Source organism: Ranitomeya imitator, chromosome 2, assembly GCF_032444005.1.
Source record: "Ranitomeya imitator isolate aRanImi1 chromosome 2, aRanImi1.pri, whole genome shotgun sequence".
Taxonomy (NCBI): domain Eukaryota; kingdom Metazoa; phylum Chordata; class Amphibia; order Anura; family Dendrobatidae; genus Ranitomeya; species Ranitomeya imitator.
In genome coordinates this window covers 232,116,147-232,248,038 of record NC_091283.1, presented here as the reverse complement: position 1 = coordinate 232,248,038, position 131,892 = coordinate 232,116,147, and the positions used below count along the sequence as shown (strand labels likewise).

At 47.8% G+C, this 131,892-nt stretch overlaps 2 protein-coding genes and 1 pseudogene across 8 annotated transcripts; 1 reads left to right on the top strand and 2 right to left on the bottom strand.

The window, feature by feature from the left end:
* The first annotated feature begins 48,265 nt into the window (after positions 1-48,265).
* Positions 48,266-56,234, top strand: ZNF207 (zinc finger protein 207). Of its 3 annotated transcripts, none has more exons than XM_069748730.1 (11): positions 48,266-49,061; positions 50,679-50,805; positions 50,970-51,108; positions 51,184-51,333; positions 51,646-51,721; positions 51,798-51,871; positions 51,962-52,116; positions 54,213-54,305; positions 54,889-55,131; positions 55,268-55,427; positions 55,598-56,234. In XM_069748730.1, the coding sequence occupies exons 1-11, from the start codon at positions 49,021-49,023 to the stop codon at positions 55,756-55,758; spliced, it is 1,419 nt and encodes a 472-aa protein (XP_069604831.1). In that variant the 5' UTR covers positions 48,266-49,020; the 3' UTR covers positions 55,759-56,234. The 3 variants fall into 3 exon arrangements, with proteins under 3 accessions (XP_069604831.1, XP_069604829.1, XP_069604830.1); XM_069748729.1 differs by lacking the exon at positions 54,213-54,305 and having other exon boundaries at positions 48,896-49,061; positions 55,598-55,778; positions 55,986-56,234; XM_069748728.1 differs by lacking the exon at positions 54,213-54,305 and having other exon boundaries at positions 48,461-49,061.
* An 11,301-nt stretch (positions 56,235-67,535) lies between these two features.
* LOC138662788 (sterile alpha motif domain-containing protein 9-like) lies at positions 67,536-130,061 on the bottom strand. 5 transcript variants are annotated; one of them, XM_069748723.1, is made up of 6 exons: positions 129,991-130,061; positions 125,017-125,075; positions 124,823-124,880; positions 105,966-106,059; positions 79,461-79,502; positions 67,536-73,657 (listed from the first exon to the last, which is right to left on the bottom strand). In XM_069748723.1, the coding sequence occupies exons 5-6, from the start codon at positions 79,462-79,464 to the stop codon at positions 68,943-68,945; spliced, it is 4,719 nt and encodes a 1,572-aa protein (XP_069604824.1). In that variant the 5' UTR covers positions 79,465-79,502; positions 105,966-106,059; positions 124,823-124,880; positions 125,017-125,075; positions 129,991-130,061; the 3' UTR covers positions 67,536-68,942. The 5 variants fall into 5 exon arrangements, with proteins under 5 accessions (XP_069604824.1, XP_069604823.1, XP_069604825.1 ...); XM_069748722.1 differs by lacking the exon at positions 105,966-106,059; XM_069748724.1 differs by lacking the exon at positions 105,966-106,059 and having other exon boundaries at positions 125,017-125,095; positions 129,991-130,048.
* LOC138666335 (sterile alpha motif domain-containing protein 9-like) lies at positions 111,378-116,016 on the bottom strand (annotated as a pseudogene).
* Positions 130,062-131,892: the final 1,831 nt, after the last annotated feature.

Below are 131,892 nucleotides of genomic sequence, written 5' to 3'. Positions count from 1 at the left end.
TAAGTAGGGAAGCAATGGGTAAAAAAAAAAAAAAAAAAACGCTAGTGTTTGCTATATATATATATATATATATATATATTATATAATATATATATTAGCCGAAACGTCGCGCAGTGATGTGGGTCGATTAAAACTTCACTTTTTTTCATCTGAAACGTCTGGAGTGCTGCCTTCTTTTTGCTATTTGGTATATATATATATATATATATATATATATATATATATATATATATTTCTTCATAGGCAGCCTCCCTATCTGAGAAATCGGTAAAGAAACCCAGTAGGAATATGAAGTGTCCTATCTGTGCGGTTAAGCTAAAGGATTCCTGGCAGAAACCCCTATGTGAAGCATGCACCTGCAAAGTCATAGGAGAGGAACTGGCGTCTCTTATGTCTAATATGAGAGCCATGATAAGGGAGGAAGTTCAGGCTTCAGTCTCAAGTCTGGTACTCCCTCAAGTCTCACCTTCACCTTCGGAGAGGCCGAGGAAAAGACCGAGGGTCGAGTACTCTTCTGTTATGAACAGGAGATTCAGAACCACAATGGACCTTGAAGTTCAGAGCACACAAAGTGACCTGACAATTACCAAAAACATAGGACGAGCTCTGAGACGTGGGAACTCTGCTGACCGCAATCCCTAATCCTATCCAACCACACTAGAGGTAGCCGTGGAGCGCTCCTGACCAGTCCTATGCGCCTCGAGCACAGCCTGAGAAACTAGCTAGCCCTAAGAAAGAAAAATAAGCCTACCTTGCCTCAGAGAAATACCCCAAAGGAAAAGGCAGCCCCCCACATATAATGACTGTGAGTTGAGATGAAAATACAAACGCAGAGATCAAATAGATTTAGCAAAGTGAGGCCCAACTTACTGAACAGACCGAAGATAGGAAAGATTGCTTTGCGGTCAACACAAAACCCTACAAACAACCACGCAGAGGGGGCAAAAAGACCCTCCGCACCGACTAACGGTACGGAGGTGCTCCCTCTGCGTCCCAGAGCTTCCAGCAAGCAAGAAAAACCAATATAGCAAGCTGGACAGAAAAAAGAGCAAACAAAAATAACACAAGCAAAACTTAGCTTATGCAGGAGAGACAGGCCACAGGAACGATCCAGGAGAAAGCAAGACCAATACTAGAACATTGACTGGAGGCCAGGATCAAAGCACTAGGTGGAGTTAAATAGAGCAGCACCTAACGACTTAACCTCATCACCTGAGGAAGGAAACTCAGAAGCCGCAGTACCACTCTCATCCACCAAAGGAAGCTCATAGACAGAACCAGCCGAAGTACCACTCACGACCACAGGAGGGAGCTTGGCCACAGAATTCACAACAGTACCCCCCCCCTTGAGGAGGGGTCACCGAACCCTCACCAGAGCCCCCAGGCCGACCAGGATGAACCACATGAAAGGCACGAACCAGATCGGCAGCATGGACATCAGAGGCAAAGACCCAGGAATTATCTTCCTGACCATAACCTTTCCACTTAACCAGATACTGGAGTTTCCGTCTCGAAACACGAGAATCCAAAATCTTCTCCACTATATACTCCAACTCCCCTTCAACCAAAACCGGAGCAGGAGGATCAATAGATGGAACCACAGGTGCCACGTATCTCCACAACAATGACCTATGGAACACGTTATGGATGGAAAAAGAAGCTGGAAGAGTCAAACGAAAAGACACAGGATTAAGAACCTCAGAAATCCTATATGGACCAATGAAACGAGGCTTAAACTTAGGAGAGGAAACCTTCATAGGAATATAACGAGATGACAACCAAAAAAAATCCCCAACACGAAGTCGGGGACCCACACAGCGCCTGCGGTTAGCGAAACATTGAGCCTTCTCCTGGGACAAAGTCAAATTGTCCACTACATGAGTCCAAATTTGCTGCAACCTATCCACCACAGTATCCACACCAGGACAGTCCGAAGACTCAACCTGCCCTGAAGAGAAACGAGGGTGGAACCCAGAATTGCAGAAAAACGGCGAAACCAAAGTAGCCGAGCTGGCCCGATTATTAAGGGCGAACTCAGCCAAAGGCAAAAAGGACACCCAATCATCCTGATCAGCAGAAACAAAACATCTCAGATATGTTTCCAAGGTCTGATTGGTTCGTTCAGTCTGGCCATTTGTCTGAGGATGGAAAGCTGAGGAAAAAGACAAATCAATGCCCATCCTAGCACAAAAGGCTCGCCAAAACCTCGAAACAAACTGGGAACCTCTGTCAGAAACGATGTTCTCTGGAACGCCATGTAAACGAACCACATGCTGGAAAAACAATGGCACCAAATCAGAGGAGGAAGGCAATTTAGACAAGGGCACCAAATGGACCATCTTAGAGAAGCGATCACAGACCACCCAAATGACTGACATTCTTTGAGAGACGGGGAGATCCGAAATAAAATCCATAGAGATACAGTTAGGTCCATATATATTTGGACAGAGACAACATTTTTCAAATTTTGGTTATAGACATTACCACAATGAATTTTAAACAAAGCAATTTAGATTCAGTTGATGTTCAGACTTTCAGCTTTCATTTGAGGGTATCCACATTAAAATTGGATGAAGGGTTTAGGAGTTTCAGCTCCTTAGCATGCGCCATCCTGTTTTTAAAGGGACCAAAAGTAATTGGACAATTGACTCCAAGGCTATTTTATGGATAGGTGTGGGCAATCCCTTCATTATGTCATTCTCAATTAAGCAGATAAAAGGCCTGGAGTTGATTTGAGGTGTGGTGCTTGCATTTGGAAGGTTTTGCTGTGAAGTAAACATGCGGTCAAAGGAGCTCTCCGTGCAGGTGAAACAAGCCATCCTTAAGCTGCAAAAACAGAAAAAAACTCATCCTAGAAATTGCTACATTATTAAGAGTGGCAAAATCTACAGTTTGGTACATCCTGAGAAAGAAAGAAAGCACTGGTGAACTCATAAATGCAAGAAGACCTGGGCGCCCACGGAAGACAACAATGGTGGATGATCGCAGAATAATCTCCATGGTGAAGAGAAACCCCTTCACAACAGCCAACCAAGTGAACAACACTCTCCAGGAGGTCGGCGTATCAATATCCAAATCTTCCATAAAGAGAAGACTGCAGGAAAGTAAATACAGAGGGTTCACTGCACGGTGCAAGCCACTCATAAGCATCAAGAATAAAATGGCTAGACTGGACTTTGCTAAAAAACATCTAAAAAAGCCATCACAGGTCGGGAAGAACATTATTTGGACAGATTAAACCAAGATCAACCTCTACCAGAATGATGGAAAGAGAAAAGTATGGCGAAGGCGTGGTACAGCTCAGGATCCAAAGCATACCACATCATCTGTAAAACACAGCGGAGGCAGTGTGATGGCTTGGGCATGCATGGCTGCCAGTGGCACTGGGTCACTAGTGTTTATTGATGATGTGACACAGGACAGAAGCAGCCGAATGACTTCTGAGGTATTCAGAGCCATACTGTGTGCTCAGATCCAGCCAAATGCAGCCAAACTGATTGGTCGTCGTTTCATACTACAGATGGACAATGGCCCAAAACATAAAGCCGAAGCAACCCAGGAGTTTATTAAAGCAAAGAAGTGGAATATTCTTGAATGGCCAAGTCAGTCACCTGATCTCAACCCAATTGAGCAGCATTTCACTTGGTAAAGACTAAACTTCAGACAGGAAGGCCCACAAACAAACAGCAACTGAAAACCACCGCAGTGAAGGCCTGGCAGAGCATCAAAAAGGAGGAAACACAGCATCTGGTGATGTCCATGAGTTCAAGACTTCAGGCAGTCATTGCCAACAAAGGGTTTTCAACCAAGTACTAAAAATGAACATTTTATTTAAAATTATTGAATCTGTCCAATTACTTTTGGTCCCTTTAAAAACAGGGTGGCACATGTTAAGGAGCTGAAACGCCTAAACCCTTCATCCAATTTTAATGTGGATACCCTCAAATGAAAGCTGAAAGTCTGAATTTCAACTGCATCTGAATTGTTTTGTTTGAAATTCATTGTGGTAATGTCTATAACCAAAATTAGATTAGAAAAATGTTGTCTCTGTCCAAATGATAATGTGTGCAACCTGTAAAGCGCTGCGGAATATGTTAGCGCTATATAAAAAATAAAGATTATTATTAAATATATATGGACCTAACTGTATGTGTCCAAGGCCTCTTCGGGACCGGCAAGGGCAAAAGCAACCCACTGGCACGAGAACAGCAGGGCTTAGCCCGAGCACAAATCCCACAGGACTGCACGAAAGAACGCACATCCCGCGACAGAGACGGCCACCAAAAGGATCTAGCCACCAAATCTCTGGTACCAAAGATTCCAGGATGACCAGCCAACACCGAACAATGAACCTCAGAGATAACTTCATTCGTCCACCTATCAGGGACAAACAGTTTCTCCGCTGGGCAACGGTCAGGTCTATTAGCCTGAAATTTTTGCAGCACCCGCCGCAAATCAGGGGAGATGGCAGACAAAATTACCCCCTCTTTGAGAATACCCGCCGGCTCAGGCAAACCCGGAGAATCGGGCACAAAACTCCTAGACAGGGCATCGCCTTCACATTCTTAGAGCCCGGAAGGTACGAAACCACAAAATCAAAACGGGAGAAAAACAGCGACCAACGAGCCTGTCTAGGATTCAACCGTTTGGCAGACTCGAGATAAGTCAAGTTCTTGTGATCAGTCAAGACCACCACACGATGCTTAGCTCCTTCAAGCCAATGACGCCACTCCTCGAATGCCCACTTCATGGCTAGCAACTCTCGATTGCCAACATCATAATTTCGCTCAGCAGGCGAAAATTTCCTGGAAAAGAAGGCGCATGGTTTCATCACCGAGCAATCAGAACTTCTCTGCGACAAAACAGCCCCTGCTCCAATTTCAGAAGCATCAACCTCGACCTGGAACGGAAGCAAAACATCTGGTTGGCACAACACAGGGGCAGAAGAAAAACGACGCTTCAACTCCTGAAAAGCTTCCACAGCAGCAGCAGACCAATTGACCACATCAGCACCCTTCTTGGTTAAATCAGTCAACGGTTTAGCAATACTAGAAAAATTATTGATGAAGCGACGATAAAAATTAGCAAAGCCCAGGAACTTCTGCAAACTCTTCAGAGATGTTGGCTGAGTCCAATCATAAATGGCATGAACTTTAACAGGGTCCATCTCGATAGTAGAAGGAGAAAAAATGAACCCCAAAAATGAAACCTTCTGAACACCAAAGAGACACTTTGACCCCTTCACAAACAAAGAATTAGCACGCAGGACCTGGAACACCAATCTGACCTGCTTCACATGAGACTCCCAATCATCCGAGAAGACCAAAATATCATCCAAGTATATAATCAGGAATTTATCCAGGTACTCTCGGAAGATGTCATGCATAAAGGACTGAAACACTGATGGAGCATTAGAAAGCCCGAATGGCATAACCAGGTACTCAAAATGGCCTTCGGGTGTATTAAATGCTGTTTTCCATTCATCGCCCCGTTTAATACGCACAAGATTATATGCACCACGAAGATCTATCTTGGTGAACCAACTAGCCCCCTTAATCCGAGCAAACAAATCAGACAGCAGCGGCAAGGGGTACTGAAATTTGACAGTAATTTTATTTAGAAGGCGGTAATCAATACAAGGTCTCAGCGAACCATCCTTCTTGGCCACAAAAAAGAACCCCGCTCCCAATGGCGACGATGACGGGCGAATATGACCCTTCTCCAAAGACTCCTTCACGTAACTCCGCATAGCGGCGTGCTCAGGTACAGATAAATTAAACAGTCGACCCTTAGGAAACTTACTACCAGGAATCAAATCGATAGCACAATCACAATCCCTATGCGGAGGTAGGGCATTGGACTTGGGCTCATCGAATACATCCCGGTAATCAGACAAGAACTCTGGGATCTCAGAAGGGGTGGATGATGAGATAGACAGAAATGGAACATCACCATGTACCCCCTGACAACCCCAGCTGGACACAGACATTGATTTCCAATCTAATACTGGGTTATGGACTTGTAGCCATGGCAACCCCAACACGACCACATCATGCAGACCATGCAACACCAGAAAGCGAATATCCTCCTGGTGCGCAGGAGCCATGCACATAGTCAGCTGGGTCCAATACTGAGGCTTATTCTTGGCCAAAGGCGTAGCATCAATTCCTCTCAATGGAATAGGACACTGCAAGGGCTCCAAGACAAACCCACAGCGCCTAGCAAAGTCCAAGTCCATCAAATTCAGGGCAGCGCCTGAATCCACAAATGCCATGACAGAATAGGAAGACAAAGAGCAGATCAAAGTAATGGACAAAAGAAATTTCGACTGTACTGTACCAATGGTGGCAGACCTAGCGAACCGCTTAGTGCGCTTAGGACAATCGGAGATAGCATGAGTGGAATCACCACAGTAGAAACACAGCCCATTCTGACGTCTGTGTTCTTGCCTTTCAGCTCTGGTCAAAGTCCTATCGCACTGCATAGGCTCAGGTTTATGCTCAGATAATACCGCCAAATGGTGCACAGATTTACGCTCACGCAAGCGTCGACCGATCTGAATGGCCAAAGACATAGACTCATTCAGACCAGCAGGCATAGGAAATCCCACCATGACATCCTTAAGGGCTTCAGAGAGACCCTTTGTGAAAATAGCTGCCAGCGCACATTCATTCCATTGAGTGAGCACGGACCACTTTCTAAACTTCTGACAATAAATCTCTATCTCATCCTGACCCTGACACAGAGCCAGCAAATTTTTCTCTGCCTGATCCACTGAATTAGGTTCATCGTACAGCAATCCGAGCGCCAGAAAAAACGCATCAATATTACATAATGCAGGATCTCCTGGCGCAAGGGAAAATGCCCAGTCTTGAGGGTCGCCACGTAATAAAGAAATAATGATCTTAACTTGTTGAACTGGGTCACCAGAGGAGCGGGGTTTCAAAGCCAGAAATAGTTTACAATTATTTTTAAAATTCAAAAACTTAGCTCTATCTCCAGAAAATAACTCAGGAATAGGAATTTTAGGTTCTAACATAGGATTCTGAACCACTAAATCTTGAATATTCTGTACATTTATAGCGAGATTATCCATCAAAGAGGACAGACCCTGAAAGTCCATGTCCACACCTGTGTTCTGAACCACCCTGATGTAAAGGGGAAAAGAAAGACAGAACACAGTGCAAAGAAAAAAAAATGGTCTCAGAACTTCTCTTTTCCCTCTATTGAGAAGCATTAGTACTTTGGGCCTCCAGTACTGTTATGAACAGGAGATTCAGAACCACAATGGACCTTGAAGTTCAGAGCACACAAAGTGACCTGACAATTACCAAAAACATAGGACGAGCTCTGAGATGTGGGAACTCTGCTGACCGCAATCCCGAATCCTATCCAACCACACTAGAGGTAGCCGTGGAGCGCTCCTGACCAGTCCTATGCGCCTCGAGCACAGCCTGAGAAACTAGCTAGCCCTAAGAAAGAAAAATAAGCCTACCTTGCCTCAGAGAAATACCCCAAAGGAAAAGGCAGCCCCCCACATATAATGACTGTGAGTTGAGATGAAAATACAAACGCAGAGATCAAATAGATTTAGCAAAGTGAGGCCCAACTTACTGAACAGACCGAAGATAGGAAAGATTGCTTTGTGGTCAACACAAAACCCTACAAACAACCACGCAGAGGGGGCAAAAAGACCCTCCGCACCGACTAACGGTACGGAGGTGCTCCCTCTGCGTCCCAGAGCTTCCAGCAAGCAAGAAAAACCAATATAGCAAGCTGGACAGAAAAAATAGCAAACAAAAATAACACAAGCAAAACTTAGCTTATGCAGGAGAGACAGGCCACAGGAACGATCCAGGAGAAAGCAAGACCAATACTAGAACATTGACTGGAGGCCAGGATCAAAGCACTAGGTGGAGTTAAATAGAGCAGCACCTAACGACTTAACCTCATCACCTGAGGAAGGAAACTCAGAAGCCGCAGTACCACTCTCATCCACCAAAGGAAGCTCATAGACAGAACCAGCCGAAGTACCACTCACGACCACAGGAAGGAGCTTGGCCACAGAATTCACAACACTCTTCCATAGACTCATCATGCTGTGGGTCGTAGGTAGAGGAGGAAGATGAGAGTAGAGATCCCCCGGAGAAAGGGAGAAGATATCTGTTCTCTGCCGCGGACACAGGAGAACTGTTGGAAGCAGTACGGCATACCATGCAGATTGAGGAGCCGCAGCCATCTTGCTCCGTTCAAGATGAAATGTTTGGGGGCTTGCGCTCACAGACATCTAAAGTCTTCCCGGTAAACTCCCATATCAGATCTATGATTCTGGAGGAATGGGAGGAAGCCGAGAAAAGACTGACTATCCCTAAGGACTTCAGACTTCGCTTGCCGTTCAATCCAGAGGAAGTTAAGGAGTGGGTCGATGTACCAAAAATTGACATACCCTTGGCTAAAGTCTCCAAAAGGACGGCGATTCCGTTTGAAGATTCGTCCAATTTGAAAGAGCCCATGGACAGGAAGGCATATGGCCTTCTAAAAAGGGCCTGGGAAAGTTCCTCGGCAATTATTGGAGCTAATATTGCAGCGACATCAGTGGCCCGCTCCATGGACCTTTGGCTAGATGATCTTCAAGATCAATTGATAGCTAAAACTCCCAGAGATACTATTCTAAAGTCCCTACCTTTGCTAAAACTAGCAACTACCTTCTTGGCAGACGCATCTGCAGAATCGGTTAGGTTCGCAGCTAGGGGTCAATCTCTATCGAATGCAGCCCGTAGAGCTATCTGGCTTAAGAGCTGGTCGGGGGACATGCATTCTAAGAATAAATTGTGTTCTATACCCTTTTCCGGGGGCAAGGTCTTCGGACCGGTCCTCGACGATATTTTAGAGAAAGCTGCAGATGTCAAGAAAGGTTTTCCGGAAGAGAAGCCTAAAAAATTCCAGCCCTTTCGGAGGCCCCGCTAGAATCAAAAACCCGATTATAGGGGTAAGGGAAAGAAGCAGGGTAGATGGAGCTACCAAAAAGGGGGGGATAACAGGCCTAAAAATAAAGAAACAAGCTACTTCTTGAATGGCCAAGTCAGTCACCTGATCTCAACCCAATTGAGCAGCATTTCACTTGGTAAAGACTAAACTTCAGACAGGAAGGCCCACAAACAAACAGCAACTGAAAACCACCGCAGTGAAGGCCTGGCAGAGCATCAAAAAGGAGGAAACACAGCATCTGGTGATGTCCATGAGTTCAAGACTTCAGGCAGTCATTGCCAACAAAGGGTTTTCAACCAAGTACTAAAAATGAACATTTTATTTAAAATTATTGAATCTGTCCAATTACTTTTGGTCCCTTTAAAAACAGGGTGGCACATGTTAAGGAGCTGAAACGCCTAAACCCTTCATCCAATTTTAATGTGGATACCCTCAAATGAAAGCTGAAAGTCTGAATTTCAACTGCATCTGAATTGTTTTGTTTGAAATTCATTGTGGTAATGTCTATAACCAAAATTAGATTAGAAAAATGTTGTCTCTGTCCAAATGATAATGTGTGCAACCTGTAAAGCGCTGCGGAATATGTTAGCGCTATATAAAAAATAAAGATTATTATTAAATATATATGGACCTAACTGTATGTGTCCAAGGCCTCTTCGGGACCGGCAAGGGCAAAAGCAACCCACTGGCACGAGAACAGCAGGGCTTAGCCCGAGCACAAATCCCACAGGACTGCACGAAAGAACGCACATCCCGCGACAGAGACGGCCACCAAAAGGATCTAGCCACCAAATCTCTGGTACCAAAGATTCCAGGATGACCAGCCAACACCGAACAATGAACCTCAGAGATAACTTTATTCGTCCACCTATCAGGGACAAACAGTTTCTCCGCTGGGCAACGGTCAGGTCTATTAGCCTGAAATTTTTGCAGCACCCGCCGCAAATCAGGGGAGATGGCAGACAAAACTAGATGGGTATTTCCTGAAGGAACTACAGATAGTGCTTTGTAATGGTGCCCGGGCTGCCCCTGCAAGACTTTCACACTTGGGTGCCCTTCAGGCGCTGGTTTGGTGGGCGGGGCCCCTCAGGGGATGATTTGGTGGGCGGGGCCACTCTGTGTCCGATTTGGTAGACGGGACCACTCTGGGTCCGATTTGGTGGGCGGGGCCACTCTGGGTCAGATTTGGTGGGCAGAGCACCTCTGGGTCAGATTTGGTGGGCGGGGCACCTCGGTCAGATTTGGTGGGCGGGGCACCTCTGGGTCAGATTTGGTGGGCGCGGCACCTCTGGGTCACATTTGGTGGGCGGGGCACCTCTGGGTCACATTTGGTGGGCGGGGTCACTCTGGGTCACATTTGGTGGGCGGGGTCACTCTGGGTCACATTTGGTGGGCGGGGTCACTCTGGGTCACATTTGGTGGGCGGGGTCACTCTGGGTCACATTTGGTGGGCGGGGTCACTCTGGGTCACATTTGGTGGGCGGGGTCACTCTGGGTCACATTTGGTGGGCGGGGTCACTCTGGGTCACATTTGGTGGGCGGGGTCACTCTGGGTCACATTTGGTGGGCGGGGTCACTCTGGCTCACATTTGGTGGGCGGGGTCACTCTGGCTCACATTTGGTGGGCGGGGTCACTCTGGCTCACATTTGGTGGGCGGGGTCACTCTGAGTCACATTTGGTGGGCGGGGTCACTCTGGGTCACATTTGGTGGGCGGGGTCACTCTGGGTCCGATTTGGTGGGCGGGGTCACTCTGGGTCCGATTTGGTGGGCGGGGTAACTCTGGATCCGATTTGGTGGGCGGGGCACCTCTGGGTCCGATTTGGTGGGCGGGGCCACTCGCGGTCCGATTTAGTGGGCGGGGCCACTCGGGGTCACATTTGGTGGGCGGGCTCACATTTGGTGGGCGGGGTCATTTTGGGTCACATTTGGTGGGCGGGGTCACTCTGGGTCACCTTTGGTGGGCGGGGTCACTCTGGGTCACATTTGGTGGGCGGGGTCACTCTGGGTCACATTTGGTGGGCGGGGTCACTCTGGGTCACATTTGGTGGGCGGGGTCACTCTGGGTCACATTTGGTGAGCGGGGTCACTCTGGGTCACATTTGGTGGGCGGGGTCACTCTGGGTCACATTTGGTGGGCGGGGTCACTCTGGGTCACATTTGGTGGGCGGGGTCACTCTGGGTCACATTTGGTGGGCGGGGTCACTCTGGGTCACATTTGGTGGGCGGGGTCACTCTGAGTCACATTTGGTGGGCGGAGTCACAATGGGTCACGTTTGGTGGGCGGGGTCACTCTGGGTCACATTTGGTGGGCGGGGTCACTCTGGGTCACATTTGGTGGGCGGGGTCACTCTGGGTCACATTTGGTGGGCGGGGTCACTCTGGGTCACATTTGGTGGGCGGGGTCACTCTGGGTCACATTTGGTGGGCGGGGTCACTCTGGGTCACATTTGGTGGGCGGGGTCACTCTGGGTCACATTTGGTGGGCGGGGTCACTCTGGGTCACATTTGGTGGGCGGGGTCACTCTGGGTCACATTTGGTGGGCGGGGTCACTCTGGGTCACATTTGGTGGGCGGGGTCACTCTGGGTCCGATTTGGTGGGCGGGGTCACTCTGGGTCCGATTTGGTGGGCGGGGTCACTCTGGGTCCGATTTGGTGGGTGGGGCACCTCTGGGTCTGATTTGGTGGGCGGGGCCACTCGCGGTCCGATTTAGTGGGCGGGGCCACTCGGGGTCACATTTGGTGGGCGGGGTCACATTTGGTGGGCGGGGTCACATTTGGTGGGCGGGGTCACTCTGGGTCACATTTGGTGGGCGGGGTCACTCTGGGTCACATTTGGTGGGCGGGGTCACTCTGGGTCACATTTGGTGAGCGGGGTCACTCTGGGTCACATTTGGTGGGCGGGGTCACTCTGGGTCACATTTGGTGGGCGGGGTCACTCTGGGTCACATTTGGTGGGCGGGGTCACTCTGGGTCACATTTGGTGGGCGGGGTCACTCTGGGTCACATTTGGTGGGCGGGGTCACTCTGGGTCACATTTGGTGGGCGGGGTCACTCTAGGTCACATTTGGTGGGCGGGGTCACTCTGGGTCACATTTGGTGGGCGGGGTCATTCTGGGTCACATTTGGTGGGCGGGGTCACTCTGGGTCACATTTGGTGGGCGGGGTCACTCTGGGTCACATTTGGTGGGCGGGGTCACTCTGGGTCACATTTGGTGGGCGGGGTCACATTTGGTGGGCGGGGTCACTTTGGGTCACATTTGGTGGGCGGGGTCACTCTGGGTCACATTTGGTGGGCGGGGTCACTCTGGGTCACATTTGGTGGGCGGGGTCACTCTGGGTCACATTTGGTGGGCGGGGTCACTCTGGGTCACATTTGGTGGGCGGGGTCACTCTGGGTCACATTTGGTGGGCGGGGTCACTCTGGGTCACATTTGGTGGGCGGGGTCACTCTGGGTCACATTTGGTGGGCGGGGCCACTCTAGGTCCGATTTGGTGGGCGGGGTCACTCTGGGTCACATTTGGTGGGCGGGGTCACTCTGGATCACATTTGGTGGGCGGGTTCACTCTGGGTCACATTTGGTGGGCGGGGTCACTCTGGGTCACATTTGGTGGGCGGGTTCACTCTGGGTCACATTTGGTGGGCGGGGTCACTCTGGGTCACATTTGGTGGGCGGGGTCACATTTGGTGGGCGGGGTCACTCTGGGTCACATTTGGTGGGCGGGGTCACTCTGGGTCACATTTGGTGGGCGGGGTCACTCTGGGTCACATTTGGTGGGCGGGGTCACTCTGGGTCACATTTGGTGGGCGGGGTCACTCTGGGTCACATTTGGTGGGCGGGGTCACTCTGGGTCACATTTGGTGGGCGGGGTCACTCTGGGTCACATTTGGTGGGCGGGGTCACTCTGGGTCACATTTGGTGGGCGGGGTCACTCTGGGTCACATTTGGTGGGCGGGGTCACTCTGGGTCACATTTGGTGGGCGAGATCACTCTGGGTCACATTTGGTGGGCGGGGTCACTCTGGGTCACATTTGGTGGGCGGGGTCACTCTGGGTCACATTTGGTGGGCGGGGTCACATTTGGTGGGCGGGGTCACATTTGGTGGGCGGGGTCACATTTGGTGGGCGGGGTCACTCTGGGTCACATTTGGTGGGCGGGGTCACTCTGGGTCACATTTGGTGGGCGGGGTCACTCTGGGTCACATTTGGTGGGCGGGGTCACTCTGGGTCACATTTGGTGGGCGGGGTCACTCTGGGTCACATTTGGTGGGCGGGGTCACTCTGGGTCACATTTGGTGGGCGGGGTCACTCTGGGTCACATTTGGTGGGCGGGGTCACTCTGGGTCACATTTGGTGGGCGGGGTCACTCTGGGTCACATTTGGTGGGCGGGGTCACTCTGGGTCACATTTGGTGGGCGGGGTCACTCTGGGTCACATTTGGTGGGCGGGGTCACTCTGGGTCACATTTGGCGGGCGGGGTCACTCTGGGTCAGATTTGGCGGGCGGGGCCACTCGGGGTCCGATTTGGTGGGCGGGGCCACTCGGGTCCGATTTGGTGGGCTGCGCACCTCAGGTGCCAATTTGGTGCGCGGGTCACTTTAAGAGCTGATATTATCTGGCAAAACTGTGTCCTGGTGGGGTCATGTAGAGTTCGTAGGCGTTGGCATAGTAACTGGGTCTGACTGCACATCGCAATGAGCTAATCAGCCAGGTGGCAGTTGGCAGTTATTTTGAAATTGCCTCAGAAATCAGCCATTATCCCTTATTGTTGGAACAATTTCCCATTGAAATGCATTGAGACGAAATTTTCAAACGCCAATTGCGCCAAAACTACAAATCCGATCGACACGAAAAATACTTAGCACACCTGCCAGGAACGCTGGCTTCGAAATGACACCTCACTGGAGTCTGTGCGTGCAGCGGTTCGGGCCGCATTAATTGCGGACTGAATAATAATAAGAAGAAGAATAAGTTGACTACGGTGGAATAACAATATAGTGCTTTGTCCCAAAGCACTATAATTACCCCCTCTTTGAGAATACCCGCCGGCTCAGGCAAACCCGGAGAATCGGGCACAAAACTCCTAGACAGGGCATCGCCTTCACATTCTTAGAGCCCGGAAGGTACGAAACCACAAAATCAAAACGGGAGAAAAACAGCGACCAACGAGCCTGTCTAGGATTCAACCGTTTGGCAGACTCGAGATAAGTCAAGTTCTTGTGATCAGTCAAGACCACCACACGATGCTTAGCTCCTTCAAGCCAATGACGCCACTCCTCGAATGCCCACTTCATGGCTAGCAACTCTCGATTGCCAACATCATAATTTCGCTCAGCAGGCGAAAATTTCCTGGAAAAGAAGGCGCATGGTTTCATCACCGAGCAATCAGAACTTCTCTGCGACAAAACAGCCCCTGCTCCAATTTCAGAAGCATCAACCTCGACCTGGAACGGAAGCAAAACATCTGGTTGGCACAACACAGGGGCAGAAGAAAAACGACGCTTCAACTCCTGAAAAGCTTCCACAGCAGCAGCAGACCAATTGACCACATCAGCACCCTTCTTGGTTAAATCAGTCAACGGTTTAGCAATACTAGAAAAATTATTGATGAAGCGACGATAAAAATTAGCAAAGCCCAGGAACTTCTGCAAACTCTTCAGAGATGTTGGCTGAGTCCAATCATAAATGGCATGAACTTTAACAGGGTCCATCTCGATAGTAGAAGGAGAAAAAATGAACCCCAAAAATGAAACCTTCTGAACACCAAAGAGACACTTTGACCCCTTCACAAACAAAGAATTAGCACGCAGGACCTGGAACACCAATCTGACCTGCTTCACATGAGACTCCCAATCATCCGAGAAGACCAAAATATCATCCAAGTATATAATCAGGAATTTATCCAGGTACTCTCGGAAGATGTCATGCATAAAGGACTGAAACACTGATGGAGCATTAGAAAGCCCGAATGGCATAACCAGGTACTCAAAATGGCCTTCGGGTGTATTAAATGCTGTTTTCCATTCATCGCCCCGTTTAATACGCACAAGATTATATGCACCACGAAGATCTATCTTGGTGAACCAACTAGCCCCCTTAATCCGAGCAAACAAATCAGACAGCAGCGGCAAGGGGTACTGAAATTTGACAGTAATTTTATTTAGAAGGCGGTAATCAATACAAGGTCTCAGCGAACCATCCTTCTTGGCCACAAAAAAGAACCCCGCTCCCAATGGCGACGATGACGGGCGAATATGACCCTTCTCCAAAGACTCCTTCACGTAACTCCGCATAGCGGCGTGCTCAGGTACAGATAAATTAAACAGTCGACCCTTAGGAAACTTACTACCAGGAATCAAATCGATAGCACAATCACAATCCCTATGCGGAGGTAGGGCATTGGACTTGGGCTCATCGAATACATCCCGGTAATCAGACAAGAACTCTGGGATCTCAGAAGGGGTGGATGATGAGATAGACAGAAATGGAACATCACCATGTACCCCCTGACAACCCCAGCTGGACACAGACATTGATTTCCAATCTAATACTGGGTTATGGACTTGTAGCCATGGCAACCCCAACACGACCACATCATGCAGACCATGCAACACCAGAAAGCGAATATCCTCCTGGTGCGCAGGAGCCATGCACATAGTCAGCTGGGTCCAATACTGAGGCTTATTCTTGGCCAAAGGCGTAGCATCAATTCCTCTCAATGGAATAGGACACTGCAAGGGCTCCAAGACAAACCCACAGCGCCTAGCAAAGTCCAAGTCCATCAAATTCAGGGCAGCGCCTGAATCCACAAATGCCATGACAGAATAGGAAGACAAAGAGCAGATCAAAGTAATGGACAAAAGAAATTTCGACTGTACTGTACCAATGGTGGCAGACCTAGCGAACCGCTTAGTGCGCTTAGGACAATCGGAGATAGCATGAGTGGAATCACCACAGTAGAAACACAGCCCATTCTGACGTCTGTGTTCTTGCCTTTCAGCTCTGGTCAAAGTCCTATCGCACTGCATAGGCTCAGGTTTATGCTCAGATAATACCGCCAAATGGTGCACAGATTTACGCTCACGCAAGCGTCGACCGATCTGAATGGCCAAAGACATAGACTCATTCAGACCAGCAGGCATAGGAAATCCCACCATGACATCCTTAAGGGCTTCAGAGAGACCCTTTGTGAAAATAGCTGCCAGCGCACATTCATTCCATTGAGTGAGCACGGACCACTTTCTAAACTTCTGACAATAAATCTCTATCTCATCCTGACCCTGACACAGAGCCAGCAAATTTTTCTCTGCCTGATCCACTGAATTAGGTTCATCGTACAGCAATCCGAGCGCCAGAAAAAACGCATCAATATTACATAATGCAGGATCTCCTGGCGCAAGGGAAAATGCCCAGTCTTGAGGGTCGCCACGTAATAAAGAAATAATGATCTTAACTTGTTGAACTGGGTCACCAGAGGAGCGGGGTTTCAAAGCCAGAAATAGTTTACAATTATTTTTAAAATTCAAAAACTTAGCTCTATCTCCAGAAAATAACTCAGGAATAGGAATTTTAGGTTCTAACATAGGATTCTGAACCACTAAATCTTGAATATTCTGTACATTTATAGCGAGATTATCCATCAAAGAGGACAGACCCTGAAAGTCCATGTCCACACCTGTGTTCTGAACCACCCTGATGTAAAGGGGAAAAGAAAGACAGAACACAGTGCAAAGAAAAAAAAATGGTCTCAGAACTTCTCTTTTCCCTCTATTGAGAAGCATTAGTACTTTGGGCCTCCAGTACTGTTATGAACAGGAGATTCAGAACCACAATGGACCTTGAAGTTCAGAGCACACAAAGTGACCTGACAATTACCAAAAACATAGGACGAGCTCTGAGATGTGGGAACTCTGCTGACCGCAATCCCGAATCCTATCCAACCACACTAGAGGTAGCCGTGGAGCGCTCCTGACCAGTCCTATGCGCCTCGAGCACAGCCTGAGAAACTAGCTAGCCCTAAGAAAGAAAAATAAGCCTACCTTGCCTCAGAGAAATACCCCAAAGGAAAAGGCAGCCCCCCACATATAATGACTGTGAGTTGAGATGAAAATACAAACGCAGAGATCAAATAGATTTAGCAAAGTGAGGCCCAACTTACTGAACAGACCGAAGATAGGAAAGATTGCTTTGTGGTCAACACAAAACCCTACAAACAACCACGCAGAGGGGGCAAAAAGACCCTCCGCACCGACTAACGGTACGGAGGTGCTCCCTCTGCGTCCCAGAGCTTCCAGCAAGCAAGAAAAACCAATATAGCAAGCTGGACAGAAAAAATAGCAAACAAAAATAACACAAGCAAAACTTAGCTTATGCAGGAGAGACAGGCCACAGGAACGATCCAGGAGAAAGCAAGACCAATACTAGAACATTGACTGGAGGCCAGGATCAAAGCACTAGGTGGAGTTAAATAGAGCAGCACCTAACGACTTAACCTCATCACCTGAGGAAGGAAACTCAGAAGCCGCAGTACCACTCTCATCCACCAAAGGAAGCTCATAGACAGAACCAGCCGAAGTACCACTCACGACCACAGGAAGGAGCTTGGCCACAGAATTCACAACACTCTTCCATAGACTCATCATGCTTTGGGTCGTAGGTAGAGGAGGAAGATGAGAGTAGAGATCCCCCGGAGAAAGGGAGAAGATATCTGTTCTCTGCCGCGGACACAGGAGAACTGTTGGAAGCAGTACGGCATACCATGCAGATTGAGGAGCCGCAGCCATCTTGCTCCGTTCAAGATGAAATGTTTGGGGGCTTGCGCTCACAGACATCTAAAGTCTTCCCGGTAAACTCCCATATCAGATCTATGATTCTGGAGGAATGGGAGGAAGCCGAGAAAAGACTGACTATCCCTAAGGACTTCAGACTTCGCTTGCCGTTCAATCCAGAGGAAGTTAAGGAGTGGGTCGATGTACCAAAAATTGACATACCCTTGGCTAAAGTCTCCAAAAGGACGGCGATTCCGTTTGAAGATTCGTCCAATTTGAAAGAGCCCATGGACAGGAAGGCATATGGCCTTCTAAAAAGGGCCTGGGAAAGTTCCTCGGCAATTATTGGAGCTAATATTGCAGCGACATCAGTGGCCCGCTCCATGGACCTTTGGCTAGATGATCTTCAAGATCAATTGATAGCTAAAACTCCCAGAGATACTATTCTAAAGTCCCTACCTTTGCTAAAACTAGCAACTACCTTCTTGGCAGACGCATCTGCAGAATCGGTTAGGTTCACAGCTAGGGGTCAATCTCTATCGAATGCAGCCCGTAGAGCTATCTGGCTTAAGAGCTGGTCGGGGGACATGCATTCTAAGAATAAATTGTGTTCTATACCCTTTTCCGGGGGCAAGGTCTTCGGACCGGTCCTCGACGATATTTTAGAGAAAGCTGCAGATGTCAAGAAAGGTTTTCCGGAAGAGAAGCCTAAAAAATTCCAGCCCTTTCGGAGGCCCCGCTAGAATCAAAAACCCGATTATAGGGGTAAGGGAAAGAAGCAGGGTAGATGGAGCTACCAAAAAGGGGGGGATAACAGGCCTAAAAATAAAGAAACAAGCTACTCTGGACCAGGGTCCAGTTACCGCGGAAAATGACGCCATCAGAGTAGGGGGTCGTCTGACAGGATTTCTGGGAGGTTGGAGGGAGATCACATCAAGTCCATGGGTCTTACAGATAGTATCCCAGGGATACAAAATAGAATTCACATCCCTTCCTCCCGAAAGATTCCTGGTATCCGGCTCCCATCTAAAACTGTCATCCCCCATGTGGTCAGATATTCAAGACCTTTTAAAAATGGCGGCAGGGGCGGACTGGGCCGGGTGGCAGGAATGCATCTGCCCCCCGGGCCGGTGCCTGAGCAGGTGCACAGGGCCGCTGGAGGATCGGCAGCGATTTTAATACATAGCGCGCCGCGTCCCTCCAGCCGGCCCTTTAGTCAGGTCCTGTGCGCGCGCGTTGCCTGCTCTGAAGTGCCGCGGCGGCCCGCACTAGTGTGCGAGCATGGCCGCGGTCCTAGTTCCTGCGCGTGCTCGCTGGCCATGTCAGAGCGGGCAAGCAGGAGAGAGGAGACCATGCGCGGCTGTGCGCACATATTTGAAAAAGCCGGCGCGCATAGCCTGACTGTGTCTGACGCTGGCCGGCCTGCACCAGCGTCAGACAGACTGCTCACCAATGCCTGGGATGATCCTTCCTCTCCACTTCACTGCCAACGCTGGCCAGGACCCGTCACCCGACCCACCTCAGCTCTTCATCCTCCCGACCTCCCCCCATCTCAGGGACCTGGGTGAGTCCCAAGATGATTTTTTTAATGTATATACAGCAGTATTGCCTATATAATGTGTATAGACTGCTATATATACATTATATAGGTGATGCTGCTGTATATAATCACTATACCACTATGATGCATGTATAGCAGTCTATATCTTAATAGGTGACACTGCTACTGATGCGTATATACCTTATATAGGTGACACTGCGGTGTGTGTATGTATGTATATATACAGTATATATATATACACACATACAGGTCCTTCTCAAAAAATTAGCATATAGTGTTAAATTTCATTATTTACCATAATGTAATGATTACAATTAAACTTTCATATATTATAGATTCATTATCCACCAACTGAAATTTGTCAGGTCTTTTATTGTTTAAATACTGATGATTTTGGCATACAACTCCTGATAACCCAAAAAACCTGTCTCAATAAATTAGCATATTTCACCCATCCAATCAAATAAAAGTGTTTTTTAATAACAAACAAAAAAACCATCAAATAATAATGTTCAGTTATGCACTCAATACTTGGTCGGGAATCCTTTGGCAGAAATGACTGCTTCAATGCGGCGTGGCATGGAGGCAATCAGCCTGTGACACTGCTGAGATGTTATGGAGGCCCAGGATGCTTCAATAGCAGCCTTAAGCTCATCCAGAGTGTTGGGTCTTGCGTCTCTCAACTTTCTCTTCACAATATCCCACAGATTCTCTATGGGGTTCAGGTCAGGAGAGTTGGCAGGCCAATTGAGCACAGTAATACCATGGTCAGTAAACCATTTACCAGTGGTTTTGGCACTGTGAGCAGGTGCCAGGTCGTGCTGAAAAATGAAATCTTCATCTCCATAAAGCATTTCAGCCGATGGAAGCATGAAGTGCTCCAAAATCTCCTGATAGCTAGCTGCATTGACCCTGCCCTTGATGAAACACAGTGGACCAACACCAGCAGCTGACATGGCACCCCACACCATCACTGACTGTGGGTACTTGACACTGGACTTCAGGCATTTTGGCATTTCCTTCTCCCCAGTCTTCCTCCAGACTCTGGCACCTTGATTTCCGAATGACATGCAAAATTTGCTTTCATCAGAAAAAAGTACTTGGGACCACTTAGCAAAAGTCCAGTGCTGCTTCTCTGTAGCCCATTTCCTGCACACGCCTGTGCGCGGTGGCTCTGGATGTTTCCACACCAGACTCAGTCCACTGCTTCCTCAGGTTCCCCAAGGTCTGGAATCGGTCCTTCTCCACAATCTTCCTCAGGGTCCGGTCTCCTCTTCTCGTTGTACAGCGTTTTCTGCCACATTGTTTCCTTCCAACAGACTTACCATTGAGGTGCCTTGATACAGCACTCTGGGAACAGCCTATTTGTTGAGAAATTTCTTTCTGGGTCTTACCCTCTTGCTTGAGGGTGTCAATGATGGCCTTCTTGACATCTGTCAGGTCGCTAGTCTTACCCATGATGGGGGTTTTGAGTAATGAACCAGGCAGGGAGTTTATAAAAGCCTCAGGTATCTTTTGCATGTGTTTAGAGTTAATTAGTTGATTCAGAAGATTAGGGTAATAGGTCGTTTAGAGAACCTTTTCTTGATATGCTAATTTATTGAGACAGGTTTTTTGGGTTATCAGGAGTTGTATGCCAAAATCATCAGTATTTAAACAATAAAAGACCTGACAAATTTCAGTTGGTGGATAATGAATCGATAATATATGAAAGTTTAATTGTAATCATTACATTATGGTAAATAATGAAATTTAACACTATATGCTAATTTTTTGAGAAGGACCTGTATATGTACATGTATACACAGCAGTATCACCTATATAAGGTATATACACATCAGTAGCAGTGTCACCTATATAGGATATAGACTGCTATACATACATTATATTGGTGGTATAGTGATTATATACAGCAGTATCGCCTATATAATGTATATATATAGCAGTCTATACACATTATATAGGCAATACTGCTACTGATGTGCATATAGGTGATACTTCTGTGTATATATGTCGTTATGTAGGTGATACTGGTGTGTGTGTGTGTGTATGTATATATACACACACACACACGTACATATATACACAGCAGTAACACCTATATATAACGTATATACACATCAGAAGCAGTATTGCCTATATAATGAATATAGATTGCTGTATATATGATATATAGGTGATACTATCATTATATACAGCACTATCGCCTATATAACGTGTATCCAACATTTGCAGTATCACCTGTATAATGTACCGACTAATGTATATGCGTTATATAGGCGACACTGCTGTGTATAGTCGCACTATCTATCTGTGTCTAATCTATAGATTCAAGCAAAAAACAGGCAGCACTCCATTATATCTTTGTCAACTGTGCAGAGTTTAATTAGACCCACATGTCTTTACCACGACGTTTCGGCTCCAAATGAGCCTTTCTCAAGCCTTGAGATATAATGGAGTGCTGCCTGTTTTTTGCTTGAATCTATGGACTAAGGAGAGGCGGTGGACGGGCTGCCTGGAGGCTTTGCACCCAGAAGATAGGTAAAGCGTTGTGCTGTTCCGTTTTTTTCTACTACTGTGTCTAATCTATATCTAATATATAATTGCCTAGAATACTACTTCCTGCTAATGTCCGGAGCTAATGTCCGGAGCTAATGTCCGGAGCTAATGTCCGGAGATAAGTGACGTCAACAGTGTCCAGTGTCTGATTGGTTGCCGCCTGCTGCGAGCGACCAATCAGAAACGTGCCGTACTGTGACACACTCCGCCCGCCATTTTGGTGTGATTTTTGAATTTTTACCTCACAGCAAGTTTCTACTGCGTGGAGGCGGGCCCAGTGACGTTGCTCTTCAAGCTCCTGCCGAATTTCAAGTATATATGGATTCTAGACTCCCGATTCTTTAGAATCGGGCTGCCATCTAGTATATATATAATTGCCTAAGGGGTACTTCCGTCTTTCTGTCGGCAATTTCCGTAACGGAAATCCCGCGTCGCTGATTGGTCTCGCCAGCTGCCTGTCATGGCTGCCGCGACCAATCAACGATGGGCACAGTCCGATTAGTCCCTCCCCTACACCCCTGCAGTCACAGTGCCCACCGCCCGCTCCATACTCGCCGCAGTCAGTGTCCCCGGCGCCCGCTCCATACTCCCCGCAATCAGTGTGCCCGGCGCCCGCTCCATACTCCCCGCAGTCCGTGTGCCCGGCGCCCGCTCCATACTCCCCGCAGTCAGTGACCGCTCCATAATCCCCTCCAGTCATCGCTCACACAGGGTTAATGCCAGCGGTAACAGACCGCGTTATGGCGCGGTTAGCGCACTCCGTTACCGCCGCTATTAACCCTTTGTGACCAAGTTTTTACTATTGATTCTGCCTATGCAGCATCAATAGTAAAAAGATGTAATGTTAAAAAAACAAAAACCTGCTATTCTCACCTTCCGTCGTCGGACGATGCGCTCCAGCCAGCCGCCATCTTCCGTTCCCAAAGATGCATTGCGTACTTACCCATAAGACTTAGCGGTCTCACGAGACCGCTAAGTCATCTGGGTAATTTTGCAATGCATCCTGGGAACGGAAGATGGCGGCCGCATCACACAGCTTCGCTGGATCCCAGGGGTGAGTATATAACTTTTTTATTTTAATTAATTTTTTTTTAACAGGGATATGGTGCACACACTGCTAAATACTGCGTGGGCAGTGTTATATACCTACCTGTCTGGGCAATATACTACGTGGCTGGGCAATATACTACGTGGCTGTGCAATATACTACGTGACTGGGTAATATACTACGTGACTGGGCAATATACTACGTGGCTGGGCAATATACTACGTGGCTGTGCAATATACTACGTGACTGGGTAATATACTACGTCGCTGGGCAATATACTACGTGACTGTGCAATATACTACGTGGCTGTGCAATATACTACGTGACTGGGTAATATACTGCGTGGCTGGGCAATATACTACGTGACTGGGCAATATACTACGTGACTGTGCAATATACTACGTGGCTGTGCAATATACTACGTGACTGGCTAATATACTACGTGACTTTGCAATATACTACGTGGCTGTGCAATATACTACGTGACTGGGTAATATACTACGTGGCTGGGCAATATACTACGTGGCTGGGCAATATACTATGTGGCTGGGCAATATACTACGTGACTGGGCAATATACTACGTGGCTGGGCAATATACTACATGGCTGGGCAATATACTACATGGCTGGGCAATATACTACGTGACTGGGCAATATACTACGTGACTGGGCAATATACTATGTGGACATACATATTCTAGAGTACCCGATGCGTTAGAATCGGGCCACCATCTAATATGTATTGTATATACAGTAGTTTCAATGTGATATATGTTCAGCAGTCGCAGTGTCTCCTATGTGATGTATGCATCATAATATAGTATAATGCTGTCTTAATTACCGTATATTGTAGAGATGTTTATATAGTGTAGAGATGTTTATATAGTATGGCGCTATGCATATAGTGTGGAATTTACACTATATACACTGCTGCCACATCTCTACACTATATAATATATGCACCGCTCTATATTCCTTAACACGGTATATAATATGCCTCTCTGTATATAATAGATTGTAGTATACCATATATACTCGTGTATAAGCCGAGTTTTTCAGCATATTTTTTTGTGCTGAAAACACTCCCCTCGGCTTAAGGTACCTTCACACATAACGATTTCGTTAACGATATCGTTGCTTTTTGTGACGTAGCAACGATATCGTTAACGAAATCGTTATGCGTGACAGCGACCAACGATCAGGCCCCTGCTGGGAGATCGTTGGTCGCTGGGAATGGACCTTTTTTTTTTGGTCGCTGATCCCCCGCTGTCATCGCTGAATCGGCGTGTGTGACGCTGATCCAGCGATGTGTTCACTGGTAACCAGGGTAAATATCGGGTTACTAAGTGCAGGGCCGCGCTTAGTAACCCGATATTTACCCTGGTTACCATTGTAAAAGTTAAAAAAAACAAAACATTACATACTCACATGTCACGTCCCTCAGCGTCAGCTTTCCTCACTGACTGTGTCAGCGCCGGCCGGCCGGCCGTAATGCAGAGCACAGCGGTGATGTCACCGCTCTGCTTTACGGCCGGCGCTTACACAGTGCAGGGAAGCTGATGCTGGGGGACGTGACAGGAAGGTGAGTATGTACTGTTTTTTTTTTTTTTAACTTTTACAATGGTAACCAGGGTAAATATCGGGTTACTAAGAGCGGCCTTGCACTTAGTAACCCGATGTTTACCCTGGTTACCCGGGGACTTCGGCATCGTTGAAGACAGTTTCAACGATGCCGAAGTCTTTCCTCTGATCGTTGGTCTATGTGACAGCTCCCCAGCGACCACACAACGACTTACCAACGATCACGGCCAGGTCGTATCGCTGGTCATGATCATTGGTAAATCGTTTAGTGTAACGGTACCTTTATTCACAAATCATTGTCCCAGAAAGATGGAGAAGGAGCAGCGGGTGACAGAGGCAGGAACCGGCGGCTGTGGCTAAAGCCTGTGCCGCTGCTAAAGAGAAATGAATATTCACTGCAATGGCAGTGAATATTCATTTCTCTTAGAGCGTTGACAGCCACAGCCGCCGGCTTGCAGCACACATCATACTTACCTTCCCTGCGCACCCTCGCTGCATCTCGTTTTGGCGCTAGCAGCTCTTCAGGGCGACCGATCACGTGTCTTCTGCTCATTAAGGTAATGAGTATTCACCCCTCTCCACTCCCATAGGTGTGGGTAAATATTCATTACCCTAATGAGCGGGGGACACGTGATCGCCCGGCCACAGGAGCTGCTGGCACCGGAACGAGATGCTGCGAGGGCATGCAGTGAAGGTAAGTAGGATGTTTTTTTTGTTTGTTTTTTTTTGGGAACCATGCATACATGAACAGGGATAAGAAGCCATGCACACAGACACGGGGATAAGGAGCCATGCAGACAAGGACGGGGATGAGGAACCATGCATACAGGGACAGGGGAGCCATGCATACAAGGACGGGGATGTGGGGACAATGCATACCCGGCTTATACTCGACTCAATACGTTTTCACAGTTTTTTTGTGGCAAAATTAGGTGCCTCGGCATATACTTGGGTTGACTTATACTCAAGTATATACAGTATATTGTGGAGCTGTGTATACTTCTAATGTCCTGCATAAATGGTGTAATTCTCAGTATCTTTTCTATTGTATGTGTGTATCTGTCTATCTAGCACAACGATTAATTATGAGAAAAGTAGCGGACTCTTTATTGGCCCATGTGGCAACGCTTTGGATCCATAACTGAACATTTCTCTGATATGGAAGTGAAATGTTGCCACATTGACTAATAAAGAGTATTAAAAAAAAAATCGGTTCCATTTTCTTCCACAAAAGTGGTACAATCTTCTCTCTTGCTGTCCGTGTGCAGTCGTGTTTTTTTTTTTTTTTTCTCAGCAGATGTTGCAGTCTGATACACGGCGAGTCAGACCATTGAGGAGATGGAGAAATTAATTTCTCCGTCTCCTCCACACCTGTGCTGCGAGAGCATTGGAGCACGGACACTCTGATCACGCTCACAGCAGAGCAAGAGCCGAGTATCATTGACATACCACATCTGATGCCATATGCTAGTGTTATTCCACCCTAATGAGCACCTGTATTAAGCCCACGTTCACACGGTCAGTATTTGTTCAGTGTTTTCATCAGTATTTGTAAGCCAAAACCAGGAGTGGGACAATCCAGAGGAAATGTATAGTAGAAACATATGCACCACTTCTGTATTTATCACCCACTCCTGGTTTTGGCTACAAATACTGAGGTCAAATACTGAATGTGGCCTTATTCTGTATCTATACACTGCACAGTACCACTCCTCATTATAGAGTGGAGCTGTGTGTCTGTCACTATACAGTGGGGCTGTGTGTGTCATTAATTATACAGTGGGGCTGTGTGTGTGTGTGTGTGTGTCATGATACAGTAGCGTTGTGCGTGTCATTATACAGTGGGGCTGTGCCTGTCATTATACAGTGGGAATGTGTGTGTCTAAAAATATATATATATATATATATATATAATATCTCTATCTATCACATGCTTGCGGTCACCAGACCACCTGTTCCCGGCGATGGCACCAGAGAATCCTCACAGCGCACAGTGCGCACGATATCAGGATTCACACATAGTGACTGTAGACATGTAGCATAAGATCCGACAAACCCTTTAAGGATGGGCCGCTACTCATGGGCCACTGCTTGTGCTTGCCCCCCAGGCTAAAATTTGCCAGTCAGCCCCTGAATGGCGGCCATTGTTCCGGTACCCCCTCAGGAAGAGGGCAGGGGTCACTACTCCAATCTCTTCTCGGTAACAAAACCATCGGGAGAATCGAGAACCATTATAAATTTAAAACATCTGAACAATTGGGTCCTTTACAAAAGGTTCAAGATGGAGTCGATTCGGTCCACCATCCCCCTGTTGGGAAAAGACATGGTAATGTGCACTCTAGACTTAAAGAGTGCATATTACCATGTACCCATCTATCTAAATCATCAGAGGTTCCTGCGGTTCGCGGTAATCTTGGAAGGAAAGATCTTCCATTTCCAATTCCGCTGTCTCCCCTTCGGTCTGGCTTCCGCTCCCAGGGTTTTTACAAAACTTATGGTGGAAGTAGTCGCTTTCCTGAGGAATCAGGATATAATGGTGGTCCCCTATTTAGACGACTTCTTAATAGCGGCAGACTCAGAAGTCCAGCTCAGGATCAACTGTCAGTCCCTCATCTCAACACTAGAGAATCTAGGATGGATTGTAAATTGGCAAAAATCAGATCTAATCCCAAAACCCAGAATAAAATTCTTGGGAGTCATGCTCGATTCGCAAACAAGAATGTCCTTTCTTCCAGAGGACAGGCTGAAGGGCATAATACAGAAGATCCGTCACTTTTCCCGAGGTCGAAATACGATCAGAGACGGGATGAAGATACTAGGTCTGATGACGGCGTGTATTCCCTGCGTAAGATGGAGCCAGTTTCATTCTCGACAGCTTCAGAGGGGAGTCCTGAGGAGCTGGAACAGAAGACAGAACTCACTGAACCGGACCCTGAGCCTTACTCCGCAGATCAAAAGATCTCTGGGGTGGTGGACCCTTCCCAGGAACCTCCGACTGGGGGTGCCATGGCTTCAAACACCAAGCGTTTCAGTTACAACAGACGCCAGTCAGCTCGGTTGGGGAGGTCATGTACTGGGAAGATATTTTCAAGGAAGACAGCAACCAGTCATCAAACCACAGAGAACTACAGGCGGTTTGGGAGGTCTTGACGGCGGCACAGCATCTGCTGCAGAACAAACACGTGAAGGTCTTCTCAGACAACACGACAACGGTAGCCTTCCTGCGGCATCAAGGGGGTCCAAGACATCCGGCGTTACAAGACCTGGCGGAATGGATATTCAAGTGGGCAGAAAGGTCGGTTCTGTCAATCTCGGCGATCCACCTGGAGGGTTCCAAGAACCAGTTGGCAGATTTCCTCAGCAGGAAAAGCGTATCCCCCACGGAGTGGGAACTAAACAACGAGGTGTTCAAAGATTTGTGTCAACGTTGGGGGATGCCGACGGTGGACCTATTCGCTACAAAGGGAAACGCGAAGATCAAGGTCTTCTACTCCCTAAACCCTTGGGAGAGTCCAGCCGCAATCGATGCCTTCTCACAACCCTGGAATCGCGGTTTCCTGTATGCATTTTCTCCTCTAGCGATGATTCCGAGGACACTCAGAAAGATCTGCGAGGACGGGGCCAAGGTCATTCTCATAGCTCCTCACTGGCCGAAACGCAGTTGGTTTCCATTGTTGAGAAAAATATCAGTGGAAGAACCCCTCCTGTTACCAGAAAGAGAGGATCTTCTTCTACAAGGACCAGTTCTACACCAGAATCCAGGAGCACTCCAGCTGGCGGCCTGGATCCTGAACGGAAGGTCTTGAGAGCAAAAGGGCTTTCAGATGATGTCATTTCTACCTTCAAGCCAGCAGGAAGCCGGTAACATCGGCTATTTATTCGAAAATATGGAAGCGATTCTGTGGGTTTTGCGGAGAGACGACAGTTGATACTGACCATCCAAATATCCCCAAAATTCTTGACTTTTTGCAGTCAGGGTTTCAAAAAGGTCTTAGACCAAGTACATTGAGGGTCCAGATAGCGGCCCTAAGTGTATTCTTTGACTCTTCCCTTTCTGCTCATCCCTGGATTAGCCGTTTCTCTAGAGCTGTCCAGAGACTAAAACCACTGATTAGAAGGTCAGTCCCACCGTGGGATCTGAACTTGGTTCTAAATTTCCTATGTAAACTGGCGTGGAATGTATCAGGGGATATAGAAGTTGATACACTCTCACTCAAAACCGCATTTTTAGTTGCGATCACGTCAGCAAAAAGATTGGGGGAACTACAGGCTCTGTCGGTGCAGAATCCATATTTGCAGATATTCGAGGATAAATGTTGTGAATTCTGTTGTCAAGCTCCCTCCTGTGGTCATGAATGGTACTTCGGCTGGTTCTGTCCATGGGGCTGCGGCTTCTGAGTTTCCTTCCACAGGTGACGAGGTTAATTCGTTAGCTGGCTGCTCTATTTAACTCCACTTAGATCATTGCTCCATGCCACCTGTCAATGTTCCAGTATTGGTCTAGTTCACTCCTGGATCGTTCTTGTGACCTGTCTTCCCAGCAGAAGCTAAGTTCCTGCTTGTTTTTCTTTAGTTTGCTATTTTTCTGTCCAGCTTGCTATTTTGATTTTTGTCTTGCTTGCTGGAAGCTCTGGGACGCAGAGGGAGCACCTCCGCACCGTGAGTCGGTGCGGAGGGTCTTTTGCGCCCTCTGCGTGGTCTTTTAGTAGTTTTTTGTGCTGACCGCAAAGTTACCTTTTCTATCCTCAGTCTGTTCAGTAAGTCGGGGCTCACTTTGCTAAATCTATTTCATCTCTGTGTTTGTATTTTCATCTTTACTCACAGTCATTATATGTGGGGGGCTGCCTTTTCCTTTGGGGAATTTCTCTGAGGCAAGGTAGGCTTATTTTTCTATCTTCAGGGCTAGCTAGTTCCTTAGGCTGTGTAGAGTTGCATAGGGAGCGTTAGGAGCAATCCATGGCTATTTCTAGTGTGTGTGATAGGATTAGGGATTGCGGTCAGCAGAGTTCCCACATCTCAGAGCTCGTCCTATATTATTTGTAACTATCAGGTCATTCCGTGTGCTCGTAACCACCAGGTCCATTATTGTCCTTACCACCAGGTCATAACAGTACAGGTGGCCCAAAGTATTAATGCATCTCAATAGAGGGATAAGAGAAGTTCTGAGACCATTTTTTTTTCTTTGCAGTGTGTTTTGTCTCTCTTTTCCCCTTTACCTCTGGGTGGTTCAGGATACAGGTGTAGATATGGACATTCAAGGTATGTCCTCTTGTATGAATAATCTCACTGCAAGGGTACAAAACATTCAAGATTTTGTGGTTCAGAATCCAATGTTAGAGCCTAGGATTCCAATTCCTGATTTGTTTTTTGGGGATAGAGCTAAGTTTCTGAATTTCAAAAATAATTGTAAATTGTTTCTTGCTTTGAAACCTCGCTCCTCAGGTGACCCTGTTCAACAAGTGAAAATCATTATTTGTTACGTGGTGACCCTCAAGACTGGGCATTTTCCCTTGCGCCAAGAGATCCTGCATTGCGTGATGTTGATGCGTTTTTTTCTGGCACTCGGATTGCTTTATGATGAACCAAATTCAGTGGATCAGGCAGAGAAAATCTTGCTGGCTCTGTGTCAGGGTCAGGATGAGGTAGAGATATATTGTCAGAAGTTTAGGAAGTGGTCTGTACTCACTCAGTGGAATGAATGTGCCCTGGCAGCAATTTTCAGAAAGGGTCTCTCTGAAGCCCTTAAGGATGTCATGGTGGGATTTCCCATGCCTGCTGGTCTGAATGAGTCTATGTCTTTGGCCATTCAGATCGATCGACGCTTGCGTGAGAGTAAAGCTGTGCACCATTTGGCGGTATTATCTGAGCATAGACCTGAGCCTATGCAATGTGATAGGACTTTGACCAGAGCTGAACGGCAAGAACACAGACGTCGGAATGGGCTGAATCGGTTAGGTTCGCAGCTAGGGGTCAATCTCTATCGAATGCAGCCCGTAGAGCTATCTGGCTTAAGAGCTGGTCGGGGGACATGCATTCTAAGAATAAATTGTGTTCTATACCCTTTTCCGAGGGCAAGGTCTTCGGACCGGTCCTCGACGATATTTTAGAGAAAGCTGCAGATGTCAAGAAAGGTTTTCCGGAAGAGAAGCCTAAAAAATTCCAGCCCTTTCGGAGGCCCCGCTAGAATCAAAAACCCGATTATAGGGGTAAGGGAAAGAAGCAGGGTAGATGGAGCTACCAAAAAGGGGGGGATAACAGGCCTAAAAATAAAGAAACAAGCTACTCTGGACCAGGGTCCAGTTACCGCAAAAAATGACGCCATCAGAGTAGGGGGTCGTCTGACAGGATTTCTGGGAGGTTGGAGGGAGATCACATCAAGTCCATGGGTCTTACAGATAGTATCCCAGGGATACAAAATAGAATTCACATCCCTTCCTCCCAAAAGATTCCTGGTATCCAGCTCCCATCTAAAACTGTCATCCCCCATGTGGTCAGATATTCAAGACCTTTTAAAAATGGCGGCCATTGTTCCGGTACCCCCTCAGGAAGAGGGCAGGGGTCACTACTCCAATCTCTTCTCGGTAACAAAACCATCGGGAGAATCGAGAACCATTATAAATTTAAAACATCTGAACAATTGGGTCCTTTACAAAAGGTTCAAGATGGAGTCGATACGGTCCACCATCCCCCTGTTGGGAAAAGACATGGTAATGTGTACTCTAGACTTAAAGAGTGCATATTACCATGTACCCATCTATCTAAATCATCAGAGGTTCCTGCGGTTCGCGGTAATCTTGGAAGGAAAGATCTTCCATTTCCAATTCCGCTGTCTCCCCTTCGGCCTGGCTTCCGCTCCCAGGGTTTTTACAAAACTTATGGTAGAAGTAGTCGCTTTCCTGAGGAATCAGGATGTAATGGTGGTCCCCTATTTAGACGACTTCTTAATAGCGGCAGACTCAGAAGTCCAGCTCAGGATCAACTGTCAGTCCCTCATCTCAACACTAGAGAATCTAGGATGGATTGTAAATTGGCAAAAATCAGATCTAATCCCAAAACCCAGAATAAAATTCTTGGGAGTCATGTTCGATTTGCAAACAAGAATGTCCTTTCTTCCAGAGGACAGGCTGAAGGGCATAATACAGAAGATCCGTCACTTTTCCCGAGGTCGAAATACGATCAGAGATGGGATGAAGATACTAGGTCTGATGACGACGTGTATTCCCTGCGTAAAATGGAGCCAGTTTCATTCTCGACAGCTTCAGAGGGGAGTCCTGAGGAGCTGGAACAGAAGACAGAACTCACTGAACCGGACCCTGAGCCTTACTCCGCAGATCAAAAGATCTCTGGGGTGGTGGACCCTTCCCAGGAACCTCCGACTGGGGGTGCCATGGCTTCAAACACCAAGCGTTTCAGTTACAACAGACGCCAGTCAGCTCGGTTGGGGAGGTCATGTACTGGGAAGATATTTTCAAGGAAGACAGCAACCAGTCATCAAACCACAGAGAACTACAGGCGGTTTGGGAGGTCTTGACGGCGGCACAGCATCTGCTGCAGAACAAACACGTGAAGGTCTTCTCAGACAACACGACAACGGTAGCCTTCCTGCGGCATCAAGGGGGTCCAAGACATCCGGCGTTGCAAGACCTGGCGGAATGGATATTCAAGTGGGCAGAAAGGTCGGTTCTGTCAATCACGGCGATCCACCTGGAGGGTTCCAAGAACCAGTTGGCAGATTTCCTCAGCAGGAAAAGCGTATCCCCCACGGAGTGGGAACTAAACAACGAGGTGTTCAAAGATTTGTGTCAACGTTGGGGGATGCCGACGGTGGACCTATTCGCTACAAAGGGAAACGCGAAGATCAAGGTCTTCTACTCCCTAAACCCTTGGGAGAGTCCAGCCGCAATCGATGCCTTCTCACAACCCTGGAATCGCGGTTTCCTGTATGCATTTTCTCCTCTAGCGATGATTCCGAGGACACTCAGAAAGATCTGCGAGGACGGGGCCAAGGTCATTCTCATAGCTCCTCACTGGCCGAAACGCAGTTGGTTTCCATTGTTGAGAAAAATATCAGTGGAAGAACCCCTCCTGTTACCAGAAAGAGAGGATCTTCTTCTACAAGGACCAGTTCTACACCAGAATCCAGGAGCACTCCAGCTGGCGGCCTGGATCCTGAACGGAAGGTCTTGAGAGCAAAAGGGCTTTCAGATGATGTCATTTCTACCTTCAAGCCAGCAGGAAGCCGGTAACATCGGCTATTTATTCGAAAATATGGAAGCGATTCTGTGGGTTTTGCGGAGAGACGACAGTTGATACTGACCATCCAAATATCCCCAAAATTCTTGACTTTTTGCAGTCAGGGTTTCAAAAAGGTCTTAGACCAAGTACATTGAGGGTCCAGATAGCGGCCCTAAGTGTATTCTTTGACTCTTCCCTTTCTGCTCATCCCTGGATTAGCCGTTTCTCTAGAGCTGTCCAGAGACTAAAACCACTGATTTGAAGGTCAGTCCCGCCGTGGGATCTGAACTTGGTTCTAAATTTCCTATGTAAACTGGCGTGGAATGTATCAGGGGATATAGAAGTTGATACACTCTCACTCAAAACCGCATTTTTAGTTGCGATCACGTCAGCAAAAAGATTGGGGGAACTACAGGCTCTGTCGGTGCAGAATCCATATTTGCAGATATTCGAGGATAAATGTTGTGAATTCTGTTGTCAAGCTCCCTCCTGTGGTCATGAATGGTACTTCGGCTGGTTCTGTCCATGGGGCTGCGGCTTCTGAGTTTCCTTCCACAGGTGACGAGGTTAATTCGTTAGCTGGCTGCTCTATTTAACTCCACTTAGATCATTGCTCCATGCCACCTGTCAATGTTCCAGTATTGGTCTAGTTCACTCCTGGATCGTTCTTGTGACCTGTCTTCCCAGCAGAAGCTAAGTTCCTGCTTGTTTTTCTTTAGTTTGCTATTTTTCTGTCCAGCTTGCTATTTTGATTTTTGTCTTGCTTGCTGGAAGCTCTGGGACGCAGAGGGAGCACCTCCGCACCGTGAGTCGGTGCGGAGGGTCTTTTGCGCCCTCTGCGTGGTCTTTTAGTAGTTTTTTGTGCTGACCGCAAAGTTACCTTTTCTATCCTCAGTCTGTTCAGTAAGTCGGGGCTCACTTTGCTAAATCTATTTCATCTCTGTGTTTGTATTTTCATCTTTACTCACAGTCATTATATGTGGGGGGCTGCCTTTTCCTTTGGGGAATTTCTCTGAGGCAAGGTAGGCTTATTTTTCTATCTTTAGGGCTAGCTAGTTCCTTAGGCTGTGTAGAGTTGCATAGGGAGCGTTAGGAGCAATCCATGGCTATTTCTAGTGTGTGTGATAGGATTAGGGATTGCGGTCAGCAGAGTTCCCACATCTCAGAGCTCGTCCTATATTATTTGTAACTATCAGGTCATTCCGTGTGCTCGTAACCACCAGGTCCATTATTGTCCTTACCACCAGGTCATAACAGTACAGGTGGCCCAAAGTATTAATGCATCTCAATAGAGGGATAAGAGAAGTTCTGAGACCATTTTTTTTTCTTTGCAGTGTGTTTTGTCTCTCTTTTCCCCTTTACCTCTGGGTGGTTCAGGATACAGGTGTAGATATGGACATTCAAGGTATGTCCTCTTGTATGAATAATCTCACTGCAAGGGTACAAAACATTCAAGATTTTGTGGTTCAGAATCCAATGTTAGAGCCTAGGATTCCAATTCCTGATTTGTTTTTTGGGGATAGAGCTAAGTTTCTGAATTTCAAAAATAATTGTAAATTGTTTCTTGCTTTGAAACCTCGCTCCTCAGGTGACCCTGTTCAACAAGTGAAAATCATTATTTGTTACGTGGTGACCCTCAAGACTGGGCATTTTCCCTTGCGCCAAGAGATCCTGCATTGCGTGATGTTGATGCGTTTTTTTCTGGCACTCGGATTGCTTTATGATGAACCAAATTCAGTGGATCAGGCAGAGAAAATCTTGCTGGCTCTGTGTCAGGGTCAGGATGAGGTAGAGATATATTGTCAGAAGTTTAGGAAGTGGTCTGTACTCACTCAGTGGAATGAATGTGCCCTGGCAGCAATTTTCAGAAAGGGTCTCTCTGAAGCCCTTAAGGATGTCATGGTGGGATTTCCCATGCCTGCTGGTCTGAATGAGTCTATGTCTTTGGCCATTCAGATCGATCGACGCTTGCGTGAGAGTAAAGCTGTGCACCATTTGGCGGTATTATCTGAGCATAGACCTGAGCCTATGCAATGTGATAGGACTTTGACCAGAGCTGAACGGCAAGAACACAGACGTCGGAATGGGCTGAATCGGTTAGGTTCGCAGCTAGGGGTCAATCTCTATCGAATGCAGCCCGTAGAGCTATCTGGCTTAAGAGCTGGTCGGGGGACATGCATTCTAAGAATAAATTGTGTTCTATACCCTTTTCCGAGGGCAAGGTCTTCGGACCGGTCCTCGACGATATTTTAGAGAAAGCTGCAGATGTCAAGAAAGGTTTTCCGGAAGAGAAGCCTAAAAAATTCCAGCCCTTTCGGAGGCCCCGCTAGAATCAAAAACCCGATTATAGGGGTAAGGGAAAGAAGCAGGGTAGATGGAGCTACCAAAAAGGGGGGGATAACAGGCCTAAAAATAAAGAAACAAGCTACTCTGGACCAGGGTCCAGTTACCGCAAAAAATGACGCCATCAGAGTAGGGGGTCGTCTGACAGGATTTCTGGGAGGTTGGAGGGAGATCACATCAAGTCCATGGGTCTTACAGATAGTATCCCAGGGATACAAAATAGAATTCACATCCCTTCCTCCCAAAAGATTCCTGGTATCCAGCTCCCATCTAAAACTGTCATCCCCCATGTGGTCAGATATTCAAGACCTTTTAAAAATGGCGGCCATTGTTCCGGTACCCCCTCAGGAAGAGGGCAGGGGTCACTACTCCAATCTCTTCTCGGTAACAAAACCATCGGGAGAATCGAGAACCATTATAAATTTAAAACATCTGAACAATTGGGTCCTTTACAAAAGGTTCAAGATGGAGTCGATACGGTCCACCATCCCCCTGTTGGGAAAAGACATGGTAATGTGTACTCTAGACTTAAAGAGTGCATATTACCATGTACCCATCTATCTAAATCATCAGAGGTTCCTGCGGTTCGCGGTAATCTTGGAAGGAAAGATCTTCCATTTCCAATTCCGCTGTCTCCCCTTCGGCCTGGCTTCCGCTCCCAGGGTTTTTACAAAACTTATGGTAGAAGTAGTCGCTTTCCTGAGGAATCAGGATGTAATGGTGGTCCCCTATTTAGACGACTTCTTAATAGCGGCAGACTCAGAAGTCCAGCTCAGGATCAACTGTCAGTCCCTCATCTCAACACTAGAGAATCTAGGATGGATTGTAAATTGGCAAAAATCAGATCTAATCCCAAAACCCAGAATAAAATTCTTGGGAGTCATGTTCGATTTGCAAACAAGAATGTCCTTTCTTCCAGAGGACAGGCTGAAGGGCATAATACAGAAGATCCGTCACTTTTCCCGAGGTCGAAATACGATCAGAGACGGGATGAAGATACTAGGTCTGATGACGACGTGTATTCCCTGCGTAAAATGGAGCCAGTTTCATTCTCGACAGCTTCAGAGGGGAGTCCTGAGGAGCTGGAACAGAAGACAGAACTCACTGAACCGGACCCTGAGCCTTACTCCGCAGATCAAAAGATCTCTGGGGTGGTGGACCCTTCCCAGGAACCTCCGACTGGGGGTGCCATGGCTTCAAACACCAAGCGTTTCAGTTACAACAGACGCCAGTCAGCTCGGTTGGGGAGGTCATGTACTGGGAAGATATTTTCAAGGTCGCTGGGAAGAGGAAGACAGCAACCAGTCATCAAACCACAGAGAACTACAGGCGGTTTGGGAGGTCTTGATGGCGGCACAGCATCTGCTGCAGAACAAACACGTGAAGGTCTTCTCAGACAACACGACAACGGTAGCCTTCCTGCGGCATCAAGGGGGTCCAAGACATCCGGCATTACAAGACCTGGCGGAATGGATATTCAAGTGGGCAGAAAGGTCGGTTCTGTCAATCACGGCGATCCACCTGGAGGGTTCCAAGAACCAGTTGGCAGATTTCCTCAGCAGGAAAAGCGTATCCCCCGCGGAGTGGGAACTAAACAACGAGGTGTTCAAAGATTTGTGTCAACGTTGGGGGATGCCGACGGTGGACCTATTCGCTACAAGGGGAAACGCGAAGATCAAGGTCTTCTACTCCCTAAACCCTTGGGAGAGTCCAGCCGCGATTGATGCCTTCTCACAACCCTGGAATCGCGGTTTCCTGTATGCATTTCCTCCTCTAGCGATGATTCCGAGGACACTCAGAAAGATCTGCGAGGACGGGGCCAAGGTCATTCTCATAGCTCCTCACTGGCCGAAACGCAGTTGGTTTCCATTGTTGAGAAAAATATCAGTGGAAGAACCCCTCCTGTTACCAGAAAGAGAGGATCTTCTTCTACAAGGACCAGTTCTACACCAGAATCCAGGAGCACTCCAGCTGGCGGCCTGGATCCTGAACGGAAGGTCTTGAGAGCAAAAGGGCTTTCAGATGATGTCATTTCTACCCTTCAAGCCAGCAGGAAGCCGGTAACATCGGCTATTTATTCGAAAATATGGAAGCGATTCTGTGGGTTTTGCGGAGAGACGACAGTTGATACTGACCATCCAAATATCCCCAAAATTCTTGACTTTTTGCAGTCAGGGTTTCAAAAAGGTCTAAGACCAAGTACATTGAGAGTCCAGATAGCGGTCCTAAGTGTATTCTTTGACTCTTCCCTTTCTGCTCATCCCTGGATTAGCCGTTTCTCTAGAGCTGTCCAGAGACTAAAACCACTGATTATAAGGTCAGTCCCGCCGTGGGATCTGAACTTGGTTCTAAATTTCCTATGTAAACCGGCGTGGGATGTATCAGGGGATATAGAAGTTGATAAACTCTCACTCAAAACCGCATTTTTAATTGCGATCACATCGGCAAAAAGATTGGGGGAACTACAGGCTCTGTCGGTGCAGAATCCATATTTGCAGATATTCGAGGATAAATGTTGTGAATTCTGTTGTCAAGCTCCCTCCTGTGGTCATGAATGGTACTTCGGCTGGTTCTGTCCATGGGGCTGCGGCTTCTGAGTTTCCTTCCACAGGTGACGAGGTTAATTCGTTAGCTGGCTGCTCAATTTAACTCCACTTAGATCATTGCTCCATGTCACCTGTCAATGTTCCAGTATTGGTCTAGTTCACTCCTGGATCGTTCTTGTGACCTGTCTTCCCAGCAGAAGCTAAGTTCCTGCTTGTTTTTCTTTAGTTTGCTATTTTTCTGTCCAGCTTGCTATTTTGATTTTTGTCTTGCTTGCTGGAAGCTCTGGGACGCAGAGGGAGCGCCTCCGCACCGTGAGTCGGTGCGGAGGGTCTTTTGCGCCCTCTGCGTGGTCTTTTTGTAGTTTTTTGTGCTGATCGCAAAGTTACCTTTTCTATTCTCAGTCTGTTCAGTAAGTCGGGCCTCACTTTGCTAAATCTATTTAATCTCTGTGTTTGTATTTTCATCTTTACTCACAGTCATTATATGTGGGGGGCTGCCTTTTCCTTTGGGGAATTTCTCTGAGGCAAGGTAGGCTTATTTTTCTATCTTCAGGGCTAGCTAGTTCCTTAGGCTGTGTGGAGTTGCATAGGGAGCGTTAGGAGCAATCCACGGCTATTTCTAGTGTGTGTGATAGGATTAGGGATTGCGGTCAGCAGAGTTCCCACATCTCAGAGCTCGTCCTATATTATTTGTAACTATCAGGTCATTCCGTGTGCTCTTAACCACCAGGTCTATTATTGTCCTTACCACCAGGTCATAACAGTACAGGTGGCCCAAAGTATTAATGCATCTCAATAGAGGGATAAGAGAAGTTCTGAGACCATTTTTTTTTCTTTGCAGTGTGTTTTGTCTCTCTTTTCCCCTTTACCTCTGGGTGGTTCAGGATACAGGTGTAGATATGGACATTCAAGGTCTGTCCTCTTGTTTGAATAATCTCACTGCAAGGGTACAAAACATTTAAGATTTTGTGGTTCAGAATCCAATGTTAGAGCCTAGGATTCCAATTCCTGATTTGTTTTTTTGGGGATAGATCTAAGTTTCTGAATTTCAAAAATAATTGTAAATTGTTTCTTGCTTTAAAACCTCGCTCCTCAGGTGACCCTGTTCAACAAGTGAAAATCATTATTTGTTACGTGGCGACCCTCAAGACTGGGCATTTTCCCTTGCGCCAGGAGATCCGGCATTGCGTGATGTTGATGCGTTTTTTCTGGCGCTCGGATTGCTTTATGATGAACCAAATTCAGTGGATCAGGCAGAGAAAATCTTGCTGGCTCTGTGTCAGGGTCAGGATGAGGTAGAGATATATTATCAGAAGTTTAGGAAGTGGTCTGTACTCACTCAGTGGAATGAATGTGCCCTGGCAGCAATTTTCAGAAAGGGTCTCTCTGAAGCCCTTAAGGATGTCATGGTGGGATTTCCCATGCCTGCTGGTCTGAATGAGTCTATGTCTTTGGCCATTCAGATCGATCGACGCTTGCGTGAGCGTAAAGCTGTGCACCATTTGGCGGTATTATCTGAGCATAGACCTGAGCCTATGCAATGTGATAGGACTTTGACCAGAGCTGAACGGCAAGAACATAGACGTCGGAATGGGCTGTGTTTTTACTGTGGTGATTCCACTCATGCTATCTCCAATTGTCCTAAGCGCACTAAGCGTTTCGCTAGATCTGCCACTATTGATACGGTACAGTCGAAATTTCTTTTGTCCGTTACTCTGATTTGCTCTGTCATCCTATTCTGTTATGGCATTTGTGGATTCAGGCGCTGCCCTGAATTTGATGGACTTGGAGTATGCTAGGCGCTGTGGTTTTTTCTTGGAGCCCTTGCAGTATCCTATTCCATTGAGAGGAATTGATGCTACGCCTTTGGCCAAGAATAAGCCTCAGTACTGGACCCAATTGACCATGTGCATGGCTCCTGCACATCAGGAGGATATTCGCTTTTTGGTGTTGCATAATCTGCATGATGTGGTCGTTTTGGATTTGCCATGGCTACAGGTCCATAATCCAGTATTGGATTGGAAATCAATGGCTGTGTCCAGCTGGGGTTGTCCGGGGGTACATGGTGATGTTCCATTTTTGTCTATTTCGTCATCCACCCCTTCTGAAGTCCCGGAGTTTTTGTCGGATTACCGGGATGCATTTGATGAGCCCAAATCCAGTGCCCTACCTCCTCATTGGGATTGCGATTGTGCTATCAATTTGATTCCTGGTAGTAAGTTCAATTTATCTGTGCCAGAGCACGCCGCTATGCGGAGTTATGTAAAGGAATCCTTGGAGAAGGGATCATATTCGCCCGTCGTCGTCACCATTGGGAGCAGGGTTCTTTTTTGTGGCCAAGAAGGATGGTTCTTTGAGACCTTGTATTGATTACCGCCTTCTTAATAAGATCACAGTCAAATTTCAGTATCCTTTGCCGCTGCTGTCTGATTTGTTTGCTCGGATTAAGGGGGCTAGTTGGTTCACCAAGATAGATCTTCGTGGTGCGTATAATCTTGTGCGTATTAAACAGGGCGATGAATGGAAAACAGCATTTAATACGCCCGAGGGCCATTTTGAGTACCTGGTTATGCCATTCGGGCTTTCCAATGCTCCATCAGTATTTCAGTCCTTTATGCATGACTTCTTCCGAGAGTACCTGGATAAATTCCTGATTGTATATTTGGATGATATTTTGGTCTTTTCGGATGATTGGGAGTCTCACGTGAAGCAGATCAGAATGGTGTTCCAGGTCCTTCGTGCGAATTCTGTGTTTGTGAAGGGGTCAAAGTGTCTCTTTGGAGTTCAGAAGGTTTCATTTTTGGGTTTCATTTTTTCCCCCTTCTACTATCGAGATGGACCCTGTTAAAGTTCAGGCCATTTATGATTGGACTCAGCCGACATCTGTGAAGAGTCTGCAAAAGTTTCTGGGCTTTGCTAATTTTTATCGTCGCTTCATCAGTAATTTTTCTAGTGTTGCTAAACCGTTGACTGATTTGACCAAGAAGGGTGCTGATGTGGTCAATTGGTCTTCTGCGGCTGTGGAAGCTTTTCAGGAGTTAAAGCGTCGTTTTTCTTCTGCCCCTGTGTTGTGCCAGCCAGATGTTTCGCTCCTGTTTCAGGTCGAGGTTGATGCTTCTGAGATTGGAGCAGGGGCTGTTTTGTCGCAAAGAAGTTCTGATGGCTCGGTGATGAAACCATGTGCCTTCTTTTCTAGAAAGTTTTCGCCTGCTGAGCGCAATTATGATGTTGGCAATCGAGAGTTGTTGGCCATGAAGTGGGCATTCGAGGAGTGGCGTCATTGGCTTGAAGGACCCAAGCATCGCGTGGTGGTCTTGACGGATCACAAGAATTTGACTTATCTCGAGTCTGCCAAATGGCTGAATCCTAGACAGGCTCGTTGGTCGCTATTTTTCTCCCGCTTTGATTTTGTGGTTTCGTACCTTCCAGGCTCTAAGAATGTGAAGGCTGATGCCCTGTCAAGGAGTTTTGTGCCCGACTCTCCGGGTGTTCCTGAGCCGGCGGGTATTCTCAAAGTGGGGGTAATTTTGTCTGCCATCTCCCCTGATTTGCGGCGGGTGCTGCAAAAATTTCAGGCTGATAGACCTGACCGTTGCCCAGCGGAGAAACTGTTTGTCCCTGATAAATGGACTAGTAGAATTATCTCTGAGGTACATTGTTCGGTGCTGGCTGGTCATCCTGGAATCTTTGGTACTAGAGATTTGGTGGCTAGATCCTTTTGGTGGCCGCCTTTGTCGCGGGATGTGCGTTCTTTTGTGCAGTCCTGTGGGACTTGTGCTTGGGCTAAGCCCTGCTGTTCTCGTGCCAGTGGGTTGCTTTTGCCCTTGCCGGTCCCGAAGAGGCCCTGGACGCATATCTCTATGGATTTTATTTCGGATCTCCCTGTCTCTCAAAAGATGTCGGTCATTTGGGTGGTTTGTGATCGCTTCTTTAAGATGGTCCATTTGGTACCCTTGTCTAAGTTGCCTTCCTCCTCTGATTTGGTGCCATTGTTTTTCCAGCATGTGGTTCGTTTGCATGGCATTCCGGAGAACATCGTTTTGGACAGAGGTTCCCAGTTTGTTTCGAGGTTTTGGCGAGCCTTTTGTGCTAGGATGGGCATTGATTTGTCTTTTTCCTCGGCTTTTTATCCTCAGACAAATGGCCAAACCGAACGAACTAATCAGACTTTGGAAACATATCTGAGATGCTTTGTTTCTGCTGATCAGGATGATTGGGTGTCCTTTTTGCCTTTGGCTGAGTTCGCCCTTAATAATCGGGCCAGCTCGGCTACTTTGGTTTCGCCGTTTTTCTGCAATTCTGGTTTCCATCCTCGTTTCTCTTCAGGGCAGGTTGAGTCTTCGGACTGTCCTGGTGTAGATACTGTGGTGGATAGGTTGCAGCAGATTTGGACTCATGTGGTGGACAATTTGACATTGTCCCAGGAGAAGGCTCAACGTTTCGCTAACCGCCGGCGCTGTGTGGGTCCCCGACTTCGTGTTGGGGATTTGGTTTGGTTGTCGTCTCGTTATGTTACTATGAAGGTTTCCTCTCCTAAGTTTAAGCCTCGTTTCATTGGTCCGTATAAGATTTCTGAGGTTCTCAATCCTGTCGTTTCGTTTGACCCTTCCAGCTTCTTTTGCCATCCATAATGTATTCCATAGGTCGTTGTTGCGGAGATACGTGGCGCCTGTGGTTCCATCTGTTGATCCTCCTGCCCCGGTGTTGGTTGAGGGGGAGTTGGAGTATGTGGTAAAGATTTTGGATTCTCGTATTTCGAGACGGAAACTCCAGTACCTGGTCAAGTGGAAGGGTTATGGTCAGGAAGATAATTCCTGGGTCTTTGCCTCCGATGTTCATGCTGCCGATCTGGTTCGTGCCTTTCCTTTGGCTCGTCCTGGTCAGCCTGGGGGCTCTGGTGAGGGTTCGGTGACCCCTCCTCAAGGGGGGGGGGTACTGTTACCCTTTCTATCCTCAGTCTGTTCAGTAAGTCGGGCCTCACTTTGCTAAATCTATTTCATCTCTGTGTTTGTATTTTCATCTTTACTCACAGTCATTATATGTGGGGGGCTGCCTTTTCCTTTGGGGAATTTCTCTGAGGCAAGGTAGGCTTATTTTTCTATCTTCAGGGCTAGCTAGTTCCTTAGGCTGTGTCGAGTTGCATAGGGAGCGTTAGGAGCAATCCACGGCTATTTCTAGTGTGTGTGATAGGATTAGGGATTGCGGTCAGCAGAGTTCCCACGTCTCAGAGCTCGTCCTATATTATTTGTAACTATCAGGTCATTCCGTGTGCTCTTAACCACCAGGTCCATTATTTTCCTTATCACCAGGTCATAGCAGATAAACTAGTATTCAGACTCGATCCGGCGTTTCTCCCTAAAGTCGTGTCAGATTCCAATATGAATCAGGAAATTGTTTTACCATCATTTTGCCAGTTCCCTAAAAATCAGAAGGAAAGATTTTATCATAACTTAGACGTAAGAGACTCAGTGCTCAGGTACCTCGAAATATCCAGACCCTGGAGACAGGACAACAATTTGTTTGTCCAGTTCAGGGGTCCAAATAAAGTTAGGAAAGCGTCTAAAGCGACTATCGCACGGTGGATAAAATCCACGATCAACTTGGCCTATAGAGCTAGCGGGCAAAATTCCCCGGTCAACATCAAAGCCCATTCATCTAGGGCCATGGCCACGTCATGGGCAGAGAAAGGGGGGGCGACGGCAGATCAGATCTGCAGAGCTGCATCATGGTCTAGCCTTAGTACCTTTTCAAAACACTACAAGTTAGATGTAGTATCGCCTCAGTTGGCTTTTGGTAGGAAGGTAATTCAAGCAGTGGTCCCACCCTGAATACCATTCTCCTTTGGTATTTCTCCAGTGTGCTGTCAGGTGGTGAACTGGAAAACAGTAATTAGACCTACTGGTAATTGTATTTCCAGGAATCCATCCTGACAGCACTATTAGTTCCCTCCCTAATGTATCATCTTTATACTCATGTGATGTAACATTTGTATGATTGATTATTTTGTTGGAATAAACCTGTGTTTTTGCATCCATCCAGATGTGTTACTTTGGAAAAGCACTGAAGGGTGGTAGGGGGAGGGTCCTTTTAACCTCTCGTGTTCCTGTCCCATCAAGGAAAGAAGGACGTCCTCCAGTGTGCTGTCAGGATGGATTCCTGGAAATACAATTACCAGTAGGTCTAATTACTGTTTTTCTGGCTTGGGGGCAGGGCAGAGCATTGAAGAACAGCTTCACTCACACATAGAAGCAAAGAGAGCCAGTGAGAGAAGGGGGGGAGGGGGGGTTTAGCCCACAGCATGGGCTAGCAAGAGAAACTAATATTTATATTATACATTTTCCTCACATTATGTGCTAAGCGTCTCATGTTTCTTTATCATCCAGAGCAGTATAGCTATTCATATTTCATATATTCCATTTCTACATGCTTTAGCATGACAGAGTGCAACTTCTTTTGTATATGGAGGTGACTACTCCTAATATGCACCTATTCCACTAGCTTGGAAGTGCCAGTCTTTTGTTATTTGAAGGGAGATGAGGCGTATGTAGTGATGTCGTTCACGCACGATCTGACTACCTGCTGTGAACGATGGGAGCCGGCACCCCAGTGAGCCACTAAAATCCCTGAAAGGCTCTCACTGGGCGTAAAATCCAGGACTTCAGCAGGCATAACTCTGCCCATCTGAGCAAAAATCCACCCACTCTTCAATTTAATTGGTTCCTAGCAAGTGGGCAGAGTTTCTGCAGTAGGTGGGCGGAGTTTCAGGTGCCTGATCAGGTACTCAATAGGAATCCATTTAGGATCCAAAAAGAGCAGGCTCTTTTTGATGAGCGGAGTAATGAGAGCTGGATCACAAAAAAGAGCTGGACTGCCCATCACTACGATGTGCGTGAGGGGAATACGCCATGTTTACAGAGAGATGAGGCAGAGTACAGTCCGTGAAGGGAATACGCCGTGGGAGAAGGCTGATGTGCGCGCCGCGTACCCGGGGGAGGCTGACGTGTGCGCCGCATACCCTGCGTAGACTGTGCAAACACGAGGTGTGCGCAGTGTACCCAGGAGTGACTGAGAACGCGAGGTGTGCACTGTGAACCCTGCGTAAAGGGAGAACACGAGGTGTGCGCCATGTACCTGACAGACTGTGAGAACGCGAGTGTTACGCGTAATAGGTTCCATGTGAGATGCATTAGCCCAAAGGCTGCGCCCCTGGGCAGAGGGAACAAGATATCCCCTTTCTGTCCTCCCCCCTTTGTAATTCCCACAGTAAATATCGGCAGGCTCCGGCCCCCTGCGGCTTTTCTATTGGCCTGCCCTATCTGTGTGATATATTCTGTGTCCTGTAAATAAAGTGTTGTCAGACTGGAAATAGGTGGAGAAGCAGTGATATTTTATATGCTCCCAGGTAACCAAGGAATTCCAGCCAGTGTCCTTTATTCAGACTCCAGCCAAAGCAGAGTGGACCTCCTGAAACACGGGATGGTACTGAAAGAGGTACCCCAGCTTGATAGACCCCGTTACAACGATGTGTGCGCGTGTACCCAGGAGAGACTTGAGAACGCGAGGTGTGCACCGTGTACCCGGGGGTGGCTGTGAGGAGAATGCGAGGTGTGTACCCAGGGAGACTGAGGTGTGTGCCATGTACTGGGGGAGACTGAGAACGGGAGGTGTGCGCCGTGTACCCGGGGGGAGAGACTGAGGAGAACGCGAGGTGTGCGCCGTGTACCCGGGGGGAGAGACTGAGGAGAACGCGAGGTGTGCGCCGTGTACCCGGGGGGAGAGACTGAGAACGCGAAGTGTGCGCTGTGTACCCGGGGGGAGAGACTGGGGAGAACGGGAGGTGTGCGGCGTGTACCCGGGGAGAGACTGAGGAGAATGCGAGGTGTGCGCCGTGTACCCGGGGGGGAGAGACTGAGGAGAACACAAGGTGTGCGCCGTGTACCCGGGGGTGAGAGACTGAGAACGCGAGGTGTGCGCCGTGTACCCGGGGAGAGACTGAGGAGAACGCGAGGTGTGCGCCGTGTACCCGGGGGAGAGACTGACGAGAACGTGAGGGCTGCGCCGTGTACCCGGGGAAGACTGAGGAGAACGCGAGGTGTGCACCCTGTACCCGGAGGGAGAAAGTTAGAATGCGAGGTGTGCGCCGTGTACCCGGGGAGACTCAGAACGGGAGGTGTGCGCCGTGTACCCGGGGAGTGAGGTGTGCGCCGTGTACCCGGGAGGAGAGTGAGGAGAACGGGAGGTGTGCGCCGTGTACCCGGGAGGAGAGTGAGGAGAACGGGAGGTGTGCGCCGTGTACCCGGGGGAGAGAGGCTACGTTCACATTTGCGTTGCGTCGGGCGCAGGTTCGGCGACGCATGCGTCATGCGCCCCTATATTTAACATGGGGGCGCATGGACATGCGTTGTCTTGCGTTTTGCGACGCATGAGTCATTTTTGGCGAAAGCATAAGGGCGCAGAGGACGTAGCAAGTTGCATTTTTTTGCGTCCAAAATCAAGCCAAAAATGGACGCATGCGTCACAAAACAATGCGTTTTTGCGTTGCTGACGCAACGCTCAACAACACAAATGTGAACATAGCCAGACTGAGAAGAACGCGAGGTGTGCGCCGTGTACCCGGGGGGAGAGACTGAGGAGAACGGGAGGTGTGCGCCGTGTACCCGGGGGAGAGACTCAGGAGAACGGGAGGTGTGCGCCGTGTACCAGGGGGAGAGACTGAGAACGCGAGGTGTGCGCCGTGAACCCAGGGGGAGAGACTGAGGAGAACGCGAGGTGTGCGCCGTGTACCCAGGGGGAGAGACTGAGGAGAACGCGAGGTGTGCACCGTGTACCCGGGGGAGAGACTGAGGAGAACACGAGGTGGGCGCCGTGTACCCGGGGGGGGGGGGGAGGAGATGAGACTGAGGAGAACGTGAGGCGTGCGCCGTGTACCCGGGGAGAGACTGAGAACGGGAGGTGTGCGCCGTGTACCCGGGGGAAAGACTGAGGAGAACGGGAGGTTTGCGCCGTGTACCCGGGGGGAGAGACTGAGAACGGGAGGTTTGCGCCGCGTACCCGGGGGAGGCTGCTATGAAAGGTAATTCAGTACCACAATGGACATAGAGGTCAGCGCACATACAGTGACCTGGCAATAACCCAAAAAACAAGAACGAGCTCTGAGACGTGGGAACTCTGTTGACCGCAATCTCTAATCCTCTCCAACCACACTAAAGGCAGCGGTGGATTGCGCCTAACGCTCCCTATGCAACTCGGCACGGCCTGAGAAACTAGCTAGCCTGAAGATAGAAAATAAGCCTACCTTGCCTCAGAGAAATACCCCAAAGGAAAAGGCGGCCCCCACATATAATGACTGTGAGTTAAGATGAAAAGACAAACGTAGAGATGAAATAGATTTAGCAAAGTGAGGCTCAACTTTCTGAACAGAGCGAGGATAGGAAAGGTAACTTTGCGGTCAACACAAAACCCTACAAAAACCACGCAAAGGGGGCAAAAAGACCCTCCGTACCGAACTAACGGCACGGAGGTACACCCTCTGCGTCCCAGAGCTTCCAGCAAGCAGTAAAAAACAAATTGACAAGCTGGACAGAAAAAAACAGCAAATAGCAAAGAGGAACTTAGCTATGCAGAGCAGCAGGCCACAGGAACGATCCAGGAGGAAACAGGTCCAATACTAGAACATTGACTGGAGGCCAGGATCAAAGCACTAGGTGGAGTTAAATAGAGCAGCACCTAACGACTTCACCACATCACCTGAGGAAGGAAACTCAGAAGCCGCAGTACCACTTTCCTCCACCAACGGAAGCTCACAGAGAGAACCAGCCGAAGTACCACTTGTGACCACAGGAGGGAGCTCTGCCACAGAATTCACAACAGGAGGCTGACGTGTGCGCCGCGTACCCTGCGTAGACTGTGCAAACACGAGGTGTGCGCCGTGTACCCAGGAGTGACTGAGAATGCGAGGTGTGCACTGTGAACCCTGCGTAAAGGGAGAACACGAGGTGTGCGCCATGTACCTGACAGACTGTGAGAACGCGAGTGTTGCGCGTAATAGGTTCCATGTGAGATGCATTAGCCCAAAGGCTGCGCCCCTGGGCAGAGGGGACAAGATATCCCCTTTCTGTCCTCCCCCTTTGTAATTCCCACAGTAAATATCGGCAAGCTCCGGCCCCCTGCGGCTTTTCTATTGGCCTGCCCTCTCTATCTGTGTGATATATTCTGTGTCCTGTAAATAAACTGTTGTCAGACTGGAAATACGTGGAGAAGCAGTGATATTTTATATGCTCCCAGGTAACCAAGGAATTCCAGCCGGCGTTCTTTATTCAGACTCCAGCCAAAGCAGAGTGGACCTCCTGAAACACGGGGTGGTACTGAAAGAGGTACCCCAGCTTGATAGACCCCGTTACAACGAGGTGTGCGCGTGTACCCAGGAGTGACTTGAGGAGAACGCGAGGTGTGCATCGTGTACCCGGGGGTGGCTGTGAGGAGAATGCGAGGTGTGTACCCAGGGAGACTGAGGTATGTGCCATGTACCGGGGGAGACTGAGAACGGGAGGTGTGCGCCGTGTAACCGGGGGGGAGAGACTGAGGAGAACGCGAGGTGTGCGCCGTGAACCCGGGGGGAGAGACTGAGGACAACGTGAGGTGTACACAGTGTACCCGGGGAAGACTGAGGAGAACACGAGGTGTGCGCCGTGTGCCCAGGGGGAGAGACTGAGAACACGAGGTGTGCGCCGTGTACCCAATGGGAGAGACTGAGGAGAACGCGAGGTGTGCGCCGTGTACCCAGGGAAGAGACTGAGGAGAACGCGAGGTGTGCGCCGTGTACCAGGGGGAGAGACTGCGGAGAACGCGAGGAGTGCGCCGTGTACCCGGGTGAGAGACTGAGGAGAACGCGAGGAGTGCGCCGTGTACCCAGGGGAAGAGACTGAGAACGGGAGGTGTGCGCCGTGTACCCGGGGGGAGAGACTGAGGAGAACGGGAGGTGTGCGCCGTGTACCCTGGGGGAGAGACTGAGAACGGAAGGTGTGCGCCGTGTACCCGGGGGGAGAGACTGAGGAGAACGGTAGGTGTGCGCCGTGTACCCGGGGGGAGACTGAGGAGAACGTGAGGTGTGCGCCGTGTACCCGGGGAGAGACTGAGGAGAACGCGAGGTGTGCGCCGTGTACCCGAGTTTGGCGCCCTCTCCTCATCTCTCCCACAGATAGATGACGTAAGCCCCTCCCGTGTGGGCGTGTCGGTGCAGTTCCCGCCCTTGGCGCGGTGCGTTGTGGGAGGAGGGGCAGTGTGTAACGTCCGGCGCCATCTTGTCTGCTCTTTGTGCTGCGGCCTCGCCACATCCGCGGTCTCCGGTGGGTTTTCTGCTGTTTCTCTCCTCGGTTGCGTCTCCAGTCAGGATGGGACGGAAGAAGAAGAAGCAGCTGAAGCCCTGGTGCTGGTATCCTTCCGTACTGCTGTGCGCGGCTCGCGTGTGTCCCGTCAGGGCCTCACTGCTCTTCTCACGGCCTTCTTCCCTCTCTATTACCCCTCCCCCCAGGGCCCCTCCATTCTCACCCTCTCACATTTTCAGCTTTCCCCCACTTCACACTCACCCCTCCTGCCGGTAATAGGGACCACCTCATCAGATGCCCCCTCCTGCCGGTAATGGGGACCACCTCATCAGATGCCCCTATCCTGCCTGTGATGGGGACCACCTCATCAGATGCCCCCTCCTGCCGGTAATGGGGACCACCTCATCAGATGCCCCTATCCTGCTTGTGATGGGGACCACCTCATCAGATGCCCCTATCCTGCCTGTAATGGGGACCACATCAGATGCCCCTATCCTGCTTGTGATGGGGACCACCTCATCAGATGCCCCTATCCTGCTTGTGATGGGGACCACCTCATCAGATGCCCCTATCCTGCTTGTGATGGGGACCACCTCATCAGATGCCCCTATCCTGCCTGTAATGGGGACCACATCAGATGCCCCTATCCTGCTTGTGATGGGGACCACCTCATCAGATGCCCCTATCCTGCTTGTGATGGGGACCACCTAATCAGATGCCCCTATCCTGCTTGTGATGGGGACCACCTCATCAGATGCCCCTATCCTGCCTGTGATGGGGACCACCTCATCAGATGCCCCTATCCTGCCTGTGATGGGGACCACCTCATCAGATGCCCCTATCCTGCCTGTGATGGGGACCACCTCATCAGATGCCCCTATCCTGCTTGTGATGGGGACCACCTCATCAGATGCCCCTATCCTGCTTGTGATGGGGACCACCTCATCAGATGCCCCTATCCTGCTTGTGATGGGGACCACCTCATCCCGATGCCCCCCTCCTGTTGGGGACCGCCTTATCCCTATGCCCCCCTTCTACTGGGGGGCCTCCTCATCAGATGCCCCCATCCTGCCTGTAATGGGGACCGCCTCGTCCCTATGCCTACCTCCTACCTACTGATGGGGACCACCTCATCAGATGCCCCTGTCCTGCCTGTGATGGGGACCGCCTCATCCCTATGCCTACCTCCTACCTACTGATGGGGACCACCTCATCAGATGCCCCTATCCTGCTTGTGATGGGGACCACCTCATCTTTATGCCCCCCTGCTACCTCCTGATGAGGACCACCTCGTCCCAATGCCCCTCTTTTACCTCCTGATGGGAAGGCCTCCTTTTCAGATGCCCCCAAGTTGCCTGTGATGGGGAGACCACCTCATCCCGATGCCCCCTTCCTACCTCTTGCTGAGGGCCGCCTTGTCCAATCTCACTTCTTGTCCGCTTCATGCAGGCTGTGATTAGGTCAGTGATCTCAGGTCAGATGATGATTCTGCAGCAGTCCGCTGCGGTAGAGTTGCCGGACTTCGGGGAGCCATTGTTGGGTTTGGAACTGTGTACTTTTTTTGGTAGGACACTGTATTTTGTGGATAAGGGGGGTTAGTCTGCATACATATATTGATTCTTATGGCTCCATAGTATTTATTTTATTTCCTGGAGCAGCGTGACCGCGATCTTCCCTTGATAATTCTTACTTGTTTGATGTGAAGAGTCCTTAACTGGCTGCAGGTACTGTAACCGAGACTTTGATGATGAGAAGATCCTCATCCAGCACCAGAAAGCCAAACACTTCAAATGCCACATCTGTCACAAGAAGCTGTACACCGGGCCGGGCCTGGCCATCCACTGTATGCAGGTGAGCAGGGTCTCGGCGTCACTAGCAGCACTGTGTGCGGGGCCTGGTATGCCGGCACACGGTCAGATGTTTTATGCGTCTTGTGTATCACCTGGGAGGTACAGGGGCCATACTCCTGTGGCCTGTATTCAGCCATGTGTGGACACTGACTTCTTTCTCTGTAGGTTCATAAAGAAACCATCGATGCTGTACCCAATGCCATCCCTGGCAGGACGGACATTGAACTGGAAATTTATGGCATGGAAGGAATTCCTGAAAAAGATATGGAGGAAAGGAGGCGAATGCTGGAGCAGAAAACACAAGGTATGTCTGGTGCGGCAGGAGCAGCGGCTCCAGCTTCTTGTCTACTACTTCTCATCTCGTGCTCTGCTCTTCCAGCCGATGGACAGAAGAAGAAGCAGGATGACTCTGATTACGATGATGACGATGAGTCTGGCCCCTCCAGTGCATTCCCAGCACAGATGCATGCCCACCAGGGTTACCTGCCAGGTCTGCATGGATTGGCGGGCGCTCCAGGCATGCCTCCAGGTGAGCGCCTCTGTACATATGACCCCCTACCTCACTGGTGCTGGTTTATTTAGTAGTCTCTGGACAAAATATTGCTGTTTTCGCTGTGCCCCTTTGTCTGTGATGAGCATGCCCATCATTATGATGGTACAAGTGTATCTGGTGTATGATGCTCCTCATGGACAGACAGCCCAGGCACAGTACAGTCACCAGCAGTACCTCCCTATTAGACCAGTGAGCTCCAAATGTGTCCACTGTTATCAGTGGTGTAGCTTCGGTTGCTGATGATGCATCCCATCACATAATATCTCCTGTTTTGTTTTTCTTCCTTAGGAATCCCTTCTCTAATGCCCACTGTGCCGCCCCTGATGCCTGGGATCCCCCCAGTTATGCCTGGAATGCACCATGGGTTTGTATCTGAGGCGTTTTATTTTCAGAGCTGCTTCCCAGGTTTTGAGGCTTCTCACACTTTATTTTCTCATTAGGATGATATCGATGGGTGGCATGATGCACCCCCATGCTCCTGGCATTCCCCACATGTTGGCTGGACTGCCTCCAGGTATGTTGCGTGACAGGTGTGAGTAGTTGGTGATTAATGACTGTATCGTCCTCTCTCTAATACTTTTTTTTTTTTTTTACCACCTTTAAGGTGTGCCACCTCCAGTTGGCCCTCGTCCGGGTATCCCAGCTGTTACACAGGCTCAGCCTGTCTCTGCTCCTGGTGTTAGCAGACTTCCATCTCCCAGCCCGTCTGCCCCAGCTGTGCCCTCGGTGCCCAAGCCACTATTCCCCAGCGCTGGGCAGGTGAGGATCACTGATCAGCTGAGACTTTGTGTGTTGGTGAAAGTTTTCTGGTGCGGGGGTCATTGGTCGTGGGCCATTGTCCTCTGCATTATATTCCTAGTGATGGATAAACTGCCGTAACTTCTATGCTTGCAAAGCTCATTGTCGTCTTGTGACTGCTGCGGCACAGCTTTGTTAGGTCGATGGGGTCAGAGGAATGTGTGAAATGTGGCATTGAGTGAACCGGCAGCGAATGTAGTGGTTGTAATGAGGGTTGATCGTCGGTGTATGTGCAGAAACAGCAGGGCCTCTGTTTGATCTAGAATAATGGAGGGTTCAGTTTCATGTAGATGATGGGATAATTGGGACTTGGCCACCTGACTGTGTGTGAGGGGGGGACTCAACCACCTCTGGGCTGTGTATTGTTGGGGGAACTAACACCTGGGTTGTGTATTGGTGGAGGGGGGAGCTCGGACGGCTGTGGAGGGGGGAGCTCGGACTTCTCTGGGCTGTGTATCGGTGGAGGGGGGAGCTCTGACACCTCTGGGCTGTGTATTGTTGGGGGAGCTCGAACTGGGTTGTATATTGGTGGAGGGGGGAGTTCTGACGTCTCTGGGCTGTGTTATCGGTGGAGGAGGGAGCTCAGACACCTCTGGGCTGTGTATCGGTGGAGGGGGGAGCTCGGACACCTCTGGGTTGTGTATTGGTGGAGTGGGGAGCTCGGACACCTCTGGGCTGTGGAGGGGGGAGCTCGGACACCTCTGGGCTGTGTATCGGTGGAGTGGGGAGCTCGGACGGCTGTGGAGGGGGGAGTTCGGACACCTCTGGGTTGTGTATTGGTGGAGGGGGGGGCTCGGACGGCTGTGGAGGGGGGAGTTCGGACGTATCTGGGCTGTGTATTGTTGGGGGAGCTCGAACTGGGTTGTATATTGGTGGAGGGGGGAGCTCGGACACCTCTGGGCTGTGTATCGGTGGAGGGGGGAGCTCGGACACCTCTGGGCTGTGTATTGGTGGAGGGGGGAGCTCGGACACCTCTGGGCCGTGTATCGGAGGAGGGGGGAGCTCGGACACCTCTGGGCTGTGTATCGATGGAGGGGGGAGCTCGGACACCTCTGGGCTGTGTTATTGGTGGAGGGGGGAGCTCGGACACCTCTGGGCTGTGTTATTGGTGGAGGGGGGAGCTCGGACACCTCTTGGCTGTGTTATTGGTGGAGGGGGGAGCTCGGACACCTCAGGGCTGTGTATTGGTGGAGGGGGGAGCTCGGACACCTCTGGGCTGTGTATCGGTGGAAGGGGGAGCTCGGTTGTCTCTGGGCTGTGTTATTGGTGGAGGGGGGAGCTCGGACACCTCTGGGCTGTGTTATTGGTGGAGGGAGGAGCTCGGACACCTCTGGGCTGCGTATCGGTGGAGGGGGGAGCTCGGACACCTCTGGGCTGTGTATCGGTGGAGGGGGGAGCTCGGACACCTCTGGGCTGTGTATCGGTGGAGGGGGGAGCTCGGACGCCTCTGGGCTGTGTATCGGTGGAGGGGGGAGCTCGGTTGTCTCTGGGCTGTGTTATTGGTGGAGGGGGGAGCTCGGACACCTCTGGGCTGTGTCGGTGGAGGGGGGAGCTCGGACACCTCTGGGCTGTGTATCGGTGGAGGGGGGAGCTCGGACACCTCTGGGCTGTGTATCGGTGGAGGGGGGAGCTCGGTTGTCTCTGGGCTGTGTTATTGGTGGAGGGGGGAGCTCGGACGCCTCTGGGCTGTGTGTCGGTGGAGGGGGGAGCTCGGACACCTCTGGGCTGTGTATCGGTGGAGGGGGGAGCTCGGGCACCTCTGGGCTGTCGGAGGAGGGGGGAGCTCGGACACCTCTGGGCTGTGTATCGGTGGAGGGGGGAGCTCGGACACCTTTGGGCTGTGTATCGGTGGAGGGGGGAGCTCGGACACCTCTGGGCTGTGTATCGGAGGAGGGGGGAGCTCGGACACCTCTGGGCTGAGTAGGGACAGTGGGTTGCAATCACGTGTCTGTGTATCAGGGCCTCGCTCACCCCGTGCTCTCTCTTCTCAATGCTGTATCAGGGCCTCGCTCACCCCGTGCTCTCTCTTCTCAATGCTTCCTCTCTTTGTGCCGCAGATGGGATCACCCGTCACCAGTGCAGCTCCGTCCTCCTCCAGTTCAGAGAGCCTTTCTGCACCTGCTAAAGTTCTGTTTCCTAGTGCTGCACAAGTATGCAGGATATTGCAGTGTTTGGTAGTTTTTGCTTCACATATTAACCCTTTGGACGTCTGTACTTGCTTTGATTAATGTAAAAAAAATGGACAAATATCAAATAAAATAACTTTAATTTCTTATACTGGTCTAAAGGGTTAATGCATGCATTGCATTACTGGGCGTTGTTGGCTTAGTGCATGAATGTGTGCTGCCTGACCCGTCATCACCAGCATACGAGCGTATGCGTTTCCACAGGCCTCCCCTGTACTGGAGCAGACCCTGTGCTGTGGTGTGACGCCGTACCTGAGGGTCCTCCATGTAAACGTCGGGATGAGATCTGGGGTTTTCTCTGGGAGTCCTGTGCATGTGTGTTGTCTTCCTGGGTGGATTGGGGATGATTAGAGGACTGTCGCCCGTATGTCTGACGTATGTGGTGGTGACATACTGGTGACGGCCGCCTTTACTCCATCTCCTCCCCCGTTTGTAGCTTACGCTCTCTTGCTGGTGTGTGAGTGATGCGACTTTGCTGTGAAGTTGGCACTTTGTTGCACGGCCTTAGTCTTTATTAATTTGACAGCATATAATTTTCTCCTACCAGGCGGCAGCGACAGTGGCCGGACCGGTGGGCACAGACTTTAAGCCTCTGAACAGTGCAACCATTACAACGTCTGAGCCTCCTAAAGCAACGTTTCCCGCTTACACCCAATCAACCATGTCTACCACTAGCACCACAAATAGCACCGCGGCTAAACCGGCTGCTTCCATAACAAGTAAGCCCGCTACCCTGAGTACTACTAGTGCGACTAGTAAGTTGATCCATCCAGATGAGGATATATCGCTGGTAAGTGGCCGACTCGCCCGCACATCTCTAGGAGCCATGTCACGTGTTACACACTTCATTCTGTACGTGACATGGAAGGCAGTTACCTTACTCTAATGCAGTCCCGTATCTGTTTTTTTTTTTTGCCTTTTTCCAGGAAGAGAAGCGTGCCCAGCTTCTGAAATACCAGCGTAGCCTGCCTCGGCCAGGGCAGGCACCCATGGGAGGCCTTGCCAACCCTCTTGGAGCTATGATGGCCCCACAGCCTGGCATCCCACCACAGCAGCCTGGCATGCGGCACCCTATGCCCCCTCATGGTGAGTTTGCTCTGCGGAAGCGTCTCCGGTGAATCTTTATTAGGATTGATGATGGAAGGCGTCTTGTGATAATTCTTAGCTGCTCGTGTATCTACGTGTTACTCTGACCCCATAGCCGGTCTCTATGGAGTGATCATTCCTCTTATCTGGCATGTTTCTTCTCTCCCCAGGTCAGTATGGCAGCCCGCACCAGGGCATGCCTGGATTCCACCCTGGTGCAATGCCTCCGTTTGGACAAGCGCCACCTATGGTCCCACAATACCAAGGTGGACCCCCTCGACCACTGATGGGAATGCGACCTCCTGTCATGTCTCCAGGCGGCCGCTACTGACCATGCTGCACTAAAAATAGGTTTGGAGATTAATCCTTTCTCACCTTGTGCTGTGTAAATAGCCGCGCTCCATCTCTCCCTCAATACCAGGAACTGTCGGACATTTTACACTGGGGAGGGTGTTTTTTTTTTTTTTTGTTATTTCCGGGGAGGGAGAGTTCAGGGACATGAGAGCGGACACTTTCCTGATGTTACAATTTATACTGTATGGCTTCTTTCCCATCCAGGTTTTTAGAAGTGGCGTATAGTAAATTTGGTTCTTCGTTTAATTGTGAAGGCGCCAAATACCTCCACAAGGCAAGTCCTGTCATTACTTTGCTATATGTAAGGTGACGCCTTCACAGCTCCCCGGGGCTGTTGGACTCCTGGTCCCCAACTGTGGTTGGTGAGGGCAGTAACGTCATTGTATCTCGATGTCCTCTGACCTCTGTATTGTTCACTTGCTCATTATGTAATAAAACCAGAGAAAATCTTGAGACTTCTTATTAATTGCCAGCTGCAGAGCCCTCCCAAGGTTTGTACAGGTTCATGTGATAAGAGACTCCTTCCTCCAGGTCCATCTCCACAGACGCTGCTCTTCTTCTAGCAAGTGATGGGTTATTGCGTGTGTCTCCTGTGCGGCTGACCTGTACTCGCTGGCATCCAAAGGAGCAGCCTTCACCTCCCGTGTGTCAGATCCAGGCCACTGGCAGCCATTAGTACAGGTCCAGCTACCGTGTGTGCACAGGATATCGGTGATGAAGTCCATAATGATGGTGTAGACTGTAGACCCGCAGATCTGTTCAATGATGCATGTGTTTCGCTTGAGTTACTGAATCCTGTTCTAAATCGAGCCTTTCTCTTCTCCCCATAGCACTGCCCTAGCACAGGCCGAGTCTCAGTGTTGCCCTATTCAATCTGAGGCAAGTGGCATTTATTTTCTTCAGGGGCCCTCACAGCCTTAGCTGTTGGATATATATGTCCCCAAACTTGCAGCAAGTTTGGTGAAGGCCCCTGCCGTTTTCTGTAATGTAGGGATACTGCTGGTTCATTGCTGTGTAATAAAACTTGCTGCATTAAACCCTGTACACTGCCACGTCAGCGGACCACGAGGGTCTGTGCGCATCACTGTGTGGCGGCGGTCAGACTCTAGCACATTCACTACTCACAAAAACTTAGGGATATTTGGCTTTAGGGCAAAATTTATGGAAAACCTAAAAACTTCAGTCCAATGATAATTTATCATGAGTCGGGCATTAAGTAGAAGCATTCAATGGTGATTTCCGCATGTCAACACAAAAGCCCACAACAGTTGTAGACCCCAACAATAAATGTCAGTGTCTCAATAACTTGTCCCGTGGCCTTCAGTATCAAATACAGCCGACAACGACGCCTACTGCTGGTCACAAGTGAAGGTCTTGTCTGCTGAGACATATCGTCCCACTGTTGAAGGACTGCTCTTAGGTCATTGAGGTTCTGGGGACAGAGTTACGAGCCTCTTCACAGCGACTCAGCTGATCCCAGAGGTTCTCTATGAGATTCAGGTCTGGAGAAAGTGCAGGCCGCTCCATCTGAGGTCCCCCAGTCTCCAGCAGTTGTTCCCTACCGATGCTACCTCTGAGCTGGAGCATGAGGGAGCATGGTTGTCCATGTAAATGGGATTAGGCCGGTGTTGGTGGAGAGGCACAATGACTGGATTAATTGTTCTAGTACTAGGGGGCTTGTCACAAAGTGTCAGGCAGTTCTTATTGACTACTCACCTGCCCATACTGTACCCTCAACCACCACCACAGGCTCATTTGGTGACAAGTGGTTGATACATAGCTCTTGGCTTGATGTCTCCAACCTAGCTGGTGGCCATCATTTCTGCTCAGTGTGAATCAAGGCCCACTGGTCCCTTGTCCAGCTTAGATGACGCCTGTGTCTGCTGGTGTGGTCAGGTACCTTGCATGTCATCTGTCCCACAGACCATGCTGGTTTAGAATGGTCGGACATGACACTTGGGTTCCTCTCGCCTCTCTTAAAGGGAACCTGTCACCCCGTTTTTTCAGATTGAGCTATAAATACTGTTAAATAGGGCCTGCGCTGTGCGTTACTATAGTGTATGTAGTGTACCCTTATTCCCCACCTATGCTGAGAAATACATTACCAAAGTCGCCGTTTTCGCCTGTCAATCAGGCTGGTCAGGTCGGGTGGGCGTGTTCACAGCGCTCTTTTCTTCCCCAGCTTTCCGTTGGTGGCGTAGTGGTGTGCGCATGTCCAAGTTCCGAATTCCCTGCGCCCACGTGAAGACACAGCTCGCGATCTGCGCTGTCATCCCTTTCATCGGTGGGGGCGGCCATCTTCCTGGGGCCGCGCGTGCGCAGATGGAGTGCTCTGCTGCACGGGGCTTCAGGAAAATGGCCGCGGGATGCCGCGCGTGCGTATAAGAGATCGCGGCGGCCATTTTCCCAAAGCCGAGTAATGGCCGCCGCGATCTCTTGTGCGCACACGCGGCATCCCGCGGCCATTTTCCTGAAGCCCCGTGCAGCAGAGCACTCCATCTGCGCACGCGCGGCCCCAGGAAGATGGCCGCCCCCACCGATGAAAGGGATGACAGAGCAGATCGCGAGCTGTGTCTTCACGTGGGCGCAGGGAATTCGGAACTTGGACATGCGCACACCACTACGCCACCAACGGAAAGCTGGGGAAGAAAAGAACGCTGTGAACACGCCCACCCGACCTGACCAGCCTGATTGACAGGCGAAAATGGCGACTTTGGTAATGTATTTCTCAGCATAGGTGGGGAATCGGGGTACACTACATACACTATAGTAACGCACAGCGCAGGCCCTATTTAACAGTATTTATAGCTCAATCTGAAAAAACGGGGTGACAGGTTCCCTTTAAATATGCTTGGAGTTGTGTGGCATTCATCATCTGGTTCTGAAGGGTATTCTTCACAATAAAGCAGTCATCAGCGTGAGACTTCTGCCTTTCCGTTGTACCTTGCTGAGGAGTGTAGGACTCTTTTCCATCTGAGAACATTCTGACTGAAGTCTCGCAATGGCCTGTTCCATCAATGGTTAGGTGCTGTCTTGGTCTCATGTCACAATGTGAACAGCACGATGAGGACGGTTTAATACCAATTCTAATTGAACTCTGAAATGTATTGGGTCAAACGCCTGTTGGTAATTTTGCCATTCGCTGCTTGTTGGAGAACAGCAAGTTGTGCAAAAAGTACTGAGGCATTGAACCGTTGGACGTGTGAATCCAAAAGTTCTTCTGAAAAGATGGTCCTTTGTAGGTTCATCCTGACATTTCACCAGAAAGCCAAATATCCATAACGTTTGGTGAGTAGGGTAGATTCCCGACTGGTAACAACACTGACCTGCTCTCCTCCGTACACAGTAGTATTCTCCGGGTTCCGCACACAGTAGTATACTCCGGGCTCCACGTTACTGAATATGAGCACGTTCTATGAATCCTCCAAAACTTGGCGGTCACTAAGACAGTCCTCAGTCTGCCTGCAGTGGTGGACTGATGACCTTCTTGTCACGCGCTCTAGACAGTAATGTCTCCTGTAACCCAGGGCTTCTCTTCCAGATCTGTCGCCTTTCACAAGCCATGTGCTGAAGCTGATATGTCATGTGCGTTGTCAATGTTTGCTGCTCAATAAAGTTATCTGTGCGACCAGGTCCGACGTCTCTTGTATCACTGAAACGACTACACCCAGCATCCTCCTGAGGCTGCCCGTAGACTCTCCGTGGTGGCTGGCCTGTAGTTGGTACTGTGACTTGTCCTCTTTTACTGCTTATAAACTCGTCACATATGGTGATGCACGCTCACTGTGAGCGCATGTGGTGTAGCAAGCAGGAGATGCGAGCGTTCTCTGTGTGTGGGGTTGGTGGCTGAACAGGTGCACTTGTTACCCGTTAACCCTGTGTTGGTGTGGAGCTGGTACACTGTAGCACTGTTATTAATACTTGGAATGTGAGGTCTCTTAGCAGATAGTTGTCCATGATGGTCATAGTGCTCATAAACTGCCCCCATTTTGTCAGAAGTATTATAGCTCCAGGCATGTTAACATTAAAGATGTCTGATCTTTGTTTTGCCCCTCTCCCATGTTTTATATGTGCGGACCTTGTAAGCATTGCATGAGATGTAGAAGTGCCCCCCTTTTTATATACAGACCTGAATTGTAATGGTACCAGCAATGTTTGGTCGTGTCCCCAGCTGTGAGATCGGGCAGTTATAAAGGGTGAAGGTGACGCCGCTCCCCAGATTCGTACAGCACGTTCGCTGCACGGTGAGGAGGCTGACGGGCACACTGGTTCTTCATCGTGCACCCCCCATCTGTCTCAATGTGCCTCCTTTCATCCCTCAGTCCTTGTAATGAACCTCAGGGTACAACCACCCCCTCCCCCCAAAGTCAGTGTAATAGACCTCCATGCTCAGGGCATCCCCCCAGTCACTGTAATGCTCAACGCCACTTGGAATGTGCAGCTGAATCATTGCAGAGTAATGTGGACCTTTCACCAGCCTGCATTGTACACACACACGTACTACAGCACCTATCGTTCTCGTATGTAGTGTGGCAATGAAAGTGTTCAGTAGGAGCCCGATAACTGCATTTTGCTGACCCATCCAGGCTGGCGTATCCTGTGCCTTCCTTCTAATGGTGGAGGCTGTTACAGTACTGAGCATAAGTCTTAGGCACCTGTGGAACAAATGCTGCAGAGTAAGAAGCTTCACACATAGAAGAGTTCAAAGTATATTAATAAAAATGCAAAGTGAATGAAGCAACCAAAAATGTAAACCCCATCCGTCTCTGGTGATCGCCCATCACCTCCATCATCAGTATCTGGTGATCGCCCATCACCTCCATCATCAGTATCTGGTGACCGCCCGTCTCCTCCATCATCAGTATCTGGTGACCGCCCGTCTCCTCCATCATCAGTATCTGGTGACCACCCGTCTCCTCCAACATCAGTATCTGGTGACCACCCGTCTCCTCCAACATCAGTATCTGGTGACCACCCGTCACCTCCAGCATCAGTATCTGGTGACCGCCAGTCACTTTCATCACTTTTTCTCGTCACTTATACGCAGGTTATGGAGAATCTTGGCAGGAAGTTGTGCCAGACATCTTGTAGACCTGAGCCCAGGTCTCCTGTGTATGAGGCCTTTGCATCGGATCCTTCTGTCTCTTCATTTTATTCCAGACAGATGGGATGATGTGAGATCAGGGCTCTGTAGGGGGCCATATAATATGAATTTTTAATTTTATAGCGCCAACATTTTCCCCAGAACTTTGCAGTTCAGGTGGGACTATATCAGATTAATTAAAAAGTGAGGGTCCCGCTCAAAATATAATCGCAGACGATGGGAGAGACAGATTCTGAGGAACAGATAGGAAGGGAGAACAGGGAACAATTATATTAGTGAGGTGATCATCTCACTATGGATACTCGGAATTTATCTGATTGTGGGCAGTTCATTCCAGAGAACTGGAGCAGCGCAAGAGAAGTCCTGGGGGTGGGAGGTAGCGGACTTTAGTAAAAAGTTATTAACAGAACAGAGAGTACAGGTAGGGTGGTAAACATGAGATGAAGGGGGTGGATGTAGGGCAGTGCAGACCTGTGGAGGGGACAGGTAGGGTGGTTGATGAGGAAGAGACGTAGGACGGAGCGGAACTGGAGAGGATGGGAAAGTTGTAGACAGATGAGAAGATGTAGAGCAGTCCAGCACTGCAGTGGACGGTTAGGTTGATGGAGATGGAGTGGTGCATCACTGTGGAGATGACCGGTCGGGTGGTAGACAATTGAGTAGAGCAGTGCAGCACTGTGGAGAGGACGGGTAGGGTAATATGAGAAGAGATGTGGGACAGTGCAGCACTTCAGAGAACGGGTCAAGTGGTAGACACATGAGGATATTGTAGGGTGGTGCAGCATTGGAAAGGACGGGCAGGGCGGTAGATGAGATGTAGGGTGGTGCAGCACTGTGCAGAGGTTGGGTGTTAGTCAGATGAGGACAAGATGGAGGGCGGTGCAGCACTTGAGAGGATGGGTCGAGTGGTAGACAGAGATGAGATGTAGGGCTGTGCAGCACTGGAGGGGGACGGATATGGTGGTAGATGAGATGTAGGACGATGTAGAACTGTGGAGAGGATGGATAGTTTGATAGACGGTGATGAGGAGATACAGGGTTGTGCAGAACTGTGGAGAGCTTTGTGGGTGGGTGGTCATATCGGCTCCAGGACTCCTTGTTCTTAATGATTGTCTGGATGATGGGGATTTTCCACCTCGAGAATTAAATTTGAAGGCAGTTAACAGCCTCCTGATGGCATTATATGATGGTAAGTATCTGCCTGGATTTCTCAGCTTTGATGGCATCATTAAAGCAAAGATGTCACCTAGTTTCATCAATATGGGGTATGGCCACCACCTTTCTGGCCTGATGTACAGCATTCTATAATGATAATCTGCCCCCGACCTGCAAGATATGAAAAAGAGCTGTTATTATACTCACCCGCAGGGCTTCCCGGTCCGAGGGGACCACTGCTTCGCGATCCTGCGCAGGTGTACTTCTCTGCTCTGACTAGTGCAGAGTAAAGTACTGCAGTGCGTGTGCGCTGGGGCACTTCCATCTTTCCCGGCGCCTGTGCACTGCAGTACCTTGCTCTACTCTACTCTGGGCAGAGAAGTTCGTCTACGTAGGAGTGCGATGCCGGGGAGCCTGGATGACAGGGATGCATCATCCACATAAAGCAAGAAGACCAGCGACACCCCTCGGGCTGGACAGCGCCGCTCGTGAGTATAGTAAAACCTCTGTCTCGTCTTGCAGGTCGGGTTGGGGTCAGAGAGAATGCGGTATATCAGGCCTGAAAGGTGATGTCCGTATCTCATATCAGTCATACCTGGTGTCTGGTTTCCTTTAACCCTGACAAAATAAACCACAGCTTAAAATCCAGTCACAAACCTACTGGATTCTCCATAGTGCATCACTACTCCTGCAGACCCTCATTATAGTGCTGCTTTTCATCCCGGTGGGAACAATCCGCCTTTTGCAGGGAAATATTTCACACATTGGTCATCAATCCCGAGCACCTGCTGAAGTTAGTCTGCACCCCAGTTCCTATCTTTTTGTGTATAGTGTAGTCACTTGGTATTGTCTCTTTTTGGAAGGTTTGGGTTTTGGCTCCAATTCTATGGAGACAGTTTGTGTCCAGATTTTTCTCAAAATTTGACAGGTGTGCCTGGGTCCCACCGGTCACTTCCAGTTCTGAGCTGATGGCAATGCTGAACATCTTTTTGAGAAGTCTCATCTGCTGCGTGAAATTTCCTTCGCCAACCACTGCGCCTTTTGATTTTCAGTGTTGCCCATTTCTTGGTGCATCTATTTGGACAGAACATCCTGAATCTTCGTTCTGCTGTGAAATCTTTGCTGGGGGAGTCTTTGCTGATGCAGTATAACTACCTGGAGTCCTGCTATGGTGTTTGCCCTGGCACTCGATGTGTCTTCCAAATCCTCACCTTTTGTAGCAGAGTTTGTCTGGTCCTCATCAAGTTTTAAGCCTCCTGCACAGCTTTCTGTTAATGATGGATTTCATCCAACATAGAAGAAAGGTGATCATTGTCCCATTTGGTATAGTTGTTCCTCATAAACTAGACCGTCCCTAGAACTGATGAAGGCAAAGGACAGTCACATATTTTGATTTACATTTCTCTTCACTTTGCATTTTGTTAATTGCTAAAATAAAACCATTAACACTTCTGTTTTGTTACGCACATGGTTGAGGCGTAAGTAAGTGAACACTTGGTTCTTCACTAGAGTCCCTGATGGTATGGTTAGACTTTTAACCTGGGTGGATGCCAGGTGCTACTCCAGGGCGGACGGTGGAGCCGTGGCAGCTGACCCCCAAGGAGACAGGGAAGTGGGACTGGAGTAGTACAGGAACACGAGACGGCCACTGGTACAGGATCACTGGTGCCTGTACACAGGAGCACGTTCAGACAAATCAGGAACAGGGCTAGGCGCAGGCAGGACGTGTTCGGGTTTACGTACAGCAGGACAGGCAGGATCAGGGGTAGACAGGGTTAGCTAAGCAGGACAGATGGGATCAAATACAGAGAGCACTGATAAGGGGACTTACAGGTAACAGGATATAAACTGATAACTGAAATTGCTAAGGCACCTCCCAATAAGGGAAGGTGCCATAGCTACCAGACGTCTTCCAGACCTTGGCAGGGGACATTTTTAGCAGCGCATGCCTTAAGCACACTCCCAGGAGACCTGCATGCTGTGCAAAGGACCTGGGAGTGAACAGCTGCCAAGGAAGCATGAACAAGTGAAAACATCGGCATCCCTGCAGAGCGGGTAAGGGGACATATGCAGGGGCGCAGGTGCTGTGCTAACATAGCATTCGAACACTGCAACATTTCCACACCCGCCTAAAACTTGTGCACAGTACTGTATGTAGGGAGTAGACTGTGGTTGAAACCCTGGGGAGAGCAGCAAGCGCAACTTATATCCAGCACCAGCTGTTGTAACACTAAGCTGTAAGGATCTGGGCTGCTGTTGGTGGGACCCTAATATCGGGTCTGGTACCATCCCGTACTACATCAGGTCCCTATCCTCAGTTGTTATTTTCAGTGCTCCAGGGTTTCCTTCTCCAATGTAGTCTATATGTTGAAGACAACATGTAAAGTTAGGAAACTTTGGTCACAGTGTGGCTAACTTTTTGTCTGACTCCAAAGTTTCATATTTTGGGCTGTGTGCCTGCATGTCGGCGCAGTTTTGAGTCACCTCGAGCGAAATGTAAACCGATTCATTGGTGGGACTGGCCGCACGATAATCATCATTCACATGATGTTCTGCTGCCAGTTCAGCGCCAGTCGAATGGTCAAGAGCCAGACTTGCTGCTTTCTGGTGAATGAGGCAGATGAAGAACATCTACATTTCGGTCGAGATGAACACGAGCGGCGATAGAAAAATACACCGACCTGCAGATCGGTCTGGCTTGTAAATGACTGTTCATTGTTATTGGCCACGCGGTGCCCGGAGGTCAGCTTGTGGCTTCTAAGCTACAGTAATTACAACCTCATTGATGTACATGTAGGCACAGCTTCTGGAGGTGATGTGACTGCAATGTGTGAACACCGCCCCCCATGTATCATCCAGCTGCCACCACTTAGGAGATGGACGATTAGAGGGCACGAGCACGGAGTCCAGGCAGCAGCTTACTTGCTGACTGCACCTTGTATGCACCTATCCTCTGTGGGGTCACTAGGGTCTGTTCCCATCCCCATCTTTAGGCTCTTGTTTCTGCAGATTTAACACTTTGTGGGGGTCCGCGGCGTACCCTGTTGTTACACTTACACGCCTGCTACTAGGTGGTGCTGAATACATCTGTCTGCAGGGAGCTCCCCCTAGTGGTGACTACAGGCTTTCCTCATTCAGCACTATGAGGGTGCAGCAGACACTAAGCGGACGTGTGGCCCTGGAGTGTTTCGGCAGTCCTGACAGCGGCGGGGTGGGTCACGTACAGGGCACAGATCCGCCGTTAACGTCTCTGTTTCTGTTAATTCAGCCACTTACTGGTAGAGAAGAGTGAGTACGCGCAGCCCTGCCAGTACAGGTTAGTCGTCTCCTGTAAGTACTCTGTGTTTGTACATTTCTTTCTCCTAACATGCACTCTGTATCTGGGGTGAGGGTGCAGCCCCTGGTAGGCCATAGACGTGTGATGTTTTCTGCTGCCACTGCTTTGCTAACCTGTGTGCATGTTCCCTGTGCTTCTGTCGTCTCCTGTGCTGTGTGCGCCCGACCTCCATAAAGACCAGCCCCGACGTGTCGCTGCTGTCCACAGGCAGCTTATTCCCCAGCTGCTGCGCTCCTCTTGGGTTCTCTGAGCCCTGAGGTCAGCTCCTCTCCTCCATCTCCATGAGGTGGAGACACAGGTGAATGTACCCATCTCATCCGTCTGTCACCCTGTGTCATTCCAGCCGGTGCCGTGCCCCTGTGCCGTGCGTCTGCCTGGGGCCTTTTCTCAATTCTCTTCCTGTGTTTTGAGGCTTTTGTTCCAAAGGTTGAGCGTCCCGTACCCTGCAGGGCGAGTGCTGCCCCTCCTGGCCCGGTAAGTACCTTGCTTCACTGCTGGGGTGTAGCGAGGGATTGGCTCCATGGAGGCATCAGAACCAAGCTCTGAGGTTAGGGCCGCACATCGTCACATCTACATGAAGATTGCAGGGGGAGGACACCACATCTGGAGCCGAAGCTGCTGGGAGGCCTCGGACTCATACATTATCTCCTTATGTAGATATGGTGATGATCGGCGCTGTACAAGGCACCGGCCACCACAGATCACTATGGCAGACGTTTCTTCTGGGTCTCACACCCATCGATTTCCTTGGGGTTCTTCAGTAGCTGTAGTGTGTATTTTTGCACCCCTATACAATAGGAAAGGATGGGAGGAGTCATGGTAATTAAAGGGATTGTCCAGCCCTAGCCTAAGCTGCTCCGTTCGGCACTGGAAGTGGTTGATGTCAAGGAGCGCATGGTCTTTGGGCAACGTCCACGTGTCCTGTTCATGTGGTCACGCGGCAGTTGTGTGGGTCCTATAGCATTATGGTGGGGGCTTTGTACATTGCTCTGTTCTTTAGTAGTCACACTGTTGTTTTCTATGACACACACACACACGTAGGATAGTTAACCCCTTCCATCCACAGGTTGGGAGCGGTTCTTGCAATCGTCAGCAGATCAGAACCTTTGGTCCTGGAATTATTCTCCACAGATCTTTCTACTACAGAGAAGAGGTGCATCGCACTGGTTTAAGGAGGGTTGGAAACCCGAAAGTTAAACTCTTCGTATGGGTCACTGTAGATTATATACAGCGGCAGCTCCGTAATTATACAAGTACATACTGGGCCATGGGATCCCGCTCCGGGAACCATCGCATGTGACGGGTTGATGCAGTTTTTAAAGCCAAAAAACAGAACACCCCCCCACCCAACCCATTACTTTACAAAGCATCAAAGTGGCGTGTGAAATCACTCTCATGCACGCTCCCTGAGTTGTACAAGCCAGATTTACACGCTCAGATGTGGGCCGGCGGTGACGCTGGTTCTGTACCAGCAGAGCCTTCATTTTCTTCATCGAGACGTCCAAATGTTTGAATGTCAGATCAGTATCATTCGGACGCCCCCGCTCCATACAGCTGTGAATCTGCACAAAGATGTAGAGTAAGTGCCACACAAAAACCTTGTATACACTACCTGTATACCCCCTGTCCGTGTCGGACTAGGGTGACAAGGGGCCACCATTCAACTACATGCAAATGTGACACTGGCCTCAATCACACATTTATATTACAATGGACTGGGCAGACTGTTAAATGAATAAGATGTACATAGTGATTCAAGTATATTATGCCAGGTAATGCTCATATAAGAGAGTGGTGGCCCACCAGAGGATTCTCCTGTTCTCCCGTTGGCCAGTCCAAGCCTTATTCCTGTTATCAGAAGCACTTTACATATTGTGAGGAGCTGACTACAGGGGAGCGTTAGGCTCGTTCACCCCTCATTAGAGTGGGTGTCCAAGTTGTGATGGTTCTGCTCCATGCTGAGACCCTCCTGGATGGAGGGCATGTGTATTAGTTCCTGTTGTGTAAAACTATATGACATAAACTTGATCTTTCTCCAAAACATGTATTTCTTGTAAAGAATTAAAAATGTATGAAATCTCGTTCTTGGATCCTGGTGGTTATTTGTGTCCTAACCTGCGTTCAGTCTTTTATCCCAACCTTCATAAACAGAACTAGACACAGCTTAATAAGGGTTTTATTACGTATCAGGACATTAATATAATATCACAGCTCTAAATAAACTGCATCTTTTACAAAATATGGTAGAGATGAGCCAATCTCTTGAAATTCGAATTCCACAGCTTCGCTGAATTAAAAAAAAAAACTATTTGCATCAAATAGATTAATTTGGAATTGCAACTACTACAAAGGCTCCAAACGCCCTGAAAAAGACATGTATAACACCGTGTAGTCATCCAGGGCTGCATCCAATCCCTTTTAATTCTTTTAACCACCACAACTGTGGGTAAACAGATGCTTCACTTCTGTGCTGTCACACCCTAGCTGTTCAGTTTTGTCAGTGTTTTATGTGTTTTTTTTCCTATTACTATTCTGGAACTCTGAGCTCCGACATCCTCTCATTATCTAGATTCAACACAAAATGTCTGTGGCATTTCCTGCCTAAGCTTTTATATTGGCTGATAGTTGTTCTTGTCTGCCTGTATGTGATGTGATAGATGGCAAGGTATTATGGTGTCACAGGTTTACCGCGGCAGAGAGGAGCCAGAAGAACGCAGTGTCTGATGTCTCCTCCTGAATCGATTAGAAGTACTTCACCTTCATGTTAAATGGTGCACGTTTCGTTTAGCAGTGCAGGGGTCAATCTGCTCAGTTGAGAGCCCCTGGAAGCTTTCCTACATTAAGGCTCTCAGCTGTGCACTTTTAACCACTCTCATCTATATAATCTGGGCCATGGCTAGCACTCATTGTCAGAGCTAGTGTATGCTGCATGGCTGGAGATTGGTGGTGGTTGTAATTGGAGAAGGCGTTTCGTGGATTAATCTGTGATAGTTGCTAGGTTTTGAGTGTGTGATAATTTTCTACTTTGGCTTTCCCCATCCTCCACTCCCCAGTGCATTCCTCTGTTATATGTGTGAGTATGTTTGGTATTTTTCGTTACCCATGTTCGTGTTACCTTGTTAGTCTGGTTGGTGTATTACGGTACACTACTACTCCCCTCATCCCTGGGTGGGGTAAGGGTACAGACTGAGGGCGGATTCAGGAGGTAAGCAATGTACATGGCCCCGGCGTCTTCATCAGAAGTAATCCTGGGAACAGTGAGCTAGGGCACCCCTAGCGTTAGGGACAGGGAAGGAGCCTCTGGTCCAAGGACACTCGACAACAGAGTTGGGTAACATGGGTAAACGACCTCACCCCACCTTCTCTCTGGCTGGTGAAATGTTCAGCTTTGTGTAAAATGATAGCATGCATTATTTGTTTTGCAATTTGTGCTATTCAAATCACAAGTTGTGAAGTTAAAAAAAAATCCACATGAATTAGATTTGCATTGAATTGATTCACTCATCTCTAGTAAATGGCCTAACTAAACCCTCATGATTACTGCACTATTCAATATCCAGGAATTTCACTGCTGCACTTTTATATTGTATGCCACAAGTCCCCCATATGTAAATCCCAGATAAAAAGTCACATTTTCATTCCCATAAGGCACCGATGAGTTATTTATGGGGACAATTTCAATCCTTTCCTTCCTGCTGTGTCCTGTTGTGTAAATCTTCCCATACTCTGTAAATCCTGGCACAGTGCGAAGGAGCTTTTGCCGGCTTTCTAGTTTTCCCACATCTCCATCATCCAGCTTTAATCTCCACTCATTCACTGGGCCTTCCATATGTTTTTCCACTGCACTTCTATGGAGAAACTTGTGAAGGCCAAAACTATGCCCCAAGAAGAAAAGGACATTACTTCGTTTTTTGCGAACGGGGACATTCTTTAACCTAATTTCATGCAAGCGACGGGCGCTCTGCAGAGCGGAGCTCAGAATCCGGTCTTTTCTTGCATCAGGCTCCTTGTCCACAACATCATCCTTCCAGTAGAGCAGTATAAGCAGAAGATAAGCGCTCGGAGGAAAAGACTTTCTTGGGTTTTGGAATGTTTTGGTAAGTTCCCGTAATTGCTGAAAAGTTAGCAGCTTTGGAGAGTTGGGGGCTACACAGGCCAACGCTATGTGGCTCATGATGTAATTGATCCGGTCAATATCATCCAGGTTTTCACCGGCTGTATATTTTGTGCAAAGATCGACTATGTTTGATAGCTTTTTTGTGGAACCATTTAAGTCTGACAGCAGTGACAGGATTGTAGTGGTGCTTCCACCTCCCAGTCTGTAAATGTTCATCTTTTGAATCAGTTTATTAATGGAAGTTTTGACATCGTTCTCTTCACCATTTTCACTTGGAGGCAAAAATTGTGAGCTAAAAAACTTGGCAAACACCTCAATTTTGCGCAGCAACCATGTTCGAGGAGAGTAGACTTGTTCTTCCACATTACTGTTCTGTTCTTTGTCATTTATTTTATCAGTTTGGAAGTAACTCAGTTCCTCCGATATCCATTCCAGTGCATTATAGATATTTCGGTGTAGTCCTTTTAGGTTGTTGTGAAACTTGGACCAAGGTTTCTTGATAGATTCTGGAATGTAGTCGGTTAGGAGATAGTGCAGAAGTTCATGACTTTTGTTATTTTCATTCTGAGGGAAAATTTCAAGCGTTGACAACAACTTTAACAAACGGCATCCAACTTCCACTTCTCCGAAATATCCTGAATTGTTCATGGTCTCTGTTTCAGCCTTAGCAACTTTTTGTGCTGCACGAAAACACTGCATGGCTTTTAGGGCATGTTCAATCAACACGGGGGCCTCCTCCAAAGGCACAACATTGTTGGTCTTGTCTAGTAAGACGCTGAATTGCTTTTTATACACTTGTCCTTCAGTGTCCAAAATAAAGGAGTCATTGGGCAGCTGTGATTTAGCGGTCTCTGCCCAGTGTACAGCGGCCTCAAACTTCTCATATTTATAATGCAGTCTAGCAAGCTGCTGGGCCAGAAAAGGATCTTTGTCAAATCGTTCATAGGCAACTTTTAACAGGTCAATGGCTTTTTCTTGGCTGTTTTCCGTTTCACATACATGTTCAATTAAAGGGGACAGGAAAGAATCAACACTGTCACCCCTGCTAATTTTACGACGCCGAAAAATCAAGTCTCTGACAAAGCCAAGAAAGTCATCTCTACCAAATCGGTGCAGGAACAGAACATCTTCCTTAAGCAGGTCCATAGCAATTTGACTTTGTGGATTGTCGGGGAGCTGCTTTAAGATTTCTTTTGCAACATATGGATGTATGATATGAATGCAGGTTATACAAGTTATTGGATCCACTCTTTCAATGAAGATTAGTTTAGCTTGCTCACTTAGGCAACTATCAAAATTGTATTGCCTTAGTTCACTATTCTCTTCTGTGTGTGCATCAAGACCCATGAATGCCTCACAGTGAGAAACCGAGATGTAAGAGTTTTGGACATAGCAGTTAAGTAAGGCCACGTATCTCATCAGTCGTGTAACATTGGACGAGTCGTCAACATTCTCCATAACGTTATGGACAAAGTTTGTCACATATTCTTCTACAAACTCTTGACTCATTAAAATGAATGTTATGATTGACTCTGGGGAGAACTGCTTCTGAAGTTTCTCTGCTTTTGTAGTAAACTTTATTTTTTCATCTTTACTAAGTTTGTGAGAAATTGCAACCGTCTCCAATGCAGAAAATGTATATTGCTTTTCTGGGGCATTCACTCGCTTACAGCTTAAAAGGATGAAGCTTAATTTTGTGGGTGCAGTCTTCTTGGAGACCATTACTTTGGTTAACTCATCCCTTAGGTCATCGATGTACTCATCATCACAGTCTTCAATTAGCAGCAAGACCGGGAGGCAGTGGTGGATGTCTCGCTCTTCATATTCTCTGAAATTCACAGCGTGTTCACACACGGTCATGACTGGAAATGAGGATTTCAGCACAGCACATCTTAATTCTTTACGTTTTTTCCAAAGAATTTGTCGGGCAACGGTACTTCCTCCACTGCCTGGTTGGTGGACAATTTTAATTCTTGCGACAGGAAGTCTCACTCTGTTTCCATATTGAATGTCATTTAAAATGCTTTGAACTTCATTACAAGCTTCTCGTTCAATAAAGGCTTCACATTTCCCTTGATCTGCGAGCCAAAGGTGCTTCCAGCTGACCTTCCCACCTCTGTAGAAAGTTGTTTCAATCTCTTCAATTTGCTCTTTTGTCAGATCCTCCAGATTTCTGTTGTCGCATTCGTTGGCGCACAGAACTTCAAAAGAATGCATTCGCTCTTCATCGGGGGTGGTGAGGACGCACACTCCTTTTGTTGAAACCGATAACTGTCTAATGGAAGAATATAGAGGCATGAGGTTTTGGACAGTTGCATCGATATGACTAAGCTGCATCCCCACGATGCTCCTCTGATCGAGGATCTCCATCACTTTGCAGGAAGCCTTTGCGTGGTTCGCCCACTTCTCATAGTCATCTTTATTCTCTGCAATGCATATTATATACTCCATGCCATTTAATTCTGTGTAAAACTCATGGAAAGTGTCAATAATTGGTTCCTCTACATTAGACAGCAAAAGAAAGACCACAATGAAGTATCCCTTTGGAAGGATTTCATCACAAAGAAAAGTAATGGCCTTTTTTAAAAGTTTCCTCTTTGTTCGGACCCAGGTGCTTTCATCACATGGTTCATCCTCACCCAGGTAATTGCTGCGACCATTACAGAATATCCAACTGGTTTGGTTAAACAGGGACAGATTCTTCTTAAGGTCTCCTGTACTTATCCTGCTTTCATTTGAGTAGTTCTTTAAGGAATGAATATTAATGGCATGATGCTCTTTGTATTTAGAGCACAGGCCTTTACTATCTGAGTTTGGGTCAAAGTCGAAAACGCACAAAATATTCATGCGCATCAAAAAATTCACATGATTCAGATTATTTTCGGTACACTTATTTGTCACAAGTATGTATCTGAGGGAATTATTGATATATTTTTTACCGTCGGTTAGCAAAACCGATATTTTTCTTCCTAGATCTTCTATGGTGGGATTATCACAGGTAACCTTCTGTTCTGCCTTTTTCCTCGCTTTATCCAAAATTTCAAGTTTCTGAAAAAACTGCACCACATCCTCATCGGGGACTGGCTCAGATTTTGCTCCAATTCTGCGGAAATAGGTTTTCTTTTCCAAACTTACTTTGTTGCTTTTTTCACAGTACTTTGGTAAACTTGCTTGAAAAGCTCGTCCTTTCACAGAATCTGAATCAGGCACCACATCCACCTCGACCACAAAGCGCTGATCTTTACTACCTTTATCTACAACCTCAATGAATTTAGGGGTGCGAATACACGCTCTGGCTACTTCGTGTTCTCCTTTGAGACATCTCTGGATATAATCCAGTGCATCGACGTACATGTCCTGCTCCTTCACTGGGATCCCCATTATCTGCCCATGTGTACTGCGTTTGTCTTCCTTGCTGTCCATCACTCCAAAATGTATTGTACCATTAGTCCTCACGTTCATACACGCACAAGCGAATTTAATCACTTCTGCAGCAAACTTTGCCTGAAGTCTGGTGCGGTCCAGCTTAGAGGCAGTAATGAGTGACTTGTACTCATGACACGGTGTGATCAGGTCTTCTACTCCGGATTCTGGAGGAAGGACTTGGCCCTTTACATATGTAAAGTTCTCAACTTCTTTATTGAAGGATCTGAAATTTGACCCTGAATGGTGTGTGTGTCCACATTTGTCTGATTCGTATGCAGCTGCTAACTCCTCATCATTTTTACTCTTGATGGAGGATATTGCCTCTGAATTAATATGTTCTTTATCAGTCTCATGTGGACTTTTTCCTTGTTGGGCTTTGGTTCCTGATGTCTCAGAATGACTGCTAGCTCCTGTTTCATGTGTAACTTCAGGTCCTGCTTGCTCACTTGTTGGCATGCTTTGGAGTGGCAGCTTGTTTGGCTTTGTGCGGTTACTTAGTTGAGGGTTACTGACTTTTTGTTTTTTTACTAACTCATTTCTTTCTTCAATAAGCAGTTGTATTTGCCCTTGTTTCAGACCGAGACCTTTCAAAAAGTCATTGTTTATTTTTCTTAGAACTGGTCCCGTGACCTCTTCATCAAACAGTTTATCTATGTATGATGTCTTAATATGTATGGAGCGAAGCCACTCTCGAACGTGATCTTCTGTCCAGTCGTCCAGTGGTCTTGTTTTGTAATCTGTAGAAAGAATATTCAGTCAGTCACTAGTAATTCATTCAAAACCTTTACCTATTTTGTTGCTACATCATTTGTCTCATCCTTTCATGAGGCTTCCACTCGCCTCGATAAATAACATGATTTGACAACTTCTGTAAAATTGTACTGGGTGTCACTTACAATATTATTTTCCTCTACTTCTGTATACAGTATAGCCCAGCAAACATTTCCACAATGAGTGCTAAGATTAATTGTCTCTATCTGGGGATGACCTAGACCCATTTTTTCTAAATGGGTGCCGTGTTAGCGCTAATCCATTGGTGCTATATCAATTGCTAAAGAGTCTCTAGATGTTATGCAAATGGGTGCAGCAATAACTGAGCTGGGTGCCTTAAAGAGTTATTACTAAAATCACAATGTAGTGTTCTAATAATGTTCACAGATATTTCTGTCAATGTACCGAAAATTCCCTAAGGATACCTCTTCAGGCGCTATTTACCCTCCAGATGCCTTTGGTACCATCCTGCTGTAGTTCCAGTGCTCCTGGGCCATCATCTTCACTTTGATTTTACTTAAAATGGCTTGGAACATATCAATATTCAGTCTATTGCGTATATTAGTTGACTTATTAAGAACACTGAGATTGACTATATCAGCCACTCTTACAAAGCTAAAAAACCCACTTTCTTGATCCAGTTACCATTATTTAGGGGAACTCCTGTGCTGATGTTTTTTTTATTTATAGACACCAAATGGGTAAATTAAGGTCTATAGGTTTAGAAAGCTAAGTTTGCAATTGGATCAGACATGGTAGAAAACGACTGTGATGCAGAGTCACTTTTGAGGCAGGGGAGTCAAGGAGTCAGAGATCAAAAGCCGAGAGGGTACGTCAAGGACAAGGAATAAGACAAATGGGTAGTCAGAGGTAAAGTCTGGGGTCAGGTTACTAAGGCGAGAGTGGGTCAAAGGCAAAAGTGTCAATACAAATGAGTACTCAAAAGGCAACTCCAAGGTCCAGCAACAAAGGATAGAAAATCAGAATGTTGTACAGAACAAGGTAACAACTCGCTTCATGGTGCTATCAAAGGAATGAAAGAATCCAGACTATCTATAAACGTAGAGATGGTGAGGGAACACTGAGCTAATTTGTGAATTTAAATCTCCTGGTCTAGATGAGAGATAGCAGAGGAAATTGCAGATCCACTAGCCAGAATCCTTGAAGATTCCTTGAGAACAGGAGAAACCCCAGAAGAATGGAGAAGGGCAAATGTTGTCCCTATCTTGAAAAAAAGGAAAGAAGCAAATAACTAAACAGCATGTATGCAACTACTTGGATAATAATACAGTAGTTAAGCAGAGCCACCATGGGTTTTGTCACGCACCCGCTTCTCAGCACGTAATTTGGGGTTGCACCTGCAAGGGTTAATCTATCTCCTCTCACTCAATCCAGCATTCAACCTCTGTCCTACAGTGGGTACAGAAAGTATTCACACTCCTTAACATTTTTTACTCTTTGTTTCATTGCAGCCATTTGGTAAATTAAAAAAAGTTCATTTTTTTTCACATTAATGTACACTCTGCACCCCATCTTGACTAAAAAAAACAGAAATCTAGAAATTTTTGCAAAGTTATTAAAAAAGAAAAACCGAAATATGACATGGTCATAAGTATTCAGACGCTTTGCTCAGTATGGCTACTTTACCAATGAATACATTATTTTTCTAAATGCTTTTTTGTCTTAACCTTTCTTTCCCATAGTAAATAGAAAGTGTCAGGCTGAAACTAGGTGTCTCCCTTCAAAGGCGTCAGAAATGGTTCCATTCTGTTCATTCTCAGGAAAGGCACCCTGGGGTCTGAAACCCTGTGACCAGGAAAGCTACCTTTGCTCAGGATAACATAGGTTATGACCTTTGTGAAGAGCTGCAGCCTAAGAACAGATGTTAATTTACTGTCGGTCCTACATCGCTTACAAATGCATATTTTCAATACTGGTTTGTAGTAAACAAGTCATGCCAGACTTATCTAATTTCCTTCTATGATGAAATCACTGACTGAGTTGATCATGGAAATCAGGCAGATATAGTATATTTTGACTTCAGCCAAACATTTGTGTCCTTGAAAAAAATGACCAAGTATAAGATTGACAAGGCTACAGTTAGGTGGATTAATAACTGGCTCAGTGATGTAGTAATAAATGGTTGCACATCCAATTGGAAGAGTGTGTCACATGGGGAACCAAAAGTCTCTGTCCTGTCCCCAGTATTCAACATTTTTATAAATGATCTATTTTATGACACAGCATTTGTTCTTAATTGGGCCAGACGTGTTTTTCTTTGGTGGGTCAAGAGACAGGGGTCATTGTTCATATGAACCTGAACTCTGACTCCTGAATTGATGTTTGCTACAGCTTATTGTGTTGCTATCCTTGGGGGACAGGGACACAGGGTCATTAAACAATCAATGTTTGCTGATATGTTGATTACCCATTGTACCAGTTCACGCAGCTTGCTGACCTGCAAACATTTAAGGATAAACTCCGGATTGATTGAATACTCGAACAATGAGAGATGACCTCCTTCAAATTCACCCCTGACCTGTGGATGATGGCTAGTAGGACAGTTGTAAATTATAAAAGGGATCTGCCTCTGTTCCCAGAGAGATTCTACAGGATGCCAGCTTAAGGGACCATGGCCCGCCTGTATGAATATAGATATGTTCCATTCTGCATCACTGAACCCTTAAAGGCGTTTGGAGAATCCAGGTTAGAACAATCCATGTTGGGACAGTCAGGTCACCTGGCCAAATACCTCACTGCACTCAGTCACCTTCCTTAGCTTGCTACTACCTTCTCTCTGTGGGTACCTGCCAAAATCGGCATGCTACTGGTTGAGGTAGCAGGCCCTGGATGCCCAAAAGTTGCAGGTGATTTAATCCCAATGAGCCAGTGGAAGCGTGAGACTCTTTTGCACCATCTTGTGTATTTGTTGGGACAGTTCTATATACGGTACTATTGTCTCTTGGTGGTTCAATAAATTATTGTCACACTGTTTTACCCTCACCCTGTGTTATCTGTATTGTGCCCACGGGAAAGGAGTGAGTGTGCTTAGTAGGATAAGCCCTGGTTCATGTGGACTTTCTAAAGACCGCCAGTCCAGTGGACAAGAGCACCCACTGACTCTCATATCTCCAAACTTGGTGCCAGCGGTGGAATACTACTCAGCCAGGCTGATCCGGGGAGCTGCAGGTGACTAGTGTACGTAGACACCGTCCTTTGACACAGTGGACCATTCCTTATTATTACAGACCCTCTCATCCCTTGGCATCACAGACTTGACCCTTTCCTGGATCTCATCATACCTAACAGACCGGACATTCAGCGTCTCCCACTCACACACCACCTCCTCACCTCGCCCCCTATCTGTCGGAGTCCCACAAGGTTCAGTCCTTGGGCCCCTGCTCTTCTCCATTTACACTTTTGGCCTGGGACAGCTCATAGAATCTCACGGTTTTCAGTATCATCTCTATTTTGATGACACACAGATCTACATCTTTGGACCAGATATCACCTCCCTACTAACCAGAATCCCTCAATGTCTGTCCACTATTTCATCCTTCTTCTCCGCTAGATTTTTGAAACTTAACATGGACAAAACAGAATTCATCATCTTTCCCCATCTCACGCGACCCCCCCAACGAACCTATCCATTACAGTACACGGCTGCCTACTCTCCCCAGTCCCAAAAGCTCGCTGTCTCGGGGTAATCCTTGACGCTGATCTCTCCTTCAAACCGCATATCCAAGCCCTTTCCACTTCCTGCCGCCTTCAACTCAAAAATATTTCATGGATCCGTTCATTCCTCAACCAAGAATCTGCAAAAACCCTAGTCCATGCCCTTATCATCTCCCGCCTCGACTACTGTAACCTCCTGCTCTGTGGCCTCCCCTCTAACACTCTCGCACCCCTCCAATCTATTCTAAACTCTGCTGCCCGACTAATCCACCTGTCCCCCTGCTATCCCGGCCTCTCCCCTGTCAATCCCTTCACTGGCTCCCCATTGCCCAGAGACTCCAGTACAAAACCCTAACCATGACATACAAAGCCATCCACAACCTGTCTCCTCCATACATCTGTGACCTCGTCTCCCGGTACTTACCTACACGCAACCTCCGATCCTCACAAGATCTCCTTCTCTATTCCCCTCTTATCTCCTCTTCCCACAATCGCATACAAGATTTCTCTCGCGCATCACCCCTACTCTGGAACCCTCTACCACAACATATCAGACTCTCACCTACCATCGAAACCTTCAAAAAGAACCTGAAGACCCACCTCTTCTGACAAGCCTACAACCTGCAGTAACCACCGATCGACCAAACCGCTGCATGACCAGCTCTATCCTCGCCTACTGTATCCTCACCCATCCCTTGTAGATTGTGAGCCCTTGCGGGCAGGGTCCTCTCTCCTCCTGTAGATTGTGAGCCCTCGTGGGCAGGGTCCTCTCTCCTGTATCCTCACCCATCCCTTGTAGATTGTGAGCCCTCGCGGGCAGGGTCATCTCTCCTGTAGATTGTGAGCCCTCGCGGGCAGGGTCCTCTCTCCTCCTGTATCCTCACCTATCCCTTGTAGACTGTGAGCCCTCGCGGGCAGGGTCCTCTCTCCTCCTGTATCCTCACCCATCCTTTGTAGATTGTGAGCCCTCGCGGGCAGGGTCCTCTCTCCTGTAGATTGTGAGTCTCTCCTCCTGTATCCTCACCTATCCCTTGTAGATTGTGAGCCTTCGCGGGCAGGGTCCTCTCTCCTCCTGGACCAGTCGTGACTTGTATTGATTAAGATTATTGTACCTGTTTTTATTATGTATACCCCTCCTCACATGTAAAGCGCCATGGAATAAATGGCGCTATAATAATAAATAATAATAACTTTTGCATATTTATGCCTCATTTTATTGTTACCTTTTTATATAGTTATTGTAAACACTGAATATTTTTACATTAAAGCTTAAAATCTTTAATAAGTTTGACCCTTGTATACTATGAAGAATCTACCACCCTTCAGGGAGTGTGTGATCTTTTGATTGTCTGACAGTAACATATTTTGGTGACTCATCACCCGTGTGTTTGATGAGTGGTGGCAGCGTGTTCAGTAATGTGGGTGTGCAGACTGTGTCGGAGTGTGATTTATTTTTACTTTATAGCCTAGAGGTTGAGAGTTGGATTGAGCGAGTGCAGATAAATTAACCCTTGCTGGTGCACCCCACGTCACGTGCTAAGAAGTGTGTATGTGATAATCACTCACTGCTTATGGGAACTGATTGTCTGTGGAAATGGACAAAGTGGGCAGCCTGTCACTCATGGTAATTATGGAGTTTTTTGTTTTTTTTTAGATATTTAGGGTATGTTTCCACCGTCCATAATGACGGAGCGGAAAACTCGCTCCGCCCAAAGCTCCGCCCCTTTCTGTACGTGCAGTGATTTTCCGCACCCCATTCATAGGGCCCTGTGATTTACCTTGCAGAGACGGAGCGTCGCCGCAAGGTAAACAGACATGCTGCGTTCTAAAAAGACGCACCGCATGTCCGTAAACGCAGGGTCGCCGGGTGCTTGTTCACACGCATAGTGGAGATGGGATTTCATAAAATCCCCTCCACTATGCTGTAACATCTGGACGCTGCGGGTTGAACGCTACGGTTGTATGTAGCATTCAATCCGCAGCTAATCCGGATGTAATCCGGCCCGTGTACACATACCCTTAGTGTCAGATTTCCTTCACTACTGCCCAAAACTTCATGGGGTGTTATTCTGCTAGTAAAAAAGATTCACTTACCCATTATCTCCCCTCAAGATGTCCTGTCCTGCTGGATACAACCTAGGAAGAGAAGATTATGGGACGATATTACTAACGAGTCTGCTGCTGTCTACACAAGCTGTGGAGTACATAAAGGTGCATCTCACAAAATTAGAATATCATCAAAAAGTTGATTATGGCTGACATCCCATATCCAATCTCTTGCCCGCTCGTGCTGCTTACACCTAAAGAACATCTGTAGAATCGGCCATTTTCTCACCATGGAAACAACACAAACCCTCACTGTCGCCCTGATTCACTCCCGCCTGGACTACTGTAACGCTCTATTAATTGGCCTCCCCCTCACTCGACTTTTCCCTCTCCAGTCCATCCTTAATGCAGCATCCAGGGTCGTCTATCTAACTAATCGTTACTCGGACGCGTCCGCTCTTCGCCAGTCGTTACACTGGCTGCCTATTCATTACAGGATACAATTCAAAGTACTTGTTCTCACCCACAAAGCTCTCCACAGTGCGGCCCCCCATACATCTCCCTCATTTCGGTCTATCGGCCTAACCGATCGCTGCGCTCTGCAAATTACTTTTGACTAACCTCTGCACTAATCCGTACCTCCCACTCCCGACTCCAAGACTTCTCCCGTGCTGCACCAATCCTCTGGAATGCTCTACCCCAAGATATTAGGACCATCCACAATTTGCATAGTTTTAGGCGCTCGCTCAAAACACATTTGTTCAGAGTGGCCTACCACATTCAGTAATCAGTTATGTTTGTGTGTGTGTAGCCCACTCACTATCTCCATCTATCCCCCACCCCCTGAAGGTGGCTGGACCCTCATTGTATATACATCATTGTAAATACACACCTGTACTTTGTATCTCCCCCACCTCATTGTAGATTGTAAGCTCTCACGAGCAGGGGCGGCTTATTGTGCTTTAATTATTGTATTGTTAACGTTGTTACTTATGACTGTTGTGTTTGATACTGTTAAACTGTAAAGCGCTGCGGAATATGTTGGCGCTATATAAATAAAGATTATTTTTATTATGGCTTACAACCAATGAAAGCCCAAAAATCATTATCTCAGTAAATTAGAATACTTTATAACACTAGCTGGAAAAATGATTGTAAAATCAGATATGTTATCCTACTGAAATGTCTGTTCATTAAATGCACTCAATACTTGGTCGGGGGTCCATTTGCAGCAGTTACTGCCTCAATGCTGCGTGGCATGGAGGCGATCAGCCTGTGGCGCTGCTGAGGGGTTATGGAAGCCCAGCTTGCTTTGATAGCAGCCTTCAGCTCGTCTGCATTGTTAGGTCTGGTGTCTCATCTTCCTCCTGACAATACTCCATAGATTCTCTAAGGGGCTAAGATCAGGAGAGTTTGCTGCCAGTCAAGTCCAGTGATACTGTTGTTTGTAAGCCAGGTATTGGTACTTTTGGCAGTGTGGGCAAGAGCCCGACCAAGTATTGAGTGCATTTACTGGACATACATTTCAGTAGGACATTTCGGATTTTAGAATCATTTTTCAAGCTGGTGTTATAAAGTATTTTAATTTACTGAGATAATGACTTGAGGGTTTTTTTTCAGAGAATATGAATGATGGCACCAAAACTTTTTTTCCACTCATGGTTAGTGGTTGGGTGAAGCCATTTATTGTCAAACTACTGTGTTTTCTCTTTTTAAATCATAATGACAACCCAAAACATCCAAATGACCCTGATCAAAAGTTCACACACCCTGGTGATTGTGGCCTGATAACATGCACAGAAGTTTGTACAAATGGGTGTGAATGGCTACTAAAGGGAACATCCTCACATGTGACCTGTTTGCTTGTAATCAGTGTGTGTGCATAAAAGCTGAGTGAGTTTCTGGGATCCAGACAGACTTTTGCATCTTTCATCCAGCCACACTGATGTTTTTGAATTGTTAGTCATGGATGAAGCAAAAGAATTGTCAACGGATCTACAGGAAAAGGAACTTGAACTGTATAAAACAGAAAAGCGATACAAAAAGATATCCAAGGAATCGATAATGCCGGTCAGCAGTGTTCACACTGTGATTAACAAATGGAAAATCGGGCTCTGTAAAAACAAAACCACGGTCAGGTAGATCAACAAAAACGTCGTCCACAACTGCCAGGAAAATTGTTCATGATTCAAAGAAAATCCACAAATGACATCAGCTGACATACTGGACTCTCTGAAAACTAGCGGTGTGGCTGTTTCAGGATGCACAATAAGGAGGCAGAAATATGGGCTGTATGGTCGAGTCTCCAGAAGAAAGCCATCACTGCACAAATGCCACAAAGTATCTCACCTACAATATGCAAAACAGCACACAGACAAGCCTCAAATATTCTGGGAAAAAAGGTAATTTGGAATGATGAGACCAAAATTGAACTTTTTGGCCACAACCATAAATGTTACATTTGGAGACAGGTCAACAAGGCCTATGATGAAAGGAACACCATTCCTGTTGTAAAGCATGGAGGTGGATGTGTGAGCTACAAAGGCACAAGAAACTTGGTTAAAGTTGAAGGAAAGATGAATGTAGCACGTTATCAGCAAATACTGGAGGCAAATTTGAAATCATCAGCCCGGAAGCTAGCCATGGGACGTACTTGAACGTTCAAACATGACAACGATCCAAAACACAAGTGTGGCACCCCAGAAGTCCGGTTCCCACAGTGGCATTGCCTCCCTCACAGGGAGTAATGTCATGCCTGGAAGCAAGGAGGAGTCCCTTTACCAGGTGTCAGTAGGAGAGAAGTAGTGCAGAACCTGAGGAGTGAAGCGTTGATTAAACTCGCCCCAGAGCTGAGCGCTAGGAACCGGATACCGGAGTCCGTGGTTCCGTGCAGTCCTGGCAGCTAAATCTGGAGGGAAGGGGACTGCAGGTCTCCTGGTACGATCTAATACCCAGCTGCACAGCAGCATACCAGAGCCTGGAGCTGACACAAAGGCACCTGTGATAGGCTCGAGCTGCCTGCAATGCGGGCAACAATGAGTTTTAAAAACAGAAAAACAGCAGCAGGAGGGTGAGCTGTTAGGGAGGACAGCGCAGAAGGAAGGCCTCCATACCTACCTGGCCAGGTGTATCCAAAAATTGCTTCCAGGCTGCCCGGCTCTCCATTACAATCTGTTACCAGTACCCCGGTCTGTACTATCAGCCATCAAGTAAAGGAAAAGAAAACTACAGACCTTGTGTCATTCAGTGATCTCTTGCACCCCTAGTCCTGCACCACAAGGTACACAAAGCCTGACATAAACGGGACTGGTAGCCCTGGGGCCCCGCTCCACCTGTGGGGAGCAGAACCATCCCAGCTGAGTCACCATCTGCCTAGCGGTCTCCTTTAGAAGCATCGGCCATCTGTTGCTGAATACCACAGGTGGCGTCACGTTAAATCCCATATACATATCCCCCATTTTATGGCACAGCCAGGGCCACAGAGTCTTCCCCAAAGAACTGTCCAACCAAGTTCTGAGTACCCCACGGCCCTGGTGGGGATGTCACAAGGCCAAGTCGACCTGTCATTGGCTACAGCAGAACAAAGTGAAGATTCTGGAGTGGCCATCTCAGTCTCCTGACCTCAGTATCATTGAGCCACTATGGGGAGATCTCAAGCGCGCAGTTCATGCTAGACAGCCCAGGAATTTACAGGAACTGGAGGCTTTTTGCCAAGAAGAGAGGGCAGCTTTACCATCTAAGAAAATAAAGAACCTCATCCACAACTACCACAAAAGACTTTAAGCTGTCATTGATGTTAGAGGGGGCAATACATGGTATTAAGAAATGGGGTATGTGAACTTTTGATCAGGGTCATTTGGATGTTTTGGGTTGTCATTATGATGTAAATAGAGAAAACACAGTAGATGACAATGGCTTCACCCAACCACTGACCATAAGTGGAGAGAAAGGTTTGGTGTTATCATTCATATTCTCAGAAAAAAGGCCAAGAAAGCAAAAAATTCTGTCGGGGCGTGTAAACTTTTGAGCACAACTGTATGTACAGTAGACATTATGCTGCAGGGAATACTCCAACTCCCCCATTTGCGGCAGTTCGCCCCTGGGGGTCTCTGGTGGATCGGGTGCAGGTTGCTGCACATGTTCTCTCCTGATTCTAGGACTGTCCCCCTGACGTCACTGATCTCCTACATACTGGAGTCTGTGATATAGAGGGTGCAGGGGGGAAACATTTTTAAGGACATTTTGTTTATTCTTTGCAAATGCTCTTGCTGTAATCTCCTGCCGTTTTGTGTATGCAGCTCCTATGCAGTTATAGTAGGCTCAGATTTCTGCCGTTCTCTGACTCTGCCCAGCCCTATGTGGTCTCTAGGGTTGAGCGACCTTGACCTTTTTAGAGTCGAGTCGGGTTTCGCGAAACCCGACTATCTCAAAAGTCGAGTCGAGTGGAATCGGCCGATTATCGCGAAAAGTCGGGGATCGACCGAAACACGAAACCCAATGCAAGTCAATGGGGGAGCATAGTCGGCAGTGAGTAGAGGCCAGGAAAACATGTACAGAGCCCATTTTAATGGCAAAAACATCCATTCTTGTTACTGAAGCTTGTCAATCTTAATTTAGCTTATAATAATTGTAAGGCATTTGAAATTGGGGGTCATTTGGCTAAAGTTGTGGGGGGTAGGGCTGGTTCAAGTAATTAGTGGGCCCAGTAAATCTGGACCACGTCACGGCAGTGGAGCAGGGAGAGGTAAGTATTTCAACTTTGCAAGTGCTGTGATCCTGAGCAAGCAGGGGGGGTTCACTCGTTGGCACTGGCACAGGGCCCCTCAAAGTACAGCGGTGTGTTTGCACGGCGGGGGCGCCTCCCACCGGCAGCAACACTTTTGCGTACTATGAGGGGCCCTGTGCCAGTGACGTCGCCAACGAGTATTCCTCCCCCCACCTGATGAAGGAACCTGCACCTTCATCTGCACCTTCCTCTTTGTCCCCGTGTAAGGTGGTATGGTATGCAGGATGGGGGACCTGACTTTCAGCAGGGTCACAATCTTGCAGTGTAGCGTGCACGGGGAATGTTGCATTATGGGTCAATGTACCAGCAGACTCATCTATCACTGGCTGGGCAATGGGCAGGATGAGGGGGAAACAGATATGGGCCCAAAGAATAAAGTGGGATAAATGCAGTTCAAAATTGGTAACAGGACTAACCAGGGGGCATTGTTTTGTTCAGTGGAGGACAACTGGAATGAGAGGCTGACACAGAGAGTAGGCCCAAATCAGTAAGTATTCTAAATGCAGTTAAAAATTGGCAACAGTAGTAAACCTGCGGCACAGCTTTGTTCACTGTAGGAGAACAGCAAGGAGCGGCAGACACAGATAGAAGGCCCCAACCCAACTAGTAGGCCTAATGCAGTGTTGTTTTCAACAACTATTAAACGAGAGCCAGAAGATCGAAGCAATGGAGAGGAAACCTGGGGAACACCTTGGAGTGGAAGACACCGTCTCTACACCCCAGACCCAACTTGTAGGCCGGATGCAGTGTTGTTTTCAACAACTACTAAACAAGAGCTTTAAGATTGAAGCAATGGAGAGGCAACCTGGGGAACACCTTGGAGTGGAACACACCGTCTCTTCACCCCAGACCCAACTTGTAGGCCGAATGCAGTGTTGTTTTCAACTACTAAACAAGAGCTTTAAGATTGAAGCAATGGAGAGGAAACCTGGAGAACACCTTGGAGCAGAAGACACCGTCTCTACAATCCAGACCCAACTTGTAGGCCGAATGCAGTGTTGTTTTCAACAACTACTTAAGAAGAGCCAGAAGATCGAAGCAATGGAGAGGCAACCTGGGGAACACCTTGGAGTGGAACACACCGTCTCTACACCCCAGACCCAACTTGTAGGCCGAATGCAGTGTTGTTTTCAACAACTACTTAAGAACCAGAAGATCGAAGCAATGGAGAGGCAACCTGGGGAACACCTTGGAGTGGAACACACCGTCTCTACACCCCAGACCCAACTTGTAGGCCGAATGCAGTGTTGTTTTCAACAACTACTAAACAAGAGCTTTAAGATTGAAGCAATGGAGAGGCAACCTGGGGAACACCTTGGAGTGGAACACACCGTCTCTACACCCCAGACCCAACTTGTAGGCCGAATGCAGTGTTGTTTTCAACAACTACTAAACAAGAGCTTTAAGATTGAAGCAATGGAGAGGAAACCTGGAGAACAATTTGGAGCGAAAGTCACCGTCTCTACAATCCAGACCCAACTTGTAGGCCGAATGCAGTGTTGTTTTCAACAACTACTTAAGAAGAGCCAGAAGATCGAAGCAATGGAGAGGCAACCTGGGGAACACCTTGGAGTGGAACACACCGTCTCTACACCCCAGACCCAACTTGTAGGCCGAATGCAGTGTTGTTTTCAACAACTACTAAACAAGAGCTTTAAGATTGAAGCAATGGAGAGGCAACCTGGGGAACACCTTGGAGTGGAACACACCGTCTCTACACCCCAGACCCAACTTGTAGGCCGAATGCAGTGTTGTTTTCAACAACTACTAAACAAGAGCTTTAACCCCTTCCCGACCTGTGACACAGCGTATGCGTCATGAAAGTCGGTGCCAATCCGACCTGTGACGCATATGCTGTGTCACAGAAAGATCGCGTCCCTGCAGGCCGGGTGAAAGGGTTAACTCCCATTTCACCCGATCTGCAGGGACAGGGGGAGTGGTAGTTTAGCCCAGGGGGGGTGGCTTCACCCCCTCGTGGCTACGATCGCTCTGATTGGCTGTTGAAAGTGAAACTGCCAATCAGAGCGATTTGTAATATTTCACCTAAAAAAATGGTGAAATATTACAATCCAGCCATGGCCGATGCTGCAATATCATCGGCCATGGCTGGAAATACTAATGTGCCCCCACCCCACCGATCGCCCCCCCAGCCCCCCGATCTGTGCAGCGCTCCCCTCCGTCCTGTGCTCCGCTCCCCCGTCCTCCTGTCCGCTCCCCCCGTGCTCCAATCACACCCCCCCGTGCTCCAATCAAACCCCCCCGCACTCCGATCCCCCCCCGTGCTCCGATCCACCCCCCCTGCACACCGATCCACCCCCCCTGCACACCGATCCACCCGCCCGCACACCGATCACTCTCCCCCATGCTCCGATCCCTCCCCCCCCGTGCTCCGACGCCCCCCCGTGCCCTGATCTCCCCCCCCTGTGCCCTGATCTCCCCCCCTTATACTTACCGATCCTGGCGGGGTCCGTCCGTCTTCTTCCCCGGGCGCCGCCATGTTCCAAAATGGCGGGCGCATGCGCAGTGCGCCCGCCGAATCTGCCGGCCGGCAGATTCGTTCCAATGTGAATTTTGATCACTGTGATATAATCTATCACAGTGGTCAAAATAAAAAAACAGTAAATGACCCCCCCCATTTGTCCCCCATAGATAGGGACAATAATAAAATAAAGAATTTTTTTTTTTTTTCACTAAGGTTGGAGTTAGAACTAGGGTTAGGGGTAGGGTTAGGGGTAGGGTTAGGGGTAGGGGTAGGGTTAGGGGTAGGGTTAGGGCTAGGGTTAGGGTTTCGGTATGTGTACACGTATTCTGGTCCTCTGTGGATTTTTCAGCAGCGGATTTGATAAATCCGCAGTGCTAAACCGCTGCGGATTTATGGCAGATTTACCGCGGTTTTTCTGCGCATTTCACTGCGGTTTTACAACTGCGATTTTCTATTGGAGCAGTTGTAAAACCGCTGTGGAATCCGCAGAAAGAAGTGACATGCTGCGGAATGTAAACCGCTGCGTTTCCGTGCAGTTTTTCCGCAGCATGTGTACAGCGATTTTTGTTTCCCATAGGTTTACATTGAAATGTAAACTCATGGGAAACTGCTGCGGATCCGCAGCGTTTTCCGAAGCGTGTGCACATACCTTTAGAATTAGGCTATGTGCACACGGTGCGGATTTGGCTGCGGATCCGCAGCGGATTGGCCGCTGCGGATCCGCAGCAGTGTTCCATCAGGTTTACAGTACCATGTAAACCTATGGAAAACCAAATCCGCTGTGCCCATGGTGCGGAAAATACCGCACGGAAACGCTGCGTTGTATTTTCCGCAGCATGTCAATTCTTTGTGCGGATTCCGCAGCGTTTTACACCTGTTCCTCAATAGGAATCCGCAGGGTAAATCCGCAGGTAAAACGCAGTGCCTTTTACCCGCGGATTTTTCAAAAATGGTGCGGAAAAATCTCACACGAATCCGCAACGTGGGTACATAGCCTTAGGGTTAGGGTTGGGTTGGAATTAGGGTTGTGGTTAGGGTTAGGGGTGTGTTGGGGTTAGGGTTGTGGTTAGGGGTGTGTTGCGGTTAGGGTTGTGGTTAGGGTTACGGCTACAGTTGGGATAAGGGTTAGGGGTGTGTTGGCGTTAGAATTGAGGGGTTTCCACTGTTTAGGCACATCAGGGGGTCTCCAAACGCAACATGGCGCCACCATTGATTCCAGCCAATCTTTTATTCAAAAAGTCAAATGGTGCTCCTTCCCTTCCGAGCCCCGACGTGTGCCCAAACAGTGGTTTACCCCCACATATGGGGTATCAGTGTACTCAGGACAAACTGAGCAACAATTACTGGGGTCCAATTTCTCCTGTTACCCTTGAGAAAATAAAAAATTGCTTGCTAAAACATCATTTTTGAGGAAAGAAAAATGATTTTTTATTTTCACGGCTCTGCGTTGTAAACGTCTGTGAAGCACTTGGGGGTTCAAAGTGCTCACCACATATCTAGATAAGTTCCTTGGGGGGTCTAGTTTCCAAAATGGGGTCACTTGTGGGGGGTTTCTACTGTTTAGGCACACCAGGGGCTCTGCAAACGCAACGTGACGCCCGCAGACCATTCCATCAAAGTCTGCATTTCAAAACGTCACTACTTGACTTCCGAGCCCCGACATGTGCCCAAACAGTGGTTTACCCCCACATATGGGGTATCAGCGTACTCAGGACAAACTGGGCAACAATTACTGGGGTCCAATTTCTCCTGTTACCCTTGAGAAAATAAAAAATTGCTTGCTAAAACATCATTTTTGAGGAAAGAAAAATGATTTTTTATTTTCACGGCTCTGCGTTGTAAACGTCTGTGAAGCACTTGGGGGTTCAAAGTGCTCACCACATATCTAGATAAGTTCCTTGGGGGGTCTAGTTTCGAAAATGGGGTCACTTGTGGGGGGTTTCTACTGTTTAGGCACACCAGGGGCTCTGCAAACGCAACGTGACGCCCGCAGACCATTCCATCAAAGTCTGCATTTCAAAAGTCACTACTTCCCTTCTGAGCCCCGACGTGTGCCCAAACAGTGGTTTACCCCCACATATGGGGTATCAGCGTACTCAGGAGAAACTGGACAACAACTTTTGGGGTCCAATTTCTCCTGTAACCCTTGGGAAAATAAAAAATTCTGGGCTAAAAAATTATTTTTGAGAAAAGAAAACATATTTATTATTTTCACTGCTCTGTGTTATAAACTTCTGTGAAGCACTTGGGGGTTCAAAGTGCTCACCTCACATCTAGATAAGTTCCTTTCGGGGTCTAGTTTCTAAAATGGGGTCACTTGTGGGGGGTTTCTACTGTTTAGCCACATCAGGGGCTCTGCAAACGCAACGTAACGCCCGCAGAGCATTCCATCAAAGTCTGCATTTCAAAACGTCACTACTTGACTTCCGAGCCCCGACATGTGCCCAAACTGTGGTTTACCCCCACATATGGGGTATCAGCGTACTCAGGAGAAACTGTACAACAACTTTTGGGGTCAAATTTCTCCTGTTACCCTTGGGAAAATAATAAATTGCAGGCTAAAAAATCATTTTAGAGAAAATAAAATTTTTATTTTATTTTCATGGCTCTGCGTTATAAACTTCTGTGAAGCACTTGGAAGTTCAAAGTCCTCACCACACATCTAGATTAGTTCCTTTGGGGGTCTAGTTTCCAAAATGGGGTCATATGTGGGGGATCTCCAATGTTTAGGCACACAGGGGCTCTCCAAACGTGACATGGTGTCCGCTAATAATTGGAGCTAATTTTCCATTTAAAAAGCCAATTGGCGTGCCTTCCCTTCCGAGCCCTGCCGTGCGCCCAAACAGTGGTTTACCCCCACATATGGGGTATCAGCGTACTCAGGACAAACTGGACAACAACATTTGCGGTCCAATTTCTCCTATTACCCTTGGCAAAATAGGAAATTCCAGGCTAAAAATCATTTTTGAGGAAAGAAAAATTATTTTTTATTTTCATGGCTCTGCATTATAAACTTCGGTGAAGCACCTGGGGGTTTAAAGTGCTCAATATGCATCTAGATAAGTTCCTTGGGGGGTCTAGTTTCCAAAATGGGGTCACTTGTGGGGGAGCTCCAATGCATAGGCACACAGGGGCTCTCTAAACGCGACATGGTGTCCGCTAACAATTGGAGCTAATTTTCCATTCAAAAAGTCAAATGGCGCGCCTTCCCTTCCGAGCCCTGCCGTGTGCCCAAACAGTGGTTTACCCCCACATATGAGGTATCGGCGTACTCGGGAGAAATTGCCCAACAAATTTTAGGATTCATTTTATCCTATTGCCCATGTGAAAATGAAAAACTGAGGCGAAAAGAATTTTTTTGTGAAAAAAAAAGTACTTTTTCATTTTTACAGATCAATTTGTGAAGCACCTAAGGGTTTAAAGTGCTCAATATGCATCTAGATAAGTTCCTTGGGGGGTCTAGTTTCCAAAATGGGGTCATTTGTGGGGGAGCTCCAATGTTTAGGCACACGGGGGCTCTCCAAACACGACATGGTGTCCGCTAACGATGGAGATAATTTTTCATTCAAAAAGTCAAATGGCGCTCCTTCCCTTCCGAACCTTACCATGTGCCCAAACAGTGGTTTACCCCCACATGTGAGGTATCGGTGTACTCATGAGAAATTGCCCAACAAATTTTAGGATCCATTTTATCCTGTTGCCCATGTGAAAATGAAAAAAATTGAGGCTAAAAGAATTTTTTTGTGAAAAAAAAGTACTTTTTCATTTTTACGGATCAATTTGTGAAGCCCCCGGGGGTTCAAAGTTCTCACTATGCATCTAGATAAGTTCCTTGGGGCGTCTAGTTTCCAAAATGGGGTCACGTGTGGGGGAGCTCCAATTTTTAGGCACACGGGGGCTCTCCAAACGTGACATGGTGTCCGCTAAAGAGTGGAGCCAATTTTTCATTCAAAAAGTCAAATGGCGCTCCTTCCCTTCCAAGCCCTGCCGTGCGCCCAAACAGTGGTTTACCCCCACATATGAGGTATCAGCGTACTCAGGACAAATTGGACAACAACTTTCGTGGTTCAGTTTCTCCTTGTACCATTGGGAAAATAAAAAAAATGTTGCTAAAAGATAATTTTTGTGACTAAAAAGTTAAATGTTCATTTTTTCCTTCCATGTTGCTTCTGCTGCTGTGAAGCACCTGAAGGGTTAAAAAACTTCTTGAATGTGGTTTTGAGCACCTTGAGGGGTGCATTTTTTAGAATGGTGTCACTTTTGGGTATTTTCAGCCATATAGACCCCTCAAACTGACTTCAAATGTGAGGTGGTCCCTAAAAAAAATGGTTTTGTAAATTTCGTTGTAAAAATGAGAAATCGCTGGTCAAATTTTAACTCTTATAACTTCCTAGCAAAAAAAAATTTTGTTTCCAAAATTGTGCTGGTGTAAAGTAGACATGTGGGAAATGTTATTTATTAACTATTTTGTGTCACATAACTCTCTGGTTTAACAGAATAAAAATTCAAAATGTGAAAATTGCGAAATTTTCAAAATTTTCGCCAAATTTCCGTTTTTATCACAAATAAACGCAGGATTTATTGACCTAAATTTACCACTAACATGAAGCCCAATATGTCACGAAAAAACAATCTCAGAACCGCTAGGATCCGTTGAAGCGTTCCTGAGTTATTACCTCATAAAGGGACACTGGTCAGAATTGCAAAAAACGGCCAGGTCATTAAGGTCAAAATAGGCTGGGTCATGAAGGGGTTAAGATTGAAGCAATGGAGAGGAAACCTGGAGAACACCTTGGAGCGGAAGACACCGTCTCTACAATCCAGACCCAACTTGTAGGCCGAATGCAGTGTTGTTTTCAACAACTACTTAAAGGGAACCTGTCACCCCGTTTTTTGAGATTGAGCTATAAATACTGTTAAATAGGGCCTGCGCTGTGTGTTCCTATAGTGTATGTAGTGTACCCCGATTCCCCACCTATGCTGAGATATAACTTACCAAAGTCGCCGTTTTCGCCTGTCAATCAGGCTGGTCAGGTCGGGAGGGCGTGGTGACATCGCTGGTTCTTCCTCAGCTTTACGTTGGTGGCGTAGTGGCGTAATGGTGAACAAGCAGCGCGCGATCTGCGCTGTAATCCCTTGCATCGGTGGGGGCGGCCATCTTCCTGGGGCCGCGCGTGCGCAGATCGAGTGCTCTGCTGCACGGGGCTTCAGGAAAATGGCCGCGGGATGCCGCGCGTGCGCATTAGAGATCGCGGCGGCCATTTTCCCAAAGCCGAGTTTGCATCTCGGCTTTGGGAAAATGGCCGCCGCGATCTCTAATGCGCACGCGCGGCATGCCGCGGCCATTTTCCTGAAGCCCCGTGCAGCAGAGCACTCGATCTGCGCACGCGCGGCCCCAGGAAGATGGCCGCCCCCACCGATGCAAGGGATTACAGCGCAGATCGCGCGCTGCTTGTTCACCATTACGCCACTACGCCACCAACGTAAAGCTGAGGAAGAACCAGCGATGTCACCACGCCCTCCCGACCTGACCAGCCTGATTGACAGGCGAAAACGGCGACTTTGGTAAGTTATATCTCAGCATAGGTGGGGAATCGGGGTACACTACATACACTATAGGAACACACAGCGCAGGCCCTATTTAACAGTATTTATAGCTCAATCTCAAAAAACGGGGTGACAGGTTCCCTTTAAGAAGAGCCAGAAGATCGAAGCAATGGAGAGGCAACCTGGGGAACACCTTGGAGTGGAACACACCGTCTCTACACCCCAGACCCAACTTGTAGGCCGAATGCAGTGTTGTTTTCAACAACTACTAAACAAGAGCTTTAAGATTCAAGCAATGGAGAGGCAACCTGGGGAACACCTTGGAGCGGAAGACACCGTCTCTACACCCCAGACCCAACTTGTAGGCCGAATGCAGTGTTGTTTTCAACAACTACTAAACGAGAGCTAGAAGCTCTAAGCTATGGAGAGGAAACCTGGGGAACACCTTGGAGCGGCAGACACTGTTAGTAGGCCCTAGCAAAGTAGTAGTAGTAGCCCCAATGCAGTTTTCAAATTCCTATAGGCTGAAAAGCAGACTATTGACGCTCAGCTTTTTTAAAAGGAGGACAGCTGTATTGAGTGGCGCAGACAGACACAGGTAGTAGGCCTTAAACACAACATATGGCTCAATGCAGTTTAAAAAAGGTTACAGGGGTACACAGGCAGCATTGGTCTGTTCAGTGGAGGACAATTTCAATTATGGACCACAGACAGAGTTTGTATGCCTACTATTAAAAAAAGGATGCTCTATGCAATTTAAAATAGGTTCCAGGGGTACACGGGCAGCAGTGGACAGGTCACTGGAGGACTAGTGGAAGGAGGGACCGCAGACAGGCGTAGTAGGCCTAACATAACAAAATTTGGCTGTAGGCACTTTTACAATGGTTCCAGGGGTACACGGGCAGCAGTGGACAGGTCACTGGAGGACTAGTGGAAGGAGGGACCGCAGACAAGCGTAGTAGGCCTAACATAACAAAATTTGGCTGTAGGCACTTTTACATTGGTTCCAGGGGTACACGGGCAGCAGTAGACAGGACACTGGAGGACTAGTGGAAGGAGGGACCGCAGACAGGCGTAGTAGGCCTAACATAACAAAATTTGGCTGTAGGCACTTTTACATTGGTTCCAGGGGTACACGGGCAGCAGTGGACAGGTCACTGGAGGACTAGTGGAAGGAGGGACCGCAGACAGGCGTAGTAGGCCTAACATAACAAAATTTGGCTGTAGGCACTTTTACATTGGTTCCAGGGGTACACGGGCAGCAGTAGACAGGACACTGGAGGACTAGTGGAAGGAGGGACCGCAGACAGGCGTAGTAGGCCTAACATAACAAAATTTGGCTGTAGGCACTTTTACATTGGTTCCAGGGGTACACGGGCAGCAGTAGACAGGACACTGGAGGACTAGTGGAAGGAGGGACCGCAGACAAGCGTAGTAGGCCTAACATAACAAAATTTGGCTGTAGGCACTTTTACATTGGTTCCAGGGGTACACGGGCAGCAGTGGACAGGTCACTGGAGGACTAGTGAAAGGAGGGACCGCAGACAGGCGTAGTAGGCCTAACATAACAAAATTTGGCTGTAGGCACTTTTACATTGGTTCCAGGGGTACACGGGCAGCAGTGGACAGGTCACTGGAGGACTAGTGGAAGGAGGGACCGCAGACAGGCGTAGTAGGCCTAACAACAAAATTTGGCTGTAGGCACTTTTACATTGGTTCCAGGGGTACACGGGCAGCAGTGGACAGGTCACTGGAGGACTAGTGGAAGGAGGGACCGCAGACAGGCGTAGTAGGCCTAACATAACAAAATTTGGCTGTAGGCACTTTTACATTGGTTCCAGGGGTACACGGGCAGCAGTGGACATGTCACTGGAGGACTAGTGGAAGGAGGGACCGCAGACAGGCGTAGTAGGCCTAACATAACAAAATTTGGCTGTAGGCACTTTTACATTGGTTCCAGGGGTACACGGGCAGCAGTAGACAGGACACTGGAGGACTAGTGGAAGGAGGGACCGCAGACAGGCGTAGTAGGCCTAACATAACAAAATTTGGCTGTAGGCACTTTTACATTGGTTCCAGGGGTACACGGGCAGCAGTAGACAGGACACTGGAGGACTAGTGGAAGAAGGGACCGCAGACAAGCGTAGTAGGCCTAACATAACAAAACTTGGCTGTAGGCACTTTTACATTGGTTCCAGGGGTACACGGGCAGCAGTAGACAGGACACTGGAGGACTAGTGGAAGGAGGGACCGCAGACAGGCGTAGTAGGCCTAACATAACAAAATTTGGCTGTAGGCACTTTTACATTGGTTCCAGGGGTACACGGGCAGCAGTAGACAGGACACTGGAGGACTAGTGGAAGGAGGGACCGCAGACAGGCGTAGTAGGCCTAACATAACAAAATTTGGCTGTAGGCACTTTTACATTGGTTCCAGGGGTACACGGGCAGCAGTAGACAGGTCACTGGAGGACTAGTGGAAGGAGGGACCGCAGACAGGCGTAGTAGGCCTAACATAACAAAATTTGGCTGTAGGCACTTTTACATTGGTTCCAGGGGTACACGGGCAGCAGTAGACAGGACCCTGGAGGACTAGTGGAAGGAGGGACCGCAGACAAGCGTAGTAGGCCTAACATAACAAAATTTGGCTGTAGGCACTTTTACATTGGTTCCAGGGGTACACGGGCAGCAGTAGACAGGACACTGGAGGACTAGTGGAAGGAGGGACCACAGACAGGCGTAGTAGGCCTAACATAACAAAATTTGGCTGTAGGCACTTTTACATTGGTTCCAGGGGTACACGGGCAGCAGTGGACAGGTCACTGGAGGACTAGTGGAAGGAGGGACCGCAGACAGGCGTAGTAGGCCTAACATAACAAAATTTGGCTGTAGGCACTTTTACATTGGTTCCAGGGGTACACGGGCAGCAGTAGACAGGACACTGGAGGACTAGTGGAAGGAGGGACCGCAGACAGGCGTAGTAGGCCTAACATAACAAAATTTGGCTGTAGGCACTTTTACATTGGTTCCAGGGGTACACGGGCAGCAGTAGACAGGTCACTGGAGGACTAGTGGAAGGAGGGACCGCAGACAGGCGTAGTAGGCCTAACATAACAATATTTGGCTGTAGGCACTTGCAATTCTCTTGCAGGGGTACGCAGGCAGCATTGATGTTGTCAGCGGAGGCCGATTGTAATGAGTGTCTGCCAGTTAGTACTCCAAAAAAATAAATAGATGTTAATGTCTCGCATTACAACAAAACCAAAACACAAAAGGGTGGAATACTTAGGTACAGGGGTGGGCTCCTCTACTGAGTTTTACACCTAGTAATTTGGCGCTAATTATTTACTGGTGTAAATATAGGACACTGCCCCTGACTATGTTAAGTACCATCATACATGTCAACACAATGGTATTGTCAGTTGCAGGCATTGAATGATGTCAGCGCATAGACTAAACATTGGTGGAACTGTGAGAGATAATTGTGCAAGTGGTAGAGCAATGTTTGAGCTGGGGGGGGGGAACTCTCTTGTGGCCGGCGGTACAGGCCCAGGGCCCCTCGTGTTACAACAGTGTGTCTGACGTTGGGTGCGCACCACCACCGCCAGAGACACTTTATTGTACTATGAGGGACCCAGTGGCAGTGCCGTCGACCAAAAGCGGGCACACCCACCTCTTCAGACAAACGGCACTCTCACGGGTACTTGCGCCAAGTGGCAAGACCACAGCCCCGTGGGGGGAGTTTGGCTATTTAGGGAGGTGTAAACATGTCGTATGCTGGACAATCAGCTGCTGCAAATTACGCGATTGGAAAAGTCAGTCAGAGTAGTCCACAAGCAAGACCTTTTCATAGGAAAGCTAGGTGTCAGCTGGGCAAGGTGGGGCAAAAGAATTTGAAGTCCAGTTGTTCATTTTAATGAAGGTTAGATCATCCACATTTTGGGTAGCCAGACGAGTCCTTTTTTCGGTTAATATTGAACCTGCAGCACTGAATACTCTTTCTGATAGGACACTAGCTGCCGGGCAAGCAAGCTCCAGCAATGCATATTCTGCCAATTCTGGCCAGGTGTCTAATTTGGATGCCCAGTAATCAAATGGGAATGACGGTTGAGGGAGAACATCGATAAGGGATGAAAAATAGTTAGTAACCATACTGGACAAATGTTGTCTCCTGTCACTTTGAATTGATGCTGCAGTACCTGTCCTGTCTGCGGTCATAGCAAAATCACTACACAACCTGGTCAGAAAACCCCTCTGTTCAACGCCACTTCTGATTTCTGCACCTCTAACACCTCTGGTCTGCTGCCCCCTGCAGCTCGTGTGAGAACGATCACGGGCACTGTGTGCTGGGAATGCCTGAAGCAAACGGTCAACAAGAGTTCATTGTTTGGTTGCTAATATTAGTTCCAAGTTCTCATGTGGCATAATATTTTGCAATTTGCCTTTATAGCGAGGATCAAGGAGGCAGGCCAACCAGTAATCGTCATCGTTCATCATTGTAGTAATGCGTGTATCCCTTTTGAGGATACGTAAGGCATAATCCGCCATGTGGGCCAAAGTTCCAGTTGTCAAATCTGCGGTTGTGCTGGGTTGAGGGGCTGTTTCAGGCAAATCTACGTCACTTGTGTCCCTCAAAAAACCAGAACCCGGCCTTGCCACGCCACCAATTTCCAGTGGCCCCGGAAAAGCTTCCTCATTAACAAAATACTCATCCCCATCATCCTCCTCGTCCTCCTCCTCCTTCTGTTCTCCCGCGACCTCGTCCTGTACACTGCCCTGACCAGACAATGGCTGACTGTCATCAAGGCTTTCCTCTTCCTCTGCTGCAGACGCCTGCTCCTTTATGTGCGTCAAACTTTGCATCAGCAGACGCATTAGGGGGATGCTCATGCTTATTATGGCGTTGTCTGCACTAACCAGCCGTGTGCATTCCTCAAAACACTGAAGGACTTGACACATGTCTTGTATCTTCGACCACTGCACACCTGACAACTCCATGTCTGCCATCCTACTGCCTGCCCGTGTATGTGTATCCTCCCACAAATACATAACAGCACGCCTGTTCGCACAGTCTGAAGCATGTGCAGTGTTGAGTTCCACCTTGTTGCAACGTCTATGATTAGGCGATGCTGGGGAAGGTTCAAAGACCGCTGATAGGTCTGCATACGGCTGGAATGTATGGGCGAACGGCGGACATGCGAGCAAAGTCCGCGCACTTTGAGGAGCAGGTCGGATAACCCCGGATAACTTTTCAGGAAGCACTGCACCACCAGGTTTAAGGTGTGAGCCAGGCAAGGAATGTGTTTCAGTTGGGAAAGGGAGATGGCAGCAATGAAATTCCTTCCGTTATCACTCACTACCTTGCCTGCCTCAAGATCTACAGTGCCCAGCCACGACTGCGTTTCTTTCTGCAAGAACTCGGACAGAACTTCCGCGGTGTGTCTGTTGTCGCCCAAACACTTCATAGCCAATACAGCCTGCTGACGCTTGCCAGTAGGTGCCCCATAATGGGACAATTGGTGTGCAACAGTGGCAGCTGCGGATGGAGTGGTTGGGCGACTGCGGTCTGTGGACGAGCTCTCGCTTCTGCAGGAGGACGAGGAGGAGGGGGTGCGAACGGCTACAGCCAACTGTTTCCTAGACTGTGGGCTAGGCAGAACTGTCCCAAAATTGCTGTCCCCTGTGGACCCTGCATCCACCACATTCACCCAGTGTGCCGTGATGGACACGAAACGTCCCTGGCCATGCCTACTAGTCCATGCATCTGTTGTCAGGTGCACCTTTGTACTCACAGATTGCCTGAGTACATGGACAATGCGCTCTTTAACATGCTGGTGGAGGGCTGGGATGGCTTTTCTCAAAAAGAAGTGTCGACTGGGTAGCTCGTAGCGTGGTACAGCGTAGTCCATCAGGGCTTTGAAAGCTTTGCTTTCAACTAACCGGTAGGGCATCATCTCTAACGAGATTAGTCTAGCTATGTGGGCGTTCAAACCCTGTGTACGCGGATGCGAGGCTAAGTACTTCCTTTTTCTAACCAGAGTCTCATGTAGGGTGAGCTGGACTGGAGAACTGGAGATCGTGGAACTAGCGGCGTTGCCGGTGGACATGGCAGACTGAGAGACGGTTGGAGATGGTATTGTTGCCGCCGGTGCCCTGGATAAAGTGTTTCCTACTACGAAACTGGTGATTCCCTGACCCTGACTGCTTTGGCCTGGCAAAGAAACCTGCACAGATACTGCAGGTGGTGCGGAAAATGGTGTCCTTACAGTGACGGAAGGGATGTAGCGTTGCTGACTAGCTTCATTGGCCGAGGGTGCTACAACCTTAAGGGATGTTTGGTAGTTAGTCCAGGCTTGCAAATGCATAGTGGTTAAATGTCTATGCATGCAACTTGTATTTAGACTTTTCAGATTCTGACCTCTGCTTAAGGTAGTTGAACATTTTTGACAGATGACTTTGCGCTGATCAATTGGATGTTGTTTAAAAAAATGCCAGACTGCACTCTTTCTAGCATCGGATCCCTTATCAGGCATTGCAGACTGAGCTTTAACCAGATGGCCACGCTGTCCTCCAACAGGTTTTGGCTTTGCCACGCGTTTTGGGCCATCTACGGGCCCGGCAGATGGAACCTGTTGCGATGTTGATGCCTGCTGCGGCCCCTCCTCCTCCGCTTCAGAACTACTGCTGCCTGCACCCTGTTCCCCCAATGGCTGCCAATCGGGGTCAACAACTGGGTCATCTATAACCTCCTCTTCTAGCTCGTGTGCAACTTCGTCTGTGTCACCGTGTAAGTTGGTGGTATAGCGTTCGTGACGAGGCAACATAGTCTCATCAGGGTCTGATTCTGGATCAGTACCCTGCGAGGGCAATGTTCTGGTCTGAGTCAAAGGACCAGCATAGTAGTCTGGCTGTGGCTGTGCATCAGTGCACTCCATGTCAGATTCAACTTGTAAGGCCAGCTTCACACTCAGCGTATGAAAATACGGTCCGTATAATACGGCCGTAATACGCTGAAAAGTCCCGAAAATAGTGGTCCGTAGCTCCTCCGTAGGCAGGGTGTTTCAGCGTTTTTTGCGCATGGCATCCTCCGTATGTCATCCGTATGTCATCCATACTGCGTGTTTTTATCGCAGGCTTGCAAAACCGACATACGGCTATACAAGTGATCCATGTGTAAAAAAAACAAAAAACATATATACTGTCTATATATATATATATATATATGTCAGTAGACACATATATGTATATATATTAATATTTCATCCAGCGCGATATAGCAGAAAGCCGGTAATTCAATTACCGGCTTTTGCTTTCTCCTTCCTAAACCCGACATGATATGAGACATGGTTTACATACAGTAAACCATCTCATATCACCATTTTTTTTGAATATTCCACACTACTAATGTTAGTAGTGTGTATATGCAAAATTTGGCCGTTCTAGCTAGTAAATTAAGGGGTTAAATGGCGGAAAAAATTGGCGTGGGCTCCCGCACATTTTTCTCCGCCAGAGTAGTAAAGCCAGTGACTGAGGGCAGATATTAATAGCCTGGAGAGGGTCCACGGTTATTGCCCCCCCCCCCCCCGACCTGGCTAAAAACATCTGCCCCCAGCCACCCCAGAAAAGGCACATCTGGAAGATGCGCCTATTCTGGCACTTGGCCACTCTCTTCCCATTCCCGTGTAGCGGTGGGATATGGGGTAATGAAGGGTTAATGCCACCTTGCTATTGTAAGGTGACATTAAGCCAAATTAATAATGGAGAGGCGTCAATTATGACACCTATCCATTATTAATCCAATACTAGTAGAGGGTTAAAAAAATACACAAACACATTATTAAAAATTATTTTAATGAAATAAAAACAAAGGTTGTTTTAATATTGTATTGAACGCCCAATCCAATCACTGAAGACCCTCGTTCTGTAACAAAAAAAAACATAATAAACAAACAATATCCTTACCTTCCGCAGATCTGTAAAGTCCAACGATGTAAATCCATCTGAAGGGGTTAAAATATTTTGCAGGCACGAGCTTTGCTAATGCAGCTGCTCATGTCTGCAAAACCCCGGAGAATGTAGGTAAAGTAGGTCAATGACCTATATTTACCTGCATTTGCGGTGAGGCGCCCTCTGCTGGCTGTTCCTTGATCGTGGGAACTTTCCTAGAAAGCTCCCTGGCTCGAGTTCATATGAGGACAACCAGCAGAGGGCGCCTCTTATGATCTCGAGCCAGGGAGCTTTCTAGAAAAGTTCCCATGATCTAGGAACAGCCAGCAGAGGGCGCCTCACCGCAAATGCAGGTAAATATAGGTAATTGACCTACTTTACCTACATTCTCCGGGGTTTTGCAGACATGAGCAGCTGCATTAGCAAAGCTCGTGTCTGCAAAATATTTTAACCCCTTCAGATGGATTTACATCGTTGGACTTTACAGATCTGCGGAAGGTAAGGATATTGTTTGTTTATTATTTTTTTTTGTTACAGAACGAGGGTCTTCAGTGATTGGATTGGGCGTTCAATAAAATATTAAAACCTTTGTTTTTATTTCATTAAAATAATTTTTAATAATGTGTTTGTGTATTTTTTAACCCTTTACTAGTATTGGATTAATAATGGATAGGTGTCATAATTGACGCCTCTCTATTATTAATTTGGCTTAATGTCACCTTACAATAGCAAGGTGGCATTAACCCTTCATTACCCCATATCCCACCGCTACACGGGAATGGGAAGAGAGTGGCCAAGTGCCAGAATAGGCGCATCTTCCAGATGTGCCTTTTCTGGGGTGGCTGGGGGCAGATGTTTTTAGCCGGGGGGGGGGGCAATAACCATGGACCCTCTCCAGGCTATTAATATCTGCCCTCAGTCACTGGCTTTACTACTCTGGCGGAGAAAATTGTGCGGGAGCCCACGCCAATTTTTTCCACCATTTAACCCCTTAATTTACTAGCTAGAACGGCCAAATTTTGCATAGACACACTACTAACATTAGTAGTGTGGAATTTGCAAAAAAAATGGTGATATGAGATGGTTTACTGTATGTAAACCAGGTCTCATATCATGTCGGGTTTTAGGAAGGAGAAAGCAAAAGCCGGTAATTGAATTACCGGCTTTAAAGCTGTCTAGCGCTGGAAGAAATATTAATATATATATATGTGTCTCACTGACATATATATATATACCTATTCTATGTGTACACATTTATTCTACCTATTCTATTCTAAGCTGTCAGTGTGATTTTACTGTACACCGCACTGAATTAATGGCTTTTCTCGCTAACAGCGCTGCGTATTTCTCGCAAGTCACACTGCTGGTCCGTGTGTGATCCGTATTTTTGGGGCTTCCATAGACTTTCATTGACGTTTTATTTGCGCAATACGGTGACAAACGCAGCATGCTGCGATTTTCTACGGCCGTAGAAAGCCGTATAATACTGATCAGTTTAATACGGCAGATAGGAGCAGGGGCATAGAGAATAATTGTGCCGTATGTTTTGCGAGTTTTACGGACGTAGTTTCTGCGCTCTTACGTCCGTAAAACTCGCAAGTGTGAAGCCGGCCTAATGGGCATGGCCTGTTAACTGTTTCACTTTCTAAGCCAGGGACGGTATGTGTAAAGAGCTCCATGGAGTAACCCGTTGTGTCGCCTGCTGCATCCTTCTCTGTTGCTGTTTTTGCTGAAGAGGACAAGGAAGCGACTTGTCCCTGACCGTGAACATCCACTAACGACGCGCTGCTTTTACATTTACCAGTTTCCGAAGAGGAGGCAAAAGAGCTAGAGGCTGAGTCAGCAAGGTAAGCCAAAACTTGCTCTTGCTGCTCCGGCTTTAAAAGCGGTTTTCCTACTCCCATAAAAGGGAGCGTTCGAGGCCTTGTGTAGCCAGACGACGAACCTGGCTCCACAGCTCGAGACTTAGGTGCTATATTGTTTTTCCCACGACCACCCGATGCTCCACTACCACTACCATCATTACCAGCTGGCAATGAATGCCCTCGGCCACGACCTCTTCCACCAGACTTCCTCATTGTTTTAAAAACGTCACCAAACTAACGGTATTTGTTACTGTCAAACAACTTACAAGGTGAACTCTAACTTCTGTATGATTTAGATATCCCTTTATAGGTGGGTGAGACCACATGGAAAATCAGGCACGATGTTACACACTCTGTTTTCTGTGGCACCAAATGAGAGAGATGCCACACACGCAGGACTGTCACTCAAGCACAAACGCCAATATTAATCTCCCACTGTTTTTTTTTTTTCAGTGAGAATTTAGATACCACTTTTTTTTTTAAAAAAACACTAGGCTTTCTATGGCCCACTATTTAAGAGAGATGGCACACTCAGGACTGGCAGACAAGCAGAAAGGCCAATATTAATCTCCCACTGTTTTTTTTCAGGGAGAATTTAGATACCAAATTTAAAAAAAAAAACCACTAGGCTTTCTATGGCCCACTATTTAAGAGAGATGGCACACTCAGGACTGGCACACAAGCAGAAAGGCCAATATTAATCTCCCACGCTTTTTTTTATTTTTTCAGGGAGAATTTAGATAGCAAATTTAAAAAAAAAAAAAAACACTAGGCTTTCTATGGCCCACTATTTAAGAGAGATGGCACACTCAGGACTGGCAGACAAGCAGAAAGGCCAATATTAATCTCCCACTGTTTTTTTTTTTCAGGGAGAATTTAGATACCAAATTAAAAAAAAAAACACTAGGCTTTCTATGGCCCACTATTTAAGAGAGATGGCACACTCAGGACTGGCAGACAAGCAGAAAGGCCAACATTAATCTCCCACTGATTTTTTTTTTTTTCAGGGAGAATTTAGATACCAAATTAAAAAAAAACACCAGGCTTTCTATGGCACACTATTAAAGAGAGATGGCACACTCAGGACTGGCACACAAGCAGAAAGGCCAATATTAATCTCCCACGTTTGTTTTTATTTTTTCAGGGAGAATTTAGATACCAAATTAAAAAAAAAACACTAGGCTTTCTATGGCCCACTATTTAAGAGAGATGGCACACACAGGACTGGCACTCTAGCAGAAATGCCAATCAATCTCCCACTACTTTTTTTTTTTAGGGAGAATTAAAAAAAAAAAAAGGGACTGTCCTACAATTACTATCTCCCTGCAGTAATCTCAGCCAGGTATGGAAGGCAGCAATAAGAAGGAGTGGACTGCTGCACAAATTAAATCAAATGTGTGGACAAACAAAAAAGATAGCTGTGCAGAAAGGAAGGAACAACAGGATTTGTGCTTTAAAAAAAGCAGTTGGTTTGCACAGCGGCGTACACACAGCAATGCAGCTATCAGGGAGCCTTCTAGGGCAGCCCAATGAGCTACAGCGCTGAGGAAAAAAAATGTAGCTTCCACTGTCCCTGCAAACAAAAGGTGGTGTTGGACAGTGGAAATCGCTACAGCACAAGCAGTTTGGTGGTTAATGGACCCTGCCTAACGCTATCCCTGCTTCTGACAAAGCGGCAGCAACCCCTCCCTATGCTCAGATCAGCAGCAGTAAGATGGCGGTCGGCGGGAACGCCTCATTATAGCCCCTGTGACGCCGCAGACAGCAAGCCAATCACTGCAATGCCCTTCTCTAAGATGGTGGGGACCAGGACCTATGTCATCACGCTGCCCACACTCTGCGTCCACCTTCATTGGCTGAGAAATGGCGCTTTTAGCGTCATTGAAACGCGACTTTGGCGTGAAAGTCGCGTACCGCATGGCCGACCCCACACAGGGGTCGGGTCGGGTTTCATAAAACCCGACTGTGCCAAAAGTCGGCGACTTTTAAAAATGAACGATCCGTTTCGCTCAACCCTAGTGGTCTCCTGAAGCTCTGTTTTTCCTTAGGAGTGTCTTGTACAGTCCTGGGTAATAGGCCTCCATACATCTCCTGGCGATACACCATGCTTAGGGCCACAGTCCGCTATGTCTCCGCACCCGTCCACCACAGGGACCCATAGTAAGAACTGAAGTGGCTCCCTGTATAGGACAATGCAGTCATAGAGGTAAACTGTAAGACACCGCCGAAAAAGACTGGTCAACAGGAGCAGCAAAGTGTACTGCAGGGTCAGTACACAGAGTCAGTGTGCACACACGGGAATGGTGCAGAGAGAGAGTGCACACAGAGGAATGGTGCACAGAGTCAGTGTGCACACACAGGAATAGTGCACAGAGAGAGTGTGCACACAGAGGAATGGTGCGCAGAGTCAGTATGCACACAGAGGAATGGTGCACAGAAAGAGTGCACACAGGAATGGTGCGCAGAGTCAGTGTGCACACAGGAATGGTGCGCAGAGTCTGTGCACACGGGAATGGTGCGCAGAGTCAGTGTGAACACAGAAGATTGGTGCAGTAAGTGTACACACAGAACAATGGTTCACAGAGTCAGTGTGCACACAGGAATGCTGCAGCGTCAGTGTGCACACAGAAGATTGGTGCAGTAAGTGTACACACAGAGAACAACGGTGCACAGAGAGTGTGCACACAGAGGAATGGTGCATAGTCAGTGTTCACACATAGGAATGGTATGCAGAGTCAGTGTGAACACAGAAGATTGGTGCAGTAAGTGTACACACAGAACAATGGTGCACAGAGTCAGTGTGCACATAGGAATGGTGTGCAGAGTCAGTGTGAACACAGAAGATTGGTGCAGTAAGTGTACACACAGAACAATGGTGCACAGAGTCAGTGTGCACACGGGAATGGTGCGCAGAGTCAGTGTGAACACAGAAGATTGGTGCAGTAAGTGTACACACAGAACAATGGTTCACAGAGTCAGTGTGCACACAGGAATGCTGCAGCGTCAGTGTGCACACAGAAGATTGGTGCAGTAAGTGTACACACAGAGAACAACGGTGCACAGAGAGTGTGCACACAGAGGAATGGTGCATAGTCAGTGTTCACACATAGGAATGGTATGCAGAGTCAGTGTGAACACAGAAGATTGGTGCAGTAAGTGTACACACAGAACAATGGTGCACAGAGTCAGTGTGCACATAGGAATGGTGTGCAGAGTCAGTGTGAACACAGAAGATTGGTGCAGTAAGTGTACACACAGAACAATGGTGCACAGAGTCAGTGTGCACATCAGAATGGTGCACAGAGTCAGTGTGAACACAGAAGATTGGTGCAGTAAGTGTACACACAGAACAATGGTGCACAGAGTCAGTGTGCACACAGGAATGGTGCACAGAGTGTGCATGCAGAAGAATGGTGCAGAGTCAGTGTGCACACAGGAATGGTGCACAAAGAGAGTGTGCATGCAGAAGAATGGTGCAGAGTCAGTGTGCACACAGAGGAATGGTGCAGAGTCAGTGTGCACACAGAGGCACAGTGCACAAAGTGAATGCTGAGGAATGGTGCAGAGTCAGTGTGCACACAGGAATAGTGCAGAGTTAGTGTGCACACAGAGGCATGGTGCATAGTCAGTGTGCACACAGGCATGGTGCATAGTCAGTGTGCACACAGAGGAATGGTGCAGAGTCAGTGTGCACACAGAGGCATGGTGCATAGTCAGTGTGCACACAGGCATGGTGCAGTCAGTGTGCCCACAGAGGCATGGTGCACACAGTCAGTGTGCACACAGGCATGGTGCAGAGTCAGTGTGCACACAAGAATGGTGCACAAAGAGAGTGTGCATGCAGAAGAATGGTGCAGAGTCAGTGTGCACACAGAGGTATGCGGACAGTGCAGAGGTCCCTGTATGTGGTCAGCCTGTGGCACTCACCGCTCACGCCTGTAGTCAGTGAGGAGTTTTTCAGCTCTCTGGTGGCCGCTCTTCTCCTCTGGAGGCTTCTCTGTCTTCTAGTTTCGTTTCTGTCCTGTAATGTGAGAGGACACAGGGCTGCTCCTGAACTTCATTCCTTCTTCACACACAGTAGATTATTGCCGTCCACGCCCTGTGCTCCTTCCTGTAGGTCCGAGGTCGCTATGTCCGGCCCTAACCCTGCTACTTCCCCGATGCTCTCGCCCCTTCCAGTGTAGGGTTTCTTCTGGATTAATGGCGCATCACCGTGTGTGAGATTTCGTGATGTGAAACACTGCCAGAACCTCCACCCTGCCCGGAGCGTTATCTATCCTGCCCTGCCATCTTATCGAGTCCTGGCACCAGGCGACGTGATGGTTGTAAAAGATGCAAAGAAGCAGCAGACATGTCTACAAGGAGCCGGACGGACAGTCGTAGCACGGTTCTAAGGCTAGGTTCACACTTGCATTGTGCAGTCCGTTCAACACATACGTTAAACGGACTGCACTAAGGGTAGGTTCCCATTGCGTTAATGGGACCGCGCTAACGGACAGCGTTGCACAGCGAAATTAACGTCGTGCAATGCGTCCGTTAGCGTGCCCATTAACAGCAATGGGGACGCTCATCACTAGCGTCGACTTTGGCACAGCGCTAGCGCAGATGGAGCATCTGCTAGCAGTGACAGACCCGGAAACGCTGCAGCCCGCGTCTCGGGTCCGTCCCTCAATGACGCCACATCGCTAGCGCACACCCATTGTATTTAGTGTTTTGTTTTTTTTTTACATTTACAATGGTAACCAGGGTAAATATCGGGTTACTAAGCGCGGCCCTGCGCTTAGTAACCCGATGTTTACCCTGGTTACCAGTGAACACATTGCTGGATCGGCGTCACACACACCAATTCAGCGATGTCAGCGGGAGATCCAGCGACGAAATAAAGTTCTGGACTTTCCCCAGCGACCAACGATGGCACAGCGGGATCCAGATCGCTGCTGCGTGTCAAACAACGATATCGCTATCCAGGACGCTGCAACGTCACGGATCGCTAGTGATATCGTTGTGAAGTTGCTCAGTGTGACGGTACCTTTACACTATGGCTGGTCCGACTAACTAAAGCAATTGTTACCATCCACCTCTCGTGTCTCCCCTTTTCCTCATAGTTTGTAGCTTGCGAGCAGCAGGGCCCTCACTCCTCTTGGTATCTATTTTGAACTGTGATTTCTGTTATGCTGTAATGTTTATTGTCTGTACAAGTCCCCTCTATAATTTGTAAAGCGCTGCAGAATGTGTTGGCGCTATATAAATAAAATTATTATTATTACCTCAGCGACCAATCAGAGCTCAGCTTTCATGTTAACTCAGTGACCAATCTGAGCTCAGCTTTGCTGTTACCTCAGTGACCTATGAGAGATCAGCTTTCATGTTACCTCAGTGACCAGAGCTCAGCTTTCATTACTCCAGCAACCAATCAGAGCTCAGCTTTTATGTTACCTCAGCGACCAATCAGAGCTCAGCTTTGCTGTTACCTCAGCGACCTATGAGAGCTCAGCTTTCATGTTACCTCAGCAGTGTAAGGAATGGCTGAGTGTCCTTTCTGATCAGAGAGGATTCGTGGCCTCCATCCTGTACAGGACATGTAGTGAGCAGATGTGCGGCCTCCACAGTCACCAGACAGATCGGTGTGTGACTCCTCAGTGCGGTGACCTGAGGCCGGGGTCCGGAGTGTGGGTCTATCTGCCTGAACAAGCGGATATTCATGTCTGGAATGTGTGGCCCCTGACCGTAATAAGACGGCATGACGGGCACAGCCTCAGCCACATACAGGGGGCCAAGAACTGATCGCCTCATCTTAAGTGAACGGACAGAAACTTCTTTTGCTGTCCTCTGTCCTCCTCCTCCCTCCAGAGTCCTGTGTACCCTCTTCCCTCCAGAGTCCTGTGTCCCCCTCCTCCCTCCAGACACCTCTGTCTTCCTCCAGACTCTGGTCCTTCTCCTCCCTCCAAAGTCCTGTGTCGCCCTCCTCCCTCCAGAGTCCTGTGTCCTCCTCCTCCCTTCAGAGTCCTGTATCCCCCAGGGTCCTCTGTCCCCCTCCTCCATCCAGAGTCCTGTGTCCCCCCTCCCTCCAGAGTCCTCTGTCCTCCCTCCAGAGTCCTGTGTCCCCTCCTCCCTCCAGAGTCCTGTGTCCCCCTCCTCCCTCCAGACACCTCTGTCTTCCTCCAGACTCTGGTCCTTCTCCCTCCAAAGTCCTGTGTCGCCCTCCTCCCTCCAGAGTCCTGTGTCCTCCTCCTCCCTTCAGAGTCCTGTATCCCCCAGCGTCCTCTGTCCCCCTCCTCCCTCCAGAGTCCTCTGTCGCCCTCCTCCCTCCAGGGTCCTGTATCCTCCTCCTCCCTCCAGAGTCCTGTGTCCCCTCCTCCTTCCAGAGTCCTGTATCCCCCAGGGTCCTGTATCCTCCTTCTCCCTCCAGAGTCCTCTGTCCTCCTCCTCCCTCCAGAGTCCTGTATCCTCCTCCTGCCTCCAGAGTCCTGTGTCCTCCTCCCTTCAGAGTCCTGTATCCCCCAGGGTCCTCTGTCCCGCTCCTCCCTCCAGAGTCCTCTGTCCCCCTCCTCCCTCCAGAGTCCTCTGTCCCCCTCCTCCCTCCAGGGTCCTTATCCTCCTCCCTCCAGGGTCCTGTATCCTTCTACCTCCAGAGTCCTGTGTCCCCCCTCCCTCCAGAGTCCTGTGTCCCCTCCTCTCTCCAGAGTCCTGTGTCCCCTCCTCCCTCCAGAGTCCTGTATCCTCCTCCTCCCTCCAGAGTCCTGTGTCCCCTCCTCCCTCCAGAGTCCTGTATCCTCCTCCTCCCTCCAGAGTCCTGTGTCCCCTCCTCCCTCCAGAGTCCTGTATCCTCCTCCTCCCTCCAGAGTCCTGTATCATCCTCCTCCTCCCTCCAGAGTCCTGTATCATCCTCCTCCTCCCTCCAGAGTCCTCTGTCCTCCTCCTCCCTCCAGAGTCCTGTGTCCCCTCCTCCCTCCAGAGTACTGTATCCTTCTCCTCCCTCCAGAGTCCTGTATCCTCCTCCTCCCTCCAGAGTCCTGTGTCCCCTCCTCCCTCCAGAGTCCTGTATCCCCCTCCTCCTCCCTCCATACTCCTCTGTCCTCTTCAGACGCCTTAGTTTTACACTTGCCGTGTTTTTTCGGCTTGTTTTTGTGGCCCCGATGCATTTCTATGGGGCCGCAAAAACGGGCCGCAATAATTTCAGGGTGTGTCGTATGGCCGTGAGGGCCGTGAAAAAAGATCGGGCCTGCTCGATAGGGTGTGTGTAGTAACACCGTTTTGTGCGCCAGTCTTGATCAAGGGTGCGCTGGAGTAAGCTGTGCCAAATTCACTAGGCCTACGTTTCTTAATGAGCTCGGTGCACCCCTCAGTTGCCAGGCGTCACTGGCTAGAGTACAATTTTGGCCTGATTTTGGCCTAAATTATAATGAATTTGATGGGCCACACTTGGGCACAACCTCAACTACAAGTGGAGCAAAAATATTGAGACATTTGAAACAGTAATGTCCACGATCAGGATTGCATCAGGATTTTACGCAGGTAAAATCTGCACCAAATCTGCACCTGAGGTCACTGGCAGGTCACCTGCGCTGTCCTTGCGTTGTTTCAGCATTGTAAGGACATGCTGCATTCTGAAAAGACGCGCCACATGTCCGTTTCCGCGGGACAGCCGCATGCGTCTTTTAATGCATAGTGGAGACGGGATTTCATGAAATTCCCTCCACTATGCTGTAACATCTGGACGCTGCGTGTTTGACGATGCGGCTCTGCGCAGCGTTTCCTGAACGTGGAAACATACCCTTATAGTGTACAAGCATACACGTCACTCCGTAGTCCAAATTTCGGTGCTCAGAAAAAGGGTACCAATCCTAATAATTGTTTGAAGAAAAATCTGGCACTCAAAACTAGTATCCAAGCGTATTTATTGAGGTATAACGATCCCAATGTTAATAACGTTTCCGTCTTTACTCAGACCTTCTTCAGACTTGGATATAAACAACAAAACAAAAATCTATAATCAGTTTCATCCTGGGTCCTCCTCCTCCCTCCAAAGTCCTGTATCGCCTCCTCCCTCCAGAGTCCTGTATCCGCCTCCTCCCTTCAGAATCCTGTATCCGCCTCCCTCCAGAGTCCTGTATCTGCCTCCTCCCTCCAGAGTCCTGTATCCTCCTCCTCCCTCCAGAGTCCTGTATCCCCCTCTTCCTCCCTCCAGAGTCCTGTATCCCCCTCTTCCTCCCTCCAGAGTCCTGTATCCCCCTCTTCCTCCCTCCAGAGTCCTGTATCCGCCTCCTCCTCCCTCCAGAGTCCTGTATTGCCTCCTCCCTCCAGAGTCCTGTATCGCCTCCTCCCTCCAGAGTCCTTTATCGCCGCCTCCTCCTCCCTCTAGAGTCCTGTATCGCCTCCTCCTCTCTCTAGAGTCCTGTATCCACCTCCTCCCTCCAGAGTCCTGTATCTGCCTCCTCTCTCCAGAGTCCTGTATCCGCCTCCTCCCTCCAGAGTCCTGTATCCGCCTCCTCCCTTCAGAATTCTGTATCCGCCTCCTCCCTCCAGAGTCCTGTATCCGCCTCCTCCCTCCAGAGTCCTGTATCTGCCTCCTCCCTCCAGAGTCCTGTATCCCCCTCCTCCCTCCAGAGTCCTGTATCCCCCTCTTCCTCCCTCCAGAGTCCTGTATCCCCCTCTTCCTCCCTCCAGAGTCCTGTATCCGCCTCCTCCCTTCAGAATTCTGTATCCGCCTCCTCCCTCCAGAGTCCTGTATCCGCCTCCTCCCTCCAGAGTCCTGTATCTGCCTCCTCCCTCCAGACTCCTGTATCCGCCTCCTCCCTCCAGAGTCCTGTATCCCCCTCTTCCTCCCTCCAGAGTCCTGTATCCCCCTCTTCCTCCCTCCAGAGTCCTGTATCCGCCTCCTCCTCCCTCCAGAGTCCTGTATCGCCTCCTCCCTCCAGAGTCCTTTATCGCCGCCTCCTCCTCCCTCTAGAGTCTTGTATCGCCTCCTCCTCTCTCTAGAGTCCTGTATCCGCCTCCTCCCTCCAGAGTCCTGTATCCGCCTCCTCTCTCCAGAGTCCTGTATCCGCCTCCTCCCTCCAGAGTCCTGTATCCGCCTCCTCCCTTCAGAATTCTGTATCCCCCTCCTCCCTCCAGACTCCTGTATCCGCCTCCTCCCTCCAGAGTCCTGTATCCCCCTCCTCCTCCCTCCAGAGTCCTGTATCCCCCTCCTCCTCCCTCCAGAGTCCTGTATCCCCCTCCTCCTCCCTCCAGAGTCCTGTATCCCCCTCCTCCTCCCTCCAGAGTCCTGTATCCACCCCCTCCTCCCTCCAGAGTCCTGTATCCCCCACCCCCTCCCTCCAAAAGGACCCAGATAAACAATCTGGTAAGCGGCGAGTTTTTATACAGTTACATCTTTTTGATTGGCCATTTCTTTCTTAAGGGAGTTCCAACATGACTACTTTACTCATAATGTTTCCATACTTGTACCCAGTGCGTAATATGTTCATACTAGCAACTCTTGCCAGATCTTTGTTATATATCAGATTGCGCATTTATTATATCCACCGTTTCTGTGGTCATTTTAATTTATCTATGCTGTACCACCTACAATTGTGATCTTTTTGCATTTATAATTTATTTGACTGTAATCTTTGAAACAGATTTAGACCAGAATTTTGGCACAATCTGTTTGATGAATTGTCCTCGTGTTTGTTTTAATCACAATACTTTATTCCTGCCCCTTTGGTGCAGATCTGCTTTTATTACAAGTATATAATGTAATTCGTTATACACAGGGGTATCACTCCCAGATGGGCGGTCATTCACAGAAATAAAGGGGAGAACCTCCACCATTATAGAGGATGAGGACAATTACATTCCTGTCTGGTAAGGAGAGATCCACTCCTCCATAACCTCATGATATTGTGGCCCCAGCTCAGGAATTGGTGTCACTTTGCAACTTTATGTTATAAGCTACAAAGCCAATGAATGTGAACCCCAGAAAGAAGGTGACGTTCTCATTGCCATGCGGCACTGATGGGCCGTTTAATGGCAGGATCTCAATTTTGCTCTTCTTGCAATGTCCTTCTGCATACAACCTTCCATTCTCGGTCCAGCCGGGGACATTAGTCAGCAGGCGATGCACACTATCAGACTTCATCAGGTCATCATTGTCCCACTTCATGCGCTTTTCATTCAGTGGACCTGCAATGTACTTCTCGATGGAGCTCCGATGAATGATCTTTTGAAGGCCATATCCCTTACCCAGAAAGAAGAGCACATTGGTTCTTTTCTTCCTTACTGGGACATTTTTGATTTTTCTCTCATGCAATTCTCGTGCCATCTGCAGAGCATTGGCCAGTATGTTGTCTTTATTGGTGTCTGGTTTATCGTCGACTTTGCCATCTGGCCAGTAGAGCAGGAAGGTGAGGAGGTAGGCGCTCGGCTGGAAGGTCTTTTTAGTGTGAAGAAACCTCTTACCGAGTTTGCGGAACTCCTGCAATGATAACAATTTGGCAGATCCCGGACATACACATCCCAGCGCTATGTGGGACATCATGTAATTGGCCAGATCAGTGTCACCCAGCCCCTGCCGAGTGATGTCTTCTGGGTACAGCGCGATTATATTCTCCAGCTTTTCAGTAGGTCTCTGAGCTTTTGATTCGGACAATATTGACAGAATTGTGGCCACACTTCCTCCTCCCAGCCTATAAATGCTCATCTTGCGGACCAGCTGACTATTAACACCGGCTTCTGTGTTCTCCAGGAAAAACTCAGAGCTAAAGAACTTAGTGAAAACCTTAGTCTTCCTTAGCAGCCACTTTCTAGGATTGTTGACTTGTTCTGTCTTCTTCAGCTGGTCTCTATCTTCCATTTTCTCTAACTGGAAGTAATCCACATCACCTGCTGTGTTGTTCAGCTGTACTCCATCTTCAATGTTATCTAACTGTAAGTAACCCACATTATCCACTATCCACTCCAACGCATTGTAGATATTTTGTTAAAGTCCCTTTAGGCGACTGTGATATTCAAACCACGGCTTCTCAATCTCCTCCGGTATATAATCTGTCAAAAGGTATTTCAGAAGTTCCATGTTCTCTTTCTCTCTGTTCTTGGAGAACACAAGCTGTGATGAAAGCATCTGTAATAATTGGCAGCCGACATCAACTTCTCCGAAAAACGCAGAGTCATTCATACTGTCCCTCTCATTTTTTGCTGCATTTTCTGCTACTGAAACACTCCATGGAAGTAAGACTAAGTTCTATTAATTTTATCACATCCTCTGGAGTAAGGTCATTTTTCTTCCGGTTGAGTAGCAAATTGAACCACCTCTTGTACACCTGACCTTCTGTGTGTAGTATGAAGGAATTACCTGGCAGTTGATGCCTGGCCGTCTCTGCCCAGCTTTTAGCCTCCTCAAACTTCTCATGCATGTAATGCAAGCGGGCCAGCTGCTGAGCAAAGAAGGCATCCTTGTCAAATTGCTTGTATGCGGTTTGCAGGAGCTTGATTGCCTTCTCAGGATTGTGTTCCACTTCACATACATGTTCAATCATGGGCGAGAAGAGTGTATCCACTTTGTCACCTCGGCTCTTTCGGTCGCGCATTAAAAATAAGTCTCTAATAAACTTTATAAAGTCATCTCGACCAAATCTGTGTTGAAGTAGAACTTTCTCATCAAGGAGATCATTGACTATGTCACTTTGAGGACGGTTTTGTGACAGCTGATTTAACACTTCCTTAGCGATCAGAGGATGTATGATGTGGATGGAGCTGATACAAGAATTCTTCTCCCTCAGCTCAATGAACAGGATCCGTGCCTGCTCACTTCTAAAGAGGTAGCTCTTAAAATTACATTGTCGTATTGTATTGTGCTGATCTTTGGTCATGACTCCAAGGCCGAGGAAAGCCTCACAATGTGAAACAGAAATGTAGGAATTCTGGACATAGCAATTGAGCAGCGCAACGTATCTCAGGAGCCGAGTGATGTCAGATGCGTGATCAATTCCTCGAAGAACGTTCTGCACAAAATCCTTCACATATTGTTCATCAAACTCACGACTCATGAGAACAAAGGTGATTATGAACTCTTCTTTGGGAAATTTTTTCTCCAGCTCTGTCACTTTTGTAGAGAACTCCTGCTTTTCCTTCTGGCTGAGCTTATGAGTGATGACAACCGTGTCAGATGCAGACGCTTTAAAAAAATCTTCTGTGACATTTGATCGCTTGCAGCTCATGAGAATGAAACAAGGCTTGGAATAAACAATTTTCTTTACCGCCATGGCTTCCATCAACTCGTGTCTCAGGTCATCCAGGTAGTCTTCTTCGCAATCTTCCACCAGCAACAGGACAGGCAGGCATAAGTTGGGGTCGTTCCCTTCATACTCCCTGAGCTTCACAGCGTGCTGACTAACTATGGAAACAAGGCAAGATGAACTGACGATAGCACATCTTAAAACATTCCTGTTCTTCCACATGACCTGCCGCGCAACTGTACTCCCTCCACTCCCAGGATGGTGGAAAATTTTTATCCTTGCGACTGGCAGCTGGACAGTTTTTTCATACTGAATCCCGTGTAGAATATTCTGGACTTTGTTACATGCATCACGCTCAATAAAATCTCCACACATTTTCTGTTCTGCAAGCCAGAGATGTTTCCAGCTGATTTTGCCTCCTCGATAGAACATCCCTTCCAGATCTCTCACCTCCTTCTTGGCCAGAAGATGAAGATTTTTATCACCGCATTCATTCACGCACAGGATTTCCAGCGAGTGCATTTTCTCTTCATCTGGTGTGTTAAGAACACAGACACCTTTGGATGACACCGGCAGATTTCTATAAGAGTTCCCAATGGGGAAGTGCTCTGGACTGTAGCATTAATGTGACTCAACTGTACCCCAACAATGCTCCTCTGCTCCAGTGTCTCCAGGCTACATGATGCCTTGGCAAGGCTGGCCCATTCCTTGTAATATTCCTTGTTTTCTGCAATACAAATGATGTCTTCCATCCCGCTCATCAGGGCATAGAAGCTGTGGAAAATTTCCACAATGGGCTTCTCCACTGGTGACATCAGTAAAAACACCACAACATAGGTTCCTCTTGGGAAAAGCTCATCACAGATTAGTGACAGTGCCTTCAGCAGATGCTTTTTCTTATTCTTGATCCAGGTATTTTCATCACAAGGCACGTCACCACCTCGGAAATTGCTTCGGCCATTACAGAATATCCAACTGGTTTGATCGAAGAGTCCAAGAGACTTTCTCAGATCACTTAGGCTCATCCTACTGTCACTGGCATAATCTGTCAGGGAATGGATGTTGGGGGCATGGTGTTCCTTGTATGTGGAGCACAGTCCAGACTCATCAGAGTTGGCATCAAAGTCAAATACACAGAAAATCTTTAGGCGCGTGAGGAAATTGAGATTTGCCAGGGAAATCGGTTCCCACTTGTTGGTGACCAGTATATACCAGATGGTGTCATCCATGTATTCTTTGCCTCCAGTAAGGAGGTCTATTTTCTTGGTGATGTCTTCCAGGGTTGTAGTGTCACACAGCGGTATGGTTTCTGCCTTTTCTCTTCTTGCATCCACTTCCTGCAGCCCTTGGATAAACTGCACCATATCATCCTCGGGGACTGGCACAGATTTTGCACCAATTCTGCGGTAATAGCTTTTCTTCTCTAAACTTACTTTGTTGCTCTTTTCATTGAACTTTGGTAAACTTGCTTGGAAAACTCGTCCCTTCACAGAACCCGAGTCAGGCACCACATCCACCTCGACCACAAAGCGCTGATCTTTACAATCTTTATCTACAACTTCGATAAATTTAGGGGTGCAAATACACGCTCTGGCTGCTTCGTGTTCTCCTTTATTAAGACACCTCTCAATATAATCCAGTGCGTCGACGTACATGTCTTGCTCCTTCACCGTGATTCCCATTATCTGTCCATGTATACTGCGTTTGTCTTCTTCGTGGTCCATCACTCCAAAATGTATTGTACCATTAGTCCTCACGTTCATACACACTGAAAGAAGAAAAAAGCACCACTCTATATAGTACCGCACACCACTCATAGGTATATATATATATAAAAAGGAAAACTTTATTGATGCAATAACATTAAAAACATTATAAAAACATCCCCACAAAAACCCGAGAGATCCTGCCGAAAATATCACTAGTCAAGACGTTCATAACATAAACATATGAATATATACGACACAATATAATGCCAAAATAACCTGTACACATTACCATGGTTATAATATAGATACAACTAAATTCTCCCCGCGGGGGTAGCCCATGACAACAGCAATGAACCCTCATATAATGTGTACTAACTGGCTACACTCACCAATGCCTGGGGGTAAAAAAAGGGCCCCTATATGCCAAAGAAATCAATAGCGATGTAATACACACCAGGCTCCCTGCATGGGAAATATAGTGAAATGGGCAGAAAATGATAAGGCTCAAACAAACCTATGGTCAGGCATGGATAGAAGACCCAATAGCAGAAGAATGGACTGCTCACATGGCCCTGGAGAAAGACCGGCACCAAACGGCCTATGCCAGATGAAAAAGATCCAGTCCACAAATGGGCACACACACGGGGAAAGAAAAAAGGACGGCAAGGATCAGTGTGGGGATAAACCCTACGCGTGTCGCCGTTACCAGGACGGCTTCATCAGGGGAAAGTACCCCTGAAAGTACTTTCCCCTGATGAAGCCGTCCTGGTAACGGCGACACGCGTAGGGTTTATCCCCACGCTGATCCTTGCCGTCCTTTTTTCTTTCCCCGTGTGTGTGCCCATTTGTGGACTGGATCTTTTTCATCTGGCATAGGCCGTTTGGTGCCGGTCTTTCTCCAGGGCCATGTGAGCAGTCCATTCTTCTGCTATTGGGTCTTCTATCCATGCCTGACCATAGGTTTGTTTGAGCCTTATCATTTTCTGCCCATTTCACTATATTTCCCATGCAGGGAGCCTGGTGTGTATTACATCGCTATTGATTTCTTTGGCATATAGGGGCCCTTTTTTTACCCCCAGGCATTGGTGAGTGTAGCCAGTTAGTACACATTATATGAGGGTTCATTGCTGTTGTCATGGGCTACCCCCGCGGGGAGAATTTAGTTGTATCTATATTATAACCATGGTAATGTGTACAGGTTATTTTGGCATTATATTGTGTCGTATATATTCATATGTTTATGTTATGAACGTCTTGACTAGTGATATTTTCGGCAGGATCTCTCGGGTTTTTGTGGGGATGTTTTTATAATGTTTTTAATGTTATTGCATCAATAAAGTTTTCCTTTTTATATATATATATACCTATGAGTGGTGTGCGGTACTATATAGAGTGGTGCTTTTTTCTTCTTTCAGTGGGTATGTTATTTTACCATCTCTCTGCACCCCTCATCAACTATTTACAGATTGGTTGTGCGCCGGCACCCTTTTTCATTCACTCACGTTCATACAAGCACAAGCGAATCTGATCACCTCTGAGGCAAATTTCGCCTGAAGTCTGGTGCGGTCCAGCTTAGAGGCAGTAATGAGTGACTTGTACTCATGACAGGGTGTGATCATGTCTTCTACTCCAGATTCTGGAGGAAGTACATGGCCCTTCACATATTTAAAGTTTCCAACTTCTTTATTGAATGGGCGGAAATTAGCAGGAGACACAGAGGATGAGAGCTGAGGCTGGGGGGCGCTGTCGTCTGGATTGATGCCATTTTGAGTCTTCTTTGAGCTTTGCATCTCATCTTTGGGAAGTTTCTGTGGAGAATTCACAAAATCTGACTTTACAGGGGTCTGGACTTCCTCTGGTTGGGAAAAGACCTCACGTGAGTGTCCTGATGCTCCCATTTCCTGTGGAATTTCTACATATTTCTTGTCCTTCTCAGATCTTCGTGGTGTTTTTTGCTCCCCCTTCCTTGGTGAGCAACTCATCCCTCCTATTTAGCAGCAGTTTTATGGGACCATGTTTCATTCCAGCACTTATTAAGAACTGCTCGTCTATTTCATTGAGCACCGGCCCTGAGACTTCCTCCTCGTAGAGCTTGTCAACATACTTCTGGTTTATGGGTATGGACTGGAGCCAGTGCGAGACGTGCTGCTCGGTCCACTCACTCAGAGGCTTCATCTTGTAAGTTAAAGGAAGAAGAGAGAAACTGAGTGTATAGACTAAAGGACAATCAAAGGGTTACTGACCGGTATTTAAAGGGAACCTGTCATGTCCTCAAATGCTATTAACCTACAGATATAGGTTTAATCTGCAGGTTAATGACGTTACGATACTGTCTGGCTGCCTTACTGAAAGCCCGGCTATCAGGTGAAAATGAACTTTATTCCTCCCAGGAGCCACGGATTTTCAGTCATAAAGGCGCACACAGAGTGGCTACAGCCACAGATCACAGCATTGCGTGTGGCCGCTGTAACCACACCCAGCACATTGACAGCTCGCTCTGCAAAGATGCTCTGCAGATCCCTCACATGTACATCGATTGAGAACTGTCAATCAACTACAGCAGTGCTGGGAAGATTTTCAAAGTATATTTTCACCTAAACACCAGAGCGGTCCAAAGACCAATATGCCTGGCTGCAATCGTGCAGCCGAGCTCTGATTCATGCTGCCTGACGTCTGGGCAGCATGAATCACCTGACAGGTTCCCTTTAACACAGTGATCTTGTACTAGCACAACACAAGAAGACAGCGCTGTAGACTAAGGCCTGTTAATACCCAATGTAAATGGAGAATCAGCGACCATTAAGGGGTTAAAAGTGCAATGTGTGCATGAGATTTCACAAAACATATGCGCCTTGCCGGGTCTGTATTCCGCCGCATTGTTTCCATACGTAAAAACCTGTAGAAAAGAATAGGTCAACAGCGCATTGTGTGCATTGACCCTGTTGTGAATTCCGCTCTTGGGCTCCCTCCGGTGGTTGTAAGTGGCACTTTTGTGAGTTCTGCTCTTGGGCTCCCTCTTGTGGTTTCTAGTGGTATGGCTGCTCCTTGGATTTAGCTGTCTTCAGCTGCTTCCATTGATCGTCTTTTCTGCTCGGCTATTTATGCCTGGCTCTTTCCTTCAGCCAGTGCCACTTGTAAATGGTTCCTGGTTGGATTCACATCTCTTTGGATTTCCCTGTTATCCTGACCAGTTCAGCAAAGCTAAGTTTTTGCTTGCTCTTTTCTGTCCATAGATTGTGGACTTATCCGTTCTGTGCTTTCTATATTTGTCCAGCTTATCAGTATGAATTAATTCTGTCTTGCTGGAAGCTCTGGGAAGCAGATTTACCCTTCACACCTTTAGTCAGGTGTGGAGATTTTTGTAAACTCTGCGTGGATTTTTGTAGTGTTTTATACTGACCGCACAGTATTCCATCCTGTCCTATCTATTTAGCTAGACTGGCCTCCTGTGCTCATCCTGGTTTCATTCTGTGTATGTCTTTTCCCTCTCCACTCACAGTCATTATTTGTGGGGGGCTAATCTATCCTTTGGGGATTTTCTCTGAGGCAAGATAGCTTTCCTGCTTCTATCTTTAGGGGTAGTTAGCTCTTAGACTGTGACGAGGTGCCTAGGGAGAGTTAGGAGCATCCCACGGCTACTTCTAGTGTTGTGTTGAGCTTAGGGACTGCGGTCAGTACAGTTACCACTCTCTTCAGAGCTCGTTCCATGTTGCTCCTAGACCACCGTATCATAACAGTACAAGTGGCCAAAAATGAATTAAATGCATCTCAAAAGAAGGAAAAGAAAGTTCTGAACCATTTTTTTTTCTGTGCTCTGGTTTGTCTCTTTTTTCCTCTTGATATCTGGGTGGTTCAGGATATATGCTTTGGCATGGAAGTTCAGGGTTTGTTTTCTCGTGTGGATCAACTTGCTGCAAGAGTACAGAGTATCCAGGACTATGTTGTCCAGACTCCGGCTTTAGAGCCTAGAATTCCTACTCCTGATTTGTATTTTGGGGACAGATCCAAGTTTTTGAACTTTAAAAATAACTGCAAATTGTTTTTTGCTTTGAAACCCCGTTCTTCCGGTGATCCCATTCAGCAAGTAAAAATCATCATATCCTTGCTGCGTGGTGACCCTCAAGACTGGGCTTTTTCTCTTGAAACAGAGGATCCGGCATTATTGAATGTAGACGCATTTTTTCAAGCGCTCGGATTATTGTATGACGAACCTAATTCTGTGGATCATGCAGAAAAAACCCTGTTGACCTTCTGTCAAGGTCAGGAAGCGGCAGAATTATACTGCCAGAAATTTAGAAAATGGTCTGTGCCCACTAAATGGAATGAGGAGGCTCTGGCTGCTATTTTCAGAAAAGGTCTTTCTGAAGCCCTTAAAGATGTTATGGTGGGCTTTCCTACGCCTGCCGGTTTGAACGAATCTATGTCTCTAGCCATTCAGATTGATCAGCGTCTGCGCGAGTGCAAAGCTGTGCACCATATGGCAGTGTCCTCTGAGCAGAGTCCTGAACCTATGCAATGTGATAGGATTTTGACTAGAACAGAACGGCAGGAATTCAGACGTCAGAATAGGCTGTGTTTTTACTGTGGTGATTCTGCTCATGTTATCTCTGATTACCATAAGCGTACTAAGAGAGTTGCTAGGTCTGTTACCATTAGTACTATACAGCCTAAATTTCTCTTATCTGTGACCCTGATTTGCTCATTGTTGTCCTTTTCTGTCATGGCATTTGTGGATTCAGGCGCTGCCCTGAACTTAATGGACTTAGAATTCGCCAGGCGCTGTGGTTTTTCCTTGCAGCCTTTGCAGAGCCCTATTCCTTTGAGGGGTATTGATGCTACACCCTTGGCCAAGGATAAACCTCAGTACTGGACGCAGATGACTATGTACATGGCTCCAGCACATCAGGAAGATTGCCGTTTTCTGGTGTTGCATAACCTGCATGATGTTGTTGTACTGGGTTTTCCATGGTTACAGGAACATAATCCGGTGCTAGATTGGAAAACTATGTCGGTGACTAGTTGGGGTTGTCAAGGGGTACATAGTGACGTTCCTTTGATGTCAATTTCCTCTTCCCCCTCTTCTGAGGTCCCTGAGTTTTTGTCGGATTTCCAGGATGTATTTGATGAGCCCAAGTCCAGTTCCCTTCCACCGCACAGGGACTGTGATTGTGCTATTAACTTGATTCCTGGTTGCAAGTTCCCTAAGGGCCGACTTTTCAATCTGTCTGTGCCAGAACATGCCGCCATGCGGAGTTATGTTAAGGAGTCTTTGGAGAAGGGGCATATTCGGCCCTCTTCGTCACCATTGGGAGCGGGTTTCTTTTTTGTTGCTAAGAAGGATGGCTCCTTGAGACCCTGTATTGATTATCGTCTTCTTAATAAGATCACGGTCAAATTCCAATACCCCTTGCCTTTGCTTACTGATTTGTTTGCTCAGATTAAGGGGGCTAGTTGGTTTACTAAGATTGACCTCCGAGGGGCATATAATCTTGTTCGTATTAAACAGGGTGACGAATGGAAAACTGCATTTAATAAGCCCGAAGGCCATTTTGAATACCTTGTGATGCCATTTGGGCTCTCTAATGCTCCATCTGTGTTCCAGTCTTTCATGCATGATATTTTCCGCAATTATCTTGATAAATTCATGGTCGTATATTTGGATGATATTTTGATTTTTTCCGATGATTGGGAGTCTCATGTGAAGCAGGTCAGGATGGTGTTCCAGATCCTTCGTGATAATGCTTTGTTTGTGAAGGGGTCTAAGTGCCTATTCGGAGTTCAGAAGGTCTCTTTTTTGGGTTTTATTTTTTCTCCCTCGTCTATAGAAATGGATCCTGTTAAGGTCCAAGCTATTCATGACTGGATCCAACCCACATCTGTGAAGGGCCTTCAAAAATTTTTGGGCTTTGCTAATTTCTATCGTCGTTTCATTGCCAACTTTTCCAGTGAGGTTAAGCCCCTTACTGATTTGACGAATAAAGGCGTTGATGTGACGAATTGGTCCTCTGAGGCTGTTGAGGCCTTTCAGGAGCTTAAAAGCCGATTTACTTCTGCCCCTGTGTTGCGTCAGCCGGACGTTTCTCTTCTTTTTCAGGTTGAGGTCGACGCTTCTGAGATTGGGGCAGGGGCCGTTTTGTCTCAGAGAGAGTCTGATGGTTCTTTCATGAAACCGTGTGCTTTTTTTTTCCGGAAAGTTTTCGCCTGCGGAACGCAATTATGATGTCGGCAATCGGGAGTTGTTGGCTATGAAGTGGGCGTTTGAGTGGCGACATTGGCTTGAGGAAGCTAAGCACCGCGTTGTGGTCCTGACCGATCATAAGAATCTGATTTACCTCGAGTCGGCCAAGCGGCTGAATCCTAGACAGGCTCGATGGTCCCTGTTTTTCTCCCGTTTTGATTTTGTGGTCTCGTATCTTCCGGGATTTAAGAATGTTAAGGCTGATGCCCTCTCTAGGAGTTTTTCGCCTGATTCTCCTGGAGTCCTTGAGCCGGTTGGCATTCTTAAGGAAGGGGTGATTCTTTCTGCCATCTCCCCTGATTTGCGGCGGGTGCTTCAGGAATTTCAGGCTGATAGGCCTGACCGCTGTCCTGTGGGGAAGCTGTTTGTTCCTGATGGATGGACAAGTAAGGTGATTTCTGAGGTTCATTGTTCAGTGTTGGCTGGTCATCCTGGGATTTTTGGTACCAGAGATTTGGTTGCTAGGTCCTTTTGGTGGCCTTCCTTGTCGCGCGATGTCCGTGCTTTTGTGCAGTCCTGTGGGACTTGCGCCCGAGCCAAGCCTTGCTGTTCCCGCGCTAGTGGGTTGCTTTTGCCTTTGCCGGTCCCTGAGAGGCCCTAGACGCATATTTCCATGGATTTTATTTCGGATCTTCCTGTTTCCCAGAAGATGTCTGTTATCTGGGTTGTTTGTGACCGGTTCTCTAAAATGGTCCATCTGGTACCTTTGCCTAAGTTGCCTTCCTCCTCAGATCTGGTTCCATTCTTTTTTCAGCATGTGGTTCGTTTGCATGGCATTCCGGAGAATATTGTGTCTGACAGAGGTTCTCAGTTTGTCTCTAGATTTTGGCGGGCCTTTTGTGCTAGGATGGGCATTGATTTGTCTTTTTCTTCGGCGTTTCATCCTCAGACTAATGGCCAAACTGAGCGAACTAATCAGACCTTGGAGACCTATTTAAGATGCTTTGTGTCTGCTGATCAGGATGATTGGGTGTCTTTCTTGCCATTGGCCGAGTTTGCCCTTAATAATCGGGCTAGTTCGGCTACTTTGGTTTCACCTTTCTTTTGTAATTTTGGTTTTCATCCTCGTTTTTCTTCTGGGCAGGTTGAGCCTTCTGATTGTCCTGGTGTTGATTCTGTGGTGGACAGGCTGCAGCAGATTTGGACTCATGTGGTGGACAATTTGACGTTGTCTCAGGAAAGGGCTCAACGTTTTGCTAACCGCCGTCGGTGTGTTGGTCCCCGGCTTCGTGTGTGGGATTTGGTTTGGTTGTCTTCTCGTCATGTTCCTATGAAGGTTTCTTCCCCTAAGTTTAAGCCTCGGTTTATTGGTCCTTATAAAATTTCTGAAATTATTAATCCGGTGTCTTTTCGTTTGGCTTTTCCAGCCTCTTTTGCCATTTATAATGTTTTCCATAGATCTTTGTTGCGGAGATATGTGGTGCCCGTTGTTCCCTCGGTTGACCCTCCTGCCCGCTGTTGGTTGAGGGAGAGTTGGAATATGAGGTTTAGAAGATTTTGGATTCTCGTTTTTCGAGGCGGAGGCTTCAGTATCTTGTCAAGTGGAAGGGTTATGGCTAGGAGGATAATTCTTGGGTTGTTGCCTCCGATGTCCATGCCACCGATTTGGTTCGTGCTTTTCACTTGTCTCATCCTGATCGGCCTGGGGGCTCTGGTGAGGGTTCGGTGACCCCTCCTCAAGGGGGGGGGGGGTACTGTTGTAAACTCCGCTCTTGGGCTCCCTCCGGTGGTTGTAAGTGGCACTTTTGTGAGTTCTGCTCTTGGGCTCCCTCTTGTGGTTTCTAGTGGTATGGCTGCTCCTTGGATTTAGCTGTCTTCAGCTGCTTCCACTGATCATCTTTTCTGCTCAGTTATTTATGCCTGGCTCTTTCCTTCAGCCAGTGCCACTTGTAAATGGTTCCTGGTTGGATTCACATCTCTTTGGATTTCCCTTTTATCCTGACCAGTTCAGCAAAGCTAAGTTTTTGCTTGCTCTTTTCTGTCCATAGATTGTGGACTTATCTGTTCTGTGCTTTCTATGTTTGTCCAGCTTATCAGTATGAATTAATTCTGTCTTGCTGGAAGCTCTGGGAAGCATATTTACCCTCCACACCTTTAGTCAGGTGTGGAGATTTTTGTAAACTCTGCGTGGATTTTTTGTAGTGTTTTATACTGACCGCACAGTATTCCATCCTGTCCTATCTATTTAGCTAGACTGGCCTCCTGTGCTCATCCTGGTTTCATTCTGTGTATGTCTTTTCCTTCTCCACTCACAGTCATTATTTGTGGGGGGCTAATCTATCCTTTGGGGATTTTCTCTGAGGCAAGATAGCTTTCCTGCTTCTATCTTTAGGGGTAGTTAGCTCTTAGGCTGTGACGAGGTGCCTAGGGAGAGTTAGGAGCATCCCACGGCTACTTCTAGTGTTGTGTTGAGCTTAGGGACTGCGGTCAGTACAGTTACCACTTCCTTCAGAGCTCGTTCCATGTTGCTCCTAGACCACCGTATCATAACAGACCCTTAGGAAGAGTATGGAGCATCAGTAAAGATCAGAGGACACCTATTGACCCCTCCCCCTCATTTACATACAGCATCAGATGTCATCACTGTGAGGTCGGCCAATGGCTTTCTGGTTCAGAACTTACCCGCCATCTGTGCAGAGTGCAGGCAGCCTAGTGGTCAGCAGAGAAGGCACAGGGGAACCTGAGGGCAGAATACCAGAGTCAGCAGAGAACTGTCCATACAGTGTTACAGGGGGTGAGGCGTAAAGGTAAAGCACCAACTATACATACAAAGCCCACCTCCCAGTATAACGCTTCTAGGTTCCTTCTGTACTTACTATATATTAGAGATCAGCGGCGCCTTCACTCAGGACACTTTAGTGACCGAATTTCACGCCTTACAAAAGATGAGAGAGACTGTCAGCAAGAAAACACGTTAGTACAAAACCCAGAATTGTGGAAAAAAATAGTATGACACCTAGAACCAGGCAAGGAGAAGAATACTACACCCAGAACCAGTAAAAAAGAAGAATAGGATACCCAGAACCAGGAGAAAAAGAAGTAGGATACCCAGAACCAGGGGGAAAACGAATATGTCACCCAGAACCAGGAAAAATAGGAGTAGGACACCCAGAACCAGGCAAAAAGAAGAGTGTGACACCCAGAACCAGTGAAAAAGAAGAATAGGATACCCAGAACCAGGAGAAAAAGAAGTAGGATACCCAGAACCAGAGGGAAAAACGAATGTGTCACCCAGAACCAGGAAAAAAAGGAGTAGGACACCCAGAACCAGGCAAAAAGAAGAGTGTGACACCCAGAACCAATGAAAAAGAAGAATAGGATACCCAGATCCAGGAGAAAAATAAGTAGGATACCCAGAAACAGGGGGAAAACGAATAAGTCACCCAGAACCAGGAAAAAAAGGAGTAGGACACCCAGAACCAGGCAAAAAGAAGAGTGTGACACCCAGAACCAGTGGAAAAGAAGAATAGGATACCCAGAACCAGAAGAAAAAGAAGTAGGATACCCAGAACCAGGGGGAAAAACGAATATGTCACCCAGAACCAGGAAAAAAAGGAGTAGGACACCCAGAACCAGGCAAAAAGAAGAGTGCAACACCCAGAACCAGTGAAAAAGAAGAATAGGATACCCAGAACCAGGAGAAAAAGAAGTAAGATACCCAGAACCAGGGGGAAAAACGAATATGTCACCCAGAACCAGGAAAAAAAGGAGTAGGACACCCAGAACCAGGCAAAAAGAAGAGTGTGACACCCAGAACCAATGAAAAAGAAGAATAGGATACCCAGATCCAGGAAAAAAAGAAGTAGGATACCCAGAACCAGGGAAAAAGGAGTAGGATACCCAGAATCAGGGAAAAATAACAAATATGTCACCCAGAACCAGGAAAAAAAAGAAGGAGGATACCCAGAACCAGGGGGGAAAAAAGAAAGAAAGAAAGAAAAAAAAAAGAATATGGCACCCAGAACCAGGAAAAAAGGAGTAGGACACCCAGAGCCAGTCAAAAACAAGAATATGACACATAGAACAGGGGAAAAAGAAGTAGGACACCCAAAACTAGAGGAAAAAAAAGAAAAATATGACACCTAAAAACAGGGAAAAAGAAGAATATGACAAGCAAAACAAGGAGAAAAGAGAGTGAGACACCCAGAATCATGGCAAATGAAGAACACAACAGGGAGAAAAAGGATTACGATTCCTATAACCAGGAAAAAGAAGAATACAACATCCAGAGCCAGGAGAAAAGAGCAGGACACCCAGAGCCAGGGAAAAAGAATAATGTGACACCTGGAACTGCGAGAATAAGGAATAGGACACCTATAATCAGGAAAAAGAAGAATAAAACACCCAGAACCAGGAGAAAAAGGAGTGAAACACCCAGAACCAGGGAAAAAGAAGAATACGACACCCAGAAGCAGGAGGAGTATAAGGGTATGTGCACACGTCAGGATTTCTTGCAGAAATTTTCCTGACAAAAACCGGACATTTCTGCCAGAAATCCGCATGCGCTTTTACCGCGATTTTACCGCGATTTTGACAAGTTTTTTGTGCGTTTTTTGTGCGTTTTTTCCCAAATGCATAGAATTGCGGGAAAAACGCAGAAAATCCGCAAAAATAATGAACATGCTCATTTTTTTACCGCAATGCGTTTTTTTTTCGCGGAAAAAAACGCATCCATGTGCACAAAACATCCAGAATGCATTCTAAATGATAGAATGCATAATGTATGCGTTTTTAATGAGTTTTTATAGCGTTTTTAGCGCGAAAAAACGCAAAAAAACCTGTACGTGTGCACATAGCCAAAGGGGTAGGACACCCGGTACCAGGGAAAAGGAAGAATATGACACCCAGAACAAGGAAAAAAAATATGACACCCAGAACCAGGGAAAAAGAAGAATATGAGACTCGGAACCAGGGGTGCACAAAAATATAACCCAAGAAACAGGGGAAAAGAAGACTATGGCACCAAGAATGGAAGAAAAAGGAGGACACCCAGAATAGGGGAAAAGTACAATATGACACCCAAAACCAAGGAGAAAAAGTAGGATGACACCCAGACCTGGAGAAAAAGAATATGACACCCAAAACCAGGGGAAAAAAAAGAGTGGGACACCCAGAACTAGGGGAAAAAGAATATGACACCGAGAACCAGGAGAAAAGGAAGTTAAACACCCAGAACCAGGTAAAAAAGAAGAATGCAACACCCAAAACAGGGAGAAAAACAAGTAGGACTCTCAGAACCAGAGAAAAAGAAAAAAATTACCCTCAGAAACGGAAGAAAGAAGAGTGAGAGACCACGAACCAGGGGGAAAAAAAAAGAATATGACTCTCAGAATTGGGAGAAAAAAAGAATAGAAGAACCAGAACTGGGGAAAAAGAATATGACACCTATAACCAGGTAAAAATAAGAATATGACACCCAGAGCCTCAAGAAAAAGTAGTAGGACACCTATAACCAGGAAAAACAAGAATAGGACATCCAAAACCAGGAGGATTAGTAAGACATCCAGAACCAGGGAAAAAGAATATGAAGAAAAGAAAAAGGAATTCCAGCTCAACGAAGCAGTGAAAAGTAAAAACTAAATACTTTATTCACTTCATGTGAGAAGCAGAGGATAAAACATCAGCACAATATAGGTAAAAAACACTATCTACGCGTTTCATGATTAAGGGTGCTGCGTCACCTGAAACGCGTAGATAGTGTTTTTTACCTATATTGTGCTGATGTTTTATCCTCTGCTTCTCACATGATGTGAATAAAGTATTTAGTTTTTACTTTTCACTGCTTCGTTGAGCTGGAATTCCTTTTTCTTTTCCTGGTTCTGCACGCCTTGACACAGCGTTTCCGTGCTCCGAGCCTCCTGGGACTATTACTGTGGTGAGCTGGATTTCTTTTTTTTTCTGTTATTGTGTAAAAAGAATATGAAACCCAGAACCAGGAGAAAAAAGGAGTACGGCACACACAACCAGGGAGAAGAAGCATATGACACCCAGAATCAGGAGAAAATAAGAACAGGACACCCAAAACCAGCGAAAAAGAAGAATCTGACACCTAAAACAGAGAAAAATTAGTAGGACACTGAGGCAGTGAGGGGGATCATATGCAAGGGTCGATATGTAGCTCCCAGGATGCAGAGGAGGTCCTATTTGACCCGCTGGAATGCCTGTGAGTCACATGGCAAAGTAAAAGTAAGTGAGGACCTGGTCAAGCTAATTGGCCAAGGCAATGTTCAAGAAAACCCATTAAGGGCTTTTATTTTTGAAGCAGACTACAGGATGGTAGTGGGGTGGTCCGCTTTCTCCAAGCTGGGTCTTACAAGTGGCCCATGGCCACAGATTCCAGTTAAAAAACCCGCAGTAAAGGGTTTGGGTGTGTCAGTGTTTGTTTGCAAGTAGTAGAGCAGGTCTCTCTGCAGCGTCCAGCCTGTGTGAGATGACAGAGAGCCAAGAGCAGTGAACGCCTGGGACTCCATATCGTAATATGGTGGTGTAGTCACCCTCGGCAACCGGCCTCGTGTACGAACTGTTGTGACACCCCGGCTGCAATCCAGAGAATACCATGTGCTGTGCAGTGTGTGAGTTGTTTGGACATTAAACACGTTTGCTGTGAACTTTCCTGTGGTTACTGCCTATCTGTCACACTGCACCAACCCTGCTGCACTACAACACCCAGAACCAGGGCAAAAGAAGAATACGACACCCAGAACTGGGAGAAAAAGGAGTAGGATACCTATAACCAGGAAAAAGAAGAACACGACATCCAGAACCAGGAGAAAAAGTACTAGGATACCCAGAACCAGAGAAAAAGAAGAATACGACATCCAGAGCCAGGAGAAAAAGGATTTGGACACCGAGAACCAGGAAAGAAAAAAAGAATACTGTACAACAACCAAAACTGGGGAAAAATAATATGACACCAATAACCAGAAGAGAAAAGAGTAGGACACCCAGAACCAGGGAAAAAACAGAATACAACATCCAGAACCAGGAGAAAAATTAGTAAGACATCCAGAACCAGGGAAAAAGAATACGACACCAAGAATCAGGAGTTAAAGGAGGACACCCAGTTTCAGGGAAAAAGGAAGAATATGACACCCAGAACAAGGAAAAAAATATGACACCCAGAACCAGGGAAAGACAAGAATATGAGACTCAGAACCAGGGGTGCACAAAAATATAATCCAAGAATCAGGGAAAAAGAAGAATACGACATCTAAAACCAGGGGAAAAGAAGAGTGAGATACCCAGAATCAGGGAAAAATAAGATCACAACACCCAGAATTGTGAGAAAAAGGAGCCAAGAGAGGTAAAAACAAGAATGCAACACCGAAAACAGGGAGACAAATTAATAGGACTCCCAGAACTAGGGAAAAAGAATACGACGCTCAGAAACTAGGGAAAAGAAGAGTGAGACACCCAGAACCAATGGTAAAAAAGAATATCACACCCAGAATTGGAAGAAAAAGGAGTAGAACAACCAGAACTGGGGAAATAGAATATGACACCCAAAGCCAGAGGAAAATATGAACATGACACCCAGAACTGCGATAAAAAGGAGTAGGACACCTATAATCAGGAAAAAAAAGAAGAATACGACACCCAGAACCAGGAGGATATAAGAACAGGACACCCAAAACCAAGGAAAATAAGAATGTGTCACCCAAAACAGAGAAAAATTAGTAAGTAAGGACACTCAGAACCTGGGGAAAAGAAGAATACAACACCCAGAATTGGGAGAAAAAGGACCAGGACACCCAGAACTGGGGAAAACAAATGTGACATTCGGTTCTTACCAGACATCTTTCAGATTACCTCTGCAGCCATTCCCCTCCCAGCCTCTTCTGTGCTCTGTATATTTGGGGAGGAAGCCACATTCTCTAACAGTCTCCTCCTCTGGGTTTAGTTTCTCTTTCCTCATGATGACAAGATGGGAGCGGCTGGACACAAAAGGCCAATGATGGCAGCTGAGGCAGAAAACTGACGAGACACACACAGAGAGATAGAGACAGAGATGGACAGAAAAAAATGACACATAGAAAGAGACAGAGATGGACAGAGAGCCAGAGTAAGAGACAGTGACAGAGAGACAAAGAGTGACACAGAGAAAGGGAAGGACAGAAAGACACAGAGACAGAGACAGAGAAAGGGTCAGATGGAACTGCGACCCCTATGGGAAGCCTAGACAGGAAAGAGTGAAGCCTCTGGAGCGCCCCCGTGGGCGACGGGGTACTCGGTACCGGGCCCTTCGGTTCTCAAGGGGGATGTCATGGTGGCTGACCCGGTCCGTGTCTCTCTGTTGTAAATGGGGGGAAGGTCTTTAAAGGGGAAATGTTCGTGACGCCACCTGTGGTATTCAGTCAGGGTGACCGACGCTGCTTAGGGGTCAGCTGGGAGTGAAGTGTAACCCCAGGGCTTCCCAGTGTGTAAGATGGTGGATGGTGTGAGGCGCAGTGAAGAACGAGGACACAAGTCTCTTTACCTTTACTGAAGGCTTCAGCATCCACAGTTCAGAGCACCAGACCACAGGGTAGGCAGAGTCCGGCCGGTCTGAAGGCAAATCCAGAGTCCCCTTATCCAGGTGGAAATCAGTAGCCTTCCTCTAGTGCCAGAGTGTTGTAGTCCCTCCCTGCTGAGCTTCTCAGTGAGGTCCTCACAACTGTTATGGGTGTTATGTCGTTCTCTCTGTCCCCCTGATGGATAGGATAGGACAAACCCGTATGACTGGTGGCCTGAGGCTTTTTACAGGGACCCTAGAGACGCCCCAGCCCCCACAAGTTGCCACCGTGCCTCCTGGGTAAAAGGTCGGGCAGCCAACGTAGAATTAACTGTCCTGCCAGTCTTTGAAGTAAAGCATAGTGATCCTTACTCCCTCGGTGTTCTGGCTACCAGCTTCTGAGCCTCAGAGGGAAGCAGCCTGCTCCTGGCTGGTCTCCCTCTGATATTCCTCTCCTGTGCTCTGCTTTCCTGCACACTCTTGGCAATATGTTCTCTTCCCAGGAGCTGTAGCACTTCATGCCACAGAGCTCCTCTTCCTCTGTCTTCCTGACAGGAACTGAACTCTGAACTCCTTTTCCCTCCAGATCAGGATGTTTTATAGGGGAGTTCACCTAAAACGGGCTTAGAGCTCCCCCTTCTGGTCTGGAGTGTGAACATGTTGTATGCTTTTTGTTTACCTGGTAAAGTGATCTCCTTTATTGCCTTCAGACGTAACATCACTCCCCCTGGTGGAAGAATGACATTACTGCAATGACCAGAACCCTGGGGCTCTGCACTCTCCCCCCTGTGAAATCCAGTACTCCGGAACTGGGAAAAGAAAACAACAATATATTAGCAAAAAGAAATGCAATTTTTTAAAAACGTTTGAATAATTACAAAACTTTGGCTTCCCTTTATGGGAGGTGAGGATACTTGAATGTTGTAAACAACCAGTTTTTAAAAATGCATCTGCATTGTCTTTATCCAGATGAAGCAAAGAAAGGCTCTACCCATGTGGTAATGTGGGCAGAACCAGGGTGCACCTTGGAGGTGCCAAACTATTTACAAAGAAAGTCTTTGGGTAAGCATTGTCCATTACCGCAATGTCCATTTTTAAACCTGTAACAAACATAAGCAAGCAATTCAAACATATAACAGCAGTTATTAACATTTTTAATCTTTGTACCTGGCTGGAATTTGGCCTTTGGAACTACGTGTAG

Coding starts and splice junctions, on each gene's coding strand:
- ZNF207 (XM_069748730.1), top strand. CDS start 49,021: ATGGGACGGAAGAAGAAGAAGCAGCTGAAGCCCTGGTGCTG. Junction 52,117..54,212: donor TATTCCCCAGCGCTGGGCAG/GTGAGGATCACT, acceptor TTTGTGCCGCAG/ATGGGATCACCCGTCACCAG. Junction 54,306..54,888: donor TGTTTCCTAGTGCTGCACAA/GTATGCAGGATA, acceptor TTCTCCTACCAG/GCGGCAGCGACAGTGGCCGG.